Below are 126,199 nucleotides of genomic sequence, written 5' to 3' on the forward strand. Positions count from 1 at the left end.
CGAGTTAAACAACAAATTTGGTTTCTTGGCCTAAATCCTTTTCTTCAAAGAAGAAATTTTTCTTGTGAGTAACTCTGATAAATGTGTTTTCATCTTCTTCATTTCTTAGTCTCTAGGGAAGCTGGGGTGAAAATAACCTATCTGATTGGGTTGCATTTTTGGAAGCGATGGACCATAAAGAATGAACTAGAAGGCGATTGGTTGTACAGCTAGAGAGGCGTTGGAGGAACTGAGGCATGGGAGGTGTGTGATTGTTCAGCCCCAGAAAAAGGCCAGCTAGTGACACCCGGGATGAGGATTCTATCCGGCAGTGAATCAAATAAGGCTGCGAGGGAGATAATAAGGTGTAATTATAGCAGTGCTGTTAGTGCCTGTTTATGGGGTCTGGCAGCAATTTGGTTGAACACCCCTCATTTTGAGAAATTTGTAATTTGGCAGCAAGAATTCTTGCCTTAAAATTTGGCACAAACCCTCACAGTTTAATATTGCAAAATCTGGGAAATGTTGAAATGTGGCTGCTATTCTAATTGAACTTTTTTAGGCTTTTTCGAATTGGTTTTTTTCCTGTTGGATTCAGAAACAAACCCCTCTCTTTTAAAAAGTTCAGGAAGGTTTTTTTAAACCACAAACTCAAGTACGCTTACAAGCAGATGTACTGCTGTAATAAACTCTCATGACTTAAATCTTTGTGTACATACAGAAGGGAAAAAAAGCTTTCACTTCAAAAACCCGAGTCCCTTCTGTTGGTAGTCCTTTAAAAATTCCCCACAATCAGTATTTTAATTTCCTTTGAGTCAGAGCGGTGCAACGTAATGTTGCTCTTGGTTTTACCAACCGACTGCTTCCCCCAAGATTATTCCCCGTTGTTTTAAAGTAGAAGGGAGGTCACCGGGCTGTAGTGAAATGTGGCCAGTTCCGGCTGGGACCAAGTTGGCCCAAAGGGCTTCTCTAAAGTAACTGGAAGTTTTCTGACAGGAAACCGGTCAGTTCTTATAAGCCTCGGCTCGGGTTCCCACGGCCCCGGAGGCTGCGGCTCCCCCGACGCCCCTCTAGGGGCCGGGCAGGACCGCAGGGTGCGGGGCTCTGTGGGCGGCAGGGGGCAGCAGCGGGAACCCGTTGTTCTCGAGGCGGGGGTAGGGTGGGGCGGGAAGCCGCTCCCCCCCCCGCCCCGTTTCCTTGCCCCGAGCCCTCCCCTCCCCCTCTCGCGCCTTCCCTCCTCTCCCCGCGGGGAGGAGGGCGGGGGCGCGGAGCCCTCCCCCGGGACAGGGGGCGTGTGCGTCCCCTCCGCTCCCCTCCCCCCCCGCCCCCCACCCCGGCCGGGCTCTCCTGGCTCCCCGAGGCGGGAGTTTCCAGGAAGAGCTCAGAGCGCGGCCGCACCACCGAGCGCACGAAGACGTCAAGTAGTCCCTCAGAGCGACCTGATTAGAGGAGAATTCTAGCTACCAGGGGCTGTCGGAGTTGAAACTCCGAAAAGATAAGGAGTGGCTGCCTGGTCTAAGGAGCTCAAGCAAAGAGGTCCGAGCTCCCACTTTCCATTCCTGGAGAAAGATGTGTGGGGGAGGCGGAACGAGTTCCGGCGGAGGGCTCGGACGCGCCGGGTGGAGTAAAGCGCTCACAGAGTTAAAGTGGGCGGGAAAACCCGGAGCGGACTCTCCTTGACACGCCCAGAACCTCCCACCCCATTCTTCGTGGGGGAGGGGAACGAAAAGAGCAAGGGAGAGAAACGTGTTCCCTTTCCCTGCTTCCTAAATCCCCACTGAAGAAACAAGTGGCGACCCGCCACCTCGAGAGACGCGCAGAAGGACCGTCAGGTCCCGGCGGGGAGGGGCCGCATGTCTCCTCCTCCTGTAACGTCCGCGCCGTCGGCGCTGGGCGTGCGGTCTGAAGCCCAGGCCTGCGACCTGGAGGAGCTAGGCGCGCGCATGCGTGCACTGGGCGCGCGCTTTCCGCCCCTTTCCTGAGCGCGTTAGCTTCCCCCCTCCCCCCACGTTCCTCAGCCGCCACCTCAGAGCCTCCCCCGCACCCAGCCCTCTCTTTTCGGGGGAGGTGGCCCGTCTTGCCCATCCACTGACTAACCCCTTCACCCCAGCTTCGCCCCGCCTCCCCGGAGCTTCGGTACAAACTCCGCAGCTAGGGCTCAGCTTTCACATTCCCGCCTCCGCCTTCTACGTCCCCTCCCAAGCCTGAAGCGCTTCCTGCAAACTGCCCTGTCCTCGCTCCTCTCGGCGCCGCCTCCTCCCGGCCCTAACTGGGTGGCTGCTTTCACGTTGGTGGGGCTGCGGGTAGTAATCCTGTATTTTTCCTTCAGCAGGCTAGCGCCTGCTCCATTTTACAGATGAGGAAGTTAAGGTCCAGAGCTCGGACAGGCTGGACTCTAAAGGCTCCTTGAGTTGTCCCCAAAATCAAACACGGTAATTGACACTGTTAAGAGTAACCCTTGACTTCCTACAATTTAAGCAGCCGTGGGAAGCCAGTCCCCAGTCTTTTCCTTTGCACGCTCAATCCTGCAGGCCAGCCCAGTTGGCAAAAGCCAGAGAAACGATTGATCCCAAATGAACTATGTAGCGATTACTGAATTAGAAGAAGGGCCAGTTGGAGATCTTAGCAGGCACAGAGGCTTTTAGAGGTGCTGCAGGTTATTTATGCAATGTGAAGTCGTTTTTTAACACGATGTTCAATGTTTTAGATTTTGTAATTCTTTTATTCCTTCCCCCATTCGAGATCGTTCTTTTGGTTTTGAAAACATTTTGACGTAATTTGTCTCCTCCAGTAAAAAAAAATTACCATTTCATTTTAAAGGATAACTTTTCCTTTTTGTTAATATGGTTGATTATTATTCCTAAATTCCACACCTCAATCCCCAAAGTCAATTCTTCCCTGGGCTTCAGCTCTAATTAAAGTTACCTTCAGTCGATGAGAGGCTTGCAAGAGATGTCATAGAGAATCTTGAGGTACTGCTTCTGTAAACTTTTTGTGTATCACAAACTTTAAAGCTGTAAGTGGGAATGAAAGGAAATAGACGTGTACTTTTATGTATATCTAACGATTCATTATTTCAGATTCAAATGTTTTGAGTCTCATTCCAAGCATTGTAAATATGGGTCTGTTTTGTTATTTTGTTTTCTTTTAAATGACTTTTATCATGATTTTCCTCTATTGCAAATATTTCTGAATAATCTATTGGACTGATGTCTTCTAAGCACAATGATGGTCTGAAGAACCAGTCCATGTTTGTTACAAGGCAATTTTTTTGTTAAGTTGACTGAGTGTTGCATGATAACAGTTTCTGAACTTTTGTTCAGTAAATAAATGTTTTCTATGTGCATAGCACTATATTAGGTCTTTTGTGAGATATAAAGGTGGACAAGATAAGGCTATTCTTAAGGAGCAACCTAGTAGTGGAGATAAAATTCTTCACCACAGGCTCAAATCAGTAGAAAGTCATTGTTATTTCTAGATTAACTTTTTTTTTAACCACTTAAGTTATATATTGATTTGAGGTTTCCCCAAATTTTTCCCCTTGTTCATGTGCAGTTCTCAGGTTCTGAACATGTAGATTGAGGGATGGGAGGAATGAAGAGCTAAGAAGCATCTAAACAGAAAGGATCAGGAGTGGGCAGTGATTTAATGGGAATATGAATAATCACACAGTTCAATACTGAAAAATAAGACTGTAGGAATGGCAAGAAAGAGAAGTGTAAGTGTAAGGATGTCCAGGTCTTCGGATTTTAAATACTGAAAAAGGATGGAAGGCCTTAGCAATTATGTGCTGTTTAACTTTGTGTGAGTGTTCACAAATGTAGCTTTTATTTCTGGAAGGATGAAATAGTCTTGCATCTAAGTCTAAGCACTTGCCTAGGTGCACAGATTGGGTGAGGAAATTTTTTTTTTGGCCGTGCCTCGCAGCATGTGGGATCTTAATTCCCCAACCAGGGATGAACCCGTGCCCCCCACAGTGGAAGTGTGGAGTCCTAACCACTGGACCGCCAGGGAATTCCTTGGTGAGGAGTTTTAAGCAAGACTAGTGATAGAGAAGAAAAAATCTAGTTTGCAATGGAACTCAAACTTCCTATAGTAGGAGAAGGGGAGAATCCTTTGATTTAGGTTAGACAGAACCAAAACTCTTACCCACCCCACCCCTAAAGAAAATCACTTACAGTTGAGATTAAACATATAACTTAAATCTAAATACTTTTTGACCAATTTAGAAAGCCTTGCATTTGAACTTTATTATTCAAATTTCCCTTCTACAGTGATTTTATAAGCTTTAGCTTCATTCTGCTACTCTAAATGTTTCTGCTGGGCTCCTGCTTCTGCTTCCAGAGTTACTGCAACCTTGCTGTTACATCCTGGTCTGCAAACTGATGCCTTTCATGGTGTTGGTGCTATAAGATAGTGTAACTAGGTTTTCAGCTCAATCCTATTCTAACATTTAGATTCAGAAGTTAAATTGTAAGAACCCCAAGAACATAGTCTTTCTTAAGTAAAATGAAGAAATTACATGTGAAAATGTACTACTTCTTATTAAATCTAGGGATAATTCTCTGAACTCTTGTATGTGACTGTATTGCTATTCATAACCTGCAGCAGTGCCCCATAGGCATTAGAGTCAAACTGCTGTGGATTATTGTCACTGAACTGGGAGAACAGTGGCACTATCTGATTTCTTAAGGGAAAATCATACTATAGACTAAAACCTATATAAAAATTGACACAGTCATCAGCTTTATCATAATGGAATTCAGGCCTTGCTTTCCCCTTTATTGTCAACCTCTGTGTCATAGAGCATAAATAGATCCTTATTGTCGGTCTTGCATCCAAGCTGGAAGTCATAAGGCTTCCATTTCTTTAGTCATTTTAGAAGCCACAGTTTGAATAGATGCCTGCTAAATCTTTTTATCATCAAGCTTTCTAAAGATGATTTTTCTGGCCACTGCCTCTGACTCCATTCTTTCTGGGGTCCTGGGTAAGTCATTCCTCTTATTCGGGCTTCAGTTTCTCTACCTTGGGTCTTGCTGAACCCACAACCTGCTCCAGGTCATTCTCCAGAAGGTTACTTCTTTGCTTTAGTGCTGCAGGACCCTGGACTTTTAAAGTAATTTCTTCTTTTATTCAAATCTGTCTTTTCTAGTCTTATTTCGCTTTTATACATTGATGAGAGAAGTTTTACACTGAGGGATTGAAATTTTGGGCTCCAAAAATAATGTGATGTTAAGGCAAGGTCTTAGAGAGGTTAGGGGAACAAAGAGACTATTTCAGGGATTCTTAACCTGGCATCCAGGGTAGAATGCATTGGGTCCATGAACATGGATTGGGGAAAATCACATCTTTATTTTCACTAATTTGTAATTGAAATTTAACATTTCTTTTTAGTTTGAATGTTAGTAACAAAACCACAGCACTACTGTATTAGCAGTACCGTACTTGTGACTGTCATTGATAGAAATCACAGATAATTTCATATCACACTGTGGTTGTTGCAGACACATTGATATAGTTTGTACTCATTACTAGGAGATCTTGTTATTTAATGTGTTAATAAAGACATACATTTATTGGGCTCCCCGGATGGCGCAGTGGTTAAGAATCCACCTGCCAATGCAGGGGACATGGGTTCGAGCCCTGGTCCAGGAAGATCCCACATGCTGCAGAGTAACTAAGCCTGTGTGCCACAACTACTGAGCCTGCACTCTGGAACCCGCGAGCCACAACTACTGAGCCCGTGTGCCACAACTACTGAAGCCCGCGCACCTAGAGCCCGTGCTCTGCAACAAGAGAAGCCACCGCAATGGGAAGCCCGCGCACCACAACGAAGAGTAGCCCCCGCTTGCCACAACTAGAGAAAGCCTGCACACAGCAATGAAGAACCAACGTAGCCAAAAATAAATAAATTAGTTTGAATAAAAAGAAATACATTTATTAATGTATCATACATTTAAAAATTTTTGATAACTATTTCAATATATTAGGTTTCCTCTCTAAACCAATGTAATATCCTCTGTAATTATTTTATGCATTTAAAAACATTATTCTGAGAAAAGGTCTATAGGTTTCTCCACACTGCTAAAGGGATCCATGGTACAAAGAAAGATTAAGAACCCCTGCTTTAATCAAAATAAATACTATTAGTAATGGGTTATAAACCACTGAATAAAATAAGAATCCCTGAGTCCACACTGTTATAAATAAGTAAATGAATCATTACATAAATGTAGGAAAAGTGAAAGCGTTTCCTTTCAGGAGGATGACAACTAATAAATACAGATGGGATGATGGAGTAAGAAACTCATTCATGGGGCTTCCCTGGTGGCGCAGTGGTTGAGAATCTGCCTGCTAATGCAGGGGACACGGGTTCGAGCCCTGGTCTGGGAAGATCCCACATGCCACGGAGCAGCTGGGCCCGTGAGCCACAACTACTGAGCCTGCGCGTCTGGAGCCTGTGCCCCGCAACGGGAGGGGCCGCGATAGTGAAAGGCCCGCGCACCGCGATGAAGAGCGGTCCCCACACCGCGATGAAGAGTGGCCCCCACTTGCCGCAACTAGAGAAAGCCCTCGCACGAACCGAAGACCCAGCACAGCCAAAATAAATAAATAAATAAAAAAAAATAAAAGTAGCTATAAAAAAAAAAAAAGAAACTCATTCATGGACGCTAAAACTAGTGGGTGAAAGTTTGATGAGGAGCAGGATATTTACATGGCAAAGTATCTCTCCATAAATTATTTAATAGTTACAGAGCAATAGTGGAGGAACCTCATCACACCACTTTAACCAAGTCATCAAGCCTACATCACTGATACTGGGATAAACTGACTGCATGTACCTCTTAATAAAAAGCACTGAGGAATCCTAAAGATGCTACCAGAAAACTACTAGAGCTAATCAATGAATTTGGTAAAGTAGCAGGATACAAAATTAATGCACAGAAATCTCTTGCATTCCTTTACACTAATGATGAAAAATCTGAAAGAGAAATTAAGGAAACACTCCCATTTACCATTGCAACAGAAAGAATAAAATACCTAGGAATAAACCTACCTACGGAGAAAAAAGACCTGTATGCAGAAAACTATAAGACACTGATGAAAGAAATTAAAGATGATACAAACAGATGGAGAGATATACCATGTTCTTGGATCGGAAGAATCAACATTGTGAAAATGACTATACTACCCAAAGCAATCTACAGATTCAATGCAATCCCTATCAAACTGCCAATGGCATTTTTCACAGAACTAGAACAAAAAAATTGCACAATTTGTATGGAAACACAAAAGACCCCGAATAGCCAAAGCAATCTTGAGAAAGAAAAACGGAGCTGGAGGAATCAGGCTCCCAGACTTCAGACAATACTACAAAGCTACAGTAATCAAGACAGTATGGTACTGGCACAAAAACAGAAATATAGATCAGTGGAACAGGATAGAAAGCCCAGAGATAAACCCACGCACATATGGTCACCTTATCTTTGATAAAGGAGGCAAGAATATACGATGGAGAAAGGACAGCCTCTTCAATAAGTGGTGCTGGGAAAACTGGACAGCTACATGTAAAAGAATGAAATTAGAACACTCCCTAACACCACGCACAAAAATAAACTCCAAATGGATTAAAGACCTAAATGTAAGGCCAGACACTATAAAACTCTTAGAGGAAAACATAGGCAGCACAGTCTATGACATAAATCACAGCAAGATGTTTTTTGACCCACCTCCTAGAGAAATGGAAATAAAAACAAAAATAAACAAGTGGGACCTAATGAAACTTAAAAGCTTTTGCACAGCAAAGGAAACCATAAACAACACAAAAAGACAACCCTCAGAATGAGAGAAAATATTTGCAAATGAAGCAACTGACAAAGGATTAATCTCCAAAATTTACAAGCAACTCATGCAGCTCAATATCAAAAAAAACAAACAACCCAATCCAAAAATGGGCAGAAGACCTAAATAGACATTTCTCCAAAGAAGGTATACAGATTGTCAACAAACACATGAAAGAATGCTCAACATCATTAATCATTAGAGAAATGCAAATCAAAACTACAATGAGATATCATCTCACACCAGTCAGAATGGCCATCACCAAAAAATCTACAAACAGGGTTTCCCTGGTGGCACAGTGGTTAAGAATCTGCCTGCCAATGCAGGGGACATGGGTTCGAGTCCTGGTCCAGGAAGATCCCACATGCTATGGAGCAACTAAGCCCGTGTGCCACAACTACTGAGCCTGCGCTCTAGAGCCTGCGAGCCACAACTACTGAAGCCCGTGTGCCTAGAGCCTGTGCTCTGCAACAAGAGAAGCCACCGCAATGAGAAGCCTGTGCACCACAACAAGAGTAGCCCCCACTCACCGCAACTAGAGAAAGCCTGCGCACAGCAACAAAGACCCAATGCAGCCAAAAATAAATAAATAAATAAAATAAAAATTTTTTTAAATCTACAAACAATAAATGCTGGAGAGGGTGTGGAGAAAAGGAACCCTCTTGCACTGCTGGTGGGAATGTAAATTGATACAGCCACTATGGAGAACAGTATGGAGATTCCTTAAAAAACTAAAAATAGAACTACCATATGACCCAGCAATGCCACTACTGGGCATATTACTTGAGAAAACCATAATTCAAAAAGAGTTATGTAACACAATGTTCATTGCAGCACTATTTACAATAGCCAGGACATGGAAGCAACCTAAGTGTCCATCGACAGATGAATGGATAAAGAAGATGTGACACATATATACAATGGAATATTACTCAGCCATAAAAAAGAAACGAAATTGAGTTATTTGTAGTGAGGTGGATGGACCTAGAGTCTGTCATACAGAGTGAAGTAAGTCAGAAAGAGAAGAACAAATACCGTATGCTAACACATATGTATGAAAACAAAAAAAAAAAAAAAAAGGTCATGAAGAACCTAGGGGCAGGACGGGAATAAAGACGCAGACCTGCTAGAGAATAGACTTGAGGACACGGGGAGGGGGAAGGGTAAGCTGGGACAAAGTGAGAGAGTGGCATGGACTACTTACACTACCAAATGTAAAACCGATAGCTAGTGGGAAGCAGCCGCATAGCACAGGGAGATCAGCTCGGTGCTTTGTGACCACCTAGAGGAGTGGGATAGGGAGGGTGGGAGGGAGGGAGACATAAGAGGGAAGAGATATGGGGATAAATGTATATGTATAGCTGACTCACTTTGTTATAAAGCAGAAACTAACACACCATTGTAAAGCAATTATACTCCAATAAAGATGTTAAAAAAAAGAAGACAGAAAGATAATTTTTGTAAAGAAAACTCTTTGTAACATGAATAAAAGCTAATCAGTTCTATGCATTGATAAATAAACAAGTAAATAAAAAGCAAAGATGTAAAAAAAAAGCACTGAGGACCAAACATTACTTCAGCGGTAATCCTGCCAAAAATGCACAAACTGAATCTAATCATGAGGAAATGTCAGACAAACCTAAATGGAGGGCCATTTTACAAAATAACTAGCCTGTACTCTTCAAAAATGTCAAGGTCAGGAAACAAAAGAAAGCCTGAGGAACTGATCCAGATTAAAAGAGACAAAAGAGACATGACAACTAAATGCAGTGTGTGACCTTAGATTTGATCCTGAACTAGGAAAAAATATATCTCTACATAATGTTTTTAGGATAATTTACACAATTTAATATAGACTGTAAGTTAGACAATAATATTGTATCAATGTTAAATGTCCTATTTGTATATACACACACACGTGCGCACACACGCGCGCACACACACGCACGCGCACACACACACTGTAGTTACATAAGAGAATGGCCTTGTTCTTAATAAATAACACACTGAAGTATTTAGGTTTAAAAAGTGTATGATGTCTGTAAGTCTCAGATGGTTTAGGAAAAAATACATATAAGTCTATATGTAAAGAGGGAATAATAAAGTAAATGGAAAAAATGTAAATAATTTTAAAATTTGGATAAAGGACTTAGGGGAGTTCCTTCTGCTACTCTTGAAATTTTTCTGTAAGTTTGAAATTAATTGCTTTAGATCATTTGTTCCACCCTCTCACTTTGAAGAGGTGAAAGTTGAGATTTGGGAAGGTGAAGACTGCTCAAGGTCACACAACAAGTTAGTGACAGAGTTAGGGCCAAAACTCAGATCTCCAGATGTCAGTCATCTTTTTACAACACCAACTGAATTGTTTGGTGTTTCTGTTTGGATGGCAAAGGTTGAGCCACCCCTTTTTTACTTCTCTTTTTAGTTTCTTGGTTCCTTAGAGCTAGTTCCTTCTACTAGAGAACCAGACTAACATAACTAAATGCTTCTTTCAGTTCCTTCATGATTAGGCAAGGATCAATCTGAAATTTTTGAGCTGTACAGTTGGGATATCTCTTTCCTCTTGTAGGTTTAACATCTTTCTTATCACCAGTCTTTTTCTGTACACGGTCAGCTTCTTTTATATGGTATTATTTGTACCCTGTCCCCCATAGAGTGATGGTGTATTATTGTTTAAACTTCTTTCCATAGGCCACTCCATTTCAAGGTCTCTTCAATATTATCTATTCTAAATAAAATTGTATGTTTTCATTTCTGTGGTTCCATGACTCAGTTTCCTTAATTGGTGGAAAATTAAGACATAATATGCCAAAAAAAAAGGGAATATAGCATTTCAGAATTATAGTCTTAAAATATGGAGATTAATCTAACCACGATTATAGATGGTGGGGGCCATTTACTAGTTTTACTAGTTACTGAGTAAATCAGCTTTATCAAAAAATTAAGAAATCAAATCTATCATTTTCCATGTAAATCAGTGTAAATCAGCTAACTGTCATCAGTGTGAGGATGCCTTGTCTCCAAGTGAGATAATGGAAAATATTAAGTAACAATTAAATGTCAACAATTTCATATGGCTCAACCTGATAGCAGTAAGCATATTATTAGGTAGTGATGTGTTTTCTCGTCTCTTATGGAATTGGTAGAAAAATGGAGATAGTTCATGTGGTATCTGCTCTTGAATCTTCAACTTCTCACTTTCTTTTCCTACCCTGGCTGTTCCTCTGTCCTGTCACTGTGAGATTCTTTCTAGGCTTCAAATTACTCCAAATTTCCATCTTGGCTTATATTAGCTTCTGCCACCTGGGATCCATCCAGCAATTCATAGAAAGTTAGAGATAGAATATCAGAAGCAGTTTGTTCAGTCTCCTTATACTTCAGATGAGGAAACAGAGGCTAATATCATAAAGCTGATATCTCAGAGATGTGGCATGAATGCAATATCCTGACTCCCAGGATAGTGGTCTTTCCATCTCAGTATCCATGTTCTACCATGTTCTACCTTATATTTTCTACAGCCCAATTTATGGACTTGGGTCTATCTGTCAATCTCACTCTCTCTTTCCTCCCTTTATCTTTTTCTTAGCTCTCAGTTCGTGTCAGTCAGTCACCTGGATCTTCTTTATTTCCTCATTTTTGCCTTTTTACCATTCAAGAACAACTTTAGCTTGTGCACTCTCTCTCTTTCTCTTTCCATCTTTGCCATTGATGAATGGTGAAAAAATAATTGTATTTCCTGATTTTTACTTCCTGGGGTGATACCATGGGGGAGTAGCTGGGATAGTTTTATTTTAAGATAATGAAAGATACCCTTGTATATTTGTGTGTTTATTATTTTTTAAAAATAAATTTATTTATTTATTTATTTTTGGCTGCGTTGGGTCCTCGTTGCTGTGCACAGGCTTTCTCTAGTTGCGGCAAGCGGGGGCTAGTCTTCCTTGCAGTGTGCGGGCTTCTCATTGCGGTGGCTTCTCTTTGTTGCGGAGCACGGGCTCTAGGCGCACGGGCTTCAGTAGTTGTGGCACGTGGGCTCAGTAGTTGTGGCTCGCAGGCTCTAGAGCGCAGGCTCAGTAGTTGTGGCGCACGGATTTAGTTGCTCCACGGCATGTGGGATCTTCCTGGACCAGGGCTCAAACCCATTTCCCCTGCATTGGCAGGCGGATTCTTAACCACTTCACCACCAGGGAAGCCCGTGTATTATTTTATACTTACAGAATATTTTGAAAATAATTTAAGAAAAAATAGTGATTGATAATATCTGTCTTTACAATAGAAACTACCATAGCCCAATGGAAACAATGGAAAGGAATCGGAATTAGAATTTTTTTTTTTTTGAATGAATGAGTGATGTTTTGTTAAACCTCACAAAGTAGTGTTTGAATTACCTTTTGACTCTGCTGAAAATATACCCTATCTTTATTCCTAAAATACTGAATTGTTTATTTGAAAAGACCTTTGGGAATCATGTTCAGGGGAGCAGAGTAAAATATCAAGAAAAAATTATTTAGCATGAGGGAAGCAGAAGATTTTAGGGTAATGGACAAGTCTTTGGGTCCTAGGAATACTGTAACAATTTTTAAAGGGCAGAGCAGAGGCAATTGCTTTTTTATAACTTATGTATTTTTAAGACAGTTCAGATAGAGACTCAGCCAATAAGTAGAAAAACTTCAGAGTGAATGTTTGGTGTGTGAATCTGGTACTTTGAGGAGTAGCTCAGGTTTTCTCTACCTTTATTTTATTATTATTATTTTTAAAATATTTATTTATTTATTTAGGCTGTTCCAGGTCTTAGTTGCAGCATGTGGGATCTTCGTTGTGGCATGCAGGATCTTTTAGTTGCGGCATGTGGGCTTCTTAGTTGTGGCATGCATGCGGGATCTAGTTCCTGGACCAGGGATTGAACCCAGGCCCCCTGCACTGGGAGCACGGAGTCTTACCCACTGGACCACCAGGGGAAGTCCCTTCTCTACCTTTAAAGACTTAGCTATTGATAAGAAGTACCCTGTAAACACCTTATTTAGTCAGCATTTGCATCTTGCAGCCCAGAAATTTGGTTTTGGGAAAACTTTGGGAAAAATTGGCCTTCTATTGGTAGGTGAGCCTTATATGAGATAATACTTCAGCCTGGAGTTTGGATAAGCATTGACTGATGGATGTAAGGAGTAAGTGGAAGCTTTACTCTTAAAGAGAAAGGTCAGTGTTTATATTTTCTTTCTTCTGCCATGTAGCTTTTCTAGATATAGTCTTTGGGTTTCTTTTATTAGTTAATCTCTTTATTCCCACCCCCAACCCACCCCCGTGCTCACCTCCCTACCATCTTTTTATGTGTAGACTAAGCCTTTGTTGAAAGCAATTTATGGCAAAATTGTACAATTTTCTTTTTTTAAAAATTTATTCATTTTATTTATTTTATTTTTGGCTGCATTGGGTCTTCGTTGCTGCGTGCGGGCTTTCTCTAGTTGCGGTGAGCGGGGGCTACTCTTTGCTGCAGTGCACGGGCTTCTTATTGCAGTGGCTTCTCTTGTTGCGGAGCATGGGCTTTAGGCGTGCAGTCTTCAGTAGTTGTGGCCTGCGGGCTCAGTAGTTGTGGCTTGTGGGCTTTAGAGCACAGGCTCAGTAGTTGTGGTGCACAGGCTTAGTTGCTCCACAGCATGTGGGATCTTCCCAGACCAGGACGCAAACCTGTGTCCCCTGCATTGGCAGGCAGATTCTTAACCACTGTGCCACCAGGGAAGCCCAAAACTGTACAATTTTCTTTGGAAAATAAAGGATGGATATATATTAATTGTCTCTTTTCCTTTCAAGCTTTAATTGGCCTGCTATTCATAGACGTGATTTGGAAAAATGTAGAAGAAAAAGACCTCTTCATCTGGAATTAATGGAGTTACCATCAATAATTGTAAGTGAGAGGCATATACCCTGAGAAAACCATAATTCAAAAAGAGTCATGTACCACAATGTTCATTGCAGCTCTATTTACAATAGTCAGGACATGGAAGCAACCTAAGTGTCCATCAACAGATGAATGGATAAAGAAGTGTGGCATATATATACAATGGAATATTACTCAGCCATAAAAAGAAACGAAATTGAGTTATTTGTAGTGAGGTGGATGAACCTAGAGTCTGTCATACAGAGTGAAGTAAGTCAGAAAGAGAAAAACAAATACTGTATGCTAACACATATATATGGAATCAAAAAAAAAATGATTCTGAAGAAGCTAGGGGCAGGACAGGAATAAAGACGCAGACATAGGGAATAGACTTGAGGACACCGGGAGGGGGAAGGGTAAGCTGGGATGAAGTGAGAGAGTGGCATGGACATATATACACTACCAAATGTAAAATAGATAGCTAGTGGGAAGCAGCCGCATAGCATAGGGAGATCAGCTCCGTGCTTTGCGTCCACCTAAAGGTGTGGGATAGGGAGGGTGGGAGGGAGACGCAAGAGGGAGGAGATATGGGGATATATGTATATGTATAGCTGATTCACTTTGTTATAAAGCAGAAACTAACACACCATTGTAAAGCAATTATACTGCAGTAAAGATGTTAAAAAAAAATTGTGAGTTTTAGAAACTTAATGATTCTGTCTTAATAAAGTAACAACCCTAATTCTCTAATTTTATCCCTACGAACTTGCAGAGTTTTCTCCAACTATCAATTGTTCCTGTTGGATAGCAGAGCTGAAAAGATGTAGTATTTATTTCAGGGTACATTCACAATTATATAGTGAAGCTGAATGTGACAAACGCATTACCAGGTCCTTTATCAAATATAAAAGAATCAGTTGCTTGTTACTCATGCCTGTGTTCTGCAACTATGTCCTATGAATACAGTGGCCAATACATTAAAAATTTTTTCACTTTAGCTTTTTTTTTTTTTTAGTAATAGTTATTATCTTTTATTTGTTGAATTTGCCGCAGGACTCCAGAAAAAAAGAGTGTTACTGATAAATTTTAAAGTGACTCATCGTTGGCTAACCTTTCAGATTTCCTCTTGACTAAAGAGCTTTGCTGATGAACTTGACTTAGTCAAGAAGCTACCTAAATCCATTCTACTTGGTCAGGACTTATCAATCTCTTAAAATTTGTTTCAAATGCCCTCATCTTCATAAAAACTTCCTAATAAGGTGGCCAAGATGCTCTTGTTCTTCACTTCTAGCCATCCATTAACACATTAAACATACCAGTGTTTCCCAAGCTGGCCAATTCCTTGAAATATTACTAGGTGTTCCGGGTGAAATAAATTTAGTAAACACTGTATATTATATCCTTCTCTTGGAGATATTTATGATTCATGTTATGAATAATTATGAATGAATATTAAAGTCTCTGAGAACATCTGCAGTAAGAGAAATCTGCTTAAATTTGTTTAGCCCATTGTACTCAGTAAATACTTTGTTAATTGCAAGTTGTAATTCAAATGTTACATTCCACATGAAGCCTTTCAGGACTCCCACAGGCAGTAGCCAGTGTGTCCACCACTGAATTCACACAGCTTGAAGTTACACTCTATAAGTGCTATAAAAATTTAGTTCCTGTTCATATTATGATGTAATCTTGTGATTGTTAGCAACAGAAAACTCATCTCAAACTTAATTAAGGGAATTTACTAGTTATCAACTGAAAACTCAAAGTTTGGTCCTCAGTGTTGAGGCTCAATGATACTACTAAAGACCTGGTTTCTTTCCATTTCATCTTCTAAAATATTTGATTTTCTAAAGTTTCCTCCTTCGTGATCTCAGTATGGCTGTAGCAGTTTCTAGGAGGGCTGCATGTGCTTCCCTCATCTCTAGTGGGAAGAGAACATCTCTCAAGGAAGCTATTTCAGAATAACAAGGAAGCATCTTTTCCAGGAGCCCCAGCAAAGGTCTTTTCATATCCCATTGTCCTGAATCAAGATCACTTGTCCAGGGGCTTCCCTGGTGGCGCAGTGTTTAAGAATCTGCCTGCCAATGCAGGGGACACAGTTTTGAGCCCTGGTACGGGAAGATCCCACACACTGGGGAGCAACTAAGCCCATGCGCCACAACTACTGAAGCCTGCACGCCTCGAGCCTGTGCTCCGCAACAAGAGAAGCCACTGCAATGAGAAGGCTGCGCGCACCGCAAGGAAGAGTAGCCCCTGCTCGCTGCAACTAGAGAAAGCCTGCACACAGCAACAAAGACCCAAAGCAGCCAAAAATAATAAATAAAATAAATAAATAAATTTATTAAAAAAAAAAGATCACTTGTCCATCACTGAACTAATCAATGTCCATGGAGATAGGATGTATTCTGCTTAAGCCAAATAGGGTCTATCCTGGTTTTGGGTGTGAAGTCAGCTTCCTTGGAAGCTTCCTTTTATGATTATACGTAAGAGAATATGGGTACCGTTTCTAAGGGGAAGGAGGAATAGATGCTGGGCAGCCAAAACCAATAAAAATCCACTACATGATGCTTACCACATTCCATTACTTCTGTATTAATTAATACATAATTAGTACATTAATTAATCATTCTGTATTAACTTTGTTCACACAAAAACTTGTACACGAATGTTCATGGTATCAATATTCATAATAGCCAAAAAGTGGAAACAACCTAAATATCTGTCAGGTAATGAATGGATAAACAAAATGTGTATATCCATACAGTGGAATACTATTCAGAAATAAAAAAAGAATGAAGTACTGGTACTTGCTACAACAGGGATAAAACCTGAAAACATTATGCTAAGTGTAAGAAGCCAGTCACAAAAGGCTACATGTTGCATGATTCCAATTATATGAAATGTCCAGAATAAGCAAAACCATAGAGACAGAAAGTAGATTTGTGGTCACCAGAGGCTAGGGGAAGGGGGAAACAGGGAATGGTTGCTAATAGATACAAGGTTTCCTTTAGGGATGATGAAAATGTTCTGGAATTAAATAGTGGTGATGCTTGCACAACTTTGTGAATATACTCAAAACCACCAAATTATACACTTAAATTTAAATGGTGTATTTTATGGTTTGTGAATTATATCAATTAAAAAATATGTATTCATATATATCTTGAAGTTAAGAGCTCATTTTCTCCTTTGTATTTTCAACAACCACCCGCCACCAACCCCAGTGCCTCACACATAGCAGGTGCTCAAAAAATATTTGAATGAATGAGTGGAAAATTAAATTGAAATAATTGATAATATTTTTCTCTTTAAGCTCCAGAAAGACAGTTGCTTAGTTCTCTCCTTAAATTAGTAATGCACTCAATTAGCTTGAGTGCAGATCAACATCTTTGCAACTAAAAAGTATATTATATTCAAAGATTATTTTCACTTTTGTTGGTTTATTTTGTGATCTGTCACTTGTACAGGTACCGTTTGGTCATATACCATTACCGAATTGAGCTGGTTAGTCCATGTTCTCCTCATTTCCACAGTATTTATATTCCTGATTTACTTGTAAAAATTGCTCTCATTAACTTTCACCTTTGAGAGCAAAGAGTTTAACTGGGTGTCTGAATTTGTTTTGTCTGATTACTGCTTATAATACTTACATTATTTTAAAAAACAATTACCTTGGGTTTGTTTCCTCCTCAGAGGGCTTTAATCATATTAGCACCATTCAAGTTAATGGTCTCTGTATTTAGCACCATAAAGGCAGGATGTGGAAGAACCCATATGTGCAGGTGGAATTATTTCTTCATATCAGGAATCTGAAGAAAGGGAAGATGAGAAACAAATTCATTTTCCAAGTTCTTTCTCGTTTTACTTAAACTGGCCACTCTACCTTTTCCTTGTCATCCCAGTTTATAAGTAAGATATGGAGCCTGCTTAGCTCTGCCATTCAGAAGCATCAGATAGTTTCCATAGCCCTTCCATCTTGAGGGTTGGGTGGAGGGTATAAGGCAGCAGATTTTGCTGATTTTGATTTGAGATTTCCCAGAAGCTTTCTGAAATAACTGTCCTTCTACCTGTGGATGCTGCTTTTAAGAACTGACAGCCCCGTGGCCAGGAAAATTTCTTTTTTTTCTTACTTAGCTGGAGAAGTACTCTTTTATTATTTTTTCCAAACTTCTTTTTTTTTTTTTTTTTTTACAAATTTCAATTCTACATAAAAATGGAAAGAATAGTACAACAGGGGACCTCCCTGGTGATGCAGTGGTTAAGAATCTGCCTGCCAATGCAGGAGCGTGGGTTCGAGCCCTGGTCCGGGAAGATCCCACATGCCACAGAGCAACTAAGCCCATGAGCCACAACAACTGAGCCCGTGTGCCACAACTACTGAAGGCTGTGCGCCTAGAGCCCGTGCTCCACAACATCAGAAGCCACCCCAATGAGAAGCCTGCGCACCGCAACGAAGAGTAGCCCCTGCTCGCCACAACTAGAGAAAGCCCGCGTGCAGCAACGAAGACCCAACGCAGCCAAAAAAAAAAGAATAGTACAACATCCATTTATCAATTGATAACATTAATATTTTGTCTTATTTACTACATATGTGTGTGTATATATATCTTAAAAATATATACATACATACTTTAATAATATTATTTTATGATCCTTTCAAAAGTAAGTTACAAGTTGTAGACATCATGGCATTTCTTAAATATGCTAAATATTTTAGCATACATTGCTTAAGAAAAAATACATTCTCTACTGTTTTAGTTTCCTGTGGCTGCCGTAACAAATTACGACAACTTGGTGACTTAAAACAACAGAAACGTATTATTTCTCAGTTCTGGAGGCCAGAATTCTAAAATCACAGTGTTTGCAGAGACACATTCCCTCTGGAGACTCTACAGGAGAATCCTCTTTGCCTCATCCAGCTTCTGGTGGCTGCTGGTATTCCTTGACTTGTGGCCACATCACTCCAGTCTCTGCTTCTGTGGTGACATTACCTCTTCTTCTTCTCTGTCTCCTCTGTGTATCTCTTATAGGAATCCTTCTCATTGGATATAGTGACCACACAGATAACCCAGGATGATCTCCTCATCTCAACAGCCTTAATTACATCTACAAAGACCCTTTTTCCAAATAACATTCAAAGGTTCTGGGGATTAGGACATGGGTATATCTTTCTGGGGGCTACCATTCTTTCCAATACACCTACACAACCACAATACAATTGTCATCCTCAAGAAATTTAACACAGATACACAGATTACCTAATATATGATCCGTATTTAAATTTTCCCAATTGTCCTCATAATTTACTTTATGGCTTTTTTTAAAAAAATTATTTATTTTATTTTTTAATTTCTGGCTGCATTGGGTCTTCGTTGCTGCGCGCGGGCTTTCTCTAGTTGCGGCGAGTGGGGGCTACTCTGTTGCGGTGCGCGGGCTTCTCATTGCCGTGGCTTCTCTTGTTGTGGAGCACAGGCTCTAGGCGCGCAGGCTTCAGTAGTTGTGGCACGCGGGCTCAGTAGCTGTGGCTCATGGGCTCTAGAGCGCAGGCTCAGTAGTTGTGACACATGGGCTTAGTTGCTCCAAGGCATGTGGGATCTTCCCGGACCAGGGCTTGAACCCGTGTTCCCTGCACTGGCAGGCGGATTCTTAACCAATGCGCCACCAGGGAAGCCCCCAAAGCAACTTCTTAATGGTATTGTTTTCTTGCATCCTTCCTGCTTTGTACAATTGGTCATACGTCAACCTCTGTTTTTGTTCCTCCTCAAAGAGCTACTATTAGTTTTCTGTCTGTTTTCTTCCTAGTCTCTTCTATTTGGGGAGTATGGTTGAACAGATGCTTTCTGTTTTCCTTGTCCTGGTGAAGGTGATTGCTAATGGGAGGGCTGTTTGGTCACACTGCTCTCCTTATCTTTCTCAAAAATATCTTCAGGGGCTTCCCTGGTGGTCAAGTGGTTATGACTCCATGCTTCCACTGCAGGGGGTGCGGGTTCGATCCCTGGGTGGGGAAGTTCTCCATGCCACAATGTGTGGCAAAAAAAAAAAAAAAAAAAAAATCTTCAAAAGGTGGCGTCTTAGTACTCACAAACATTTTGCCATTTCTCCCTTGGAGTGCAATTGTTAGAACTGGTTGATACAGGTCCCTGAGGAGTGCTCTAAATTTGTTAGTAATTGCTTTGATTCCTTATTCTCTGATTTTCATAGAAGTTACAGAATTGTGTAGATATAAAGTTGTGTGTTTCTTTTGCTGCATTTGACCAGTAGTGTGATGGTGAATGGTCCTTGTATGGAAGAAGGAATGAAATGTTAGAAGGGAGAAGGGATGAAAATGTGGAAGGAAAAAAAATAGGATTTTGTGGGAATGGAGAGGGAGGTGGGTAAAGTGTGAATTAGTCATAAAGCCAGCTAATGAGCTTGAAGCCTTGTCATTCAGGCATGAAAATAAGGAAAAAGATTAAGAATCTGAGAGAACCAAATCTAGTAGGGTAAAAGTAGTTAAGAAATTGCCTCTAAAATGATACCTTTTCTTTTCTTTTCTTTTCTTTTTTTTTTTTTTTTGGCTGCTTTGGGTCTTAGTTGCAACACTTGGAATCTTCGTTGCGGGGTGCAGGCTTCTCTCTAGTTGTGGTGTGTGGGCTCTCCAGTTGTGGCGCACAGGCCCAGTTGCCCCCCGGCATGTGGGATCCCAGTTCCCCGACCAGGGATCGAACCCATGTTCCCTGCATTGGAAGGTAGACTTTTAACCACTGGAACACCAGGGAAGTCCCTAAAATGATATCATTATCTACTCTTTCTGAAAACATACCTGTATTCTTAGAAGAAAGGAGAAAAAGGGTTTTGTAAGTGTTAAGGTCCTGTGAATGACAAACCACTGAAGTAAGTTATTTTTTGGAGTTGGAATTTTATAGAACCATGGAACGTAAGATCTGAGGGAACTTAGAAAGAGTTGTTCTTTACTCACAGTCATTCATTTATTAAACAAATATTTGTTGAATGTGCCTGATACAATGTCAGGTCACATAGGTGAAAAAATAATTCCTATCCTGAAGAATAGAAAAATTGCTATGAAAAAGTTTTACACATTACAAAGAGTATGCAGAGGAAGGGATGTCTGTCTTTGCCTTTTTGTTTATTTGTTTGTTTGCTTGTTTTTGAGATGAGGTATCAATACTTGAAAAGAAATGGTAGTTTGCCTAGTGAACAGGAGGGGATGAAATGCTGGCCGAGGAGATAGCATATGAAAAAGTACAGGAATATGACATCGGAGAGTATATTTAGAGAAAAGCAAGTAATTAGTTATATTAGAGATGTCAATCATTTCTCCTATGCTCACATCCTCTTCTTAGGAATCTGCCCTTCTCAAGGCTAATATATATTGAATACTCTATATATTGAATGACCCTATACCCTTGGCCACATCACCAGGAATCAGCCCTTAACTGGAACTAATGAAATTTTCTCTTGCAGGAATAAGGTAAACTGAATAGACTTTCACTGTTAGTAATGGTAGACTATATAATTCAAGTCAACCCTCCTACTGAAGGCAGCTAAACAACCTGGATGAAACCTAAAAAGCATCTTCTAGAAACATCTAATAAAATAACAAGACAGTGAGGAATTACTCGGCCAAAATTCTCAATAGGTAAGGAATTTGGAGTGATGAGCCTGGCACTCATGCTGCTTTTGTCTGGAGACATTTACTGATTCAGAAGTGACTGGGAAGTTAAAGTGTACTTTTGGCAGTCTCGAGAGTTTATGGAAACAAAATTTGGAGTCTAGGAGCCATAAAATGTGGTAACTCTGATATACCACCCTCTGCTTTGGCTCAGGACTTTAAAACACTGCACTGTAGGTATAAGGGAGCACTAGAAGTTAACTAACCCTCATACAGACTGCAGGCTGACTTCATATCTTCTTAAGTGGCCCAGAAAAATCTAAAAGCCTGAACTTGTATTAAACTGTCCCTAATTGCTAGTGGCAAGAGCAAATAAAAATCCTCTTTGGAGGAAAATATCATCATCGTTGGCATCAAACTATTTATATATATATATATATATTTTGCCATGTGGCATGTGGGATCGTAGGATCAAACCTGTGCCCCTGCCCATGCCCCCTGCAGTGGAAGCATGGAGTCCTAACCACTGGACTGCCAGGGGATTCCCAATTTTTTTTTTTCAAATACAGTGTCCAGCACAAAGATAACCAGGAACATAAGGAGACAAGACACCATGAGGAAGGAGAGAAATAACACATAATAGAAACAGACCCACAGGGACTCTGATGTTACAATGACTGGACACAGACTATAAAATTACTGTTTACTATGTTCCAGGAGATAAAAGCTAAACTTGAAAAATTTGGCAGAGAACTGGAAACTATAAAAAGTGACATTAAAAAAAAATAGCAGCTTTGTAAATGAACAAAATAGAAACTCTAGACTGAGACATGGTGAGCACTGAAATTTGTAGGATCAGAGATTCAAGTCTGGTGACCTTGTTGGTCCATCTGTAAGTCCAGGAAGAAATACAGAGAGAAAGAGAGATGAGAAAGCATGTGACCCCAGGGAAGAAAGATGAACGGAGAGAAAGCTACCTGACTATTTTCCAGTTCAGCCTTTTCCCACTACAAATGATGCCACAATAAATATCTTTGTACACGTATGCTTATGTACTGGTATTTTTATTTCTATAGAAAAGATCCCATATACTGCATTAAAAGGATATGTTACATTTTAGGGACTTTCCTGGCAGTCCAGTGGTTAAGACTCCGCACTCCCAATGCACAGGGCACAGGTTCGATCCCTGGTCGGGGAACTAAGATCCCGCATGCCACACAGTGCAGCCAAAAAAAAAAAAGAGGGTATACTACATTTTAAAAGATACTGCCACATTACTTTCCCAAATGGTCATAGCACTAATCATTTCCCCCAGCAATGTATGAGAGTTCTCATCCCCCCATATTCTTTCCGGTACTGAATGTTATCAATGTTTTGATATATTGCCAATCTGAGGAGTTAAAAATGGTATATTAAAAGTCTATTTTTCATAAAGAAAAACATGACCAATGGAATAGAATAGAGTCCAGAAATAAACCTCTGCATAGATGTTCAAATGATTTTCAATAAGGATGTCAAGACCTTTCAATGGGGAAAGGACAGTCTTTCAACAAATAGTATTGGGATATCCTCATATACTGGATATCCTCATGTAAAAGACTTACCTTATACCATACACAAAAATTAACTCAAAATGGATACAAGACCTAAATGTAAGAAATAAAACTATAAAATCCTTAGAAGAAAAAATAGAGGAAAAGCTTCATGTCATTGGATTGGGCAATGATATCTTGGATATGATACCAAAAGCACAGGCAACAAAAGAAAAATAAATTGAATTTCATCAAAATTTAAAACTTTTGTGCATCAAAGGACACTATCAACAGAGTAAAAAGGTAACTTACAGAATGAGAGAAACTATTTTCAAATCATATATCTGATAAAGGATTAATAAAAAGAAAATGTTAAAAAAAACAAACCCTACAACTCAACAATGACAAAAAACAAACAGCCCAATTAAAAAATGGGCAAGGACTTGATTAGATATTTCCCCAAAGAAGATATACAGATGACCGATAAGAACATGAATGATGCTTAGCATCACTGATCAATAGGGAGATGCAAATGAAAACCACAATGAAATATCACTTCATTTCCACTAGGATGGCTACAATCAAAAAGACAGATAATAACAAGTGTTGGTGAGAATGTGGAGAAATTAAAACCATCGTATATTGCTGGTGAGAATGTAAGATGTTACAGTGTTTTAGAAAACAGTTTTGTGGTTCCTCAAAAAAATTAAAAATAGAATTACCATATGATCCAGCAATCCCACTTTTGGGTATATTATACCTAAAATAATTGAAAGCAAGGACTTGAACAGATATTTGTATACCAATGTTTGTAGCAGCATTATTCACAATAGCCAAAGGTGGAAAGTAACCCAAGTGTCCACTGACAAATGAATGGATAAACCAAATGTAGCATATGCATACAATAGAATATTATTCAGCCTTAAAAAGGAATAAAGTATTGACACATGCTACAACACGATGAACCTTGAAATGTTGTGCTAAGTGAATAAGCCAGACGCAAAAGAACAAATATTTTATGATTCCACTTATATGAGGTATCTAGAATAGTCAAATTCATAGAGACAGAAGGTAAAAGAGTGGCTACTAGGGGTTTGGGGCAGGGGGAGTTAGGAGTTATTGCTTAAAGGGTTTGGGAGTTTCAGTTTGGGATGATGAAAAAGTTCTGGAGATGGATAGTGGTGATGGTTGCACAACAATGTGATTGTACTTGTACTTAATGCCACTGAATTGTACACTTAAAAATGGTTAAAATGATCAGTTTTATGTTATGTATATTTTACCACAATTAAAATAAATCTATTTTGGGGAACTCCCGGGTGGTCCAGTGGTTAGGACTCGGCACTTTCACTGCCCTGGCCCAGGTTCAATCCCTGGTTGGGGAACTAAGATCCTGCAAGCTGCTCAGCATGGCCAAAATAATAATAATTAAAAAAAATAAAACAAATAAAATAAATCTATTTTGTATTTCCCTGACTACGAGTAAAGTTGAGCATCTTCTGGGTTTTTCTGTATGTTTGTTTGTTTTGTTTTTTGATGTTTGTATTTCATCTTTAATAAATTGCCTGTTCTTATTCTTTGCCCAGTATTTTTCCTGCTGTGTTGTTTATCATTTTGTTATTAATTTATATGAGTTCTTTTTACACTAATAGTATTAGCCTTTTGTCTACAGTGGTTTTTCTTCCATTTGATTTAGTTTATGGTGTCTTTTGGTGTATAAAGATCTCACAAAATGGTACCAAGGACCCACTACCATTATAAGGTGAATTTAGTGCTGTGGGAGGTGGGGAAAGCAGTTCACAGAAAATATGATGCTGGACAGAAAACCTAATGGATGCCTACTATATGAAATTTTATAAAGATGTGGCCTTTCCAGCAAAGAACTGCAAGGAAATGACAGGAGGCACTAGATGTGGGTGTTGTTAGTTACCTGAGTCATGGTTTACTTGTCACCATTCACTCATTAGTTCCTCCAGTCATCTATTTATTCATTCAACAAACGTTTATTAAGCAGCTGTAATGTACCAAGCACTGCATTATAACAGAATACAAAAATAACTAAGATGTGGGTCCTACTTTTGAGAGGCTCATGCTGTATTTGAGGAGGTAGAAATGTTAAATTACCAATAGTAGCAAAAAGATGAGTAACACACTAGAAAGATGATGGTGCCTCAGGCTAGGAAGCTGTAGACAAAAGAAGTGAATGAATTTGGGTTATGTTTTAAAGGTAAAACTGAAAGAACTTATTGATGATTGGATATAGGTATCAGGGAAAGAGGAATCAAAGATGATTCTAGGTTTTGAATCTGAGTAACTGTGAATATCCAGAAGAGGCTTTTACTGAGCTGGAGGAGACTGAGTAGACAGAGGTTTGAGGGAGTAAAGTCCTATTTTTTTTTTTTTTGGCCACACCATGCAACTTGCAATATCGGATCGAACCCGGCCCCAGCAGTGAAAGCGCCGAGTCTTAACCACTGGATCAGCAGGGAATTCCCATATGTTAAGTTTGAGATGTCTACTAGACATCCCAGTGAATTTTCAAGTGTATATTTAATATGTGAGCCTGGGAGCTCAGGGAGACAGGCGAGACTGGATTATAAATTAGGTGGTCAATAGTAGTATTTAAAGCTATTAGACTGGATGGGATCACTTAGGGCAGACTGTGGATGGAGTAGAAAAGAGCCAAAGAGAACGGATGGACACCAAGGGGGGAAAGTGGCAGGGGTGGGGGTGGAGGGGGTGGTGGGATGAATTGGGAGATTGGGATTGACATGTATACACTAATATGTGTAAAATGGGTAACTAATAAGAACCTGCTGTATAAAAAAATAAATAAAATTCAAAAATTCAAAAAAAAAAGAAAAGAGCCAAAGAAAGAACCAATCTTTAGAAATTAGAGGAAGAGGAGGATCCCACCAAGATGACTGAGGGGTGGCCAAGGAAGCAAGAAGAAAACTAGGAGAAAGAAGTGTCCTAGAAGCTGAGAAAATAAATTACTTCAGCAACTAAAGATTCTGCATGCCCCAACTAAAAAAGATCCTGCATGCCTCAACTAAAGATCCCGCATGTACCACAGTGTTCATTGCAGCACTATTTACAATAGCCAGGACATGGAAGCAACCTAGGTGTCCATCGACAGATGAATGGATAAAGAAGATGTGGCACATATATACAATGGAATATTACTCAGCCATAAAAAGAAACGAAATTGAGTTCTTTGTAGTGAGGTGGATGGACCTAGAGTCTGTCATACAGAGTGAAGTAAGTTAGAAAGAAAAAAACAAATACCGTATGCTAACACATATATATGGAATCTAAAAAAAAAAATGGTTCTGACGAAACTAGGGGCAGGACAGGAATAAAGACACAGACATAGAGAATGGACTTGAGGACACAGGGAGGGGCAAGGGTAAGCTGGGACAAAGTGAGAGAGTAGCACTGACATATATACACTACCAAATGTAAAATAGATAGCTAGTGAGAAGCAGCCGCATAGCATAGGGAGATCAACTCGGTGCTTTGTGACCACCTAGAGGGGTGGGATAGGGAGGGTGAGAGGGAGATGCAAGAGGGAGGGGATATGGGGATATATGTATGCATATAGCTGATCCACTTTGTTATACAGCAGAAACTAACACAACATTGTAAAGCAATTATACTCCAATAAAGATGTCAAAAAAAAAAAAACCTATACACAGCAAAAGCAAAAAAATAAAAAATAAATAAAGATCCCACATGCCACAAGGAAGACCCCGCACGTGGTAATGAAGATCCCGCGTGCTGGGCTTCCCTGGTGGCGCAGTGGTTGAGAATCTGCCTGCCAATGCAGGGGACATGGGCTCGAGCCCTGGTCTGGGAAGATCCCACATGCCACGGAGAAGCTGGGCCCGTGAGCCACAATTACTGAGCCTGCGCGTCTGGAGCCTGTGCTTTGCAACAAGAGAGGCCGCGATAGTGAGAGGCCCGCGCACCGCGATGAAGAGTGGCCCCCACTTGCCACAACTAGAGAAAGCCCTCGCACAGAAACGAAGACCCAACACAGCCATAAATAAATAAATAAATAAAATTAAAAAAAAAAAAAAAAAAAAAAGATCCCGCATGCTGCAACTAAGACCCGGCCATAGCCAAATTAAAAATAAATAAATAAATTTAAAAATAAATAGATAAATAGAAATTACTTCAAGCAGGGAGTAGTCAACAGTGTTGAATACTGTTGAGAGGCTAAGATGAAGGTAGAGATGGAGGTTATAATGCCCTGAAGAAGGCAGTTTCAGTAGAATGGTGGGGACAAAACCTAGGTTTGCATGGATTGAAGAGAGAATAAAGTTGAGAAAGTAGAGACAGCAAATATAGACAAACCCTTTGAGTGGTTCTGTAAAGAATTAGGATGATAGTTGGGAGGGGAGGTAGGTCATGGAAAACTTTTAAAATGTTTTTTTTAATAGAAGCAAATTCTGAATAGGTTACATTACATGGTACAAAATTGTAAAGGTACAAAAGGGTATATAGTGAAAAGTCTCACTCCCACACCTTTCCCCCAGTCAGAGTGTTTTCCTCCCTCATTTCAATGTTTCCAGTCTCTTAAGAATCCTTCTGGAAATAATCTGTGTATGTACAAGCAAATATATGTATATTCTTCCACTTTCCCTCCTTTTAAACAGATACACAAATGGTAGCTCATTGTACACACTGTTTCTGCCCCCTACTTTTCTACTATCAACATATTTTGGAGATTGTTCCGTATAGGTATACAAAAAGGTCTTCCAGTTTATTGATGGTTGCATTGTGTTGTTATACCATAATTTATTTATTCAACCCCCTAGTGATTCCTGTTGATGAATATTAGGTTGTTTTCAATCTTTTGCTATTACAAACAAAGCTGCAATGAATAATTTTATACATAAGTCTTTTCACATGTGTGGCAACATATCTGTAGGGTAAAATTATTAATTGTTGAGTCAAAGAGTAAGTACATTTGTGAGTTTGATAGATATGGTTCCAGAATGCGTCAATATAATTTGTACCAATATCTCTCCCACCAGCAATGATGAGAAGACCTGTTTCCCCATATCATGTTATTAATTTTTTTTTTTATGTTTGCCAATCTAGTAAGTGAAAAATGGTTTCTTGGTGTTCTTTGGAGGCTGTGTTGGGTCTTCATTGCTGCGCACGGGCTTTCTCTAGTTGCGGTGAGCGGGGGCTACTCTTCGTTGAGGTGAACAGGCTTCTCATTGCGGTGGCTTCTCTTGTTGCAGAGCACAGGCTCTAGGCACGCGGGCTTCAGTAGTTGTGGCTCGTGGGCTCTAGAGCGCAGGCTCAGTAGTTGTGGCGCACGGGCTTAGTTGCTCTGTGGCATGTGGGATCTTCCTGGACCAGGGCTTGAACCCGTGTCCTGGTTCTTAACCACTGCGCCACCAGGGAAGTCCCCCTCTTGGTGTATTTTAAATTTTCATTTATTTCTTTTACTTCCAGTGAGGTTGAATATATTCTCAAAAGTTTAAAAGCTATTTGTATTTCTTTTTCTTTGAATTGTCTCTTCTTAACTTTTGTTCCTCTTTCTAATGGGTTATTGGTCTTTTTCTTATTGATTTGTAGGAGCTTTTAATATATCAAGCACATTAGGCTTCACTTTGTGATATGAATTGCAAATATGTCTTTTCACTTTATGTTGATTTTTCTCTGCAGAAATTTTTAAATTTTTACATAGTTGAATTTTTCTGAGTTTTGTGTCATGCTTTGAAAACCGTCCCCACTCCAAAAGTTTTTTTCTTTATTTCCCAGGAGAGTTTTTAAAGTATGGGGTAGGAGATACTAGAGCATGTTTGCATGTTTTCAATAGAAAGGGAGGAATTGATGATGCAGGAGCTATTAAGGAAAATTTTAGGAGCAAAGTCTATGACTAGGCTAGAGGGAATGGGATACAAAGCCTAAATGGGATAATTGGCCTTTAATAAGAACTGGGACACTCCTCCCTTTGTCGAGGGAGAGAAAACAGAGAATATATGTGTTGATGCAGATAGGTTGGTGGATTTGTGGTGAGAGGGTGAAAAAGTCTTATCTGGTTGCCTATATTTTCCAGTGGCATAAAGGCAAACTTATTAGCTGAGTGCAGGGCAGAAAGGGGTGTTAAGGTTTGAGGACAGATGAAGATATAGAAGGTTTAGAGGCCTTGCTGGATTAGATGTTCTAGCTTATGTTCGTTTTCCCCACCTTGGAACAAAAGATAATTTATTTATTATTTAAAATTCTTATTGATATAATGATTCAATCTGATGGAATGACTTTGTTTCCCTTTGAAAACTCCTTTATCCTTAGAAAATGCTTCATATAATTATATTAGTAAAATTAACTTGGTATCAGTGTGCTTTGCATGGGTTCCTAGTGGGGTAAGATTCTCTTCAAGAGGTGTTTGGGCTCACTCTTTGGACAACAACTGAAAACTCTCCACAAATAATTCATTTTCTATACTTAGCACACAGCTGCTAAAAGCTTAACACCTTGGGCTTGAGTTATTTGCCTTCTCTTTGTTCACCTGGCACATCCCTAAAGAGATAATTTGATTGGGTTGATTTGCCATTACTCAGTATTGAGTGCTGCTTTTGTTTGTTTGTTTTTAATATTTATTTATTTATTTGGCTGCATTGGGTCTTAGTTGCGGCATGCGGGATATTTCGTTGTGGCGTCTGAGCTTCTCTCTAGTTGTGGCAAGCGGGCTCTGTAGTTGTGGCTTGGGGGCTTAATTGCCCTGAGGCATGTGGGATCTTAGTTCCCCTACCAGGGATCGAGCCCACGCCCCCTGCATTGGAAAGCGGATTCTTAACCACTGGACCACCAGGGAAGTCCCAAGTGCTGCTTTTGAACTAAGCTACTAAGCTTCTAAGCTACTGCTACTGCCTCAGTGGCAGTTGACTAGCCTGTATGTAGTTGCCTTTGGCTTGTGTCTTAGCCACTGGTTAATCAGCTGTGATGGTAGGGTTTATTTCATTCAAAACAGGTTGTTTGAGTCCTACAACTGAGCAGGAAAGAACAGTTTGGATCACTTTGCCTAGAAGGGGTCCATGTACCTGGCAAGCCCAGATGGCTGCATGGACTCCTTCAGCCCTTAACAATAAATTGTTCAGATCCTTTGTCTCAGTAATTAATTCTGCTTCTGGGAATCTAACCTAAGGAAATAAGCCTTAGGTTATCTGCAGTATAGCAGAGTGCTTAAGAACACACAGTCTTTGGAGTCAGATACACTTAGAATTGGATCCCAAATGGTGATGCTAAGTATCTACTAGAGTTTTATTTCTCTGTTCCTGAAGTCATCACTATGCAATTAAAAAAAAAAACAACAAACCACCACATCTTCATGGGTATGTAATTCACATACCGTAAAATTTGCTCATTTAAAGTGTACAATTTAATGATTTTAACATATTCACAGAGTTGTGCAAGAACAATCAATTTTGGAATATCTTCATAATTTCAAAAAGAACCCCCCGTCCATTAATCACTCCTATCCTATAAAACCCTACACAAACACTAATCTTTTTGTCTTTATGGATTTGCCTATTCTGGACTTTTCATATAAAGGAATTATACTACACGATTTTTTTTAACTGGATCCTCGCATTTAGCACAATGTTTTGAAGTTCATCCAAGTTGTAGCATGTATCAGTGCTTGAGTCCTTTTGATTGCTCAATAATAATTCCATTGTTTGAATATACCACTTTCATTGATCTCATCAGTTGATGAACATTTGGATTGTTTGCACTTCTTGGCTATTATGAATAATGCTGCTGTGAACATTCATGTACATCTTTTTGCATACGAGTTTTTGTGTGGACATATATTTTTATTTCTCTTGGATATATATCTGGAAGTGGAATTGCTAGGTCATAGAGTAATCCTATGTTTAACTTTTTGAGGAACTGCCAAACTGTTTTCCAAAATGCTGGACCATTTTATATTCCTACCTGCAACATATGAGAGTTCCAGTTTCTCTGCAACCTCCCCAACATTATCTGTCTTTTTTATTATAGGCATCCTAGTGGGTATGAAGTGGTACCTCATTGTGGTTTTGATTTGCAATTCTCTAATGGCTAATGATACTGAACTCCTTTTCGTGTCCTTATTGACCATTTACATATCTTCCTGGGAGAAATGTTTATTCAAGTCCTTTGCCCATTTGAAAAAAATGGGTCATTTGGTTTTATATTGTTGAGTTACAAAATTTTAAAAATATATATTCTGGATACAAGTCTCTTATTAGATTTGTAAAAATTTTTCTCCCATATGGTAGGTTGTCTTTTCATTTTCTTGATGGTATCATTCATAGCAAAAGATTTTTAATTGTGATATAGTCCAATTTATCTATTTTTTTCTTTTGTTGCTTGTCTACTCAATGTTTTGAATTCCTCTCCTCTCAGTCTCTCTCTTTTTTTTTTTTTGGCCGCACCATGCAGCATGTGGGATCTTAGTTCCCTGACCAGGGATCGAACATGTGCCCCCTGCATTGGGAGCATGGAGTCTTAACCGCTGGGCCAAACAGGGCAGTCCCTCTCTCAGTCTCTCTTGAACCTACTCCAGCCGGGCTTTTGCCCTTACTACGCCACCAAAATTGCTCTTGGTATGGTCACCTGTGACCTCCATGTTGTTAATCCAACGGTCAAGACTCAGCCTTCATTCTTATTTGACAGAGCTCTTACCTCCTCCTTCTTGAAATACTATGCTTTATCCACTAGGCTGCCAGGACACTACACTCTCTTAGTTTTCTCCTAACTCACTCACTGGTTGCTCCTTTCAGTCTAAGATTCAGCCCTAGGCTTTGTTTTCCTTCTCTACTTTTACTCTAATGGTGATTTCATCCAGCCTGAGGGCTTCAAATATCATCTATATGCTGACAACTCCCTAGGTTGTATCTCTGGCCCAAACTCTCTGCCTAAAACATTCTTCCCCCAGATATATGTATTACTAATGACCTGCTATGGACTGAATTGTTTTGTTCCCACGCCCCCCCCCCCCATTTATATGTTGAAGCTCTAACCCCCAATATAACTATTTGGAGATAGGGCCTTATTGAAGGTAATTAAGGTTGAATGAGGTCATGAAGGTAGGACCTGATCTAACAGGATTAATGTCTATGTGAGAAGAGATACCTGAGAGCTCTCTCCCTCCCTCTACCCACCTCCTTCTCTCTCTCCTTCTTTGTCTCCATGTACACACAGAACAAGAAGGCTACCTCTGGAAGCCAGGAAGAGCTCTCCTCAGAACCAGACCATGCTGAGTACCTGATCTCTGATTTCCAGCCTCCAGAACTCTGAGAAAATGAATGTCTATTGTTTAAGCCACCTAGCCTATGGGATTTTGTTAGGCAGCCGGAATTGACTATCACACTCCACATTCAGGTTTTTGCTCAGATGTTCCCTTCTCACTGAGGTATTTCCTCTCTATCCTATTTAACGTTGCAATCCTGCCTAACCCTGGCATTCTCTTTCCCCCTTTCCTGCTTTATTTTTCTCCAGTAAATCATCTGGCGTATTATACCTATATTTTAATTATTTTTTACTGTCTAGCTCCCATCACTAAAATGTAAGTTTTTAAGGGTAGAGACTTTTGTCCACTTTGTTCACCTCTGTTTCTCTAATACGTAGAATACTGCCAGGCAAATCATAGGCTTTTAAAAAATATATGAATGAACGATTGCCATTGTAGTTTGAGAATATATAATGAAATTAGATATATTAAATTGGGATATTATCAACTTGGCTACTTCTGTGAAAGTCAGAATTTAGGCCTTCATGGTTCCTACCTCTTAGGAACTGTTAATTAACAGCTTTGTCAGCTTTATCAGCTAACAAAATTCCTTCCCTCATGACCATTGCAACGAAAGACTCTTGGTGAGCAAGCCATAATTGGAGCTGAGATGGTCTTTATATCAACACCGTGTAAACATAGCCCAGTGCTAGAACATTGTGCTTTTATGTTTCATTAAACACCATGTGTACATTGGTGGCTCCTCTGACTTTGCTGAGAGATCCTCTTCAAAGTTGTGTGATCCATTGCTGGCATTACTATGGCCTCTTCTTTTTGGCTAAATACAATATGATCTAAACGAAAATGTTTGAATATGGGAGTACCAGCTTAAATGTTATCTTTGCTTTTTTTTTTTTTTAACCGAGATCTGTGTTTCATGCTGGTCATTATACTTTGGCAATATAAGATAGATTTGTTTTTGTTATTGCTTTATGGCAATTCTTTGTACATGGGATGAGAAGGTCATCAATAGTAAGAAAGACCACTAGTGAAAAACATGACCTCATTATTTTGATGAGAACTCTACATGGATACATTAGTATGAATAAGTTATATTAGTAGTCATTGCAATAGGAACTGTAAGTAACAGAAGAAAATTAACTGTTTCAACTCTCAGTCATCCCTAAATCAACTGATAACTGTTGCTAGTTTTAATTAGTGAGTATACTTATTATATAATTTGTATAAGCAGCTTTGGTTGCAGTCAGGACAGATCATGTTTGATATGTTCTAGTATAACATGATACTTTATTTTTCTTTCTTTCTTTCTTTCTTAATCTTTATTTGGCTGCGCTGGGTCTTAGTTGTGGTGTGCGGGATCTTTGTTGCGGCATGTGGAATCTTTAGTTGCGGCTTGCGAACTCTTAGTTGTGGCATGTGGGATCTAGTTCCCTGACCAGAGATCGAACCCAGGCCCCCTGTGTTGGGAGCACAGAGTCTTAGCTACTGGACCACCAGGGAAGTCCCTAACATGATACGTTAGATGTACATTTTTTTTTTAACTTTTCTTAATGGCTTTCTTTTTTTTTTTAATTAATTAATTTATTTTATTTATTTATTTGGCTGCATTGGGTCTTCATTGCTGTGCGTGGGCTTTCTCTAGTTGTGGCGAGCAGGGGCTGCTCTTCGTTGTGGTGCCCGGGCTTCTCATTGCCGTGGCTTCTCTTGTTGCAGAGCACGGGCTCTAGGCGCACGGGCTTCAGTAGTTGTGGCACGCGGGCTCAGAAGTTGGGACTCGCGGGCTCTAGAGCGCAAGCTCAGTAGTTGTGGCGCACGGGCTTAGTTCCTCCGCAGCATGTGGGATCTTCCCGGACCAGGGCTCGAACCCGTGTCCCCTGCAGTGGCAGGCGGATTCTTAACCACTGCGCCACCAGGGAAGCCCTAGATGTACTTTTTCCACTGAGAATGACTTTAACAGTTCTACTGTAAATTTCCACAGCAACATAAAATAAAAATTAGTTTAAAAAGTGTCTGCTGACTTGTTGACACTGTAATAATGGTATTTGCACCCATAGCTGTTTATGAGTATTACTGTAAATACTATAGAGTTTCAAGGCATTTTGCTCTGGGCTTTACTATTCCATGTATCATGAATCATCCAACTCCCCGGTTATCGCTTGGACTTTCTAGTATTTTGAATGGCAATCTCTCTCGAGGGAGCCCTTCTAATTGCAGAATCTGTGCCTAGTATCCTTGGATTTGCTGGTTCAGCATGAACATGAATTGATTAGTCTATGGATCCACATGTCTTATGGAATGTGTATTTCCTGTGTTCGCCATCTGCCAAATTGGAGCAGCATTTGGACCAGAAGATGTTACTATCCTTCCTCTGATTTACTGTCTCTCTGAATAGAACCTCTTACTTAAATTTGGTTTGGTCAAGGGGCATTATTAGAAGACTTTTTTTTTTCTAATGAGGCTTTTGAAAAAATTCAGTATAAGTGATGATTCCACAACAAAGCAAAGAATCCCCAAAACTGCAATATTGAGTGAGATGGCATACCTTCAAATCTTGAATAGTATCATGGGAAGTCCATCTTTAGTCATTCCACAGATTGATCACTTCTCTTTTTTAAAAAAAAATTTTTTTAAATGTATTTATTTTATTATTTATTTATTTTTGGCAGTGTTGGGTTTTCGTTGCTGTGTGCGGGCTTTCTCTAGTTGGCGGCGAGCGGGGGCTAATCTTCGTTGCGATGCACAGGCTTCTCATTGCGGTGGCTTCTCTCATTGCGAAGCACGGGCTCTAGGTGCGCGGGCTTCAGTAGTTGTAGCGCATGGGCTCAGTAGTTGTGACTTGCTGGCTCTAGAGCACAGGCTCAGTAGTTGTGGCACACGGGCTTAGTTGCTCCGCGGCATGTGGGATCTTCCTGGACCAGGGCTCAAACTCATGTCCCCTGCATTGGCAGGCGGATTCTCAACCAGTGCTCCACCAGGCAAGTCCCTAGTATATTTTGATATTTCCCAAAATGCATTACTTTGCACTCTATTTCTTAATGCTAACAATGACCAAGAAAATAAGAAGAGTTTAAAGTATATTTGCTATATGTTTCAAGAAGGCAGGGATCTATTTTATTTAAAATACTTTTTTTTGGGGGGGGGACCGCGCTGCGCGGCATGTGGAATCCTATTTCCCTGACCAGGGATCAAACCCATGTTCCCTGCATTGGAAGCGTGGAGTCTTAACCATTGGACCACTAGGGAAGTCCCTAAAATAATATTTCATTAAAGGCAGATTTTTAAACATCTTATACTTAAGGGGATTAGTTTAAATTAATTAGAAAACTAATTCAGAATTTTCAGGTCCTTCAAAGGTGTTAGATAAATGAAGATTTTCTAAATTGTAATAACAAAGTCAGAATAAATACACACCTGTTTATGTTGACAAGTCTTCTAAATGTCTTTAGATCTGGTTGGTTGCTTTGACCCCCAAGCAAGAGAGAATAAATAATGCATTCCTCTACAAGCTGACTAATGGTAAAAGTGTAACAAGTTCCCATTGGTATGTCCAGCCCTGTGGAAGAGAAAAAGAGTAGAAAATAGGAAAGGTATGTAACACCTTGTTCTGAGTTCCCAAGGATTAAAGGATGATCATATGAACAAACCCACAGTGTAAATTATTTATACTGTTGAATAATATGAAATTATATAAATGAACAAAGATTATATATAAGAACAATTTCTAAGCAATTCCTAATACATATAAGCTATTGTTTAAGAATTCAATAATATCTTGAAGTCCATTAATGCTATTGTTCTCACCTTTTGAGATACCTCTGTGGCTCTTAGGGGGTTGTTTGTTATTCAAGGGTCAAAGTAAGTTGAAAGCAGAAGGTTCTGCAAGACTACCAGCCAGGAACACATGAATCTATCTGCTTTTCTTCCTTACTGTCCAAGACAGCAGGGTCTTTCTTGCCTGATTCACTCAGGAAGAGCAGGACTCTTCAAGACACACTGAGAGAATCAGCCAAGCACATGACAGGTTGGTTAGGGCTGCAGTCTACCATTATATATCTTCCCTCCCATCCCCTCCAGGGCAAAACCCCACGAGAGCTGAACCTTGTCTGTCTTACGTACAGCGTACAGCACAGGGCTGGCATGTAGTAGTATCCAACCATTTCCTAAATGAACACGATAGAGTGGCAATGAGAACTTGAGGTAACTGGAGCCTTAATTTGGAAAGCATTTCCCAGGCATAACGGCATGACCTGGGGATATATAAGCTACTCAAGGAGTACAGTGCAGTGTACAACAATCTGTAATGGAACTATATGCCCCCAAATGAACTCAGACAAGGTCCCAAATCCAGGCACAGGCATCTAGGGAAAATGTTTTTGTTACCATGCTAGTTTTTCTTTGGGACTGATAATTTATGTTTCATAACAGAAATTTGGCTTTGGGCAGCTTCATTTATTAAAGAAGAACATCATGATTTTGGAGAACAGAAAACCGTTTTCCTTGTTTTGCTGTTCAGTAGGGCAGAATGTTTAGACCGACTCTCTTTTTTATAGAAGTAACTTAGCATACCCAAATGTCTAAGTACACAACTGTTATGCTGCTGGAGGTGGCAAGAGAAAACAATCCAGGTAGAAATGAACAGGAAAAGATGTTTAGGTTCCCTGTTCTGTGAAGAGTAACGTAGGGAAATGAAAGTGAACTGAGGAGAGGAAGAGAAATGGGAGCTGAAGAAACAGCCAAGAATCAGGAAGAGAGATTGCAAAACATGCCCCCTTTAGCCCCAAGTGCATTTGCATTTGCCTCTTTCTCTGCCTTTTGGTTGTTTGGAGGTGCCAGGCATGCGTTGCCACATGGCACACCCTCGACCTCTCCTGGTCACACTCTGTCATGAGTCACAACCTTGAGTGCTGTGGAAACAGCAAAGAGCTGGGCTCTCGGGGAGGAAGACAGTGCCTGACCCAGTGTCCACTACTTCAAGAAATGGGCATAAGGTGGCAGCACTGGTAGTGCCTGCAGGTGTTGTGGAGAGAAACTTGGCCAAGGGCCAGCTGTACTTGAGCTACTAAGTCCCAGGGAAAAGACGGAAAAGGGGAACTCTGTTAAAGACCTCCTTATTAGGGTAGTTAGTGATGGAAGGAAAAAGGCTTCTCCTGGGGGAGCAGTGGCACCAGGAGCTCCACTGGGAGGAATGGGTGATGAGGTCACATTGCCTGGCACCCATACGTCTGTTAAAGGAATAACTGCCACTTATGAGGAAGGATTAAGATGGACAGATGAACAACATGGATGAATCTTGAAAACATGGTAAGTGAAAGAAGCCAATCACAAAAGACGTGTACTGTACAATTCTGCTTACGTGAAATGTCCAGCACAGGCAAATCTATAGAGACAGAACGTAGGTGAGTGGTTGCCTAGGGCTTGAGACTGGGGACAAAGAGGGGGTGACTGCTAAAGTGTATGGGGTTTCTCTTTAGGTTGATGAAATGTTCTAAAATTGGTTGTGGTGATGGTTGCACAACTCTGAATAAGCTAAAAACCATTGAATTTTGCACTTTAATGGAGGAATTGTAATGAAACCTCAATAAAGCTGTTACTTTTTAAAAAATGAATATTTAGTTAAAACCAGAGAGGAAAGGTTATAACGTGAGTGCATTCTTAACCCTTCTCTCCCTCCCTGGTCCTTTGAATACCGATGGTTTCAATAGGGATGAGAGGCATGCCTTTTCCTGGAATCACCCGTCTCTAAGCCAATGCCTCTTAAACTTTAATTTGTATGCATATCACCTGTGGATCTTGTCAAAATGCAGAATCTGTTTCAGAAGGTCTAAAGTGGAGCCTAAGACTGTGCATTTCTTTTTTAAAAATTATTATTATTTATTTATTATTTATTTTTGGCTAGCGAGCACCACTCTTCATCGTGATACGCAGGCTTCTCACTATCGCGGCCTCTCTTGTTGCGGAGCACAGGCTCCAGACGCGCAGTCTCAGTAGTTGTGGCTCATGGGCCTAGTTGCTCCGCGGCATGTGGGATCTTCCTAGACCAGGACTCGAACCCGTGTCCCCTGCACTGGCAGGCGGATTCTCAACCCCTGCTCCACCAGGGAAGCCCAGACTGTGCATTTCTAAGAAACTCCTAGGTGATCTTGAAGCTGCTGGTCCTAGAATTACACTTTGAATAGAGAGACTCTAAGAGACTCATTGAAATTATATTTATTCTTTGATTGGGATTAGTATTATGTCAGCTCTGTACTGAAGTTAAAATGCCAAGTAAATATTTTTGTTTTGACTTGCTAGTGGCTTAACATATATATGATGCTTCTATATACAACAGTTCTATTAACAACAACTTCTATTAACAACAGTTAATACAGGTATCTTGAAAAAGAACATTACTAACATTATGGAATTTATTATCCATTTTTATTGAAAAGTTCAGGATTTGGAATTGTAAGAGAACTGGGTTTGAATCCTGGCTCTATCATTAACCAATGTCATGGCCTTGGACTATCTGAGTTTCAGTTTCTTTGTGTATAGAATGGAGATACTAATACCTATCTCAGCGGATTTTTGTGAGTGCTGGAGACCATGGCACACGCATTATACTCACTCTTGAGATAACTACTATTATTGTCATCATATTTGTGTGAGGTGGGAGAGCTACCACACTTTCCTTCTCGCATCTGCATCACTCCATATTTTCTTTAAAATCTCCTAGATCTTGAAATTTTGGTTGTGTGGGAGATGCTTCTCTAAGATTATTTTTCTTTATCTGCCTAAAGAAGGCGTTGTTTGGAGCTCTAGTAAAATCCATATGGAATATAATTTTTAATACGTAGATGTGTGCTTTCTTTTTTGTGGGAGGATTTGTTCTTTTATTAAGAGATTCAAAGAAAAAGTTCAGGATATTTAATAAGGAATTTTGGTCTCCCTGATTCTCTAGTGTTAAGCTGGAATAATTCAACATCAATGACTTATTTTTGTTGAAAAAAATTTTCAAACTGAGTTACTCAATTTCACTTTAGGGCCTCTGCTATTTTCCTTTTCCTTTACAGGTACAGCAGGCAAGTTCTTCTAATGCCTGGCCCTCAGGGAAGCCTACAGAGAGAGGCAATTTGGAAAACCCTGTTTTGGAACAAGGCTACTCCTCAATAGCTCCCCATGGAAGAGGGATTCCTGCCACAAATGACAAGACATCACAGGCACACAGCTTGGATTAGAGTGAGGACTGCTGCTTCTTCCTTCTTGTGGTGCTCTGACCTGGGAGGTCCATGGACTACAGTGTTAGGCAAGCACCCAGGTGCCTTGTTCCTCCATGTTATACTTAGGCTACAGTCTGAATGTTGTAGATTTGCAAGGGGCTGCTCAATGTATTTGCTTCCTTTTGTTTCTATATTCTTTCGACTTTTAGGCTGACTTTATTTCCTTGATTTTCCTAGTTTCTGGAAGAATATGTAGCGAATACTAATTGTTACTGGCAAGTTCCTGGCATACAGCATTAGTGAAATTCATTTCTTCCTTCTTGTTAAATCATTCTTGTGTTTTTTTAAAATTTTTTTTTTAACACTTTTGTAAATTTAACCCCTTGCCAACACCTTTCTATCACTGTGTACTCAGCATTAGTTATATGAAGGCCTAAGCAGTATGGAGACTTAAGAACTTGTTTTCTTCTCTATTTGTTTTTTAAATTATAGAAGACTGTAATGCTGTCAGCTGGTAAATGTTTAGAATTTAAGGTAAACATCACTCTAACTTTTGTAAACACTGTAATAGAAAACTGGTTTTGGAGATGCAAAAACAAATCAAAAATTTTGTTTTAGGGAGAATTGTGTTGAAGACATATTTTGAAATTTGAAGAAGGAAACAAGAGGTTCTATGTCTTCAGTGCAGCTTTGAATATTTAGGATTTCTTCTGTTAACTGTTCTGTTTTGTGTCACTGCTGCATGAGGGCCTCAGAAAGGCTGGACTGGAAACACCAGCCCCCTGAAAGGGACAGTCACGTGTTCATGGAGTGAGGAAGTGCTAGCTGCTGGCTGGGGACTTCCCAGGTCACTAATTTTGAAAAACCCCCTAAACACTGATCTTAAAGATCAAATTCTTCTCTTCAACAGCAAGGATCAAAAGGTTGGAAGGCTGTATCCTGTCTCCTCATCTAGCACCAGGATTCTGGTGAAGAGTTGCAATGAAGTGGACTCTTAAGTCGGCTTGTTCTTTCCTTTCTTATCCGACCAATTAAGGACATTATTTCATTTGGTGCATCTTAGCCATTCATTTTGGTGGACAGTTGTTTCTCTTGTTATAAAGACCAAAGACCATTCTAAACCCAGAGTCAGCCAAATAGGTAAAACAAATATCTCATAATTCCACATAGCTGCCTTAGGAGGACTGGGTTCTAGTCTATGCAGGAATCCCTGGCATGAGCACTGTTATGTACAGGAGCCTGAGCTTTGAGAGCAGCCGGTGTGGCATAGATTGTGCCTTGTGGACATTTTTGTGCCATTTAGTCCAAGTACAATTACCCATCGTGAGAGCCTATGTGACACAAACAGAAAGAGAGTAGGAGAAGATGAACAGGAGGAGAGAAGTTATCTTAATTCTATTCTCCCCAAGGGGGGAAAATGACTAAAATATAACCTGAGTGTAAGAGCATTAGTAATATTAATAATAATATCTTTGATAATTAGGCCAGTGATCTCAAAGTACTTTTAACATCCATTATTTTCTTTGTACTCACCAAAATTTCTTTAAGGTCCCATAGAATGGGAATTGCCATGTCTTAAGTTTTTCCCTGTTCCTCTTTCCTCTTTATCCATCAACTTTCTTAGAAAATGAGGGATCTTGCCCTGAGAGTTAGGAACTTATCAATTTTGAAGGAAAAAGGCCTATCTTTCCTGTTAGTTAGACATCATCCTACACTGTACTTTATAGGAGGTACAAAAGTAGTGTATATTACAATGTTGTACATCACAGCAGGGTAATTGTCAGAGAACCTTCCATTTACAGTAAACTGAATGAGAGGATTGACATCCAAAATCAAAAAGTGGAAACTTCTAGACTGGTTTCAAAGCATCACAGTGAAAGGACAGTCATTTGACTCATGGAGAACCTCTGCTCTGATGCTTCAGAGCATACATAGTCCATATGATTAGATTTTGTAAATCTGAAATCTTGATCATTACAGTCTATAAATGGATATAGCCATTTGGAAGTCTGACTTAGAATGAAAGCCTGGACCTTTGTCTCAAAGGTTGAGAGACTATCAAATTGTAGGCTCTTTGCCTTGAATATTAGGTAGGTTATCCTCCTTTAACTCTTGTCTTCCGTTTCTTCATCCTCCACTCCCAATCACTCCCAAGAAGAACATCTCTAACAGAGTTTGCAATGTCTTTGTAGTACCTCATTCCTGTAAATTCCTTCTTCTCCATGTTTTTGTTCTGTTTCATGTAGTTTGGAAAATGACAGTGTAGGATATGTTTGGTATAACCCTAGTCCTGGCCAGCATTTTTCATCCCTTTAAAAAAAAAAAAATATATATATATATATATGTATAAATATATAAATAAATATATATAAAAATATGTATATATATATATATATATATACACACACGGGTGTGTGTGTGTGTGTGTTCTGCGGTTGAAAGTATAGAACTAAAAACTTTATTTATTTATTTATTTATTTATTTAGGCCACACCGTGCAGCATGCAGGATCTTAGCTCCCCGACCAGGGACCAAACCTTTGCCCCCTGCAGTGGAAGCACAGAGTCCTAACCACTGGACCACCAGGGAATTCCCTAGAAGTAAAAACTTTAAATAAAATAGAGGGCTTCCCTGGTGGCACAGTGGTTAAGAATGGCCTGACAATTCAGGAGACACGGGTTCGATCCCTGGTCCAGGAAGATCCCACATGCTGTGGAGCAACTAAGCCCGTGCGCCACAACTACTGAGCCTGCGCTCTAGAGCCCGTGAGCCACAACTACTGAAGCCCACATGCCTAGAGCCCGTGCTCCACAACAAGAGAAGCCACTGCAATGAGAAGCCCGCGCACCGCAACGAAGAGCAGTCCCCACTTGCCGCAACCAGAGAAAGCCCGCGCACGGCAACGAAGACCCAACGCGGCCAAAAATAGATAAATAAATAAATTTAAAATAAAAAAAAAAATGTTTCTTGTATTGTTCCTGTTAAGCATTTCTCATATTTTGGCATCACACACCAAAACATGATGTCAGAGGTGTGTGTGGGGGGTGAGCAGGTAGAGGTGAGGGAAAGACTAGGTTAGATAGTACAATGTGTGCAGTGGTGAAGAATTTACTAAATTTAATTAATCTTCAATTAGAAGATCACTGAGGATATGAATCACTCACTGGCAGTCAAAAGGTGATGTCAGTGAATGGTTATGGCTCAGCATGACTGCTTCTGTTTGCTACTGTATTTACTCCTAGCACTATTGCTACTGCAGGGCTCCCCTATGAATTTTATTGTGGGACTTTAGAAATGTCTACTGCCAAGGATAGCATTAATAAGTATTCCAGTTGATAGTTAGAGCAAGGAACAAGTTACTTAATTAAGTTTATAAATATGGCTTTGGACTGATCTTATTGGCAATAGTCATACTATTAATTTCTAGTTGAAAGAATAACATGCTCACAGGAGTACTGAGCCTAAGTAGAAGACTCATTTTGGTGGAAATTGGGTTCGAACAGCACATGCAACTCAAGGATTGCTGAAGAAGGGCAGGTGCATAAAGTTGCTTCATCATGAAAGGTGAATATTCAACGTGGAGACTGTGCGCCATTGGTTAAGTTTATAAAACAGTTTCTGCCTAAACTCTCTGTAATAGCTACCAATTGTGCTAATAATGGATTACTAAAAATCCTCAGTAGCCAATCAGGTTGCGACCTCCTTACTTCTAAGCATCTTCCTAGAGAATATCTTATGAAGGCTATGTAGTATCTCAATTCTCCTATGATTGCATCTTGGAAATACTGGCTGCTAGTTCATAAAAAACCAGAGAGTACGTGCGGAGTCAACTAGAATCCTTCTTTTCTAGATACTTTGGACTTCCAACTTTAGCTGGGCTAAAGTGGAACAACATCAGCCATGAACTCCAGGTTTTTCTGGACAGAGTGCCATATTTTTAAGTAACCGTGATTGACTATGGGGAAAAAAAATACTTAAATGGGCTCTTGGACTTTGTTCTGAGGTCAAAAGGGACCGCATTAAAAAATGTGTATTCTAAAAAAAAAAAAAAAGTGTATTCTATATCCTGATCTTGGTGTTTGGGGCAAAAATAGTACCTAATGTAGTGTGATATTGTGTATTCTTTTGTTTGAACATAGTTTGTAGATGGACTCTATTAATGAAAACACACTGTGGTGGAGAGGAATGTGTGTGTGTGTGTGTGTGTGTGTTTCAGTGCTGTTTTTAAATGGCCTGTTGGGTAGGCTTGATGAAATGTGTTAGGTTATTTCACCTTTGTCTCCTGTTCCCTCCCTCCACAGTAAGACTGGAAGAACAACACACTTATACCCAGGCCTCCAGTAGTCTCTTTGGAAGGGTAGGCCAATTAGAACCAACCTGCTGGTCCCCACCCCCAGCCACTCTGGTAGCTTCTGAATCCAGTTTCAGTGTTGTTAAATTTCAGTGCAGAAAGTGATAATTTGGAAAAGTGCCAAAACCCACTGTAATTTTTCCTGGCAGCTTTCCCTTGGTGTCATTGGTAAGTTCTGCATTTCACTGGAGTACCGCACCACTACTACTACAGTACCCCTCAGCAGACTTTTTCATTTGGTCCACTTTCATCTTTGGAAGAAGCCGTTTTTCAGTAGGGATAGATGGATTTACACTCTATTAAAGCTAGTCAGAATGCTTTCCCTTAACGGTCATTCACTTCCTGCCTTATGCTTAATAAGTTCCTTTGGATTTTCCTTGATGCTTACATAAAAAGCCTGGGATGATCATGCTGGAGTATTCTCTTGAGGCGGCTGTGTTGCACACTTGCTGTTTTAGGCTCCTATCCTGTTTCACAGGACTGCATGCCTACCTCCCTCCATTTTGTCAGTGCTCACTGGGTTTTTCCTTCTCTTTCCACCTCTCTTCTACAGACTTGTGTTGGAGCAAAAGACTCCATTCCAGATCCATTCCAGAGTTACTATGAGAAACTTCCCCACTCTCTGACTTTTTTTCCTATCTCAGTAAAATGGCAGTGTAAGAAAGCTCTATGCAATCAGGGCTGAAAGAAATACCCACCTAGAATATTTGATTTTCCTTCTGATTTTCTTCTCTACTCTCAACTTTCAAAAATTTCCCCTACAATCATTTTACATGTGTGAAATTTTCTAGATTGGTTTTAAAGAATAAAGCAGAACAAAAGCAGCCTGTATTGGTTTAATATGGGAAGTCAAAGAAAACAGACTTTTACTGTTCCTGAGCAATACCTTCAGTATTAAGATTGGTGACCTTATCTTTCCTTGGTAGTGTTGTTAGTGTTTAGCTCTTCAAATCTAAAAACAGCTTTGTGTAATAAGTACCAAACACAAAATTGTCGTGTCTCTTCTGATGGACTGTAAAGTGGCTTTCAAGCTTCTTTGTAAGTAGGTTTTTCATATCTGCACTATTTTTGTGTCAGCTGGTGAACACAAACCTTCAGTGACGCTCAGCAGAAATGCCAAATTCCTGATCTGCCCAGTGGTTTTATAAAACTCCAGTCTTGGTTGGTTTGTTTGTCTTTAAAATATTATTAATAGTTTTACTCTATCTTCTACAAAAGAATCGTCAACAAGTTCACCAATGAGATAAGTGGATAAGGAAAATGTGTGTATTAGTGTGAGAGAGTTTGTGCCTTTTCCCTCATGTTAGATTGACTCTGGGTGCTTGCTTTGTTTGAAACCCACCACAAACCAAACTAGCCTGGACCTTTATTTATTTAATTTTATTTTAGATTTCAGTTTTGGGGTAGGTGATGGTGAGGGTAGTTCTTATTTTATTTTGGTACAAAAAAAGCAAGTTGACTTATACCTAAGGGATTTTTTGCAGAGCTACTCTTCTGGTGAAGAAAAAAAAAAGCCTCATTCCGAAATTAACATTTCTCAAAATGTGTTCCTTATTATTCTGAAATGTAAATTCCTTCAAATTGTTTATTTTAAAACTCTGAGATGAGTGGAAGAAGGATCTAGACAAGCAGTTGTTGAGCGCCCACCATGCTTGATACCTCTGGGGTTGCTCCTTTGGAATTCTAGGTGCTGGGCAAGCGCAATTTTACCAGGGCTGTTGAGCGCCATTCGGACTCCATTCCATTTTTCTCCGTGGCGATCCAGTTCGTATCTTACAGCTCCCGCCTGGAAGCCGGTAATGTAATGAATTGCCTTGACTCTTGCTTCAATCCACTTCCCTCGCTTAATACGCAGTCCAAAGTTTTGCAGCTCGCTGTCAGATGGTACTGCTAGACTTTCACACTGCTCCCAAAGCCTCCGCTGGGGCTGTTTCAGAACACAGAGTTACAAACTTTAAGAAACAGACAGCTCCAGACGGAAATCCACGCCAGGCTTTGAGCTCTGCTTCTGGCTTCCGTCAACTGACATAGTTGCCCTTTTGCTCAAACTCGCAGCTCCAGTTCGCACTCGGGAGAGCTCCGCTGGGTATCTGCTTGCTTCGGCGCGGCGGGGACGCGTGTGAGGCTACAAGCCGGCGCTCCACCTATTTCGCCGCGCCCTAGTGCAGAACCGAGGCAAACCTTCACTTGGGTCCCTGGGCTTAAACGTCTTCCTTCAAAAAGAGTGGGGAAAGGAAGGAGCCGGGCCCGATCTTTTGTTTGTTTGTTGAATTTTGTATTTCGGACACTTAGGGGAAGCAAATTGCCAGAGAGGAAGGGCTGTCCTCCCTGCAAACGTTTCCCTCTCTTAGCAAACCCTCCAGGCCTCCGTTCCACATTTTGCAGTTGACTGCGTGGATTTTAATAGGCTGTTCCCTTACTCTCGGGCCCAATCCATGCACACTGTGTAGCCAGATAAAATGAGAGCACATTCTCTGCCATTTTCAGTCGGTTTGTCCTGGCAGCCCTGCCCCCTTCCTTGGCTGCGGCAGCCCCGGGAGTTAATGCTGCGCGCAGAAAACTCCGCCTGATCCTTCGGGCCGGGGATCCAGTCCACGTTTGCCAAGTGCCGTGCGGTCGGGGACGGCGATAAGAACTCTCTTGTGACGGAGCGAGCGAGACTTTAGTCCGGTTTCCATGTCAACGATTCAGTCCATATTTGCCATCAGGCTGTTGGTGGCAAAGGAGCTTTCGTGCGGGTAGCGCTGTCCTAGTCCTAGTTCTCCAATCGGCGCCGGGATTCCTGAGCTGCCTAGGTGTGGGGTTAAAAGGCAGGGGCCGTGGGGGAGAAAACTCCACCAACGGGAGGACCCACAGCCCCAAACCCGGGTCTCGGAACTCGGGCCAGCCACGTGCCCAGTTCCTCCCCTCCCCCCCTTTCCCGCAGCCATTACCCCTAGGGAAAGCTGATGGGTCAGTTTCTGAGAAAGTTCCCGTCAACTCGGGATAGTGATGTGGGGCTCTAAGGGTAGGGGTGGAAGAGGACCCTAAAGGATTTGAGATTAAAAAAAAAAAAAAAAGTGGGAAAGGAGAAATCCGACATTACTACCTCCTTCAACCCAGGTGGAGAGATTTTTTTGTGCACTTTATTGCTAGACAAAAATGGTGGCTGTTTTCAAAACAGCCTGCCCACGTGTCGGACAGGGATATTGGCACTTTCCAAATTTCACAGCCATTGAAGAAAGGGGATGAGGGCTTCCTCTGGAGACAAATTCATTCTGGCTTCCAGATTTTCACTGGGCTCCAGGTTTCTCATTATACTCCACCTCTGAGGGAAATGGCAGGGTAATTGCATGTAAAAAATTCCTCATTTGTGCGCAGGACTCAAGACTGTTTGCCAGCTCAGAGGCAGTTGATTAAATAGCCAAGCTCCAGTTAAGAGGCAGCCTATAATCTGGTTTCTAGGACCTAATGCACCCGGCGAGTTGTTGCCCCTGAGGACTGTGAGTGAAAGGAGGGCACTGGTCCATTCCAATCAGTCAGATCCTGGTAGGCCGGTTTGGTTCTTGGCTTGGGGGGAAAGAAAACACCAGTAGGAAGTTTTTGCTTTTTTAGTGTAAGATGCTCTTAGGTTTTCTTGGGGGTAAGAATGAGTTCAGGTTTTTGGAATTATTCACAGTGACCAGTGGCATGGCCAAAACTCCAGGGGCCTGCAAAATCTGGAAGTTCTAAGGTAATGGTTCTGTGGCCATGAAGTCTCCATTTACAGAATCTAAGGGGGAAAAAGGCCCTGGTGTCTAGTGACTAGCTGGCTTGGCCTCTCCCAAGGCAGCCTTGGGCTTGGTGAGGAGCTGGGATCGTCTCTGGCTTTTCATTGAAGCCTGTCATGTCAGAGCATTCCAAGTCAGCCAGGGGAGGAAAAGGCTGCTGCTGGGATTTGGGGCCTGTGGATCTAGAATTTTCTATGTATGCCTCCAGCTCAATCAGCATCTCTTAGAATGTAATGGTAAACTTTGATGATTCTTTACAATGTAGGACAGAAAACAAATTTGGGTTGCATCTATTTTCTAAGTGACCTGTTAGACTGCACCTTTTCTCTCTTTAAGGAGAAAACAGTTTCCTCCATTTGGTCATCCCTCTTCTGCAGTGGTTTCTTTGAACACTTAGGTTCCTCCAGTCCCTGAAGCCTCTTCTGTGATCTGTTTACAGTCTTAAAGGTACTGTCTTTGGAGACTGGGGCTCTTGGTCATTGTGGGCAAAGGTGGGGCTTGTGTTCTCCCGCTAGAAGGCTGTCATATGCCCTCAAAGTAGCTTCAGTGGTGACTATTTTAAGTCAGTGTTGAGATGACCAGCTTTGATCGCAAACCCATTCTGATGTTCTGATCACATTGTTGAATATGGCACAACTTGACCACTGTTTTTTTAAAATTAATTAATTAATTTTTAAATTTTTGTCTGCATTGGGTCTTCGTTGCTGTGCGCGGGCTTTCTCTAGTTGCCGTGAGTGGGAGCTACTCTTTGTTGCGGTGCGCGGGCTTCTCATTGCTGTGGCTTCTCCTGTTGTGGAGCACGGGTTCTAGGCACACGGGCTTCAGTAGTTGTGGCTCACGGGGGTAGTTGCTCCGCGGCATGTGGGATCTTCCCGGGTCAGGGCTCAAACCTGTGTCCCCTGCATTGGTAGGCGGATTCTTAACCACTGTGCCACCGGGGAAGCCCTTGACCACTGTTTTTTGTTTGTTTTTAATGCTAAGTAGTTAGGGGCAGCTGTGGGGACTCTGCTGCTTTTTAAAGCCACCCTCCTCTGCTCTGGCTTTAAATGACAGGGCAGTCCCCTAACACTCTGTCTTGATTCTGTAAAATAGAGATAATAGACCTCATGCCCCCAGGGCCTTGTGAGGACTGGCTAATGAGGGCAGAAGGGTGGGAAAACGGAAAGTCTAAAACAATGATCTGTCATTCCTTGCAGCTTGCAAAGGGATAAACTGTAAGGCTCAGCTGGTTCTTTGGAGCGGGTTTGTAAAAGGTTTTGAAGAAAAGTGCTGTAGAGGTGCTAAGTAGCAGCCAAGAGACCAGGCCCGCTGCCAGGGGGTCAGGCCTGGGCCGAGGCGGCCGCGGTCTCGGGCTCAGGCCAATTTTGCAGCCCCGAGTAAACTTCACGGTTGCCCGCTCCCCTACGCGCGGCCTGGAGGGGACCGACCTGCGTAGGAACGCCAGGAGGGAGGCGGCGCAGGCTCCGGAGAGGCGCGAGCTCCGGGCCGGGTTTTCCCCGAAGCCTTCGGCGGCGGCGCTGCCGAGCGAAAGCGGCAGAGGGCTTGCCGCCGCCGCGGCTGGTTCTCTCCCCTCCTCCTTTGTGAAGGGACGGGAGCGAGTCCGTTCCACGGCCTGCGCCCGCTCCGCACTCCGCTCCGGGTTTGCCAGGCGGCCGCGACGGCGCTGGGTAAAATGGCAGTGCTGAGCCTCGTGTCGGAGTGAGGGGGACTCGGAGGAGAGTGGGGCGCTCTAGCCGCTCAGTCCGGCCGCCCGCCCGCTCGCCCGCCCGCTGCCGCGCAGCAACCTCAGCCCGCGCCGCGGCCGGGGAAGGGAGGCAGGGCGCCCGGCCCGGCCTACGCTCCGACTCTACCTCCCGGCGCCTGGGCTGCTGCCGCGCGCCCTCCAGCCCGCCCGTCCCGGGTCCCCCTCCCCCCGCTCCCTCCCTCCCTCCCTCCCCGCCCCCTCCCCCTCGCCTGCCTCCCTCCCTCCCTCCCTCCTCCTTTCTCCGGCAGCAGAAAGCGGAGAGTCACAGCGGGGCCAGGCCCTGGGGAGCGGAGCCTCCACCGCCCCCCTCATTCCCAGGCAAGGGCTTGGGGGGAATGAGCCGGGAGAGCCGGGTCCCGAGCCTACAGAGCCGGGAGCAGCTGAGCCGCCGGCGCCTCGGCCGCCGCCGCCTCCTCCTCCTCCGCCGCCGCCAGCCCGGAGCCTGAGCCGGCGGGGCGGGGGGGAGAGGAGCGAGCGAGCGCAGCGCAGCAGCGGAGCCCCGCGAGGCCCGCCCGGGCGAGAAGGGAGGGCAGCCCGGGGGATTCGGCCCCGGGGCGGGGTGGGAGGGGGGAAGAAGACGAAGACAGGGCCGGGTCTCTCCGCGGACGAGACAGCGGGGATCATGGCCGCGCAGGTCGCCCCCGCCGCCGCCAGCAGCCTGGGCAACCCGCCGCCGCCGCCCTCGGAGCTGAAGAAAGCGGAGCAGCAGCAGCGGGAGGAGGCGGGGGGCGAGGCGGCGGCGGTAGCGGCCGAGCGCGGGGAAATGAAGGCAGCCGCCGGGCAGGAAAGCGAGGGCCCCGCCGTGGGGCCGCCGCAGCCACTGGGAAAGGAGCTGCAGGACGGGGCTGAGAGCAATGGGGGTGGCGGCGGCGGCGGAGCCGGCGGCGGTGGCGGGCCCGGCGCGGAGCCGGACCTGAAGAACTCGAACGGGAACGCGGGCCCTAGGCCCGCCCTGAACAATAACCTCACGGAGCCGCCCGGCGGCGGTGGTGGCGGCAGCAGCGACGGGGTGGGGGCGCCTCCTCACTCAGCCGCGGCCGCCTTGCCGCCCCCAGCCTACGGCTTCGGGCAACCCTACGGCCGGAGCCCGTCTGCCGTCGCCGCCGCGGCGGCCGCCGTCTTCCACCAACAACATGGCGGACAACAAAGCCCTGGCCTGGCAGCGCTGCAGAGCGGCGGCGGCGGCGGGGGCCTGGAGCCCTACGCGGGGCCCCAGCAGAACTCGCACGACCACGGCTTCCCCAACCACCAGTACAACTCCTACTACCCCAACCGCAGCGCCTACCCCCCGCCCCCCCAGGCCTACGCGCTGAGCTCCCCGAGAGGTGGCACTCCGGGGTCCGGCGCGGCGGCGGCCGCCGGCTCCAAGCCGCCTCCCTCCTCCAGCGCCTCCGCCTCCTCGTCGTCTTCGTCCTTCGCTCAGCAGCGCTTCGGGGCCATGGGGGGAGGCGGCCCCACAGCGGCCGGAGGGGGAACCCCCCAGCCCACCGCCACCCCCACCCTCAACCAACTGCTCACGTCGCCCAGCTCGGCCCGGGGCTACCAGGGCTACCCCGGGGGCGACTACGGCGGCGGGCCCCAGGACGGGGGCGCCGGCAAGGGCCCGGCGGACATGGCCTCGCAGTGCTGGGGGGCTGCTGCGGCGGCGGCGGCGGCGGCGGCGGCCGCCTCGGGAGGAGCCCAACAAAGGAGCCACCACGCGCCCATGAGCCCCGGGAGCAGCGGCGGCGGGGGTCAGCCGCTCGCCCGGACCCCGCAGGTACACGGCTGAGTGGGGAGGGGGCTGGGGCGAGCGGGGTCCTGGGAGTGGGGGGCGGCGGCGGGGAGCAGGCCACAGCCGTGGGCTACCCCCAGTCCGGGGCCCCCACTGCTGGGGAGCTGCCATTGTCTCGCTCTTCCCTCTTAAAATGGCTGCCTGTCTGCCTTCCTCTCTTTCCCTCCTTCAGCCTTTGTGTGGGGCTTTCCCTGAGGTGTCTGCTCCCCTTCTCCCTTTACCCTGGTCCCTTCCAGCCCTGGGAGTCTTCCAGGGGGTGCGGAGCAGAGTGTGCGGGAAAGGGCCCGGCCTGGGGTGACGGGGTGCTGGGGGGTCAGGTTAGGGGTATAGGCAGTGCTAGGAGGTCTGGAGTTGAGTGAACAGTTCTTTGCTCACCTGCCGCTCCTCTCTGCTCCACCCCCCCCCCCGCCCACTTTCTTCTAGGCCGGTCCCCATCTGTGTTTTCAAGGAGGGGCCCCTCGGGCTCGGGGGCACCTCGAGGGAGGGCCGGGGCCTGCTTGGGAGCAGCTAGAGGCCGGCTGCGGTCCACCCAGGGCAGCCCGGGCCGTCTCCTGTCTTAGTCTCCGTCGGCCCAGTGGCCTGGGCTTCTCCCTGGAAGTGCTGGTAAACAGCTGAGTGATTGGAGTAGTAAGTGCAGATTGCTTTGGTTTGGGATTTGAATTATGGAGGTAAAATCCTTCTGTCAAAGCCAGGAGACAGTTGGTCTTAGGTTGACATCCTATCTGTGATCTGATTGGCTCCCCATCTCCTGCTCTTGGCCATTTATAATTGCCTCTGATGTAATGGTACAACAATCCTGATGAGCTCATAAACTTTTACACTCTGCTTTTCTGCCAGTGATAACCCAAACCATCGCTGCCACTATCTGCCTTTTATTCCAGAGCTGAAATTGGCTGTGACCTTGAGGAGGGAGGTTTAAGCAGCAATACTGTATCAGCAGGAGCAGAGCCCAAGACAGGCTGCCCTTGTTACATTGTGTCCGAAACAAAAGAGGAGGCAGTGGCATTTTGCTTGTACCTTGGATTTATTTTGCTTGTTATGTTTTATGCAGACTGAAATAGATTCTGTGTTGTCAGAACAGTAGCTGAGTTTTTCTCTACAATGGGTTTGCTGTTTGTTTTGGTTTTGTGACTTTCCTGATGGTATAAATGACTTCTTTGATGGCTCTGAAGATGCGTTTGTCTTGAGTAATTTTGACCCTGTTTGCTTTGCAGAATTGAAATTATTTTACTGACCTTTTTATTGAGTGGCAAATGTGGGATCTTTATCAGAGGGGGTAGGAAAAAACTTTATGAGAACTGGAAGCTTTCTGAAAGAGAATTTCATATTTAGGTGTTCTGTTTTAAGGAAGGCTGGCCTCATTCTTTGTTTACATGTTAACACTTTTGTTAATTGAACTTTGGGAGAGCAGCTCAATTTAAAGGGAAGGACATCTTTCTTGATCTTGAGAGGGGCTGTTTTGTAAAGGCTTGGCTTGGTGAAATTTATCATTTGTTCCCGGAAATATCAAAAAGCCTAGTTTTCTATTTTGTCGTCATTCATTTTACAGCTTTGAAATAGAGGTCAACCAGTTTTTTTCTTTGCATTTTAAGTTCCATTTATTTCTATCTTCCAGGATAACAAAGATATGACCTACAATGATACTTAAGACTTGCTTAGAAATTACAACTTTTAGGTGTGTTTTTATGCATTCTGTTTTATTTTGCTCTTCCTCTTCATCATGTTCTGTGTTCAGTGCTTTGGTCAGGAATATTGAGTATTCTTTGGAGTCATCTATCTTTTCAAAGCAGGAAAAAGTCTTCCTTCATGTCTGCCCCTTTCCCAGCAGTACCCAGTTGTACCTTTGTCCTATGAGATTTTGTTCACATTTTGTTCACTTCGGCGGCCTAATTAGATGTATTCCCTCCCCATCTTAGAACTGCTTTTCTACTCTTACATTGAGCTGGGAATTTTGAAAATATTTATGTCAGGTAGCAGGTTTAGAGGTCTGTGCCTTGACTCCATGTCTTCCATGATGTTCTACATCTGGGCAAGAAATAGGGGAATTTTAAATTAGATTCCTAGTGTCTGGAGGAGAAATTTTGTCTTAGAACATCTTCTTTCTGGGTCATTCTATAGTTTATCTCTTTCCCCTCATTTTTTCCCTTTTGGGGGTGAGGGGGAAAGGAGGCTAAGAAATTTACTTTTCTTAAACCATTAGAGGAAATATTTGGGGTAAGTCATGGCTCATTTAAAAACAAAAATTAATTTGAATTCTTTCAGCTTGGAGATATTCAAGCAAATTCTTTTTTTTTTTTTTTTTTTTTTCGGTAAAACCAATTTTTGCCGTATAGTAATTTCTGTTTTTCAGTCATTAAATATTTGAGCACTTTCTATGTACTAGGCACTATGTTCTGTGCTGGATAAATGGTAGGAAAGTAGATACAGTCCCTGTTTGGAAGCTTGTCTGTGCTGCCTTTGTGCGAATTTTCTTATTCCCTTTTAACGTTAACAGGCCTAGCACTTCACACAACATAGATTCCTGTTGGATTTCAGTTCAGTTGCCTGTTCTCCTGAGACCCAGAGCATGGGCTGGTGAGCATTCACTTGTAGAAGAGACAGTGCAACTTCCAGTTTTGTGGGTTGCTTCAGGTGTGTCATCTAGATGAAGGTTGTAGGTGGGTAAATTTCGTTCTGAATTCCTTTTTGTTACTTAAGGATAAACTACTTGTCAGACCATGATGCCCTATTCTTAAGCATTCTTAAATAATAAGATCTTGCTTTGTCCTCTTCTTTCCCTAACTCAGTCTTGAATTGAGAGTTTTTTGCAAGTGTCACTTTGTTATAAAGCAGAAACTAACACACCATTGTAAAGCAATTATACTCTAATAAAGATGTTAAAAAAAAAGTTTTTTGCAGGGACTTGATCAACACAGCTAAGGTGGTAATGTTCATTTGATTCTGAATCTTTATGGAATAAAGATTAGGTATGTGTGTGTATTGTGGCTCTGTCTTTTTCACAGGAGCTGGTTGGATCCCATCAAACAAACTTTTTGTTTATGCCTTTCCATAAGTAGTATTGTATCTCAAGGTGTTGAATCCTGCTACTGATGAAATACTTTTCAGTCACCTATGTTCTTGAACCTCGTGTAAAGCTTTTTTTTTTTAGCTGTAGTACCTTGAGCTGGTAGACTACGCTCATCAAAGTAAAAAAATCCAATAGAATATGTAGTTCAGGATCAAGGTGGATTTGATTGTAGAAGCTTGGCTGTTAGTTCCTGCTATGGAAATATCAAATGATATTTCCGACTCCTGGGAAACAAATACAGGAATCCTGGGCTTATGGGAATGCCTACTGGCAGAAATTCTGGGCTGGCTGAAACACAGGACTCTTGGAGCTCTCTCAAGTAGGAGGGATCAGGAAAACCACACTGAGATGGCACTTAGTTGTGAGGGCTTCATGTTTCTCTGCTTTCCATGAGAGAACTGCTGTGATGAAGGTTGGGATGATGGTGAGAGAAGAGAGAAAGCAGTCAGGACCAAGGCTGGCTTCTTTGTATTGGGCCCTGTGGGGACTTTTTAAGGTTCCTTCCCTTGTGTGTGACACAGAGTAACCATGACAAGTGGCACCTGCTGTAACAAGATGATTTGGATTGCATTAAATATTCATATGTTAGATTGACTCCTGTAGGGTGTGAAGTCTACAGTCACCCTTTTGCAAAGTTAGCGAACCTTATTGTATGTATGTATGTATGTATTTATTTATTTATGGCTGCGTTGGTCTGCGTGCGGTCTTTCTCTAGTTGTGGCAAGCAAGGGCTACACTTCCTTGTGGTGTGTGGGCTTCTCATTTCGGTGGCATCTCTTGTTGTGGAGCACACGCTCTAGGTGCTTGGGCTTCAGTAGTTGCAGCACGCAGGCTCTAGAGTGCAGGCTCGGTAGTTGTGGCTCGCAGGCTTAGTTGCCCCATGGCATGTGGGATCTTCCTGGACCAGGGATTGAAGCCATGTCTCCTGCATTGGCAGGCGGATTCTTAACCACTGCGCCCCAGGGAAGTCCCAGTGAACCTTTTTTAAAATGTGGAAATAAGCTAACAAAGTAATGGTCAGGGTCTTTTCCCATTCCCATCCCCTAAAAGTTTGTATTGATTGGCTTCAAATCCCAAAATTCTAGAAGCAACTGAAGCATGCAAATATGGCTAAAATATGGTCTTCAAAATAAATTGGCACTGAATAGTTCTTTCCTGCCAGTGAGATGGGATGATACCTTGGTCTCTGAAATGGAGTACTGATTCCCTTGGCTTTCATTTCTGGGTTTTTCCCTGTTTAGATTGGTCATTATCATTACTGATGTACATCGAGTTGTGTGTGGTATAGTAGTGAGCACTAAAGAGCACAGGACTCAGAAGGAAGAGGAGCTTTGGTTCCACATGCAGCTCTGGATTAAGCTGTGTGACTTTGGGCAGGGCATTTGCCTCCTCTGTTTCATTTTCTCTTCGTTGGTAAAGTGAAGCTGGTGAACTGCATAACCTTCTCTGATGCTACACATCTGTCTGTGCTTCCATATCTGGCTTGTTAGGAGGGCAGCTTCTTCCTGTACCTTCTTCAATAGGGATCCTGAGACCATCTTTCTTTCCCTGGGCTCAAGGAACTCAAGGCTGTTTTCTCTTGAGGATTTACAAGAACAAGCTCTAAATAGTTGGGTGCCACTGTGGTCTGTGGTCCTTCACAGAAAAAGCCCTACCAGATTGTTTTGCTTTGAGACTGTTAGTCTGTTTGTCATTAGTCATTTCACCTGGCTGGTGGTATTAATACACTAAACAGTAATTGAAAAATTAGACTTCATTAGAGCAAGACTTGAAAAATAGTTCCTTCAGAATCTCCATGAGGGGATTTTGGGTAGATTAGGGATGGGGTGAGGAGTGGATATTCATAAATTCAACATTAACACTGTTTCTTTGGTGGGGGGTGAATAGGAAGGTGGGGAGAGGTAGTATTAAGCTCTCCAGACTCTTCTGGTGTTTGGGCAGGTCTAGGTCTGGTTTGGGCAGTTGGTTGTAACCTGAGTGCCTGAACTTGCCCTGTAAGTTTTGCTGAGAGAGGAGCAAAAGTTCCTGAGACTGGAACAGGAACAGGAAAAGCTAAGCGTCTCAGGGTCAACTTCATAGGTGTATGGCCATTTCTCATACCCCTGTTGTTTTTTTTAAACTATGTTGTGTGGTTTGCAGTTGGTCCTGGCAATGCTGTTCTTTCAGCTGTTCTCCAGTATACCAGAATTTCCAATTTTTCTCCTCCTGATTTAGTAGTTAAAAAGTGTAATTTAGGCATCTCTTAGAGGTGTGTTAGAAGGAAGCTTCCCTTTATGAAAGAGGGAAAAAGGTAGAGGGAAAGGTGTTTGATAATTCTCTGCTTGACACAGCAGCTTCTTCTCTCTGAAGGAACCAAGTGTTTCAGAGCTTTGTGTAAATACTTGCTGAGCTGTCAATATGTACCCAGGAGGTTTCTATAGTAAGATGTAAACGGCTCTATAGAATGTTTGACAGGCAAATTAATAAACAGTTTTCAAGCAAAGATAATGCTCGTTTCTTCTCACGTGGTGGAATAAAATAACATTGGAGAAAAAGACTTGGGGGTAGGGAAGAGAGGGTAACGCTGGGGGGTAGAGGTGGGGGTGGAGAGCATGGAGATGAGAAGATATGATCTAAAAGAGGTTTGAAGTGAAAAGATGATGCCCTGGAAGAGAAACCTCCCTGGTTCTGGCTCCATGCTGAGTTCAGGGCACGTGGAGCCCTGTTTAAAATCGGTTGCAGTTTCAGAGTGAAAATAAACAGAAGTTTGGAAAGAAGCTCCTAAGTTTCAGTTAGTGAAGTAAGTGTGCTCCTCAAGCTTGGTTTATGAGACTGTGAGTTTTAAATTTAAAGCATTGTTCTTTCAGAACGTTTCTGTAGTTCGGTGAGATGTTTTTAGGGTTGGGTTTGCATTTTTGGAATACCAAAAAGGAAAAAAAAGATACTACAACTTCAGTGCTGTCCTCAGCCTCTGTTCTGCTTTGGCTCTCAGGATTATAAGCCCACTCCTCCAAGGGCCACGTTTAATTTTTTTTAAAAATTAATTAATTTATTTATTTTTGGCTGCGTTGGGTCTCCGTTGCTGCATGCGGGCTTTCTCTAGTTGTGGTGAGAGGGGGCTACTCTTCGTTGTGGTGCGCCGGCTTCTCTTGTTGGGGAGCATGGGCTCTAGGCACGCGGGCTTTAGTAGTTGTGGCACGGGCTTAGTTGCTCCGCGGCATGTGGGATCTTCCTGGACCAGGGCTCGAACCCGTGTCCCCTCCTTCATTGGCAGGCAATTTTTAACCACTGTGCCACCAGGGAAGCCCGGGCTGGGTTTAATTTATATAGCTTTTACTGGACTCCTGTGCATCACTTAATTTTATATTAAAATTAATGCCCCAGGTTCCTGGGTCAGTACAGTGTTTGCGGACTCGCTAAGTCCTGCCTGAAGGGTTATGTGGGTAGATTCAATCTTTGTTTTTAAAATTGCCATTTTAGGATTAAAAACGTTTCTGGTTCTTCTGGTGAAACATTCTTTTTATGGAGGAGGAGGTATTTTAGAAGTGTTTTATCTGTCTGCCTATCGTACTCTCCCTTGGTAGCCTTGTGAGACGACCGGATTTACTTTCTCAGTCTCTTTTTAAACGTAATCCACTGACTCTGACACCAGTGTTCTTCACAAGAAATGTCTTTTAGACCAGAGTCCTGGAAGTGCCTTTTTGACTCAGCATAGTAGCAGGGAGTATGAATGTAATTATGGCTCTGACCATAATTTTTAGTTAGGTTCAGCTAACTTACCAAAGGCTATCAGCTTGTTTTAAAACAAGATACAAAAACTTGGGTTGACACTGACATTGATTGCCCAGGCCTTTCCCCAGTATGGTGGTAGGGAGGGTATTAGAATTTCAAGCTTGTTGCTGAGAGCATGATTTCTTGCTCAGGGGGATCTGGAGATTCAAAGGAGGGTGGGAAGTAGCTCTTTGTGAACATACCTACTAGATACTAGGGAGGGACTTAAAAGATAGAGGCAATATCTGCTTCAGAGGAATTTAGTTTTCTTGGGAAGCATGCTTATGTGTACACATTTGGAAAACTTGCAAAGCAGGGTTTTACAAATGGATACAGACCAAACTAAGTGTATGGGCTGAAGGAATCTGAGAATAAGGAGCAATCACATTTGGGCAGAGTAAACCTGGGACAGCTTTTCAGAGGCAGTGATTTGTGAAGTTAAATGTCCAAGAAGGGGAAAGTTAAAATATTAATTTGCTTTTTCATAATGCTACTCTGAGTTTCATGGGCTTTACAGAATTCAAATTACACATCCACCCCCAGACCTGTAGTTGTCTCATTCTGGTGACTTTGAGAATTTGGACTGTAACCAGTTCCATGAAAGAGAGTGGTTTCAGGGTCTTAGTGGTTCCTGTGGTTATGTGGGGCCTTTAGTACAACCTGCCAAGTTCTTGGCTAGTTCAGAGGCTCTTTTGTAGTAATTTTGGGTTTGGAAGGTTGTGTCACCTTCAGAGTTGTGTGCCCTGGACAACTCTACAGTGACAGTTGTTCAACTTTGGTTAGAGAGCCTGAGTTTTTTCTTTTCCGGCAAAGTTAATTGACCTTTCTTAAAACGGGAGCCATGAGGTACCTGTCTGGACTCAGGCTGCTGCTGTTTCTGAAGGTTTGGGAGCTGTGCTCAAGCTGAGTTGCTTGGATCAGACCTTATATTGAGGGTTGTTGGGTGGGTAAGCCTGCACATATGCAGTTTGCCCATCTGTTCACAGAAATGGCCTTTAATATTGTTTTTGATTAGGTTGCCTGTGGCCAAGAAGCTCATAAATGCTGCAAACACATGCTTATTCCTTCTGGGAGCCTCTGAAATGTAGTGATTTTGGTTTCTCTTTACCTGCTGGTCCATGTGTGATTGGATCACATGTGGTTTCTGGCCCTTTTCAAATGGTAAGTGGATGCTTAACAGCTGAAGATGCATGGAGTGTCCAGTACCAGGCTACTGCAGCGCTTCCACCTGGAAGAGGAGGGTGGGTTGCACTGTTCCAGTATAAACATATGGAGTCTTGAATGCAGATTCTAGTTTGGAAATGTCTCTTCCACCATCTTTACCTTGCCATTCTGGCATTTTTGCAAAAGTGAGTTTCCAGTAACTCAGAATTGGGCACAGTGGTTCACCAGCAAGTGTGTAGGGGCTTGAGCTGAACTCCTTAGTCAGTCCAGGTTTTAAGAATCCAAGTTGGGGTGAATGTTGACTTAACTGCCTTGAGTATTCTTCCCCGAACTTGCTCTTCCCCCTATTTAAATGGATGGCATTAGTATTTATTGAATTTGAAGGGACATCTGAGTGAACTTTTATTTTTGTTAGTCATTTGTGCATACTAGAAGATGGTCTTGGGACAGGTTGAGTCTGTATTTCCCAGTGGCTTCTGCATTTTCTAAGGGTGGACTGCAGTGGGAAGAAGTCTAATGCCAAGAATGCATTCCAACATGCTGCAGAGTAGGAAATTTGATCCCTAAAATGTTGACTTAGTGTTGGTTATGGTACATATTAGAAATCACTCAGTAATCCAGGACAGATTTTTGTCGTCCTCCAGGAAGTTAATGTTGGTATGAAATACGAAGGGGCTTTGGGCACTGGGCTGTGTGCTCTGCAGGCCCAGAGTGCTGCTTGAATATGAAGAGGAAATGTGCCATGTGCTTTTTTTTCTCTCTTTTGCATTTGGGCTTCCTTATGGCTTCACTGCTTCTGGGTTCCTAAGTCTGCAATGTTAGGTATTAGACTTCCTCCTCCCTTGGCACTGGCACATTCATGATTTTTTTGTGGCTCATCACCAGCAGCCAAGATTTTTGTATGCTTTTCCCTCTTAAACTTGTTAGCTTTCAGCTTGCTTGTTTATAGACATCTCTGTTAAAAGGAACTCCCCCCTCAAGATCTAGCACCAGCATGACGGCAGCAGGGGAGTTTAGGGATTGGTGTGATATTTGAAAACCCATTTGCTGTGTGCTTAGTGTTTTTATTTTGCCTCCTGTTTTCCTTGAGGTCACAACTTGCATGAGTGCATCTGGGTCCAGCTGTTTATTCTCAACTGACTGGTGCCTGGTGTACTTTGACTTTAAGAAGAGTGTGAGTTCAGCCACGTGGTAGAGGATTAAAGGCTACATCGTGCTGGGTGCTTCCTTTTAGAGGAAACAGATATGTCTTTGGGCTCTTCTTGCCCAGTGATTTCCCCTCTCTCTGGGGTAGACCTTATTACAGCTTTCTGTTGTTCTTAGAGAACAAATCACCTGAGCAGAATGCTGGGAATTGGTTGCTCTTTGTTACTACATCTTTTCTGGTGAATACAGATGGCTTTCTCTCTTGCCTTTTGGACAAGATTCTGTTCTGGTCGGAAGGTGATGGAGTTTCATGGCATTAGTTTAGGAGTGTGAAACTCTTGATTCAGATTTGGATAACCTGCCTTTCGTTTCCAGACTTCTAACTTTTAACCTGTTTAGGAATCTGGGCTGCCAAAGATATTAATAAGGATTTGGGGATCAATTCTGTAGGTAGTTTGTCCACAACTTTGTCCTGGGCCAGGGGTAGGCCAAGGACCTCACTGAGTTCCCTGTTTTCAAGTGATGGTGTGTTGGGGGTGAATATTAATGATAATTACCATGTAGTTGAGTACTTGCTATGTGCCAAGCACTAAGCTTGGGTCTCTCCAGGAATTTCTTTATTTAATCTTCACAATCATGAGAGATGGGTTCTAGAATTATTCCTCCCACTTTACAGATGAGGAAGTAGAGTAAGAATGAGAAATTCGCCCTAGGACAAAAAACTAGTAAAAGGTAGAGTTCAGATTTGAATCAAGGTTTGTCTGATTCTCCAGAGCTGTGAAACATTATACAATACTAAGTTTGCTTCTCCAAAATAAATTATTCAAGCACTAGACCTCGTTGGGACATTATTTTTTGCAATAGTCTAGAACTCTTTTTTTAAAAAACTATTTATTTATTTATTCAGGCTGTGCCGGGTCTTCGTTGCGGCATGCGAGATCTTTAGTTGCAGCGTGCATGTGGGATCTAGTTCCCCGACCAGGGATGGAACCCGGGCCCCCTGCATTGGGAGCTCAGATTCTTAGCCACTGGACCACGAAGGAAGTCCCTAGAACTCTTAAATGGGGTGAAAGACTGAAAAGCCTTTAGTTACAGTTTGACATTATGCCTAGATTTCTGTCCCATCCATCTCTTCCATTTAGAATTTTATTTAGGTTTTTGATGAATGTCTGTATGAGCCCAATGGTAAGAATTGGCAGGATTTGGTCCTTAGGCCCTTTTCTCTTTGAGAATGGGGATAGAGGTAGGATTCAGGCTCAAAGATAGAGCCCTTCACTGTGGCCTAAATGAGAGTAACTTGCATTATGAAAATATTTGCAGAGTGATTTTACTTTCTAGAACTTGGAGCACTCACTGGAGAGATGAGGATTATTGTCTTAATTTTCCGCTTCAGGGAAGTGAACACGTAAAGGTTAAGTGCCTCACACAGTTTCATGTCAGAGTCAGCTCTAAAAGCGAGGTTTAAAGTTCCCTTAGGCTGTGTGACTTCAGGCAAGTCACTTCTCTGAATCTGTATCCTCAACTGTATAATAAGGAAAAATATCTCCTTGCAGCTGTAGTAAACGTTAAATAACATACATGAAAGTATTACTTGTTATCCAATAAAATTCGAACACAGCTCCTAGTTGGTAGAGGCCCCTGCTTGAGAGGGGGATAGAATTGAGTGGTTAAAGACAGACAACATTAGTCTGTGCTGAATTAAAAGCAAAGTTTTGTTTTCTTTGTTTTTTTAAATAAATAAATTTATTTATTTATTTATTTTTGGTTGTTGTGTTGGGTCTTCGTTTCTGTGCGAGGGCTTTCTCCAGTTGCGGTGCGCGGGCCTCTCACTGTCACGGCCTCTCTTGTTGCGGAGCACAGGCTCCAGATGCGCAGGCTCAGTAGTTGTGGCTCACGGGCCTAGTTGCTCCGCGGCATGTGGGATCTTCCCAGACCAGGGCTCTAACCCATGTCCCCTGCATTGGCAGGCAGATTCTCAACCACTGCGCCACCAGGGAAGCCCTATCCCATAGTTTTTACTTGGGCCCATAGCATTTTTACCTGGGCCCTGTTTAGAAATGCAAATACTCATCCAGACCTACTGAATCCAAAACTCTGGCAGTACGTTTTAACAAGACCTCCAGGCCTCTATAATGCACACTCAAGTTTGAGAACTACTGGATTTATGCTAGACTAGGCTACAGAATATATCTGAAATACCTGAGGGGTTTCTTCCAAATTATACCAAAGGCTAATGTTTCAGATGTATCTGCCCTTCCCATGATGTTGAAAGTGTGTTATTGGTTGGAGAAAAGGTTAAAAGTACTAGGGGTTGGGGGAGAAGAAAGAAAATACTTTTGAGATGGATCTTCTATACAGTAATGACAAACTCTGTTTGTTTATAGGACCTGGGGACTCCTTGCCCTCTGTTTCTCTTTCTTTTAGCTCTTTGGTGGCGTGGCATGAGGATGGTTCTGGTTTGATGAAGGTGGAAAAGCTCATTTTAGGATGATGGCCTATGGTGGCCTCCAAGTATGACCAGTTGAGAAAACTGCCCAAAAAGTCATTCTTGAAAATGCTCCTCAGAGGCTAGTATTGGAAACCTTAATTAAATGCCATGATATCCTTTCTGCTCGTTGATGGCCAGCTGATCTGAGAATCTGGTGGTCTCTGAGTAGACCATTCTTAATGACTTCCCTCTATCTCTCATCCCCCACCCCTCAGTGCCCCAGTGGCCACCTTGAGTTTTGCTGTGATTCCTTTCCTTGTGTCCCTTGTTGTGAAGTCCTAGTAAATAAACCCTCTAAGAAGACTCCTGACAAGTTACCCCATCTCTCAAGTGGATGAGGTCTCTTTGAGGAATGGACATTTGAACCAAAACCTGTCCCTAGTTGTATGACTTAATAAGGATTGTGCTTGGCACAGAAATGGAAGTTACAGAAATGGTCAGGTAATAAACATTAATAATGCAAAGACCAAGTGGAGAACCAGTGTTGTAGTTCATGGGGGCTTTCTGAAAACCTGATGTGGTTTCTGAATCCTTCCCATTGAAAACATGTTTCCTGTACCAGACCTCTTTTCCCTCCTGCCTGAGAAGGGAAGCTGTGATCACTGTGACCTGGCTGCGATGAAGGCAGAGGCTTCCAGGAGGCAGAATGCTGACAGTTTGATCTGTGATTTGATATTTGTATGTACAGACAATACTCTGGTAGTCATATGTTCCGTGTGTGTGTGTTTGTGTTCTAGACTCACTTTATCATCCCTCTGCCATTCAGCTTTATTTTCTCTCTGTTCTTGTTTTTTTCCTTTTTCATTCTTTCCTTTGGTTTCTAACTCTGTTAGTAGAATTCAAAGCACATGGAGACTAAAGTAACTTTAACACACCAGAGCTGATAAAATGTCTTAAGAGAACCGGAGAGGCAATTTATACCACTTTCAGATCAACATCGTTTCAGTGAAGATTCCTGGTATCTGCTTACCTCTGTTGGAATGGCCTGGCTAACTAGAGGCAGGATGTGTCTTTATCTAATAAACTAAGAAACAGAAGTTTCCTAAATGATCTCTCCCTCTTCTCTTTTCTCACCTTATTGCCTTTGGTCTGGAGACTTTCTTAGCCCTCCTTAATCTGTTTTGGGGGTTCTGTTGGTCTAAGACAGATTTGTAACATTCTTGTTTTTCTTTCTAGTCTGTGATTTGAATCTTCTGCTTTCCCAGTGCAGCTTTGAATTGGCTTCTTTAAAACCCCTACATAAAACCTCAAGTGACCAATATGTGGTCTCATTATGGTATTTTGGGTTAAAATAAAATGAGATTGAGATTGCCTTATTCAAGGCACACAGAATTTCCCTTTGGTAAATGTGTCTGGGTGAGTGAACACAGCAATCTCAGAAGAGTGTATGAGCCAAAACAGACTTGGTGGGGGGGTACGGATAAATATTAGCTAGATTTCCGTAGCTTAGCGTGCCAAGTATTCATCCCAATTTGATTATACTGGCCAGAGATAGCAGGAAAGACAGCTGGTAACTTTGGTCTAGTCTCATGCATTTCTGGTATAAATGATGAAGCCAGGTTCTTCTGTACACATTTGTGTGGACAGTGGTGTAGAGGAGGTTGGTACCAATGTACTTTTGGAGCTCTGAAAAGAATAGGAGAATCTATAGTACTCTATGGCTTTTCATTCAGGGAACTGCTGACTTTAAAAAAGCCTGAGGATTTGGAAGCATCTATAATCTTAACAAGGTTGGCTGTGCCCTTGGCCATTCTTTAACTTATTTTATTGTGCCTGTTTATAGTGGACATAGTGGGACCAAGGGAAAGGCTGGCATTTTTGGAAAGTGGTCCAGGGCAGACCTAGGAATTATTGAAAGTGCCATGGCTGCTGCTTCTCAGTGTCTTTATCAAAACATAGTACTTGATTGGATTGATTACAATCAAAGCATGATGGCAAACAGATTCCCCTACTGCATGTAAATCAAGTTCCTACAGCTAAGTGATGTGTCACAGATACCTTTTTTAGTATAGAAGGAAAAACTTTGGCAGAATGTAGAACTGTGCACTTAGAGAAATTTAGAACCTTTTTATTTGACCCATGCCAGACCAAGTTTGGAATTATAGATAAAGTAAAAGGAATGGGGGAAAAGAGAGCTTTTTAAAGGAGAAGGCAAGGAGGCCTTAAAGTTTTTTGGCTAGAAGCAGTTTTTGCCTTTGCCTTTGCCTTTTTTGTCTATTTTTGAGCAGTTATCTGTAAAGCAATTTAACATATGGAAGAGGGAGTAGTATTTTAGAAACTAGGTCAAAAGAACTAGGTGTGATTTAGAAGTGTTGTCTTTACTGAAAAGTTGATATATACTCTCCTGGGTAAAGCTCTGTTTGAAAGGCTATGTGACCCTTGCCTCTCCATGTATCCCTTAAGTGTACCGTATCAATTCCTGATTAATGACAAATAGGTAGGGAAGAAAATGTCTAAACCTACTTAGTGCTTCATTCTTAACCTCCTCAGTTGGGCTGTGGTCCATCCACAATAAGGTCCTTTCCCTAGTAGAAGCACCAAAGGATGGTTTGTGGGAGGAAATACTTTTTTCTGATGTCAACCTGTAACACCTCGTGTGGGTAAGGTCTGTATATTGTTAAGTTTTTAATTATTAAGCATATACTGGAAGGCAGTATACCAACCTATTTTCCTTGTATACCATCAAGTTTTCTTGGACTTTTGATCATATGCCCCATTTCTCAAGAATTTTCAGAATAAGAACTTTTTTTTAGCTCACTTAATTGTCCAGTCCTGTTACTGAAATATTGTCTAATTTAAAGCACACAATAGTTGGGACTTGCCAGTCTGGTAAGAAGTCTTGTGGCAAAACTTTTTTTGAAAAACACGTGAGTACCTACCTACCATTTGGCAGTTGCTTACAGTAATGTAAAAGCTACTTAATGAGCTTCTACAATGTATCAGGCAACAGGATTCATAATGCCATGGAGTACTTTCTAGTAGGGAAAGATATAAATAAATAATTACAAATAACTATATAATTATAATTGTAATTAATGCACTGGGGAAGTACTGCCTTCAGTAAATTATTTTCCAACTATTTTATAAAGTAAATTTTTATTTATGGTTACCTTGGCTAGTGGGTGACTTTGTACTGTTGGGCTCTTGGGATAGGTACCAGTCAGTTCTGATTCCCTTTCCCATCACTGCTCCAGGGTCAAGTGTTACAGGAAATTCTCCATCTCAGATTGGACTTGTAATGGGCTAGAGTCCATTGTTTCTCAGTGAGGCTCTTCTTTGTGTGGAGATGCATTGCAGGAAATTTGGCATCCTGCTCCCCAGGTAATAAATGCCAGTAATACCACAGAATCACTGTGATAACCAAAAAGGCACTTTCGTACTTTGTTTCCAAATACTTTTCAGGGCTAGTATTGCCCTGGTTGAAAACCATTGGGCTTTACTGCCAGGATTCTTGGAAGGAGCTATTGAACAGATTCCTTTGGGAGAACAGACTGAAAGTAGGTAGAGCTTGAGAACTGGACTCGTCAGCCCTTTTGGTGTCTAACTTGTGTGTGTGTGTGAGTGTGTTTGTGTTTAAGTCTTCTTTATTTTTAAAAAATATTTATTTATTTTTGGCTGCGTTGGGTCTTCGTTGCTGCACATGGGGGCTACTCTTCGTTGCAGTGCACGGTCTTCTCATTGTGGTGGCTTCTCTTTGTTGCAGAGCACAGGCTCTAGGCACACGGGCTCAGTAGTTGTGGCTCACGGGCTCAGTAGTTGTGGCACACAGGCTTCGTTGCTCCGCGGCATGTGGGATCTTCCTGGACCAGGGCTCGAACCCATGTCCCCTGCATTGACAGGCGGATTCTTAACCACTGCGCCACCAGGGAAGTCCTGTATTCTTGTTTTTTAAGTGGGTATTTTGAAACTTCTTTCAGCTCCATTCTGCTTTTTCTCCTATTGAGTATGGAGAGGGGGAAGTAATTTATTTGTTAGTTAACTTCTAGTTGACCACTTTGGGTTTCTGGTCTTGAGTGTGTGGGACCAGACCTTGGTCTGGTTTCTAAGCTTTATTGCTTAGACATTTGGGACTTGTGTAGGATGATAATAGCTAACATTTTGGGTGCTGGAGGATATAGCAATCAAACACAGACACATACCTTGTATTCTAGCCTTGCAGCTTATATATTCTAGTCTAGGATACAGACATTAAATAAGATAAATAGGTAAACTTTAGCATATAGTATGCTTAGTGATATGTGCTCAGGAGCAAAGTTAATCAGGGATCAACTGTAAGAAGTGTGCAGGATTGAAATCTTAAATGGGTACACCAGGGGAGGCCAAATTGAAGTGATATTTGATGTGAGAGAGCTATACTAATACCTGAGAGAAGAAAGAGTATTCCAGGTGGAGAGATCAGTGAACACAAAGACTCTGAGGCTGGAGCATGTCCAGCTGGTTTGAAGAACAATGTTTTGTTTCGTTTTAATGTATTAACTTACTTCATTCAACCCTGAGGGTGCTACTACTGCCGTCTCTATTCTGTTGATGTAGAAACTGAGGGACAGAGAAGTTGAAGGCATTGTGGAGGCAGAGCTCTTAGGACTTAACTGTGTTGAACCAAAGCATTTCCTCTCAGCATGAAAGAGGTTAGGAATTGCCAAGACCTCTAGAATTCCACTTTCTCTTTCACAGTCCCCTTTCTTTTCCTCTTTTAAAGTAGGAAAGTTTGTTTTACACACGGATGTCTACCTTCCCGGAGTTTATGTTCTAGTCTAGGATACAGACAGTGAACAAGGTAAATAAGTAAAGCATATAGTATTGTTAGTAATAGGTGGTCAGGTGAACAAGACAGTCGGGGATTAAGTATAAGAATTTGGGAAATCTTGGCTTTGAGAATGCTGCTTATTTGGGAATCTGAGGTCCATTCCTGGTTTTTCTCTATTGGCCAGGCACTGCCCTCTTCAGACCATAGTTTGGCTAAGGAAGCTGAACGTGCATCTGAGTTCTAGAGTCATTCTGTGCTGGAGATGGGAGGAGATTTGGAGGGAGGCCATGCAGCCCAAATGCTCCCAGACTGGACATGAGAATTGCCTGAGGAGATTCCTGGCCCCATCCCAGAGCTGCTGATTCAGAATCTAGAGGGCGGGATTCAAGTGTGTAGCTGAGGAGGTTAAGGTACAACCTGGTTAGTGCCTACCCCTCTCTCCCCAGCTGGTCAGAGAACTGGGGTTGAAACCGAGGCATTCTCTCAGTCTAGTGTACTCTTTTCACCGTGTTGTAATGCGGCCTTACTCTTGAGATTAAAAAGCTGTAAACAAGGGGATGTTTAATTTTATCAAGTGGCATTTCATTCTTGTTTAATCATTGTCTTGGGGCCTTACTGTTTTATATATTATATCCCTGGGTTTTAAGTAGTACCTGAAGAATTCTTTCTCAAGAAGGTATGTGTCTTTTTTAGAGGCTTTTGTAATTCATTGGAAATCGGGAAAAATTGGTTAGCTAAGTTTGGTCTTCCAAAAAAGTGATCATCATTTTTGGAAGAGCACTTTCTCTTTGAAAGGTGGCTAATGAAAGTGCTCTGGATGAGAAGAACTTTATCATTTGTTGGGGAATTTATTACTTTAGTGCTCTACTTGCTTTATTTGAAGAGCTCTTTCAGGACCCAACGAAGAAATAAAGAAATGCCAGCCACCTGGTTGTGGTTTTTCTGTCACGCCTCTTCTGGGCGGACAGCTGCAAGGTGGTTATTAGGGTTGGCTCTCATCATTTGTTTGAGTTTTGTGGACGATTCAGTGACTTTTCCCCCTTTGGTCTCTTTTTTCTACCCTTAGTGAGTTTTTTTCTGACTTTCTGGTCTGGAAGGATGGAGCACAGTAGCCTAAATATCTCTGAGCCAGGGAGAGAGCCAGGCATCTTGTCTTGTTCTCTATCACTTTAGAGACAGTGTGGGTTGGAAGGTCCTGAGTCTGTTGTCAGGTTGCAGCCCCTCCTAGGAGTTCAGTCAGCTTGATGCTTCAGGTAATGTCTTTGAAATGGGCTCTTACTTAAGGCTGCAAAGGGGAATGTGCCCTGATCTTCAAGAATCATTTCTGTAAACAGAATGGGGTAGATAGAACTTTTAATTGACTTTGGATTTTTTATTTATATTCAACTTGGACACTTAGGGAACGTTGAAAGAATTTTTTAAAAAACTCTTTCGGGTGGTAGTTGTAAACTAGTTGTTGGTAATTCCTCTCTCACCACAGGCGTATGACCAGTTTGTTGAGAACTGGAATGAACTAGAACTAAAATGAAAGAATTGTTTTCAGTCTCTTGTGAAGTAGAAAAATGGGGTGTTATTCTCAGGTTATGAATGATAAGAAACATAGGCTGAGTGGGTTGATCTCCTGGGTCAGGTGTTGGTACATCTGATGAGAGATTTTTATTTTCTTATCATTAGTATAGCTTCAGGAGATCGTTAGTGATGTCTCTGGTGAGGCCAAATAGGAAGTGAAGAATCTCTTATTATCCTGGGTCACATAAACAGTGGGCACATGACTGTTTAAATGCAAAACAAAATGAAGGGAAGGAGTCTCCTTATTTTAGGAGGCAGGGTCTGGGATAGAACTAAACGCAGGTTTCTGGGCAGTTTTTCCTTGATTGGGGTTGGGCCCCTAGACCAGTCTTCAAAGCCATGAAGTGTACTGGAGGAGTGAGAAAAAACAGGATGAGGATACAGATGTCTGTGTGGCTGGGGAGGGGGGCACTATGAGAATGATTTATGCTGGTCACCTCACATGTATCGGGGTGCAAAGGGTGGTTCTCTCTATGGAATCTACTCTGTCCTTCCTCAGACTGAGTGTGGGGCCACGTGGAGCTTGCAGGAAGCTGAGAGCACGTTGGTTGGGAAAGGCCTTAACTTTTGTATTTATCCCTCCCTGGAATGCTCCTCAATAGGGGAGCGTCCCATAGGGGAACTGGATCAACAGCTGCCGCCTGTCCCTGTAATCACAGGAAGCCAAGGCCGGGTGCCTTTGTATGGGAGCTCCACAGCCAGACAATAGTTTGTGCTGGCGGGGCCATGTGGCGAGTCACGTGACCTGGGGCTGTTTTCTGCTGGGGTCCTTACCCATCTGTTCTTTCGGCTCTTTCTGGGTTATCAGGCGCCAGTCCAAGTCCTCCCAGGCAGCCAGCTTCATGGCCAGAGATTACGAGCACTAACCTTCCTGGCAGGGGTGGTGTGGCTTCGCGTTTATGCAGATTAGCCATGTGTTTCTCACTTCAAGGCGTTCCACAGGAAAAGCCTTTTCCTGTGTTTGGCTCTCAGTGGGCGGTTCCCAGCTTACTGTACTGGGACTCTGCAAGCAGCAGGCGTGCACGAGAGGGATCACAGTACACTGGCCCCCTCCCATTCCACCTCCAGTGCTACGTCACCACAACACAACCGCTCGAGCTCTCATACTGTTGGTGTCATTCATTCGGTGCCAAGATTGCTTTAAAAAATTCCCTTGGCCCCAGTTCAAACAGGAGTACAGCTGGGATGTGTTAGATTTTAGGCAGTCTGCCCTCAATTTGAGATGAGTTATAAATAGCAGTGCCGACTTCCTTAACTACCGCTCTCTGAGGTAAAATGCAGGTTAATTACTGTGGGAATCAATTAGGTGGTTCTTTTGGTTAAAGAGCCAGGGTTGCTTTTTTTAATTGTTATTATTAAAAGTCATACAACAAATCTGGCCAGGAATAAATTGAAAGCGCAATGAGTAAGAAATAATATTCTAGGTTTCTACTGGCCTCAACTAGTTGGCATTTAGGGTGACAGGACAAGTGGTAGTCAAGACTTCTGCTTTCTGATGGACACATTTTTGGCAGCCCGGTCCATCTCTCTCCAGTCATGTTCTTGCTGGTCCTTGGGTACCAAATCTGGCTCCTTTGGTTTGCTACACGGTCACTTCCTTTCTGCATCTTTGGATTGGGACTGAAGCCTGGAACTTTCCTCAGTTGGACTTTTATTTCAAGAAAATTAAGAAGTTTCTCTTTCCTGGTGCCACTGCATGTGGTGTGGTGCGTTTTGGTGAACAGTATCTCTCATTTTGAGGTTGGAGTCCCTGGCCCCGCCTTCTCTGCTCTCTTCTCAATCAGTTGTGATCAGACGTTGGAGAATTTGAAGTCCAGTGTGTTATATCTCAGCAACCCCTTAGGTCGTTATGGCTTTCCTTGGTGCAATAAGAAGTTGTAAGGGATTCCCATTAGCCCTCTGATCTGGAGGGGCTTTTAATTCCATTTGCTTAGAGCAGGGAAACTCTGTGCAAGTGGTTAGTCTGTAAGCTGTTTGTTCTGAATATATTCAAAGGGACCAGCCTGCTAGGCATCCTTGCCTTTGATGCCTAGGGAAACTGCAACTTTTGATGCGTTTCATTTGGCAGGCAGTTTGTAACACGTCCAGTGATCTGGAAAGAGATAAGTGGTGAATAGAGATGGGGGTTTTCTTATGGCTCTTTTCCTCTTTTTTATTTTTATTTTTTATGAATGCAGGAGAGTATATAGCAGGGGGCCCGACTTCCCTGATCAAGGGGGCAGCATTTTCCTCTCAATTATGTGTCTTTGTGGCAGAGCCTTTGCTTTTGAAGTGTAATCACAGTAATCTACTCCTGTGGTTTCCCATTGAAGGGATTTCCTCTCTGTCTTTCCCAGAGTGGAATCTCTGGCTCTTTGGTGTTTCCCATCCTCTGCCTCTTCCTTGGTGCCTGCAGACTGCTGATACTGGTTTTTCTATCTTGTATGTAGTAGGGATTTTCCTGGTCTGAAATTGCTACTTTCCAAAAAAACTGATTAGTGAAGATTTAAGGCCCCTTCTCTGTTATGAAAGATTGGAAGATGACATTTCATCTATAACTGCAAATCACAAATCTTTCACAGTGGTTTTAAGTGTCAGAAGTGTGAGTTCAGTCCCTGCCTACCTCCCCTTCTGATATGAGCAGATGTTTAACTTTGACATGAGACCAGAGTAATCTGGTTGAACTGAATATATTTTAGTTGCTAAGCTGTGTATTCCGTTTATTATATAACCCTTTAGTGAAGGGAAGGGGTCAGAAATCTAATGTCCAGGAAAGGGAAATGTCTTAATTTCATTTTTTAGAATAAGAATTTTTTTAACTTGCGTTTATTTTTAGTCTGCAAGGAGTTTCTAAAGTTAATGGAAGAATCCTTGAACCCTTTAGTAGCTGTCCTCAATTGGGAGTGCAGGCATCCTGATGTGAGAGATGGGGCGGGGGTGGCTGGTAGGGGGGAGTAACTTGCCTTTAGCCTTTTGTTTTTAAGCAGTGTGTTTGTGGATGCCTTTGTGGTTTGATGACCTCTCTGGTTATAGGAGAGAGGCACTTAAGGATGGCGCTTAAGATTCTCCTCAGAGGTGTGCTCATTCTTCCTTGACTGTTCGTTCTACCCTCCCCTTTGCTTTTTCAGTTCAGTCCCCATTTTTTTCTACCCTCAAAGTCATAACCTGGTTTAGGGGTGTCCCTGGCCCTTTGGCTAGGTGGTTTAATCTAGGCTTTCTTCCCATAGTATCCCCTACCCACTTCTTAAAGTAGGGCAGCCTGGCACAGTGAAGTTCCTGAGCCCTAGTTCTGCACTTGGGGTCTTTGGGGGCACTTTGAAGATAAAATACCTGATCTCCGATTTCCGAGAACTTAGTCTCGAGAGATGCAGTCAGTTAGCTGGACAACTAAGTGCTAAACCTATGATTCTGACTGATTTTACAAATAGGACATTTAGAAGTGTGAAAGAACAGAATGTGCTAAAGAAGTGGGAAGTGGCTTCATGTTGAAGGGTTGGGTTTCTGCTGGTGGAAGCCATTGTGGACAGGAGGGCAGGGCAGGGTACTACTGCGTAGAGCTGGACATGTGGGAAGTCTGGCATGAGGCTGAAAAATGCGTAGAACCGGAGCACTGTGGCAGACTTTAGAGCCAGGCAGAAGCACTATTTATCATTATTGATAATAGCTACTATTCATTGGGCGTTTAAGTACCAGGCACTGTGTGAAGTGTGTTATGTGCGTTTTATGTTTTTTTTGTTTTTGTTTTTTGGCTGCGTTGGGTCTTTGATGGTGTGCGTGGGCTTTCTCTAGTTGCGGTGAGCGGGGGTTACTCTTCATCGCGGTGCGTGGGCTTCTCATTGTGGTGGCTTCTCTTGTTGCAGAGCACGGGCTCTAGGCGCGCGGGCTTCAGTAGTTGTGGCACACGGGCTCTAGAGCGCAGGCTCAGTAGTTGTGGTGCACGGGCTTAGTTGCTCCGCAGCAGGTGGGATCTTCCTGGACCAGGGCTCGAACCCGTGTCCCCTGCATTGGCAGGTGGATTCTTAACCACTGCGTCACCTGGGAAGCCCCAGTTATGTGCATTTTAGTTAAAGAATTGATGTGCTCAAGGTCAGACAGTTAGGATTTGAACCCAAGTCTATCGATTTATTACTTTCTTTGCTCTTTCTATTTGATACTGTACATGATGTAGTAGGTACGAAGTTTGGGGCTGTTGTTGAGCAGGGAGAGATGAAAATGATTTGTGAGTATTGCTCTAGAACTGTGCAATCCAATATAACCACCAGCTACATGTGGTTATTTGAATTTAATTAAAAGTAAATAAAAAGAATTCAGTTCCTCAGTCACACTAGCCATATTTCAAGTACTTAATAGTCACACAACACAGAAAATTTTATTGGGCAGTGTTTCTCTAGATCACTGGTTCTCAGCTAGTAATATACATTAGAACTAGGGAATTCCCTGGCGGTCCAGTGGTTAGGACTCGGCGCTTTCACTGCCGTGGCCTGGGTTCAATCCCTGGTTGGGGAACTAAGAACTAAGATCCCGCAAGCCATGCATTGCCACACACACACACACAAACAAATCATCCAAGGATCTTAAGGGGTTTAGGGGGAGGGAGCCCAAGCCTTTCTAGACCCACTAAATTGGAATCTCTAGGGAGAGGCCCGGGCATTTGTGAAGCTTCTCACATCTGGTCTGTAGCCGTGGTTAATAGCTGCTGCTCTAGAAGCTCCGTAGTAACCATGGTAATGACTGCCCCTTGTGTGTTGAGGAGATCTAGACTGACAGAGATACCCAGAGTGGGCTGGTCTCTGTTCAGCAAATGTAGTCTCTTCACCTGGGGGCCACATGGACAGCAGCTGCAGTCCAGGACAAGATGAGAATCTCCTTGTTATTTGCGGCATGATGTGGCCGTGTAAGCCCCTGAGTTTTTTGTAGGAGAGAATGGTGATGTTTTGGCTCCATTGCCAGGTGTATCTGGGGAAGACCACATGCTATTTATTACTCACTAGTTCGGTTGTTGAATTTGAACTTCCTAAACAGGCCCAAAAGAATCCACGTGACTCCAAAGTTATGATCGGGAATGTTATTGGAGCTTCTGATACAGAGGCAGGTCTGGGCAAAAATTGTTTAGTTATGATTGTTGGAAATAGCACTTTAATAATATTGACATGTAGTAGTGATTTGGGACACGGTTTTACTATGATTCTCGTAGTTTAGAAACTTGGAGGTTTCAGTGTTAACCTTTTAAGGTGAGATTTCAGCTGCAGCCTAAGAGAGAACTTCGTTTCTACTTTTTTTCTGTTAGTATTTAGAAGAATAGTCTCTGTGGCTTTTTATCTTATCCATTTTCCTCGTGACAGCTCGACTTCCTCATTATTATAAAACACTTAGGTAGTGTGCTGCAAAAAAAAAAAAAAAAAAAGTGTGTGTGTGTGTGTGTGTGTGTGTGTATATATATATATATATATACACACACACACATACAGAGAACCAATTGTTTGAGTGTCCCCCTCCCCTTATTTTGGAGGGGTTTGTGTTGTTGTTTTTTTAAGGTTAGAATAATTTATTAATTACAGAATGATAGAACCAGAAGGGACCCTAGGTGTAACCGAGGCCAGTGGTTCTTAAAGTATGGTGGTCCCTGGACCAGCAGCATCAACATCACCTGGGAACTGCTGTAAACGCATATCTTAGGCACCCCCCTCAACCTACAGAGTCATATTGTGGGGATGGGTCCCAGCAGTGTGCGTTTTAACAAGCCTTCCGGCTGATTCTGATGTATTCTGAAGTTTGAGAACCACTGAATTCCTTAATATCTACTCCCCATCCCCAATTTAAAATTCAGTTTTCAAGTTTTACGTGAGGTCCAGGCCTACTCGGCAACTTGGGTGTATCTATTTAAGTACTTAGAGATAACTCCCTCCTTCCCTTCTCACCACCAATAGATATAGGTAGGCATCTCTGGGAGGGGAAAGTGTGCTGGGCCTCTGTTCTACGTAGCTCCAATAAGATAAAATTATGTCAGAAAGTGAATGAGTTGACTGATCCTGTTGCACCACAAAGAGCTGGAAGTTATGTTTGTAGCCAAATACCTATGAGCTTTGAGGTTCCATTACTGGTACTTCTGTATCTTGTCTTTTAGAGAGACATAATCTCTACCCGCCTTACACCCTCAAGTTCTTGACTATTAAAGGAGGTGAACTTTTCAGTTGAGTTGTACAAGGCTCTAAATAAATTCAAGGTCACAATTCCCTCAACAACTGTAACTTAGCTATGATACCCAATTGGAAGAAAGCATAAATTTAAGTCCTCGTGCCATAGCACAACTGGGCTCTGGATGTGCAAGGAAATAAGTTTCCACTATTTAAAGAATAAAAACATCTAGATGCTTGTGTATTTGAATTCCCTACCACAGTATTAAAGCATCAGTTTTGGTGTTATTGAACAGGATCATGGCAGAGTATAGCAGCACCATCCCCTCCCAACTGAAGGGCCTTTGTTGTCATTTTTCTGTACCATAGAGTACGTGTATTCATTGCTCCACACCTGGCCCGTTCCTTGGATCTCAAGTAGTACCACACTTATAAAGTAGTATATAGCTTAGAAGATGCTTTCACAAACTGGTGGTGTTTCCATTTTACATATGACAAAATCAAGGTTGTGAGGAAGGTTAAATGACTTGCTCAAGGGTTACTAGGTCTGTACCATTACTTTATTTCATAGTAACTGTTTTCCTTTATGGCATACAGACCTGTATGCCAAGGTTTGTGTTCATATTGGCTAGAGGACATCAAAGCTTCAGGTTAATGAAATGCTCTTTATTTTGTAGCCATCCAGTCCAATGGATCAGATGGGCAAGATGAGACCTCAGCCATACGGCGGGACTAACCCATACTCGCAACAACAGGGACCTCCATCAGGACCGCAGCAAGGACATGGGTACCCAGGGCAGCCATATGGGTCCCAGACCCCGCAGCGGTACCCGATGACCATGCAGGGCCGAGCGCAGAGTACCATGGGCGGCCTCTCTTACGCACAGCAGGTAGATGTTGACTCCGATTACCTTAATCCTTGTTGCTGTCCAAGATGTGGTCTTCAGCTGTAGAATCAGAATGTGTCTTTGGTTTCCAAACCTCTTGAAAGGAACATAGGCCAACTGACTCAGTTAGTTTCACTGTGCTACGTACAAGGCCAAGGTTGTGGTCACCATCGCATGTATGCTTGAAGGAAAACTGCTCCCTGGCCACCTGCTATACGTATCTGTCTTCTTTGACCTGGCTGGCCTGCTTGTACCCACTGAATGGCGATCTCTGAAGGAAGTGGGAAGAAAGAAAAAGGCAGTGGCTGAGCACCAATCCACTGCTACCAAGAAAAACCACTCATACCATGTGCCCTGGGGAGAGAAGAGGCCCTTCATGTTCTCAAGGCCTTCAACATACAGCTGTCTGGTTTAAAGTGAATGTTTAGAAGGGACTGGGAGTAGCAGGAAAAGGGAAGATTGAGCAGTAAAGATGCTAACAGTGCTATTGCAGATGTTAAGATTTTACTCATCTCCTTTTATCTGACCATCCACACCATCATCTTTTTATGGCCATTTTTTGTTTTGACAGCATTTTCTACCATTTATATGTGAGTGATATTCATACTGAAAATGGTGAGGGATAGAATATAAGACGTAACTTTACTTCTAATACTTGAAAGCAAAGTATGCCCTTATATAAAATCACTTTTTTTTTTTCAATGAGAAAATGGAGGAGAGTTGGGAAGGATATTATTGGTCTTTTTTTCCCCCCTCCTTGCCAGATGTATCCCTGGTGCCTAGAGTAGTGCCTGGTACAAGTAAGCAAGTAGGCTGTCAGATACTTTTTGAATGAAGACTAAATGAAAAAGAGCACCAGGGTAGTTTAGTGATGGGCATACCACCTGGATTCTAAACCCTAGGTTTTCAGTCGGCTGAGCCAGCCTGCTCTTGACTCTTCGTTGGGACTGGGATACAGATTCCTAGCGCTTATAAAAACAGTCTAGGCCATGATAAAAAGAGTAGACTCATTGGTGAAAACAGCTGTTCTTGAACTCTTGTAAGTTGACCAGATTTTTATTAAATAGTGTAAATTTTCTGCGAATGAATGTAGTCCACTTCAGAACAAACCAACTAGGAACCCAGCCTGGCTGTCCTTCCTGGCTCAGTTTAACAGGGTTGGTAGAAAAACCCTGGGCCTTCTAACGGTGAGGCTTGGCTTGCTGGCTTTGTATACCCACCTTCAGGGCATGGCTTCTGACATAATCACCTTTCTTCATCCAGAAGGGTCAGTGCTAAAAGTATCCTTTCCTTTTACAGATTCCACCTTATGGACAGCCAGGCCCCAGCGGGTATGGTCAGCAGGGCCAGGCTCCGTATTACAACCAGCAAAGCCCTCACCCCCAGCAGCAGCAGCAGCCCTACTCCCAGCAGCCACCATCCCAGACCCCTCACGCCCAGCCTTCATATCAGCAGCAGCCTCAGTCTCAGCCACCGCAGCTCCAGTCCTCTCAGCCTCCGTATTCCCAGCAGCCATCCCAGCCCCCCCATCAGCAGTCCCCAACCCCGTACCCCACCCAGCAGTCCACCACCCAGCAGCACCCCCAGAGCCAGCCCCCCTACTCACAGCCGCAGGCACAGTCTCCTTACCAGCAGCCGCCACCTCAGCAGCCAGCATCCTCGACGCTTTCCCAGCAGGCTGCGTACCCTCAGCCCCAGCCTCAGCAGTCACAGCAAACTGCCTATTCTCAGCAGCGCTTCCCTCCACCACAGGTAAGATGCCTCTTCCTCATGCTCTTCCCTACGTGTGACCGCAGACTTTGGGGGTTGGTGGTGTCATGAGAACTTTGCCATACAGAATTGGTTCTCTGATTGTACTAATTAAGATATAACTGCATAAAAACCTGTAGCTCTCCATACTCATGAAATACGGCAATGGAAAGTTGCATAGGCAGAAAAGAAATAAAGATAACGGGACTGATTTTTTTTCTTTTTTTTTCTTTTTTTTTTAACTCAGAATTCAGAACTTGAGCATCCAAGTTAGTTTGGTCTTTTTTAAAACAGTCGCTTTGGGAGGCTGTACTGTACATTCATCCAACTGCCATTCCATTCTGCTATTGCTCAAAATATTTTGGAGCCCTTCATTTGAAATTGCTGTCAGAGCTGACATCACATTCTTTAGAATATTCTCAGTGGTAGCAAATCCTTTTATTTTTTTGAGAGTGGATTTGATTTTGGGAAATAGCTAAAATTCATTTGTAGCCATGTCTATGAGCAAGGTAGGTGATAAAGTCTAAAAATAACAATTTGGGCTTTATTCTTTAAGGAGCAAAAAAAGGAGAATGACTGAGTGATGACAGGTCCATTAAAGATTTTGTGCATTGGTGGCATTGTTGGAATAAATTTCTTTAAAGGAAGCAGTACTCATTTTAATGCAGAGGTCCTAGTGTGAGTGTTTTGTTGGTGTTTTTGAATCAGGTGGTCTCATTCCTTGTTAGATATAACTTGTAGTTAGCTAGACTTTAGCATTTATCCCCAAGTAACAGCTTTCTGTGGGTGGTGATAAATGGTCAAGAGTGCCATCAGAGTCTTATGTCCGCTGTTGACATTCTTAAGAGCCACAACTTGTTTTTTTCTGCCTTTGGATAATATTGTGTGTGATTGGGCAGTCTCTCACACCTAGCTTCCCCTGTTTGAGAGAGTCCCATAGGCCTTTCATCATGAAGCAAGCTTGCCTGGTTTATCAATACCAGGCTCTCACGGCTTTTGTTTTTCTTGTTTTAGGAGTTATCTCAAGATTCATTTGGGTCTCAGGCATCCTCAGCCCCCTCATTGACCTCCAGTAAGGGAGGGCAAGAAGATATGAACCTGAGTCTTCAGTCAAGACCTTCAAGCTTGCCTGTGAGTATTTCTGCCACCCTCTAAAAGATGATGGGGGGCAGAGAGAAAAGCAAAGAAAACCAGTTTCTGATTGGATGTTTTGGTGGTATTGAGCTAAATGAATGGCGAGCTATTCCTTGAATTCAGGCTCAAAATTCTGAATAGGAATTTATGGACTGACCTTATAGAATGTCTGTTTTGGTTGCCTGCCCAGGGAAGAATATGTGTGTGATCTCTGTTTAGAGATCTAAACACTGTTTTAAAGTTTTTTTGTTTGTTCATCTTACTTTTGAGGGCTTAATTTTTAGGTGTTTGTCTGAGCGGTAAGCTAGGAGGTAGGATCTGGGGTGCATTCAGCATGGATTGTCACATTGAGCATGGCGGAGTAAAAGCAAATTTTCTAGTTGTTTTGTGTGAATAGGTGCTTTTGTCCAGTAGAGTTTTTGGTGCCCAGATGCTTGATTAGTGTTTACAGAATGGACTGACAGTATCCTGAGAAAGATAGTGTGGTCTGCTGATTAAGAGCTTGGGCTCTAGAGTCAGAGTTCCTGGGTCTGCATTTTGACTCTGCCGCTAACTCTGGATCCTTGAGCAAGTCAGTTAACCTCTCCATGCCTTAGTTTTTGCATCTGTAAAATGAAACTCTTAAGTACCCACTTCATGGAGAGGTTAATATTAAATAAGTTAATATAAAGAGAGTACTGGTGCTTGTAGGTGCTCCATAAATGTCAGCTGTTATCATCATCATCTTAGAGGGACTATACTTGATACTCAAAGGCAGTTAACACCAACTATTTAATAGTAGGCTGGTTCTGGGAATATTTACCTTTGGTCTTAGCTCTGCCACTACACGTGGGCAAGTCACTTAGGCTGGGCACAGGAATAAAATGGGATGTTCTGAAATCTAGTAAGACTGCAGGTAGCAAACCCTTCATTACAAATCTGGCTTCAGTTTAGGAAATGGAAATTCAGCCACAGGTGCAAATAAGATTCTTTTGAAATTTTGATTCTACTTGGATTTGAAGCTTGTCTCTTCATTTATCCTGACCTTGGAGAAAATGGTTTTGGGATCTTTAAGGAATAGGTGGGAGGCAGGAACTCACTTCATCATGAAGCCTCCATGGCTTCCCCTGAAGATCTGTGAGCCATAACCTTGGTAGGGCAAGGTCTGTGGAGTCCCTCAGCACCTGTAATTCAGGCTTCCCAGGCCAGGATGAATAGCTATTGTCAGATGGGACTTCTGAGACTGTTGACTTTCTCAGCTGAGGAATTGGGGGAGGAAGTGTCTGAATAAGGCAATCACTCTTTGTTCCCTTCTCATTAATGTCTGTTGCAATCCTTTTCTGCATCCTGAACTTCACTGGAATGTGCTTTTTAACCTGATTCAGTCAGAACTGTGTAACCACTCCCTCATCATCTATGGTCTGTGGCTGAATCTGGGTGAGGTACTATTGTGGCAAGAATCCAGATCGGTGGATTTCTACCAGTGCTGTAAGTTGCTCCTCATCAAAAAGTTTCTGCTTGTTTCTAGTGACCTTTTGATTGAACTGTATTTGATAGTTTTCAGTCCTGAGAAACCTAGCATACAAACATGTAGTGTGTCTTTTAAGGGTTGAGAGCCTTAATACTGTTGAATCCAAGAGCTTGATTTGACCTTCCGAAGTGAAGACACTGATAGCCTCTTGGGCCCAGGAGAGGGTTGTTCCTGGGTTAGCCTATCACAAGGAGCATTCCCAGGTTCAGGCTTCTACTGTAGATTCATACAAATGGTTCATTTGCTTTGTAGTAGAAGCTCCGTGTGAGAGGTGAGCTGGCTGGGTTATTGGCATCTTGTTTGTTGAACTGCTTTTTATCCCTCTGCTACTTGGACAAAGAAACAAAAGGTGGTTTACTCTTCGAAAGTTTGGTTTGATGCCAGATTTGCCTAACCAGGCTGGGGAAATAGTCACATCTGAAGAAGGGAGAAGGCTGGATTCCCTGCAAGGGGCCCACTCCTTTCTTAAGCAAGTGTGTTAAGGGAGCCCTAAGTTCGCCAGTGAATCCCTCCACTCAGCACGTGTTTGTTTGACTCCAGAGCAGATGCTATGCTGACTGGAGGGCAGCCCCATCAGTGTTCCACATCCCTCTTTTCACTCATTCGCCTTTCCGGCTTAGCCCTAAAGTCATTACGATTGTGACCCTTGACTTAAAGGCTCAGTATGGTTTCTGATCCTGATTATTACAAAAATTAGATTTTGAGGAGTTTTTGCTCAGCTATTAATGCCAAACCATTTAGCTACTGTTATCCTGATTATGTTATCCCTCTGTTAAAACCTCTCAATTATTTTTCATTAATCTTAGAATAAAATCCAAAATCCTTATTATTACGAAGGCTATTCTCCGCCCCCCTCCCCGCCCCCCCTTTCTGGTTTAGTAGGTCTGGAGTGAGGTCTCAGAATTTGCATTTCTAACAAATTCTTGATGCTGCTAGACCAAGGATGGCACTTTGAGAACCTCTGCTTCATCCTTTTTTGCTGTCTGCCCTCTCTCAGTTTCTGTAAGGCCCCATGCCTTTTCTGCTTCCAGCCCCTTGCACACAATCTTCCCTTTGCCTAATACACTTTTCCTCCTAACTTTTCCCGTTCATATTTCAGACTACATCTTCAAGATAATTTCCTCAGAAAACTCCTTCCTAATCAAGCTTCAAAACTCAGCTTAAATAACTTCTATGATGCCTTCACTGACTAAAGACAGTTTTTAAAAAATTAATTAATTAATTAATTTGGTTGTGCTGGGTCTTAGTTGCGGCAGGCAGGCTCCTTCGTTGTGGCATGTGAACTCTTAGTTGCAGCATGCATGTGAGATCTAGTTCCCTGACCAGGGATCGAATCTGGGCCCCCTGCAATGGGAGCACGGAGTCTTAACCACTGTGCCACCAGCGAAGTCCCTAAAGGCAGTTTTTATTTTATTTTTTTAAAAGCCTGCAATATTTAAGATATATGAAAAGGTATAAAAAATAATTAGTTGCCTGAGTACCCATCTTTAGAAACCAAACCTTGCTGACACAGGTAAAAGCACCTTATATAGCCCAATGGGATCACTTCCCCACCCTTGTGCCCCGAGAAGCACTATCCTGTATCTGAGCGTTTTTTGCTCCATCTTGCTAGAGTATTTTGCTGATACTTCTACGTTGTTGGGTCTTTTCCACTAGACAGAAAGCTCCTGGAGGGTAGGCATTGTATTATTGACCTCTGTGCCCATAACACCTATCGCATTATACCCAAAACCAGTGGTTCTCTACCTTGGCTGCATGTTAGAATTACCTGGGAAGCAAATGATCTTTAAAACAAATGGCAAGGGTTCACAGAGTTCTGATTTGTTTGATATGGGGTGAGGCTTGGGCTTTGGTATGCTTAGAAGCTGTCCTGGGTGATTCTGATTTACAGCCCCTGTAGAGATCCACTAGTCCAAACTATGTCAGGTTCCTTTACTGTAATAGACCATCTTAGTGCCCATGCTTCTTGTCAGTGCTTATCTCAAGGGTAATTTCAATTACTTATTCCAAGCTTAGTGAGGGTAGACTTGCTTTGTCTTGCTCAGTGCCATCATAGTGCCTGGCATATAGTAGGTTCCAACTCATTGAACAAATAAACCTGAGCAGATTCATTGATCATCCAAAAAGTGTATGGCTGACAGGGGACAGCATGACCATATTGCCAGATTGTTGTTTTCACTGCTAGTGCAAGGCGGTTATCACAGACTGTTATGGGAATGCCCAAACTTCATTTTAGAGGATAGATTAATTTATTTGTGCTTCCTGACAGTGGCCTTAGGAAGAAGTGGGATTGGGGTTTGTCATTATCTTATAGCTACCACTTCACCTTATGTTAAGAAGGTTCTTGGGACTTCCCTGCTGGCGGTCCAGTGGTCAAGACTGTGTTTCCATTGCAGGGGGTACGGTTCAATCCCTGGTCAGGGGAAGTAAGATCCTGCATGCCACACGGTGCAGCCAAAAAAAAAGAAAGAAAGAAAGGAAGAAGGTTCTTGTAAGGGGTGGGTGAGCAAATCTCTAGGTGTTTCATTAAGTCTTCAGTTTTCTTTATTTTGGGTCAAAATCTGTAAGGGAGTCATCTGTAAATTGGTTTCTGACTTTTGATTATAGTCATTTTTGAGAATGACTCGGAGTTGCATCTTGAAAAGCTTCTATTTAAGTGATTCATTCAAGTGTATGTGGTTCCCTTGGAGTAATGACTGCTTCCCAAATTTTTCTTACTGCAGCGCATTTGTAAATTTACATGTTAGTCTTGAAAGTGTACCTGGGATAGAGTTTCCATTCAGTGGTGCAAAATGGATATAGGATTAAAAGCCTTGATGTGGTAGAGGTTAGCTATATCACTGCTTCTCAAACTTCAGCATGCATTAGGAATCATCTGGAGATCAATTAGAACAAGATTACTGACCTCTACCCAGAGAGATTCTGATTCAGTAGTTGTGGGGTAGGCCCCAAGAATTTGCATTTCTAAGAAGCTCTCAGGTGGTGCTGTAGTTCTAAAGACCATACTTGAATAACAATGAGCTTTGGTAGTCCTTTGAAAAGGGAAGAAAAAAATGGCTAGACTAGGAAGCCACAGTGGCAACTTGAATAATAGTGGTGACTTACACTGTCGTTTGACTCTTGATGATCTGGAGGGAAGACTGTGGGTTGAAAATGAAGGAAGAGAGACTTGGGAGAGACAGACTGCCTGCAGCTGTGCCCCCTGCAGTTTATTCCGAGGTTAGGGCAGCCCTTGCGTTGCCAGCACACCCTGGGAGCTCTCAGCTCTGTGGCACTCATTGCTGGATCCCTTGTATAAGTTGTTCACCAAATCCTAGTCTACCTCAGAAATGGCTTTTAAATCCCTTGTCCTTCCTCGTTGCCTTTCTTTCAGGCCCCCATTATCTCTCACCAGGTGTTTTGCTAGAGTCCTGACCTGTTTCTTTTCCTTCCAAGTCTGTCCTCAACATAATCACCAGAGTGATCATCTTAAAAAATCAACCTTGGCAAGTTACACTATTGTTTTAAAACCTCTGGGTACTTGTTGCCTATAGGTTTAAGCCCAAGTGTGACATACAAGTTCCTTTGTGATCTGGAGGATTGAGGATATTTTAAAAAGAAAACAGTAGGTAAGTTCCCTGTCTTACCTGTAAAACCTGGCACCCTGTTTGCTGTGGTTGTCATAGAGGAGGCAGAATAAGCATTAGACAAGGGTTGAACTTCGATGACCTCTGAGGTAACCTGAACTCTTAAGTTGGTGATTCTGAATATGACATGGTTGCAACCCTCAAGGATCCTCCTCTGTTTCATTAGTAAAATAGATGGAAGAATGTGTGCCTGAATGTTACAATGAGTGCTATCAGGGCTTGCTGAACTCAGTGATCCATTTATGTCTAAATAGTAGAGGGAAGACATCATGGCAGAAGTTCAGTTAGAATGAAGTAGGTATAGATGTATTGGGGTGGTTGGAAAGCAAAGTACAGCCTGAGCAGAGGCTAGGTGGGGGTGGGATGCAGTGTGGATAACACTTAGGGGGGCTGGTCAGGATCAGGCTTCCTGGGGTGGGGAGTAACAAACAGGATGGAAAGCTAGATCACAGGGGCTGGAGCCCTGGTAGGGTAAGTGAGCCATTTGGATCTGCTCTCATAGGCCTGCAGATATGTAATTAGGGCAATAACATGATGAAATTAATGTTTTACAAAAATGATCCATTGGTGTGTAGCATAGTTTGAAAAGGGGATAGTCTGCAAGCAAGGGGATAAGTTAAACCGTTGAAATAGTTCTGGTGTTCAGTGGAGTTCTACCCGTCTGTCTCATTTACATAACCACCTAGTCTTAGTTGTGAGATGCACGGGAAAGAATCTATAGAACTGAGAATAAGTGCATTCTACTGGCTGGAAAATTTAACAGTGTTGGTATACTGGGTTGGGGCGGGGGTGGGGGGATCTCATTGACAGAAATAGAAAGGTTAATGGGAAAACTCATTTTTGAGGAGAAGTTAAGTTCCATATAGTGAGATATCGAAAAACAAATGCTTAGTTACTAGTTGGAGATAGGAGACTGAAACTTGGGTAAGAGCTGAGTCTGGATAGAACTTGAGAGTTGTCTGCATAGTGGTTAATAGTTAAACCATGGAATGAAGTTAAACCATGGAATAGTTAAACCTCCCAGACCATGCAGCATGGAGAGAGGAGCCAGATGGAGCCCTGGACAATGCCTGCGGTCACTGAGTAGAAGCGCCCAACACGTAGCTGGAGAGATTGGAGGGGGACCAGGATTGTGTCATATTTCCATATTTCTGGAAGCCAAGGAAGGGACAAAGATGGTGTGCATCTAAAGTATTTTCAAGGAATATAAAGTTAGATTTGTCATGAAGCAGGTTATTGGGATCCTTCTGAGGTAGGGAGAAGACCTGATTTCTGAGGGCTGGAGGGAAGGAAATGAGCAAGGGGAAGGTGTAAGGGTGGCGAGCACTCTTGAAAGGCATGGAAGGAGGAGGCAGCTGAATCGGCCTGAATTCCTCAGCTTCATCTCAAGACCCACATGTGTATAAAGCAGATAGGTATAGAATGGTGAAGTTGCTGGCAGAACATGAGGAAGGTATAAACAGGCACGTCTTCCAGGAGTTGCGAGAGAAGGGAATCAGGGACACTGGGTTAGCTTAAAAGGGACACTATATCCTTGACTGAAAAAGTCTTGGAGGCTGCCATTGAAGATCTCAACCATATTTGTTTGCTCTGGTTAGATAGGAGTGGAAGTTGTTGATGCCAGGAGTGAGGTGAACAGGAGTAGGATTTTTAATGTCTGTTAAATTATCTAAAGATATTGTTGTATCGCTTGGATTTCCAAGCCCTTCTTTAGATTTCTACTTAACAACGAAGTAGCTATTAGCACTCATGCTTTACTACTGTGATGTTCTCAAATCTTGAGAGCTTGGGTTATAGTGATCTGGAAAGAGGAATGGGAGGGAACTCTTGTAGAATCTGAATCTTAGAGGGCAGGAGTGAAGCCAGGAAAGGATCTACAGCCAAAACGAATCTTCCTGGTAGGGCAGGAATTGAAATGTATTAAGTTGAATAATCACTTCTATTTTACGTAAGAAGAAACTAAGCCTCGGAATTGGGATTTGAATCCAGCTTTCTCTGATATTTTAGATGAAATATTTCCTTTAGCATCCCACCCAGCAGAGGAAAGGCATGGACAATCTGATTCTCTCTTAATGTTTAGCCAAAAGCCTCAACGCTTTGTCATTTAACATTTACTAGATTTGTCCTAAAAGAAGAGTATAAATGGATTTCCATTTCCCTTTTTTGCCCAGACCTGCCTGTGATGGAGGCATAGATGAATTGTGAACTGAAGGCACAAGGAGGAGTGGGGGAGGGAAGATGGCCAAATCTATAGGTCAGGCCTGCTGGAGGAACTAACCAACTAGGGAATCACCTCAAACAGTGAAAAGTTGACAAAGGTGGTTCTTCGGTTTCCTTGTGTTGTATGGGAGCCTGTTCTGTGCCTTTTAAAATTTTTTTTAAATCTATTTTTTAAAAATATTTATTTATTTTTTTTGGCTGCGTTGGGTCTTCGTTGCTATGCACGGGCTTTCTCTAGTTGCGGCCAGCGGGGGCTACTCTTCGTTGTGGTGCATGGGCTTCTCATTGCGGTGGCTTCTCTTGTTGCGGAGCACGGGCTCTAGGCACGTGGGCTTCAGTAGTTGAGGCACGCAGGCTCAGTAGTTGTGGTTCACGGGCTCTAGAGCGCAGGCTCAGTAGTTGTGGTTCATGGGCTTAGTTGCTCCTCGGCATGTGGGATCTTCCCGGAACAGGGATAGAACCCGTGTCCCCTGCATTGGCAGGTGGATTCTTAACCACTGCGCCACCAGGGAAGTCCCTGTGCCTTTTTATAAAAACAGTGTCCTGATTAATGCTAAAACTTTAATCAGTTAGATCCTTGGTACTGGGGAAAATGTGGTCCATTATCTAGCAGCACAGATATCACCTGGGAGCTTGCAAGAACTGCAGATTCTTGGGCCCCACACTAGCTTTATTGAATCCAACACTGTTAACAGGATCTCCAGGTGATTCATGTGTCTTATGGTTCTGAAGCAAGGAGGAGTTAGGCCCTGAAAGCTGAGAGTAATATTTTCAAATAAAATATCATGCCAGAGACTTTGGAATACAATAAATTTTACCGTGTCTAGTAAACCAGTTGTTTTGTGGGTGCTCTGGGGCCCTGACTCCCTGTGCCTACAGTCCAGACCCTATTATGGGGCGGGCCATCTGCAGCTCCCAGCATACCTCTGCAACCTCATCTCTGGCCACTCGGGTGTGCCTTAAGCTCCTCACAAGCCGTGGTCCTTCCTGCCATTGTCCTTTTGCTTAAGGTGTGTGTGTGATCTCTGCTTCCCACCCCCCCGCCCCACTTTTTTTTTTAATGCCCAGCAAACTCCTACTTTGGCTTCAAAACATAGCTGTGAAATACCTTCTCTGGGACTTCTTCCCATTTTCTTCATGTTGGCGTAGCATTATGCTGGTACTTCTGCTTGAGCACTCAGGCCTGTGTCTAATACCTGTGTTAGGCAAATACTTAGTAAACCTTTGTTGACTAGCCCCTAGGTTCTTGCTACCTACCTGATCTTGGGCACCAGCTTTTTGTTGTCTAGGTTTATTGGTGAGGGGCGGGGGAGGTGACAGAAATTCTCTAAAGGCTTAAAAAACTGGAATGTTTGAAGGATTTTAATTTTACACTGTTAGTGTTTCCTTTCGTCACATTTCATGGTAAAAGGAGGCAGGACCAACGGTTTTTGCCTAGGTTTTCGATGGCTTATTTTTAAAGGGATAACAGAAAATGTCACTAGCAATTTTGGTACCCAGAGAAGCTGGGCCATTCTGAGGTTGGTGACCTGTTTTCTTTAAATCTGACTGTGTATCTATGCTTGCTCCCCTTGAACTGTAATCCAGGTGCTCTTAGAAAGTCTCAGAAAGGAAATCCCCACCCCCTCTCACATATCTGCCCAGACTGCTCAGAGCAGCTTGTACCCTGTGCAAGTAGCTGTCCCTTCTCTAGAACGCCGGTTCTCTGGCAGGACTAGCCAATCTGCTTCTCCATCTTAGTCACGCTGCTTTGGCCCTGATACTGCCTGGCGCCTGCTGGAGCCTGTGCTGCTTGCAGCAGATTACTGTATGCTTGTTCCTGGGCCCGTTTCCTGTTTCTATTCTAGTTGCTGGTGGCTCAGCTCTGCTTCCTGCCTGTGTGTCTCACACAGATTCCTCTCGCTGGAACCTTTTGTTTTCTTCGGAACAACTTCATTCTGAAAACTAACTGAGCCTTATGTCTAGTGTGATGGCTCCTGGGCTCAGTTAACGTTACTGAGGACTGGTGGGAAGTACCCCATTCCCACCAAGCATGTCACTTGGATTTGACCTTGTTTTTCAGTTTGTCCCCAGTCCTGCTATAGGAAGCTGGTGGTTCGTTACTTCAACCAGAAATTGGTATAAGAAGATAAACTGGGATCTTGTAGGCCAAATGTGTCTTCACTCATTAGCAGTGCAGGGCTGTCAGGACTGTTGTGCCCTGGTTCTTTACCACCTGGAGTATGTAAACATATTTCCTGCTGCTGAGGAAGACAGTTGGTACCCTTTCTAGCCCAAGCCCAGAGAATACTTATTTGGGCTTGGGCAGGTAATGCTATCCTCAGCAGAGTAAAAGCTTACAGAGAACATAGGGATGGAAAGGAAAGCATGTGCTGACTCAACCTTCCTACTTATGTGAGCAGTTCAACACCCCTCAGAGCTTAGAGTGGGAGGGAGAAAGTACAGGAGGGTTGTAAAAAGGAAAGAAGTGAAGGAGGTTGTCTTGGGCAAATGTATTTTAAAGTTCTAGGCTTCCCCATCTTGCCCATTTTTCCCCAGAAGACTCTGACTCAGGGAATATGCTTTGTGAATAATTCTCTTCTTTCTCCTTCACAACTACTCTCTTGGGATCATCTGACAGTACTGTGTCAGATAGAGTGGTTTCTACACCGAACCTAGGCCATGCTAAACCCTAGGTATGTTTAATAGAGAAGGATTTAATATAGGGAATTGGACTTAAAAATTGTTAGGAGGATTGAGGGGAGTATGCTCTAGGCTCGTCCTCCAGGAATCGGGATCTAGACCTAGATTTGACCCACCAAGGGAACTCCTGCTTGTGAGTCACTATCAGACTGAGTGCTCTAAATCTGCTATCTAGGGGTCAGTAAGCTGGAATCAAGAAGCAGCAGCTGCTGCTACCAGAACCAGCACCCAGTTAACTGGAAGATGACACCAAAATACTCCTGTAGAAACAAGTGAAGGAGATAGAAGTATGATCACTGCCATACTTTGATCTAATCTTGAGTCTGATTCTAATTAGCAGAACCTGAATTATAGCCAAAACCCATCTGCAGGGATTCTGGGAAATGTAGTTTTTAGCTTTTTAACCTCTGTAATTAGGAAAAGAGTAGAATGAAGTTAGCATGAGCTACTCCACAGCATATTCACCACACTAACACAAACACCACCATCCCCCCTCACCCCACTCTTTACATATATGAGGAATCCAAGACCCAGAAAGGTTAAAGGACTTGCCCAATGTCATTCAGTAAATGAGAACGTGGGCTTCCCTAATAGTGAAAGCCCATTGCTTTTACTACTAGGACAAACTTCTATAAAGGGTGAGTAAAAAGCTCCTTTAAGGGAAGGAAGAGTGCCATATTCAGAAAACAGACTTTGGGGACTTCCCTGGTGGCACAGTGGTTAAGAATCCGCCTGCCAATGCAGGGGACACGGGTTCGAGCCCTGGTCCGGGAAGATCCCACACGCCACGGAGCAACTAAGCCCGTGCGCCACAGCTACTGACCCTGTGCTCTAGAGCCCATGAGCCACAACTACTGAGCCCACGTGCCGCAGCTACTGCAGCCCACGTGCCTAGAGCCTGTGCTCCGCAACAAAGAGAAGCCACCGCAATGAGAAGCCCGCACACTGCAACAAAGAGTATACCCCGCTCGCCGCAACTAGAGAAAGCCCGCGGACAGCAACGAAGACCCAACGCAGCCAAAAAATAAATAAATAAATAAATAAATAACTTAATTAATTAAAGAAAAAAAACAAAACAGACTTTGTCTTCCATATTCTCTTCTCTTTGGGGAAAGGGAAGGAGGAGGTATGGAGAGATGTGGGGTTGAGACTTCTAGGCAAAGGTAGTGATACTGTACCTTCTGGATTTGGGTCTCCTCCATAGGAAGATGTAGGAAGCATTTACTCTGGAAGGAAGAAACCTCAAAAGCTAGAATTTCTTGAAATTCCTGAGTCAACATATGGATGAACTCAGTTGCCTAGGTGACAGTAGCTTTCCTCCATCTATCTCCCCTTCTCCTTCTCTCTTGTTAGTGCTTTTATAACCTGCAGAGCTGTCTGGGAGACTACCTTGGTGAAGTACATGCCCTGGTTCTACCATTGTCCTGCTCCAAGAAGACCAACCAAAATCCAAAAGCTAGCCCCTAGATTTGGGATTGCCCAGCTGTTTCTTGTCTTTCCGGGGAAGGTGGGTGAGGGGTAGCTTGGGCTTTTTGAACAAAGTCCTCCCAGAAATGCTATACTTACAGAAACCACTAGGGCCCCCCTGCACCAGAGTGAGAATCTTGGTCCAGAGAGGAGGGCCCATGGGTGTGAACTATGTTAACATACTTGGTAAATCAAGCATGGAATCAGCTCTGTTGTCTTTTTCTCATATTTCTAAGATATTTGGTGTTCTACCTGAAAGTTGTGATGAAACTGGTATGTGATCTAGTGCTGTCCCTTTGGGGGCCAGTGCTTGATCTCTTGCTCCATCTACTTCCGTGGCCAGAACCTATTTCTCCTCCCCACCTGGTGTCAGCATGGAATTGGCTGGTATTGTGATATCATCTCTGATTGCCGTGAGGCGGAGCTCATCTCCAAGCTGTTAGCTTGCTTCCCATTGACCTTTCCCAAGGGAGCTAAGAAGCCATGCCTTGTTGAAGGTGGGAACTAGAGGTTGAAGGTTCAGACTGAGAGCAAATCTGTCCCTTAAGGCCAGCTGTGTTGTGGGAGGAATATTGACTGTTGTTTACTGAGATGAGTGAAGGTAATTTCCTGATATTTGAGGGAAGGTAGGAGAGAAACCAAGTTCCAAATAAATTCACTGCATCTGTATTCAGAAGAACTGTCATCAAGAATATTCGTTTTTTTCCCTCCTCGTCTTTTGCTTTTAGGACTTGACTATGTCTTTCCCTGTGTACAGAGTTGTTGTTGTTTTTGTTGTTTTTTTTTGTTTTAAAGGCCTTCAGGGCTGTCTTTTCTGGTTTAGGAGTCTATCCATTTCCCACTCTCAGATTTGTTTGTCCCACCCCCTCCCCCCAAATCTTTGGATTTTATCTAGACCCATAGGCCATGGTAGGGAAGACCACTGGCAAATATAAATTTAGGGCTTTAAATATCAAACCAAGGAGGCCATCCAGCCCCCTAGACCTTGATCTACGCTGTGTTCAGCACAGTGCCAACTTTACCTTCCCTACTTGTGCACATTATGTCCTCCTTGCTTTCTGGTTGCTGTATTTCTGAGGAGCAGCCAAATGAGGTGAAGCCTAAGGCAGTACCCCTCCCCCTTACACTTCTCAGATCTAGAATTCTGCCATCTTTTCTGTGTTCCTTTCCTCTCCCCCTTTTCCTATTCTCCTTACTCAAGTTCTAGGATCCAAGCTGATGATCATGATGGAACATGGTCTGTGTGATTGGCCTTCCTGACAGGGAATGCAAGCTTGGAGAAAGTAGGGGGTTCTTAACTTCTTTGCCTTCTCTAGCTTTACAGTACTCATTTCCTGCTGGGATTAGAATAGCCCTATTCCATAAATATGCACTGATCTTGACTGCTCTAACTCAGGCCCAGCTCTGACCTAGTTTCATTTTTTTTCAGATTTGAGTCTTAGCAGCTAGTGACCCTTACAACACTCTGTACACTTTTGGCCAAGAGGTGGTTTCTGGCTAAATGAGACATTCTCTAATGAGAAATGCCTAAGTGAGAAACCTTGGCAGGGGAAGGGTATGTGTCAGAAGGCTGGTCAGGTAGGTAACATGGGTATTATACAGACCTGGTGGGGTCTGTGACAAACTAGAAAGCAAGGTTTCAATCGATCAGCGCCTCTGGGAGTTCTAGGATCTATTCTTTTCACAAGTTGGGAATCTGGATTTTTTTATGTAAAACATCTGAATTATTAGAAAGGTCTCTATGGGGATGCTGGGCAATGGATTAAAAGGTTCTCTGAGGCTTGTGGGTCTGCCCCTGCAGCTTCTTGTGGATTGCCCATGTAGCTTTGGTTCCCTTGAGCTGGTGCTTACAATTTTTCTGGGTTTAGGGGCCAGCTGTGGGAAACACCATCTATCTGTTGCCAACTCTTATTGTGTTTTTGGTGTTTGTTTTATTGGCTTGGGGAGGGGGAAGTGCAAGGGAGATGTTGAGCAGAAGCACTCAATGTGATTAAACCTCTAGCCGAGCCGATCTGTGGGAGCAGAATATCGACCCCTGGAAAATCAATGGCTGCTGCAGTGGCCGAGCTGCTGTTTGAAGGGGCGCCCACTGCAGGAATGCCGGCAGCCCAGCACTCTTTCTTCTCCCTGCTTTTTACCTCAGCAGCGCCCTCAGCCTCCACCCAAAGGGTCAGACCTACCTCAAGAGATTTTGCTGAGGTGGATTAGAACAGCAGGTTCTTGTTTTTTGTAATTAGATTGAAATTTCTCCAGTGACACAGAGCCCCGCCTCCCGACAGCCTCCTTGCCAGACGCTCCTTCCCTGCACTGCAGTTCTATCAAGAGCTCTTATCAAGTGGCTGAGGCCCTTTCAGGATTGCACTTCTCAGTTCTAGGCAGGAGAGTCAGTTCCCTTGATGACAAAACCCAAGAGTCCCTCCTTCATTGTGGAGGTCTAGAGTGGAGGTGTGCAGGGTTAGGGTGGGGGAATGACTATTAAAGGAAAGAGACTAATAGAGATTGGGTCTAAAGAGGATGCTTTTGAGTAATATTTATCAAGCATTTATAGTCTTTTGTGTGCCTAGCATTTTTCTGGTCACTAACAACATAGGAGAATATAGCTCCTCGGGCTAATGAGGAAAAAGGCAGATTCAGCACAGTACCATCAGTCCTGAACATTGGGTCTAGAGGATCTTGAAGGGACTCTGGGCTCTGCCTGCGGAGCGAGGGTGAGGGGTCAGGGTAGTTATACTGTGATTGTGGAGGCTTTGCCCCCACAAAGCTGTTCTCATCTTTGAAGATCCCAAGGCAGAAAACAATTTTAATCTATAGTTGCTACACCTATAGTGCAACTTCAAGCAACTGTTCTTCCCACCCATTTCTCTTTGATAGCTGGGAAATGGGCTACGCTGTTGTGTTAGAGGAGAGTTCTGTTGCCCCATTGTTGGAGCACGGCTGTGGGCAGGGGGTTGAAGCTTGCTTGGCTCATGCCCCCGGAAAGGAGTAGTTCGGGAGTTGGGGCTCCTAAACAAGACCCAGTTGTTCTGCAGTTTGCAACGGTGGCTGCAGGGCTGGGTGAGGAAGAAAGTGTGAAATTATCCGAGATGAGGCCGCCTAGAGGCTAGGAGTGTTTTGACTTCTCTCTCTGGGCCACACCCTTATGCTTGGTAATAGGATTAGGGCACAGGAATACCAGCAAAGATCAGACACCTACTTTCATGGGACTTAACTTCCTGCTTATCTCCCTAGATTCTAAGTCACTCTCTCCTCCCTCCTCACCCCTGTACATTAAGTATCCTTCTAAGGACCCAGAGGTGAGGAAAAGTACTATACCCTTTAGTATAGAAAAAGTAGGTTTAGATTAAGTGAGTTATAGGTGACAGGGCTGACTTGAAATAACCATGAAAGAAAGTTTAGAAAGGAAGAGTGATTTATAAGGAAGAGTGGCTAGGAAAGAGAGGAACACATAGCATTGTAGACTTGTAGAGTTGGATTATCTAGTTTTATTCTTTCCTTCTGCAGAAGAACTAAGTGATGCCTAGTGAGGTTAGCCTCTTAGAGTCATGTAGCTAATCACCTGCTGTGTCTGGGGACAGACTGTTGCCTCACCTTGTTTGGAGCATGGAGCCTCGCCTTTGATAGTGGCAAACTTCCACCTTATGGTGGAAAGAGTGCAGGCTTTGGAATCAAAAATATGGGTTTAGACCCAGTTCTTCTGTTTAATAGCTTTCTCTCCTTGGATAAGTCATTTAACTTCTGAGCCTCTTTCTGCTTTGTTAAAATGGGGATGATACCTACTTCAGAAGATGGTGAGAATGAAATGTGAGACAGCCACGTACCTTAGGGTTGAACACATGATAGTCACGTATTCGTGTCAGTTCTGAGTCCCTTAAAGAGGGAGACACGAAGGGACTTGCTTTATTCCTCTTTCCAACATCCTTTGAATTTGGAGATTTGGTCTCCCAGAGCTTTCTTTATGAAATTTGATGCGTATGTGTAGGGGATTTCGTCTTGCAAGTGGGCCCCTGAAAAGCATTCTAGAGACAAGAAGAGTCTGACCTTTCTCTACTGTGCATTTCCCACCAGGCAGCCAGAAGGTACCAAGAAGAAATGATTCATCATCGCCAAAATAAAAGCTTGTAGAAAAAGAGAAGTGGGAGTTTGGTGAGGGGTTTTTGGGAACTTGGGGTGGGGGGTTAAGAAATACGAGTTCTCTGAGCCTCTCCCAGAGCAGTTTCTTCTCTCCCACACGGTGAGTGTAGTCCAGGCAGGAGATGGCGCTTGGTCCGAAGCTGCAAGGATAGTTGCCAGCCTCTGTGTCTTTTCTTTCCCCTTCCTTACCACCTGCTTAAATCCTGACTTGGAAGTAAGAGGCAGCCTCTTCTGTGTGTTGATTCGTTCTTGGCATTTCCGCCAGCACCGCTAGCCTGCTCTCAAGGGAGGGATGGCATTTGGTCTCTTGGACTAAGACCACGTATTAGAACAACAGAGCAGCAGTCCTGTAACTCTGGAGTCCCTTCTAGCCTGGGTGGGTCAGATCGCCCATCTTTCCATTTAGCAAAGACTGAGGAGAAGAAAGAGAGAATTATTGTACTGAATATTTTTTGTGAGTGTTTGATAGAGGTAGCCTCTTCCTCCCCTGACCCTTGACAAATATGTTGCTTAAAGAAGGCTTTATGAAAAAATCAGCTCTCCCCAAAATTTATTTGCCTTAAGTAGTTCTGAAGTAATTAAGTTTGTCTTTTTCCTTGAAGTTTGTTAAAACTGTTGCCTCCTTTCCTACCATCTGCCTTTCATCAAAGGTTAAGTTTCCCAACCTCTTCTGTGTTCTTCAGGATTTCCTCCCATTCTCCAGCCTGGGAGCAGCCTCCCACAGTGACCGTGGATCTGTTAGGCTAAGCAAGTATGTGTGTAGAATTTACCTGGGGTGGATGGTTTCCCTGCCAGTAGTCAGCACAACTTTGCAAAAGCTCTTCACAACTGAAGGAATATGAGGACTCCATCTGGGGGTTAACAAAAGCTCTATTTCTCGAGGATTCAGCCAAATTTGTGAGAAAACCCTGAATCTGAGCATCGCCATGAGCTCGTTCTTTAGACTTCCTTATTGATGTTGCTTAATCTGCTCAGCAAAATGAGCTGATGTCATCCTTGTGAGTCTCTGTCAGAAGATTGTTTAACCCCCCCCCCCCTTCTGTAACCCTGATCTGGTATCTTCCTGCTTGAAAATGTACTTAATCAGGCAGCCAGTTCATGTTAGAATTTGTAGCTCTTCCTGTGAGAGCACTACAAACACCCCCCACCCCCACCCCGCACCCCACACACCCCCAGTGAGGTATGGACTGTGTGATTTCGGGCATGGTTTTGTTGTGGTGTGAAGAGGTGTTAGCTGCTGAGTTCTCTTTGTCAGCAGAGCCTGACAGACCCATGCTGGCACTCGCTGGGGCTGGGCAACCAATCACAGCTGGAACAGTTATCGTCATGGAATCCCTATGGGCTTCCTCTATCAGGTCACATCCCAAAATAACATTGGGCAGTATTTCAAGTGAAGAAACGAAGGCTTTTGGGGCTGTAGCCAGCCTGGAGTGTGAGATTCTGTGTGAAATAGTTGGACCTGCTCCAGCGCTTTTGATCTGCATGGTAGATGAGCAATAAAATGCATGAAACACGTTGGAAACACGTGAGGAAATTCTCCCTGGCCCTGCTGCTTCCTTGGAACTGGCAGGGCACTGAGTGGGCTGATCCTCACCTCCTATCTCTCAGCAGGATTATGCTTGGAGGAATGCAAGCCCGGGAAAAGAGATCTTTCCACTTACAGGGCATTGCTACAGTTCTTTCAGCAGTCCTCCTAGAAGACACCTGTTAGGTGGGCTCTTTTGGGAGAACTGAGAACCTGAGTCCTGAAATGCTAAAGGTCGCCCCACCAGGGAGAGAGAGTAGGGGCTTGGATTGATTGAACTTTGTCTGTGTGATATGTGTGCTGTAGAAAGCTGTACTTGTTAGGCACATTGAAGTCTGACTCAACAACCAGACATCCGGCTTTTTGTGGAACAAAAGACCTGAAAAACTGGCTTTTTGTAGGGTAGAAAGCAGAGGTGTGTCCTGTGCAATAAAAGGACGTGGAGTTCAGAGCAATATCTGTTCATGTAGATAGAGGAGGGAGACTTCTTTTGGAGTCTTCTGCCTTTACCACTCCCTCTCATTTCCCAATAAAAACATTTACTGTGATTAGCCGCTCAAATTGATGGGTATGTCTTACATCTTATACTGCTATGTGCAGTTGTATCTCTCATTCGGGGTATTGCTGCTGGTTTTGCATTTTCCATATGGCCCTGACTATATGGTGCCGGTAGAGTTTCTTGCATATGCCACAGGGGCGTCAACAGACTCAGATTTGTCCAGTCCTTTTGTCGTATAAGTGAGAAAACTGAAGCCCAGCTTGTTGCTAGCTTGCCCGAGGTCACAACTGATAAGTACCAAGAGCTGGGCTTTGGTCTCCTAACTCAAGGTTATGATGCTTTTTCCTCAGTCTATATAGTATCACAGCATAGTGGAAAGAGAAAGAACATAGGCTTTGGGGTTCAGCAGATCTGGGTTCAAAGTCTAATTTCTGCCACTTACTGGCTGGATGGCTTGGGCATGTAACCCCGTCTCTCAGCATCCGCTTGCTCCTTTTCAACATGTTAGTGGTGGTAGTACCTACTTACAAGAATTGTAGAAAATTAAGTAACTCCATAAAATGCCTGACACATTGTAGATGCTCAAATGATAGTTACTGTTAGTATTAATATAAATGATCTGTTACTTCCTATGCTAACATTCTGGTTCTTAATATTTTTTTAAATCAACTCCCCCCATGCTAACCAGTTGCCATCTGATGAAAATGACAGTTTGAGAGACTGGCTTCAAACCAACCAAATGAGAGAGATAAGAAGATTAATGCTGATTCTTCCCCTCCGGTTATTCTGTGCCCAGGCATCCCAGCCCACGTGGACTGCTGTTGACAGTGGTTTACTTAGTACTTTTTCTCTATGAGGCTCAGGGCACTTTTCCAAAACTGACAGCTCTCCTCAGAATGCCTCTGTGAAGGAAGCTACCACATTGCCACCACAGGTGCCTCCAGGGTCCTGAAAGCCCAACCCCAGGGGCTGCCAGTGTTATTTTCAGGCTCCTGGGGTCCCTCAGCTGGGCTAGGACGTTTGCTTGTGTATCTGTGGAGAGCCTGGTTTTTAACAGACGTGTGGCTGAAGGAGCATCTGTAGGCCCCGCCCTGACCCCATAGCAGTGGTTGGTGGGTTGGTGGGGTTTTTTCCTTTTGTTTTTTTTTATTGATATATATTCGATATACAACATGATATTAGTTTCAGGTGTACAGTATAACGATTCAGTATTTGTATATATTGCGAAATGAGGAACACAGTGAGTCTAGTTAACATCACCTGTATAGTTACAGAATTTTTTTTTCTTGTGATGAGAACTTTTTAAAGATTTCAGATATACAGTATTATTAACTTTAGTCACCATACGGTACATTACACCCCCATGGCTTATTTATTTTATAACAGGAAGTTTGTACCTTTTAACCCCCTTCTCTGATTTCTCCTCCCAACCTCTGGCCACCACCAATCTTCTCTGTGAGCTTGGTTTTTGTTCTGTTTTGTTTTAGATTCCACATGTAAGTGAGATCATACGGTACTTATCTTTCTCTGTTTGACTTATTTCACTTAGCATAGTGCACTCAGGGTTCATCCATGCTGTCACAAATGGCAAGATTTCATTCTTTTTTATGACTGAATAATAATATTCGTCTGTGTGTGTGTGTGTATGTGTACACCACATTTTGTTTATCCGTTCATCTGTCAGTGGACATTTAGGTTGCTTTCATGCCTTGGCTATCGTAAATAATGCTGCAGTGAACATGGGGGTGCATGTATCTTTTCGACTTAGTGTTTTGGTTTTCTTCGGATAAATACCCAGAAGTGGAATTGCTGGATCATGTGGTAGTTCCCTTTTTTTTTTTTTTTTGAGGGACCGCCATACTGTTTTCCATAGTGGCTGCACCAATTTGTATTCCCACCAGCAGTGCATGAGGGTTCCCTTTTTTCCACATCCTTGACAATACTTGTTTCTTTTCGTCTTTTTGTTAATAATAGCCATCCTAACAGACGTGAGGCTTATTGTGGTTTTGAATTGCATTTTCCTGATGGTTAGTGAGGTTGAACATCCTCTTTTTTTTTCTTCCTCAGTTCCTCAGGAGGTCTCCAAGGATGTACACCAGATGGCATAGGGGTTCCTCTACTGAAGGCAGCAGAGAGAGAGCAAAGGGGACTTTAAGTTTACCTATACTATCTGAACTGTTTTTACCATGAGAATATTCATGTTTTACTTGTTTAATCAAAAACAGAAATGTTTAAAACACTTAATTTTTCAAGGCCATTTGAAGAGTTCTTGTCTTATGGATAGACCTTCAATTCCTGTTCTGTTCCAAAATATGCTGATTTCTTTTTCCTCTAAGCAAGTAGCTCTTATTACTAGAAGCTGGTGGTTTGGTAAGGAATGGAGACAGCAGGAGGGAATGCTGAGGAAAGCTACTGGTCCCTAAAACAGAGCATTGGGCTGTGGTTTCTGTTATAAACCAGGGCGTAACAAGTGGCTTTCAAGGCCTTTTCTGGCCTACACAGTTGGCTCCTCTTGTCATCTTGCTGCCTGTTTGAGTTTACTCTCCTTGGTTCAGAAGCTAGGTGTTCCTGGTACAGCTTAGCCCTCAACGTGGGGAAGGAATCCTCCTCTCTCGGGATGAACTCAGGGTTCTTCATAGCTCCAGGTACTTCAGTCCTTTGAGAGGAAAGAGGCCCTCTGGTGTTACCTAGAGGAGGGCTTCTTGAGTTCTCTTCCATGCTGGGACTAATTCTAGTTGCAGTTTGAAAGCATGCTATGGTGTACTGGGTCTGCTTCTTGTAGGAAAGCTAGCATTTTCTGACTTCTCAGCTAACACTGAGAGCTGAACACAGACACAAATGCACACCTACCTACCTGCCTTGCCTTCAAGGCAAGCTTTGTTCCCACAGAACTCAGCAGAAATACTCCCAGCCTAGCGAAATAACCAACCGGTTTGCAAAAGGTCCAACCAACCTGGATACTTAGGGGAGAGCCTAAGAGGTGCTCTTTGATCTCCAATGTTACTGTCCGACTCCAGGGTCAGAATCACCTCGAACTGATCTTTCCAAGGTGAGCTTGTTGTGGGAATAGGAATAGACTCAAATCAGGCCATTTTGGATTTCCTTCCTCTTCAGATGTGTCTCTTTAAGAGAACTCTTTTCTTAACTATTTGAGTATTAGGGTTTTCACAGACCTGAGCCCGTACCCAAAGCTTTCATTCTTTCTTCAAGGTACAGTTAGTTCCCAGCCTGAAGTTAATGCGTGATGTTGAGCCCATGGTATTGCTAGAGAGTGAACTTGGGGCTGGGGGTGGGTTGGGGGTGCATTTCCTGGGGTGAATACTTTTCTTTTTTTCTTTTTATTTTTTTGCCGTGTCACGCGGCACAGGGGATCTTAGTTCCCTGACCAGGGATCGAACCCGCGCCCCCTGCAGTGGAAGTGCAGAATCTTAACCACTGGACTGCCAGGGAAGTCCCTTTTTCTTTTTTAAAATATTTTTCATATTGAGCTCCTGATTGCTAATCTTGGGGTTTACTGACCTAGAGTGAACTCTTTACCGATTAATTCAAGACAAGCACAACCTCCAAATAAATACCAAATTCTCACTGAAACACTTAAAACTAGGGAAAAAAACTGGGTTTGTTCAGTTGGCAAACATTTGTTCATCCCTGTTGTTGGCCAGGTGTTAGGAATGTAGTTCCAGACCCTCTTGGCAGTTAAAGAATTGTCTGTGCAATATATCCCTTTCTTACCTCCTACCCCTTATGTTTTAAAGTATGGTAACTTGGAGTGAGTTCTTGGTAAATGTAGGTTATAATAATTTGATGGAGAGGGGATCTGTGAACGTTGCCCAAGCTTGTTAACATTTTCTTATAGCTCCTGATGCTGTCCTGGCAGTGTTTTGTTAAGTTTCCCCGTTGGAAAAGAACTAAAGGCTCACTGAAAGAGCTGCTCTCTTATGACTGTGGAAGTTGGGGCTGGGAAAGAAGATAAAAGTACTAGATGTGCTTCTGGTAGATAGACCAGGGGTCAGCAAACTATAGCTTGTGGGCTAGTTACTTTTTTAAATTAATTAATTAATTAATTAATGGCCGCGTGGGTCTTCGTTGCTGCGCGTGGGCTTTCTCTAGTTGCGGTGAGCCGGGGCTACTCTTCGTTGCGGTGCGCAGGCTTCTCATTGCGGTGGCTTCTCGTTGCGGAGCGCGGGCTCTGGGCGCGCGGGCTTCAGTAGTTGTGGCACGTGGGCTCAGTAGTTGTGGCACGTGGGCTCAGTTGCTTCACAGCATGTGGGATCTTCCCGGACCAGGGCTCGAACCCGTGTCCCCTGCATTGGCGGGTGTATTCTTAACCACTGCGCCACCAGGCAAGTCCCTAGTTACTTGTTTTTATAAATAATGTTTTGTTAGAACACAGTCACATCCATTTGTTTATGTGTTGTCTGTGACTGCTTCTGCACTCTGGTGGCAGAGTCGAATAGTTGTGACAACGACTGTTTGGCCTTTAGAGTCTAAAGTATTTTCTCTCTGGCCCTTAATAGAGAGTTTGCTGTATGTAAGCTATAGTATCACGACTGCATAAATGTGTGCAGTATATTTACTTTGGGTTGTTTAAGAAAAATGTTGATCATGTAGTAGGATTGTTGAAAAAAGAATCTTTCTGCCTAATACTGCTAATCCATGTCCTTGTGTGTATGTTCCAGGATCTGTCTGGTTCAATAGACGATCTCCCCATGGGGACAGAAGGAGCTCTGAGCCCTGGAGTGAGCACATCAGGGATTTCAAGCAGCCAAGGGGAGCAGAGTAATCCAGCTCAGTCTCCTTTTTCTCCCCATACCTCCCCTCACCTGCCTGGCATCCGAGGCCCCTCCCCGTCCCCAGTCGGCTCTCCTGCCAGTGTTGCTCAGTCTCGCTCAGGACCACTCTCGCCTGCTGCAGTGCCAGGTACCCTCGGGTGCTGACCTTCGGGGAGAGGAAAAGAGGACTGGCCCCCAGCAGTATTAGGGAGCCCCAGCCTTCCACTGGCAGAGAGTTTCCCTTCAGCATTTGAAGAAGGGAGATGGGAGCCCCTTTGCTGGATCCTTTTGTGAATGGGATGCTGGGAGGTTCTTGGCCTTCTCAGAAGCCATTTCCAGTTCTAACTTGACCTTCTGGCTAGAATTCCCAGGCTTAGCCATAATTGGCTTACTTCTTTCTCTGTCTGGAGCAGGCAACCAGATGCCACCTCGGCCACCCAGTGGCCAGTCGGACAGCATCATGCATCCTTCTATGAACCAATCAAGCATTGCCCAAGATCGAGGTGAGAGGCTGGGCTTCAAGGGAGGGGGGAGCAGGGCAGAGGCAGACCTTTGATTGGTTATCTGTGCAACAGCTTTTGGAGAACTATATGACCATGAAGCTTAGGACAATCTCAGCAGCAGGTTGTGAAGTTAGGATGGGCTTGGCCATCTTGGTGGCTCCAGAATTATGTGCCCCCACAGTCATTCTTTGTTGGTCATGTGTTTTGATGGATTTCCCCCCTACATTGTGCCTAATTTGGTCAGCAAATACTAAATACTCAGCACTGAATCTTTACCCTTTAAATCCTACCTCTTTTTGGGGGGAGAGTGGGGTCATTGCTGTTTGTTTTTTCAAACCTCCATTTAGTAGAAACAGTTGGTATGCCCTGGTTAATGGCTGTGTCACTTTTGAGGGTGCCTAAAAGAGCACATAATTATACAGCAAATAAGAGCCCCCGTGCAAGTATTTGCTAAAGAAAACGTAGATGGTGAAGTCCTAGGGTAAGGGAGAGCATTTGTTCCCATTGTATTGAGGTACTAACTGTATGGACACTACCCACAAATAGGTTACATGCAGAGGAACCCCCAGATGCCCCAGTACAGTTCCCCCCAGCCCGGGTCGGCCTTATCTCCACGTCAGCCTTCTGGAGGACAGATGCACACAGGCATGGGCTCCTACCAGCAGAACTCCATGGGGAGCTATGGTCCCCAGGGGAGTCAGTACGGCCCACAGGGTGAGTATACTACCGTAGGAGTACATGGAGGTGAGACGAGAAAAGAGTTCCTTGTTTGATATGCTGCTCTCTGGGTTATTAGAGTAGAACTATCCTTTGCCTTAAATCCACCAAGGCCAGGCCCGAAAGTAGGGCAGGACTGCCATCATGGGGAAGTCCTTGAATATCTCTGAGCCTCTGTTTCATCTGTAAAATGGGGATAAGGTATTTAGCCCAAGACTGAGCACAGACACTTAGTAAATGGTAATTATTGGTTATTAAACTTTTTTGAGTAAATTAGTCCTACTAGAGTAGATCTTTGCTCAAAATCAGCCCTAGATGGATCTAAAGCTGAATTTCTTACACAGAGCATGGAAGACGAGTATGTAGAAAGGAAAGAATTCTGGGAGTTGAAGGGCCTGGATAGCAGCATAGCCAGCCTTGCCTGCCAGACAGCCTTGCTCTGTGCTGTGCTGTCCTTTCCTAAGATGAGGGGACGACCGAGGCCTGCCTTTAAATACTCCTGGCCCCACGCCCCAACCCCCCCACTTTTTTTGTTTTTAAATGGATCATGAAGTTTTTTTGTTGTTTTTGTTGTTGTTGTTGTTTAAAGAGACCATGAAATCGGTCTCTTTCCAGACCAAATATTGAACGATTCCCATTGTTTGTTATCTTTGGAGTTTTAGAGTTGAGTGTTATTAGTGAGTTGCTAGTGAGTCACTAACCAAGTCTCTGCATCTTCTCTCCTTCCCCTCCCAGGAGGCTACCCCAGGCAGCCAAACTATAATGCCTTGCCCAATGCTAACTACCCCAGTGCAGGCATGGCTGGAAGCATGAACCCTATGGGTGCTGGAGGTCAGATGCATGGGCAGCCTGGCATCCCACCTTATGGCACACTCCCTCCAGGGAGAATGAGTCATGCCTCCATGGGCAGCCGGCCTTATGGCCCTAACATGGCCAATATGCCACCTCAGGTTGGGTCAGGGATGTGTCCCCCACCAGGGGGCATGAACCGGAAAACTCAAGAAACTGCTGTCGCCATGCACGTTGCTGCCAACTCTATCCAGAACAGGTAAGGCCTGGGAAGTGAAGAGGGAGGGTATCAGTGCTGGGAAACTCATTGTAGAGTCATTTAGGTTGTTGAGATACTTCTGGACCTAAGTCATGTTATCTTGGTAAATATGCATTTTATTGAGAGCTCTTTAGAAAACCAGGTTTCTTTACAGTGAAAAATACAGCAGAAATGCTGATTCGTAAGCATCTTAGATTGGTATCAAATGTCACATGACCAGATATCATATGTAAAAAACTTTATAAAGTATACATTATTTTGATTAGTAAAATAAGCCTTCAGAGTTTATTTCTTCTGCCAGTCTAGCTTCTTGGTTTCCAAAAGGATTTTTTTTTTAATGCAATTTTATTTATTTATTTCTTTGTTTGTTTATTTATTTTTGGCTGCGTTGGATCTTTGTTGCTGCACGCGGGCTTTCTCTAATTGCGACGAATGGGGGCTACGCTTCGTTGCGGTGCCCGGGCTTCTCATTGTGGTGGCTTCTCTTGTTGCAGAGCATGGGCTCTAGGCACGCGGGCTTCAGTAGTTGTGGCACGTGGGCTCAGTAGTTGTGGCTTGCGGGCTCTAGAGTGCAGGCTCAGTAGTTGTGGTGCACAGGCTTAGTTGCTCCGCAGCATGTGGGATCTTCCCGGACCAGGGCTTGAACCCGTGCCCCCTGCACTGGCAGGCGGATTCTTAACCACTGCGCCACTAGGGAAGCCCTCCAAAAGGATTTTTAATGATTCACGTGATTTGGATCTACAATGTAAGAAATGGAGGATGGTGAGGTTGTGGTTTGCCATTTCTCCTACTCTTATGTGTGGTCCTGTGTATTTGACTCTGGTGCAAAAGTGCAGAAGGCTCATGTGATTTGGTTTAATGACTTCAAGATTCATCTCTTCTTCCTTGGCCACTGACTTCAGTGACTGTGATTCTACTGTTTTTGAGGACTCCGTCTGTGTACCCCATTGTTGGTGCCTACAGTTCTTAAAGTGACTCTTCCTGGGATGTTGATGAACCACGGTAGAATAGGGTGATTGACTATAAAAAGGTGGATTTGGTAGTACTTCAGAGTGAGGGAAGCACAAAGTTTGCAGTAGGCCCATCAAGAAAGAGTACAAAGGGGAGTTCCCTGGTGGCCTAGTGTTCAGGATTTTGGGCTTTCACCGCCGTGGCCCTGGTTCAGTCCCTGGTCAGGGAACTGAGATCCCGCAAGCCGTGCAACGCGGCCAAAAAATAAATAAATAAGGGTTTTTTGAGGTATAATTTTTAAAATAAAATAAAATAAAAAGAATGCAAAGCCCCTACAGGTGCCATGCTGTGAGTTTGGTTGGAGTGACATGACAGAGTAATAAAATTGAGCATTTAATCTAGGCCTTTTGCCATAGTGAGGGCCCTTAAATGCAAACACAGCTTGACTTTGGAGATGCCTTAAAAGGAGGCAGTATTTAAGAGACACCGTAAGACTCCATTCTTCAAGGAGTGTATCCTTTAAAATTGAGCTATGATTTCCTTTTGGGAGCTTGAACCCTCTTAGAACCGTTTGTGGGTGGTAGAAGATAAGAATATCTCTGTGCATGTTTGTGGTTTGCGGGAGCCATAAACTTTTTCCTTGTAAGCCTAACTAGATGATCTTGGCTCACACAGCCCTATTTAGCTCAAGTCCAAATCTGAAAGCTTAGTGTCTCTAACTCTTGTCTCTCTCTCACGCTTTGCATCTTCTTCCTCAGGCCACCAGGCTACCCCAATATGAATCAAGGGGGCATAATGGGAACTGGACCTCCCTATGGACAAGGGATTAATAGTATGGCTGGCATGATCAACCCTCAGGGACCCCCATATCCCATGGGTGGAACCATGGCCAACAATTCAGCAGGTAAGTCCTAGTCATTGTTCACCCCAGGGATTTCTTCCAAAGTGATCTTCATGTCACCAACCTATTGGACTTTTTTCTCTTTTATAGGGATGGCAGCCAGCCCAGAGATGATGGGTCTTGGGGATGTCAAGTTAACTCCAGCCACCAAAATGAACAACAAGGCAGATGGGACACCCAAGACGGAATCTAAATCCAAGGTAATGATTTATATCTTGACCCCTCAACTTTCTGTCCCATCCTTTCAGTGATAGGAAGGAAAAAGAAGAGAGGGTGATTAGATTCCAGCCTTTTATGACACCAACTAGATAATCTTGGAAAAGGGTGCTGTCGCCTCTTCTTACCATGAAGGGTCCCAGGATAATAGTTCACTGAATTAGGTTTGAATTAGCCTAAGGGGTCCTAACGTAAATAACATGTTCTCACAGCTGTCTGATATGGAGGAAGTGCCAGACCTGCAGAGTAGAATTCTCTGCACTGCTCTCTCTGAAACTGTGACCCCTGTCCTTATGCGCTGATAGATGATGTATGCCATGGGGCACTAGTTCTTCTCTTCCTGGACCTTACTCAGAACAGCAGGAATGGTTGGTGCCCTATGTTCTATAAAGTGGGAGACGAGGCAGGTGGGGTTTGGGTCCTTGGCCTCTCTTAGGTTGGTCCTGAGTGTGCGATTGGTTGGGCTGTGTGGCATTCTGGGGACCTGCTCAGTATTTAAGTCATTTAAAATATTTCGGCCCTTTGTCATACCTCATTTTCCCCAGCTTATAAAGTAGGGGAAATAAAAATCCTAGCTGCCACCTCTTGTGGACGTTCACCTCTGGCTTCCAGACTCTTTTAGTCATCCTCATGTCTTGGATAGGATATCCAAAGCCATTCAAGCAGGACCCTTCCTTTCTTGAGAGGAGGAAGAGTTCATTTTCAGTTTAGTCAGTTGTCTGTCTCAAGGTCATGTTTTGTGTTTCTTGAGTTCTCTGAAACAGTCTGTAAAAGTGTGTCCAGGCTCCTGGGTAGTAGTATGGGAGTAGTGACATTGATGTCAGGTGGACAAGGGTTTGACTCTCAGTCCTGCTACTTAAGAGCTATGAGATCTTAGGCATGGCCTCCTTGTGCCTGCTACCTTATCTTTTAAGAGAAGAATAATTTATAATACCTAATGTATAAAGGCCTCTAGCACAGCACTCAATACATAACATATATAAGCAGTGTTAGCTTTCTTTCTTTACAGGAACATCTAGCTCCCTTTTGGTTTTTGTGAAGGCAGTGCAGATGTTAGTGACCACCCCAGAATGAGAAGCTTTACCGCTGCCCTAATCAAGGGATTTCTAAGACCCCTAGCATAGGCTTTGAATCTGACCAGTTCCTAAGAATCTTGACCTGCCCCTTTCAGAAATCCAGTTCTTCTACTACAACCAATGAGAAGATCACCAAGTTGTATGAGCTGGGTGGTGAGCCTGAGAGGAAGATGTGGGTGGACCGTTATCTGGCCTTCACGGAGGAGAAGGCCATGGGCATGACAAATCTGCCTGCTGTGGGTAGGAAACCTCTGGACCTGTACCGCCTCTATGTGTCTGTGAAGGAAATTGGTGGATTGACTCAGGTGAGTGCCTGGCACTTGGCTTCCCCTGTGGTTTCGACAAGCCTCTCTCTAGGTACTCAGTGGCATCACTGGTGCCATGCATCCCACAGGCACATCACCCTCTCCTGCTGCTCTCTGAGTCACATACTGACAGACCAGGGAGCTCGGGCCTTCCAGAAGATAAGGCAAAGGGAGGAGGCTGAGACCTCCGTGGGTAGTGTAAAGTATTAGCATTAACTTACCATGTGTCCGGAGTCCCCCTGGGTTGCAAAAATCGGGCAAGTCTGGGGGCATTCTGATTCCATGGCAGGCAGTTTGGAGTAGTAGACAAGGGCAAGGTTCAGAGATGGGTCTGGTTTTGAATTCTTTCTTAGCCACTTACGATACATGTGACCTTAATCAAGGTGTAAAACTACTCTGAGCCCTCGTTTTTCTTATTTGTAATGTAGGGACAGTGTGTATCCTGTTAAGACTGTCGAAAGCTGGGGATAATCAAACAAAGCTTTCAGCAAGATTTCTGCCACATAAATTGGTCTACAAGATGGTACAAGGGAAGCCAGAGTAGTTGCTGATTCTTTCATTCTAGAAAGCTTCCCAATGGAGATGGAATTTCAGGAGCTATTAAATAGAAATAGTTTGTGAAGGAAGAAGTAGGTGGGAAATTGTGTTTAGTCACTCTGTATGGGAGACTTAAGTGATTGGGTTAATCTCCACTGGAAGCCTCTGAACTGAGCACCACCTTGAGCCTTGGGCCTGCCCTAATAACTTATATCTTTGTTTTACACTCAACCCAGGAGTCAAACAGGTGAGGCAACGCTGGCAGACAGCCCACTGTGCCTTGCAAACTTTCCTCCTATGTATGTTCTGTAGTCATCATACCAGGAGCCTGCTGTTGGATCTGAGTGTGTGGCTGAGCTCAGGGGGAGGCGTCGTGGGGAGGGGTGTATTCCAAACCTTCTAAATCAGAAGAGAAAACAGCTGTCACCAGCAGAAAAGAAAATGATTGGAATGAAGCCAACCAACAGTCAGTTATGAATTCCTTCTCCCTCAGGCTTTATTCCCCTCCCCCACAAAAGGAAAACAAAATAAAACAAGACACGTGCACACCACCACATAACGAGCGTGGGAAGCCGAGCCACAGCAGGCTTCTGAGGTGACCCTGGGTTAATTCCTGCCATTCTCCCTGGTATTGAGCTCTTGTAGTCAGGGCTCTTCTACCTGTAGGGAAAGGGGGCATTGGGTTAGGTTTGGCAAACTGTTGATTGTGTGGGCTTCTGGATTCACTGGACCTAAGATGAGGTATAGAGGGAATCCCAAAGCCTGGGTCTGTCTTCCAGTTTGCAGAAGGTTGCCAACCTTTTAGATGCAGTGATGTGATTGAACTCTAAAGACAGAGTTCAGAGGAGAAAGAGTGCTGTTACAAGTTAGTTTCTGAAGGCTCCAAGAAGGCAAAAGATGAGCCCTGAGCTTTTCTGAAGGATCAGTAGGGTTTAGGTAGAGGCGGGGGCCATTGCTGTTGACTGGCCCAGATGGCATGCTGATGGGAAAGAGTCTGGAGTATACCCTACCAGTGCCACCTCCAACCTTCAAGACTCTGCTCAGATATTGCCTGCTCTAGGAAGTGTTCATCTAGGTTGTTCCTTTCTTTGCTTCCTTATCACTCTTCTCTGGTGTCACAGGTACCAGACCAGCAGGTATCAAAACATATTGAACTCCTCGTGGATTGGGACTGGAAAGCCAGTGTTTCTAACCTTGAGAGACAGGCTTATCACATGGTGGATGAATAAACATAAGAGTACATGAAGGGGACTTCCCTGGCGGTCCAGTGGTTAAGACTCCGCGCTTCCATTGCAGGGAGCATGGGATCCATCCCTGGTTGGGGAACTAAGATCCCGCATGTCGCGTAGCGCGGCCAAAAAAAAAAGAATACGTGAAGAAGGAGACCTGCCTGGCTAAAGCAGACAGACCTAGTGTAGGGACTGGGGGACTGGTCTTGCTCAGTGTGTGCTGAAGCTGAGGAGAGGAGGCAGAACTGTAGGCCGGCCGCTGGGAAGGGGCAAAGAAGTCATAGGGCCTGAAGCATCTCCCGGACAATCAAGACAGTGCTGAGGGAAAGGGGCTTGTAGTTATGTCATTGAGATGCAGGGAGCAGTGACGCAAGAATATCAAAATTGCAAGGAGCCCCACACTGAGAAAAAAAAATCAGATATGAAAACCCCCAGTTTGACAAAGTAAAAGTCAAGCAGGGTGGTCGTTGATACTGCCACACGTCTCCATTTTATAAAATGTTAGTTTTTATCAGAGCATTTAAAATATGATTTGGATCTGATGGTGATTTGCACATCATTTCTCATCAGTACACTTGTGTAAAGGAAAGCCCATACCTTCTGAATTCCGTTCTCTCTAATAGTGATGTAAAGTTTGCCCTATTTTGAATAAGCACTGTCTGACAGTTGCAGTGATCTGTGGATAAAACCTGCTGAGGGTAGAGGGAAGCCATGGATTTAATGTTTATTGTGGACTCTCCACCAAGCAAGGTTAACTTTTGTGGTTAACTGAGAACTGTGATATCACAAGATGAGTACCTGGTAGCCTGATGGGGTTTGGGGTATGTGGGCAGGAAGACCAGATGGAAGATGTACCCCAACTCTTCTGGTTGGTTGTACAGGTCAACAAGAACAAAAAATGGCGGGAACTTGCGACCAACCTCAATGTCGGCACCTCAAGCAGTGCTGCCAGCTCCTTGAAAAAGCAGTACATCCAATGTCTCTATGCCTTTGAGTGCAAGATCGAACGGGGAGAAGACCCTCCCCCAGACATCTTTGCAGCTGCTGATTCCAAGAAGTCCCAGCCCAAGATCCAGCCTCCCTCTCCTGGTAAGGATTGGGTGAGCAGCCTCACCAAGGCTCACCCTTCAAGGGTAGCATTCAGTGGACTTGAGGACGTGGGGAGTGGGAAGGGTAAGCTGGGACAAAGTGAGAGAGTGGCATGGACATATATACACTACCAAATGTAAAATAGATAGCTAGTGGGAAGCAGCCGCATAGCACAGGGAGATCAGCTCGGTGCTTTGTGACCACCTAGAGGGGTGGGAGAGGGAGGGTGGGAGGGAGACGCAAGAGGGAGGGGATATGGGGATATATGTATATGTATAGCTGATTCACTTTGTTATACAGCAGCAACTAACACAACATTGTAAAGCAATTATACTCCAATAAAGATGTTTTAAAAAAAAATGAAAAAAATAAAAGGGTAGCATTCAAGGGTCCAGGTTCCTTATTCACCAGTGCCTGCCACCAGGGATGTGTGCTTTGCCCTGTCCTACCACAGAGCTTAACAGGTTGACAGACTAAAGAGCGGGCAGTGGCGACTCCCTTGGGAGATAGTTTGCAGCAGCCCTTAAGTTTTAATTTTCATTGTGCACCTGGCATCTTGCCAAATGTTTGTAAACTAGTGAGTGGGAGGGACACCAAAGGAGTCGGGAAATCTGACAAATAGCAGTGAGGCAGGGCCATCTGGGAGCTTTGGCTCACTGATGTCAGCGCCTTAGAATGCAGCTCAGACTAGAGCCCTGAATTCCCCAGAGAGCTGAGATGGTAATGAATGGGAAGGAGGGGGTGGGGAGGGAACATGAATGGAGCTCTCTGCTGGGAGTGCCTCTGCCCACCCTCCTTTCTGAGAGGAGGATGGGGCCTGGACAAGCATGGGGAGGGAAGAAGGCCAGGGCTCCTAGAAGGTGGGTGTAAACACATGCGCCCTGGTGTTGACCTCTGAGGGTATAGTGAGTGCCTGAGATGACTCATCAGCTGGGGAGGCCTGAGCAGTGGGATATCTGCTGCTGGGAATGGTAGCTAATGGAAACATTAATTATGGGTAGTTCTGTGCTCATCAGCCTAAGGGAACATTTGAAACTGCACAGTGACACTGGGTTAGATGCTTGAGAATAGGAGTTCCTGGGCTCCTACAGTGTTCTGCAGGTTTGGGGCAAGATGGAACCTCCCCACCCAGCATTCCAGGGCCTCTTACTGGGAGCTTGTGTACCAGCATTACAAGGTGTAATAGGTTAGGTAGGGTCCTTGGGGGAAGTAAAGAAAAGTAGTCAGGGAAGCTGACAGACTCAAGGAATCACCAGCATGTTGATGGCATCGCCGCACCACTCCTGGTCTCCAAATGTGAACAGCCGCAAAAAGCGATAGCGCTCTCAAATTTCCTTCTTTATTACTGGCCTTGCAGATCCTCTCTTGAGAAGGGTTATTTAGGTCTTAAAGAACCCTAGTTCTAGCCTTATAACGATCTGCTTCAAAGAGATCCTAGGGCATTTGTGTGTTGCTGTGAGAGTTAAACACTTTCCTGCTCACCCTGCATCTCTGTCCACAGCGGGATCAGGGTCAATGCAGGGGCCACAGACACCTCAGTCAACCAGCAGTTCCATGGCAGAAGGGGGAGACCTGAAGCCACCAACTCCAGCATCCACACCACACAGCCAGATCCCCCCCTTGCCAGGCATGAGGTAAGGCCTGGAGCAGCGACAGGTGGTTTGGGGGGCCCTGGACAGAAGTGCATGAGCTCCTGTGCAGCCCAGGGCGGTCCCCGCTCTGCCTGTCCAACCAGTGACTCCCATGTGCCTTGCATTATCGGAGGAATTCCTTTATTTGGGGTCTAATTGGCTTTCCTCACTCTGGAGCAGGAGCAATTCGGTCGGGATCCAGGATGCCTTTCCTGATGGAAGTGACCCCACATTCCAAAAGCGGAATTCCATGACTCCAAACCCTGGGTACCAGCCCAGTATGAATACCTCTGACATGATGGGGCGCATGTCCTACGAGCCAAATAAGGATCCTTATGGCAGCATGAGGAAAGGTGACCAACTGCTGTTGGCCTTACGTCCTTGAGGACAGGGGAATTGTGGGTGGGTGGGGTAATCTTGAGAGTGATTTAAGGTTTCTTGTCAAGCCACCCTCTCTTCTTGTCTCCCTCTCCCTGGCCTCACCTTGTCATCCCTTTATAAGTATGTCTTCTTTGCTGGTTGGGGCCTTTTTAGATCTCTGTTAAAGACCTGTTAGTTGGAACAAACCTGAGCTCTGAAGAGGGCCTGGGTCTTTGGGGCAGGCAAGGTATAGGCTGCTAGACCTACTGACCAACCAGTTTGCTCACCGTCTTCCCTTTTGCTCTTAGCTCCAGGGAGTGATCCCTTCATGTCCTCAGGTCAGGGCCCTAACGGCGGGATGGGGGACCCCTACAGTCGAGCTGCCGGCCCTGGGCTGGGAAATGTGGCAATGGGACCGCGACAGCACTATCCCTATGGAGGTCCTTATGACAGAGTGAGGTAAGCACGCCCCACCTCCCACCCCCATCCCGCACCAGCACCCCACAGCTATCATGGACTCAACCTGCTTCTCCAATTTTGTTTAGGACGGAGCCCGGAATAGGACCCGAGGGAAACATGGGCACTGCAGCCCCACAGCCGAATCTCATGCCTTCCAACCCAGACTCGGGGATGTATTCTCCTAGCCGTTACCCCGCACAGCCGCAGCCGCAGCCGCAGCCGCAGCAGCAACGGTAAGTAAAGCCTGGTCTCAGTGCCACTGGGGCTCAGGCTTCCCCACTTCCCACCCTGATCCTCTGTTTCTCTCCTTCCTCCAGACATGATTCCTATGGCAATCAGTTCTCCGCTCAAGGCACCCCTTCCAGCAGCCCCTTCCCCAGCCAGCAGACCACAGTGTATCAGCAGCAGCAGCAGGTGAGGAGGGTAGCGGGTGAGCTGACACACAGGTTCCCCCGAGAGCCAGTGAGAAGGCTAAGTTGTGCAGTCTGTGAAGCCCACTTTAGATTCTCTGGTGTTCTTCTCCCACCCCGACGGCCGGTTCTGTCTGAAGAGCCAGGCCCTCAGTCTCTTCCCTGTTTGGAGTCTAGTCCCGTCTCTAGTTCTCCAAAAGGGTTAGAAACAGGCCTTATTTTGATTTTTGAACTTTTCCACATTTTTCTACTTAGAGCAAGGGAGAGCCAGAGGGAATAGAGAATGATTCTTGCTTTCAGAAACAACTTCAAAAGATAACTCATAAAGGTGATTCCTTTGTTCCCTTGGAGTCTGTGTCCTCTCTTCTAGAGGGGCAGAAGTAAGCCCAGCAGGTGTCTGGTGTAGCATCTGGGCAGCGGTGGGTCTTGTGTCCCTGAGTGCAGAGTATTAACCTTTCCTCTGCTTGTCCCCGTCTTAGAATTACAAGCGGCCGATGGATGGCACATACGGCCCTCCTGCCAAGCGGCACGAAGGGGAGATGTACAGTGTGCCATACAGCACGGGGCAGGGGCAGCCCCAGCAGCAGCAGTTGCCCCCGGCCCAGCCCCAGCCTGCCAGCCAGCAACAAGCTGCTCAGCCTTCCCCTCAGCAAGATGTGTACAACCAGTATGGCAATGCCTATCCTGCCACTGCCGCCGCTGCTACTGAGCGCCGACCAGCAGGCGGCCCCCAGAACCAGTTTCCATTCCAGTTTGGCCGAGACCGTGTCTCAGCACCCCCTGGCTCCAGTGCCCAACAGAACATGCCACCGCAGATGATGGGCGGCCCCATACAGGCATCGGCTGAGGTTGCTCAGCAAGGCACCATGTGGCAGGGGCGTAATGACATGACCTACAATTACGCCAACAGGCAGAGCACGGGCTCTGCCCCGCAAGGCGCTGCCTATCATGGCGTGAACCGAACAGAGGAAATGCTGCACACGGATCAGAGAGCCAACCATGAAGGCCCATGGCCTTCCCATGGCACACGCCAGCCCCCATATGGTCCTTCTGCCCCCGTGCCCCCCATGACAAGGCCCCCTCCATCCAACTACCAGCCCCCACCAAGCATGCAGAATCACATTCCTCAGGTATCCAGCCCTGCTCCCCTGCCCCGGCCAATGGAGAACCGCACCTCTCCTAGCAAGTCTCCATTCCTGCACTCTGGGATGAAGATGCAGAAGGCGGGTCCCCCAGTACCTGCCTCACACATAGCACCTGCCCCTGTGCAGCCCCCTATGATTCGGCGGGACATCACCTTCCCACCTGGCTCTGTTGAAGCCACACAGCCTGTGTTGAAGCAGAGGAGGCGGCTCACGATGAAAGACATCGGTAAGGAGACCTCCTTGATTGGGTTGCTTAATCTGCCTCTTTACCTCTTGTTCATTGTTCTGTCTCCATCCTGATGTTCTGGATGAATTAAAATCTGGTCCAGTGTTGACTAAAATAGAGCCAAAGAACTTTGGGTAAGGAAGAAATCAGCTGATGTCAGGCTTTACTAAAGGAATTGCCACACAGTGATGTCCTAAGAGAGCCTAGAAGCCATGAGGGGCAGATGTGTGTCATCTCCCAGATTGGAACTGCCTCTCACCATGTGTTCTCTTCAGAGTAGCCTGACTGATGAGCCAGCTCTGGGGTGGGGGGCGCCTCCTGCCAACCTGGGCTTGGTGGATGGACGACGTGGAGGTTTATTTCAGGAACCCCGGAGGCATGGCGGGTAATGATGTCCCTCAAGTCTGGGCTGCTGGCAGAGAGCACGTGGGCATTAGACACCATTAACATCCTGCTGTATGATGACAACAGCATCATGACTTTCAACCTCAGTCAGGTGAGTACAGGAGCCCGGGGAAGACTGGGAGGGCCTGAGATCTTCTTGAAGTAGATGATGCTAAGTGACCAGGGAATTAAGCCACCCTGGCCAACATGGTCTCCTTTCTCTCACTTGCTGTCTGATACCTTCTCTGCCAGTACTTTGCCACCAGCCATGGGCCTAGAATACTGAGAACAATAATAATTTGTGTAATTTAGTCAATCAGGATTGACTTTAGAGAGAGAAACTTGTTGGTGTTGGTAAGAAATGCAGATTCTGTTGATGTCAGTAAGGACACCATATTTTCTAGACTACCAAGAAGAACCTATGGTCTCTGTCAGTGAGTAGAGCAGTTTCTTTATTTTCCCTTTCTTTCTTCATCCACTCCGAATAGAAGAGGTCTTTCTTGATCCCATTTTTCCTAAGGTGTAGAATGGGAAGTGTAAAGAAGTGCACGCTGCTGGGCGGGGGCTGGGGGGGGGGCAGTTAATGCAGAGGTGGTTTTCCAGACCTTTTCTCCATAGACACGCACCTGGAGTTTTCTCAGCTGGGAAGAGTTTCTGCTGCAATATCCTACTCTTTCTTTTGATCATCCTCAGCACCTACCAGCCCATCTGTTAAGGAGTTGACTAGGGGGGCATTGTTATTAATAGTTCCCATTTACCGTGCCCTCACTTTGTGCTAGGTACTTCATATTTTCTTTTGTGTTATCCTCACTGCAGCCTTCTGAGGCAGATGTGGCCTCTTAGAGATGAGTAAATAGGCTCAGAGTCTTATCTTTGCCCAGGTTCACACAGCTGTTAGCAGTCTTTCTGAATCCAAAGCCTGCTTCCCATGAGAAGGAAAAGGAACAAATATTGATTGAGCAATTTCCATAAGCCAGGCACTTGACATATTCCATTTAGACGTTAGAACAACCCTGTAAAGTTTTAGGAATGTGCATCATTTTTAGTGGAAAGATAGGAAAGCTACAGCTCAGAGAGTTTAAATCATACAGATAGTTCCTAGAAAAGCCAAAATTCAAACCTGAATCTTTTTTTAAGTCTAAAGCCCTGTTTTTTCCTTTCTGCTATACTCTTTAGCCAAGAGATTAATCTGACTGGAGATTAATGTTTTCTGCTAGGAGTAGTAAATGGCCTGTACAGGATCTAAGCTGAAATTTGGGTCTGTCTAGCACCAGCTTGGAACAGTGTTTAGAGAATATAAGCCTCATCCCACTCATTATGTTACATGATGCACAGAGGTCCAGCCTCCTGGAAAAGTTGGGGAGCTTGGGGAAGAGAGCAGATGAACATCTGTCCACCCTGCATTGTGTTGGAAGGTGTTATCCCATCATGCCTAGGCTTGGGCTCCACTTGGCAGTGGAATGTAGAGAGCGTCCTAAGAGGGACAATGGCAGTGACCAACGGGTAGGAAGCTGGGCCTGGTGAAGAGAAGCAGAAATTGGTTGAGAAAGGTGAGGCTGAGAGGTGGGTGGCACTGGTAGGTGAGGTGCAGAGTTGCTGGTCAGTGATCCATCTGCTGAGGCAGGCTTGTGTGAAGATTATTTGGGCAGAAGGAAGAACTTTGTGCTAAGCAGAGGAGAGTTCAAGTGACTTGCTTTGTGGAGGGCCTTTGGGAAAGGAGAACTCTGACTCTCCCAGTGATACAGACATCTGACCTAGAAGGGAAGAGGGGAGATTAGATAGAAAACCTTGGCAGGCCTCTCAAGTCAAGGATTCTCTTCTTAGCCCACTTTTCTTCCTTAATTTATTTCCTATTCTTTCTCTTCTAGCTCCCAGGGTTGCTAGAGCTCCTTGTGGAATATTTCCGACGTTGCCTGATTGAGATCTTTGGCATTTTAAAGGAGTATGAGGTGGGTGACCCAGGACAGAGAACACTACTGGACCCTGGGAGATTCAGCAAAGCATCTAGTCCAGCTCCTGTGGAGGGGGAGGAGGAGGAAGACCTTCTAGGTCCTAAACTAGAGGAGGAAGAAGAGGAGGAAGTAATTGAAAATGATGAGGAGATGGCCTTTGCGGGCAAGGACAAAGCCGCCTCAGAGAATAGTGAGGAGAAACTGATTAGTAAGTTTGACAGGCTTCCAGTAAAGATCGTGCAAAAGAATGACCCGTTTGTGGTGGACTGCTCAGATAAGCTTGGGCGCGTGCAGGAGTTTGACAGTGGCTTGCTGCACTGGCGGATTGGTGGGGGGGACACCACTGAGCATATCCAGACCCACTTTGAGAGCAAAACAGAGCTGCTGCCTTCCCGGCCTCATGTACCCTGCCCACCAGTCACTCGGAAGTATGTCACAGCAGTAGCGGGTACACCAGGGACAACAGAGCAGGAGGGCCCCCCGACCGATGGCCCTCCAGAAAAACGGATCACAGCCACTATGGATGACATGTTGTCCACCCGGTCTAGCACGTTGACCGAGGAGGGAGCTAAGAGTGTAGAGGCCACCAAGGAAAGCAGCAAGTTCCCATTTGGCATCAGCCCAGCACAGAGCCATCGGAACATCAAGATCCTAGAGGATGAACCCCACAGTAAAGATGAGACCCCACTGTGTACCCTTCTGGACTGGCAGGATTCCCTTGCCAAACGCTGCGTCTGTGTCTCCAATACCATCCGAAGTCTGTCATTTGTACCAGGCAACGACTTCGAGATGTCCAAACACCCGGGGCTGCTGCTGATCCTGGGCAAGCTCATCCTTCTGCACCACAAGCACCCAGAACGGAAGCAGGCGCCACTGACTTACGAGAAGGAGGAGGAGCAGGACCAAGGGGTGAGCTGCAACAAAGTGGAGTGGTGGTGGGACTGCTTGGAGATGCTTCGGGAAAACACCTTGGTCACGCTCGCCAACATTTCGGGGCAGTTGGACCTCTCCCCATACCCCGAGAGCATTTGCCTGCCTGTCCTGGATGGACTCCTACACTGGGCAGTCTGCCCTTCAGCTGAAGCCCAGGACCCCTTCTCCACCCTGGGCCCCAACGCCGTCCTCTCCCCCCAGAGACTGGTCTTGGAAACCCTCAGCAAACTCAGCATCCAGGACAACAATGTGGACCTGATCCTGGCCACACCCCCCTTCAGCCGCCTGGAGAAGTTGTATAGCACCATGGTGCGCTTCCTCAGTGACCGAAAGAACCCGGTGTGCCGGGAGATGGCTGTAGTACTGCTAGCCAACCTGGCACAGGGTGACAGCCTGGCAGCCCGTGCCATTGCAGTGCAGAAAGGCAGCATCGGCAACCTCCTGGGCTTCCTGGAGGATAGCCTTGCTGCCACACAGTTCCAGCAGAGCCAGGCCAGCCTGCTCCACATGCAGAACCCGCCCTTTGAGCCAACTAGTGTGGACATGATGCGACGGGCTGCCCGTGCGCTGCTGGCCCTGGCCAAGGTGGACGAGAACCACTCGGAGTTCACGCTGTACGAGTCACGGCTGTTGGACATCTCGGTATCACCGTTGATGAACTCATTGGTTTCACAAGTCATTTGCGATGTACTGTTTTTGATTGGCCAGTCATGACAGCCGTGGGACACCTCCCTCCCTGTGTGCGTGTGCGTGTGTGGAGAACTTAGAAACTGACTGTTGCCCTTTATTTATGCAAAACCACCTCAGAATCCAGTTTACCCTGTGCTGTCCAGCTTCTCCCTTGGAAAAAAAGTCTCTCCTATTTCTCTTTCCTCTTCCTTCTCGCCCCTTCTTCCTCCCCATCTTTCTATTCCCCGTCCTCACTTTACTCCCCTCAGGACCCTGCCCTATTTGAAAAGACAAAGCTCTGCCTACATAGAAGACTTTTTTTATTTTAACCAAAGTTACTGTCGTTTACAGTGAGTTTGGGGAAAAAAAAATAAAAATAAAAATGGCTTTCCCAGTCCTTGCATCAAGGGGATGCCACATTTCATAATGTTTTTAATGGTTAAAAAAAACAAAAAAAAAAACAAAAAAAAAGGAAAAAAAAAAACAAAAAAAACCCTGAAGGACAAAAATGGTGACTGCTGAACTGTGTATGGTTTATCGTTGTACATTCACAATCTTGCAGGAACCGAGAAGTTCGCAGTTGTGGACAAACCCTGTTCACTGGAGAGGCCTGTGCAGTAGAGTGTAGACCCTTTCATGTACTGTACTGTACACCTGATACTGTAAACATACTGTAATAATAATGTCTCACATGGAAACAAGAGAAAACGCTGGGTCAGCAGCAAGCTGTAGTTTTTAAAAATGTTTTTAGTTAAACGTTGAGGAGAAAAAAAAAAAAAGGCTTTTCCCCCAAAGTATCATGTGTGAACCTACAACACCCTGACCTCTTTCTCTCCTCCTTGATTGTATGAATAACCCTGAGATCACCTCTTAGAACTGGTTTTAACCTTTAGCTGCAGCGGCTGCGCTGCCACGTGTGTATATATATGACGTTGTACATTGCACATACCCTTGGATCCCCACAGTTTGGTCCCCCTCCCAGCTACCCCTTTATAGTATGACGAGTTAACAAGTTGGTGACCTGCACAAAGCGAGACACAGCTATTTAATCTCTTGCCAGACATCGCCCCTCTTGGTGCGATGCTGTACAGGTCTCTGTAAAAAGTCCTTGCTGTCTCAGCAGCCAATCAACTTATAGTTTATTTTTTTCTGGGTTTTTGTTTTGTTTTGTTTTCTTTCTAATCGAGGTGTGAAAAAGTTCTAGGTTCAGTTGAAGTTCCTGATGAAGAAACACAATTGAGATTTTTTCAGTGATAAAATCTGCATATTTGTATTTCAAACAATGTAGCTAAAACTTGATGTAAATTCCTCCTTTTTTCCTTTTTTGGCTTAATGAATATCATTTATTCAGTATGAAATCTTTATACTATATGTTCCACGTGTTAAGAATAAATGTACATTAAATCTTGGTAAGACGTTTGTGAAGCTTTTTATTTTTAAACTGTTTAAAATCTTGACCCTTTTGGGGGTGTTGGGGAGCTAGTCCTGTTCTTGCGAGTCCCCCTTGGTATACTCTTTCCCTAAATGGTGGCATCCTGGACCCTGTCATTTCTGCACCATATTCACTTGACCTTCCACAGTGTAAGTCTGACTTTAAGAAAGCTCTAGAGATGATTTTACCTGCAAGAAGAAGTTCTAGGCATAAAAAGCTTGTTAGCCTCTTGAAGTAAAGTGGGTTTAAGGAGCCAAAGAAATTGATGATACTCTAGGAAAAAACTTTTGGAAATAGTTGGCAAAGGGAGGATCTCTGTTTTTCTTAAAAATATTTAAAAAGACTATTATCTGGAGTCAGCCTCCAACTTAACCATTTATTTCTCCAGACCAGCTCTCTTCCCTGATTCCAGATTAGAGCATTCAGCTGCCCTTTTTTTTTTTTTTTTCTTAATCTTTAAAATATTTATTTATTTATTTTTGGCTGCGTTGGGTCTGTTGCTGCGTGTGGACTAGTTGCCTAGTTGCGGCAGGGCCGGGGCCACTATTCATCTTGGTGCGCGGGCTTCTCATTGCGGTGGCTTCTCTTGTTGCACAGCATGGGCCGTAGGCGCGCAGGCTTCAGTAGTTGTGGCGCATGGGCTCTAGAGTGCAGGCCCAGTAGTTGTGGCGTGTGGGCCGAGTTGCTCCATGGCATGTGGGATCTTCCCGGACCAGGGCTCGAATTCGTGTCCCCTGCATTGGCAGGCGGATTCCTAACCACTGTGCCACCAGGGTAGCCCTCAGCTGCCTTCTTGACATCTCTGCTTGAAAGTTTTTAATTTGAATATGCCTAAGATGCCCTGTCTTCCCCTAGAAACCTGCTTCTCCCATAGTTTTCTCAGGAAATGGCAACTCCATCGCTTGGACAAAAACATCCTTGACTCCTTTCACTTCCACATCCAGTCTGTTAGCTCTCTTCAAAAAATAATCCTCAGTCCAGCTACTACCACTGTAATTCAAGACACCATCATATCTTTCTTGAACTCAAAATATCCTCCAAACTGGCCTCCCTGCTTCTGCTTTGCCTGGTGTTTGAACCTATTTTCAACATAGCAACCAGAATGCTCCCTTTAAAACCTAAGATCAGAATCGTTCAGTGCTTCAGCCTTACTCTGAGTAAAAGTCCAGATCCTTGTAATGACCTACATTGCCCTCAGTTATCTATCTTACTGTTACCTCTTTGGTCTTCTCTCTTCCCCATTGCTTGTTCCACCACACAGAGCTGTTTCCACCTTGAGACCTTTGCACTTATTGTTCCCTCTGTCCAGAATACTCTTTCACCAGATAACGGCATGGCTCAAGTCCTCATCTCCTTCAGGTCTTTGCTCAAATATCAGCTCAGTGAATCTTTCCCTGGCCACCTTATTTAAAATAGCAATCTGGGACTTCCCTGGCGGTCCAGTGGTTGAGACTCTGCGCTTCCACTGCATGGGGCACGGGTCCGATCCCTGGTTGGGGAAGCTCTGCATGCCGCGTGGTGCGGCCAGAAAAAATAATAAAATAGCAATCTGTTCCCCTGCCTCATTTCCCTTCTCTGCTTGATTTTTCTTTATAGCACTTGTTACCATCTGGCTTACTGTATATTGTACTTACCTACTGTCTTCCACTGTAACTAATGTAAGTTCTCTGAGGGCAGGGGGTTTGTTTGGTTCATTGCTATATCCCTGTCCTACAGAACAGCCTGGCACATAGTAGCCACTTACTAAGTAGCTGTTGAATGAAATGGTAGATGTTGGCCAGATGCAGTTACATTTATAAGGCTAATGTTGCAATATATGGCTTCTCTATTCATCTCCTTCCTTAGGGAAACAATGGAGAAACCAGAAGCAGTAACAGAGAAAATGCTATTATTGTGGACACTTAGAAGCAAAACAAAACAAAAGGTTTCTATTAAGTACCTACTTGTGTACCAGACATAGTACATCAAATAATTCCACAACAGTCCCATGCCTGTGAGGTCAGTATTCTGGCTCCCATTTTACAGCTGAGGAAAGCAGCTTGTTTGAGCTCAAACACAAAGGTCCCCCTGACTCCAAGGCCCGTGTTCTTCCTAATACACCACACTCCACCTCCTTCCTGGGTTGAAGGACAACCAGGAGTAACTGGACACAGCTGTGGAGCACAGCAGGCAAGATTGGTTTTTTGCTGTGTTTAGCATGAGGTAAAATTGTCCCAGGAATTTCAGTCAAGTGTTCATCAAACTAAGTGTGGTTGTTAATATTTGGGTCAGGGACAGGAATGAATAATTCATACTTCTCCATTGAGAGAGGGGGAAATAGAGACAATTGGCTAACCTTTGTCAACTAAGATGCCTTCCTAGGACTCTTCTGGAAAAAACTAAATGGCAAGCTTTTCATATCTATATTTTGGTGAGTAATACTGCTATTGGCTATTTTTGCTCTGGGCTTCTGAAACTCCAATTTCTAGTCTAGAAACTGCATTTCTGGGCTGTGTGTGGAGCATTGCCTAGGAGTTTGGTTTCCTGGGTTCTTTTCATCTGCTCTCCTGCAATGCAGGAGGAGCCTAGCCTGGTGTCCAGTTTCTGACTGGAGTTACCGCAGGCCGAAAGAGCTGCTAGCCACTGAGCTGTGAGTAATTTGCTTTTGAGAAGTAAATAGAACCTCGCCAGTAGAGAACCCAGGGGTGTGGCCAGTAAGTAGTTCTTTTCCCAGGCTCCTCCCTCCCCAGCCCCGCAAGTGACCGTAACCTTCTTTCAAGGCTGGAGAGCAGCCAAGTCCAGCCTAAACAATACTCTCAACCTCATTGGCTCTTTTGCCTTGCGGCCACTACCACCCCCAAGTGGCTAAGGCCCTTCCCACTGGGCCTCTCGGTGGGGTCAAGGTTTTCTAACTACCGAAAGGCAAACACCGAAGAAAGGGTGAAAAACACCGAAGAAAGGGTGAAAAACACCTAGTATCCGTGGCCTTTAAATGATCAGCATTTGGCTCCTGAAATTGGGAAGAAGGGCGGGGTCCTTGTCCCAGGGTGGATGGGCATCCTCAAGTGATATGTATGGCCAGAGCCAAAAAGGATGCTTCTGGTAAATGTCCAAGACCTGATTGGTGCCACCCCTAGTTTCAGGATGGATTAAGTGTCATCTAGCATCCTTGGAAACTGCCAACGAATGCCCACGAAAAGAAGTAGCATAAAGTTTGGGTAAGGTACAGCTGCCTGTCATCACAGGCATTAGCCCTGCCTGCTAACAGCTGGCAGTGACAGAATCAGAGGCCAGTGTGCTCACTTTTGTCCCATAATGGCCTGGCCTCAAAGCCAAGATCAGGATCAGCTACTCCGTCATTCCCCTAGGATTAGGACCACGGAAAGTTTGGTGTCTGGAAACTGAGTTACTGAGAGACGGCCAAGGCCATCTCCAGATGCGGCAGCAGAGCAAGGCAGCTACAGAAAAAAATGAGTCGTCAGGTTGCTCCAGGGAAAGTGAGTGCTCCATGAGAACTCCCAAACTTCCTTCACATCTTCAGTGGGAAAATCACTTGCTCCCCTTTTTTGTTCAGGGAGTTGTAACAGCCCACCTTTTTTTAAAATTAAATATTTATTTATTTTTGGCTGCGTCGGGTCTTAGTTGTGGCACGCCGGATCTTTCATTGCGGCGCACAGGCTTCTCTCTTGTTGTGGTGTGCATGCTTCAGAGCGTGTGGGCTCTGTAGTTGCGGCACTCAGGCTCTCTAGTTGTGGCGCACGGGCTTAGTTGCCCCGCGGCATGTGGGATCTTAGTTCCCCAATCAGGGATTCAACCCGTGTCCCTTGCATTGGAAGGCGGATTCTTAACCACTGGACCACCAGGGAAGTCCCTAACAGCTGATGTTTATCAAGCACTTAGTGCCAAGCACTATAAAATCCATAAGGTGGATGATATTATCATCTCCATGAGGACAAGGACTGTGTCTGTCTTGCTTGGTGTTACAGCCTCATCCCCGTCACATAGTAGGCACTCCTATTTCGTTGAATAAATCAAAAAGATAAAACTCTAATTTAATGGAGGAAAGAGTAGGTAGGAGCTGTTAAGACTTGGTGTGCCTTATGTAGAATTCTCAGCATAGCCCGTAAAGACTCTTAGTTGTGTGGAAAAAAAAGGAAGAGAGGGAAAGAGGTAAACCTGAGACAGATTAAAATACTGTGGGGTGGTAAAAAACAAAACAAAACAAAACAGCCAGGGAGGCTGAAGACCTGAATTCAAATCCCACCTCTGCCCCTAGCTGTGTAACTTCAGGCCAGTCACTTCTTTCCGAGCCTTAGTTCCCTCATCCATAAAGTGCAGGTATCAGGTTAAACAAACGGATTTATTCACTAGTTCCTTATTGAGTACACACAATGTGCAAGGCATTGTTCTAGGTGCTGGTAACACTTTGGTGAACAAGGCCCCTGCTCTCATAGAGCTTACATTCCCTAAGAGGAAAACAATGAAATGAGTGAAATTCATGGACAGGACAACCAGGTGATAATAAGTGCTATGAAGAAAGCAGAACAGGGTGATGGAATAGTACAGGGTGGCAGTGGTGGCTGGGTAGACAGAGAAAGCTTCTCCAAGGAGGTGACATTTCAGCTGAGACCTGAATATAGTGCGTTGGCCAAAGAGTCGTCGGCAGTGAAGCATTTCAAACAGGGGAAACAGCAAGAGCAGAGCCAGGCAAGTTCAGAAACAGAAATGCTGTTAAGTCTCTTACATTCTAGGAGTCTAGAAACAGCAATGCACTGCTTACATTGTTTAATTTAGTCTGGGATTTGTATTATGAAACCGTTTCTTGGTGGTGTGGCATATTTGCTTCTTTATGGAAGTGGCTGGGCGGTGTAGAATCTTTTGGGAGCCCTGGGATACGTCCCTGTCTCCCCGGCTCTCCCACAGTGCTGGCCACTCAGCTGGCTCCCTGTGTAAATGCAGCCTCCATTTTAGCTGCAGACTCTAAAGGCTGGAGAGAGCTGCCTCCTCCGCTACTTACTCACAGCCTTGAAGGCCCAGAACCCCTCCCATCCCACCTAGTCCTCTTGCATTCTGACAAGCCAGAGCTTTGAGAGCACAAGATTCAGCTTCCTTGTTTTCCAGTTGGAGCAGCAGCCAGAAAATGAAACAGGAAACAGAGCGGAAGAGAAGGGGGGTGGGTAGTAGAGAAGGAAAGGAAGGAGAGATTGCAAGAAAGTAGAGCTGAAGAGCTGGACAAAGTTCTACCTCTAAAGGGTGACAGTTGAGCTTTTAAAAAACATTCTGATGTGTCAGAAGAGACCCCTGTCCTTTTTACAAACAGATTTTTGAGGGAATTTGGTGTGAACAGAGGGAACCTTAAGAATGCATGTCTTTTTCCCTTGTGAACTCACAAAGGAAGGATAGTTCATTTCTCAGTTTTGTCTCTGCAAACACAGTACTGCTTGGAGCCTCACAGACTCCTAGAGATTCAAGCCACAACCTTAGGCCCCAGGCACGAGTGTGCCCCACGGCTCTGCCGATTCACTCACATCCCTCCGGAGCTGAGAACAAGGGTGTGTCACCGGCAAACCTGGGGTTCTAAACTCCATTTTTCCCCTTCTCCTCCAACACACCACAACTAAAACGTGATTTATCCACCTTACACACAACAAATACCTGAGGGCAGTTCAGGCCCCAGGGCCTGAAATGAGCTATAAAGAATCAAAAGGCACAGTCCCCAGCCCCCAGAGAACTGCTGTGGGCTCGCTGTCTTCGCCTGGAGCGAGAGCAACCACCTCTTTTGTTCCCACCCACAGTAGTAGCTGTGGCGGAAGATAAAGCCCTCCCTCCGCCAGGGCTGTGGCCAGAGGCTAACCCAGACCCTAGCTTCGTTTGGAGGGCAGATAACTGAAACCACAGAAGGCTTCGGAATCCTGAGAAACGAGAAATCCACCAACGGAGAAGGATTTATTATCTATTTCCTTTAAGGAGGGTGCAAAGTTGTTCTAACAGTTTCCGTTACAGGGGTCCCAACGGGCCGCTCCTCCCGAACAGACAGTTCTGTTGAGTTAGCTTCTTTCTTTCTTCTGCTTTTTTGGGCCCACTTTCTACAAGAGAGAAACTGCTTGAGTAAGGAAGGAGAGAGGAGTCCTGGGGGGCGTTCTCTGAAGTTTCCTTCATCGCCCTCGTCAGCCACGGGAGGTGGGGCTGCGGGCTGCAGCGGGAGCGAAGGTCCCGGGCAGCCGGAGGAGGGGAAAGTCGGGGGGAACCCCCACTTTCTTCACGCCCAGGACGCAGGGGGCCGCTCCTGGCCACAGAAGCCCCAAGCAGGCTTTTCTTTCCCTTCAGAGAACAGCTATTGTGTGCCAGGCCCTGTACTGAGCTGTTGTTGCCTGACAGCAGGGAAAGTGCGGCTCTGCCTTCCGTTAAGAGGCCGCGGGGCAGCCCCCAGCTCCCAGGGCCTTGACCCACACGGGAACTCAGCGGATGTTTGTGGGGTGCAACTGGGGCAAGAGCACCGACTCGGAGACAGCAGTCCCGGCGGACTAACTGAAGGCGGGGGGAAGGGGCTGAGGAACCCCTGGTGTCACCAAAGCGGGAAAGTGCCAAGGCGGAGGGGTGCGGAGCCTCCAAGTTACGCCGTCCACACCCCGCTCGCCAGGACTCAACATGGCCGCCGCGGCGGGGGGCGGGGCAGCTCCGAGTCCCGGCAGGAGCGGGGCGGGGCCGCCATCAGCGGAGCCAGTACGCAGGCGCGGCCGCTCGGGGGCCCGGATGGAGGAACTATGGTTCGGGCCCCGCCTGGGAGGTAGAGACCGGCGGGCGCTGGGGATCCGGCGCCAGCTTGGGAGCCTCGGAGTTCTGGGGGGAGGGAAGTTGTCAAACGGAGGCCGAGGGCAATGAGGCGGAGGCC

The 126,199-nt window shown here is 44.2% G+C and overlaps 1 protein-coding gene across 4 annotated transcripts; it reads left to right on the forward strand.

Moving 5' to 3' along the window:
• The first annotated feature begins 48,889 nt into the window (after window positions 1-48,889).
• ARID1A (AT-rich interaction domain 1A) lies at window positions 48,890-119,309 on the forward strand. Of its 4 annotated transcripts, none has more exons than XM_036844997.1 (20): window positions 48,890-50,894; window positions 75,631-75,843; window positions 77,140-77,592; window positions 78,604-78,720; window positions 101,063-101,303; window positions 101,569-101,658; window positions 102,205-102,372; window positions 103,111-103,423; window positions 105,133-105,278; window positions 105,366-105,475; window positions 106,663-106,872; window positions 109,520-109,727; window positions 111,229-111,361; window positions 111,536-111,711; window positions 112,027-112,177; window positions 112,264-112,410; window positions 112,495-112,591; window positions 113,067-113,958; window positions 114,324-114,454; window positions 116,211-119,309. In XM_036844997.1, exons 1-20 carry the CDS (start codon window positions 49,758-49,760, stop codon window positions 117,939-117,941), a joined length of 6,864 nt encoding a protein of 2,287 aa, XP_036700892.1. In that variant the 5' UTR covers window positions 48,890-49,757; the 3' UTR covers window positions 117,942-119,309. The 4 variants fall into 4 exon arrangements, with proteins under 4 accessions (XP_036700892.1, XP_036700885.1, XP_036700898.1 ...); XM_036844990.1 differs by having other exon boundaries at window positions 49,136-50,894; window positions 111,539-111,711; XM_036845003.1 differs by having other exon boundaries at window positions 49,136-50,894; window positions 101,063-101,153.
• The last annotated feature ends 6,890 nt before the right edge of the window (window positions 119,310-126,199 follow it).

This window comes from Balaenoptera musculus, chromosome 1, assembly GCF_009873245.2.
Source record: "Balaenoptera musculus isolate JJ_BM4_2016_0621 chromosome 1, mBalMus1.pri.v3, whole genome shotgun sequence".
In the NCBI taxonomy this organism is placed as follows: domain Eukaryota; kingdom Metazoa; phylum Chordata; class Mammalia; order Artiodactyla; family Balaenopteridae; genus Balaenoptera; species Balaenoptera musculus.

Excerpts from the sequence above, each read along its gene's own strand:
- ARID1A (XM_036844997.1), top strand. The coding sequence starts at position 49,758 with ATGGCCGCGCAGGTCGCCCCCGCCGCCGCCAGCAGCCTGGGCAACCCG. Across the intron at positions 101,659-102,204 it reads AAGCATTGCCCAAGATCGAG|GTTACATGCAGAGGAACCCC; the intron begins GTGAGAGGCTGG and ends ACCCACAAATAG. Across the intron at positions 112,178-112,263 it reads GGTCCTTATGACAGAGTGAG|GACGGAGCCCGGAATAGGAC; the intron begins GTAAGCACGCCC and ends AATTTTGTTTAG.